The sequence below is a fragment of the Acomys minous genome, assembly GCF_964271855.1.
Source record: "Acomys minous genome assembly, chromosome: 12".
In the NCBI taxonomy this organism is placed as follows: domain Eukaryota; kingdom Metazoa; phylum Chordata; class Mammalia; order Rodentia; family Muridae; genus Acomys; species Acomys minous.
Window position 1 is genome coordinate 68,384,647 of NC_140493.1, and position 139,026 is coordinate 68,523,672.

At 50.8% G+C, this 139,026-nt stretch overlaps 5 protein-coding genes and 1 long non-coding RNA gene across 15 annotated transcripts in view; 5 read left to right on the plus strand and 1 right to left on the minus strand.

Moving 5' to 3' along the window:
- The window catches only part of SLC43A2 (solute carrier family 43 member 2), a 51,858-nt gene extending 36,774 nt beyond the window's left edge, over positions 1-15,084 (plus strand). For all 4 annotated transcript variants that reach the window (XM_084802801.1, XM_084802798.1, XM_084802799.1 and 1 more), the window contains exons 10-14: positions 2,800-2,938; positions 4,607-4,736; positions 7,955-8,028; positions 9,154-9,277; positions 9,739-15,084. In XM_084802801.1, the coding sequence (XP_084658927.1) occupies positions 2,800-2,938; positions 4,607-4,736; positions 7,955-8,028; positions 9,154-9,277; positions 9,739-9,900 (629 nt within the window). In that variant the 3' untranslated portion in view covers positions 9,901-15,084. The remainder of the gene's footprint in view (positions 1-2,799; positions 2,939-4,606; positions 4,737-7,954; positions 8,029-9,153; positions 9,278-9,738) is intronic.
- Positions 15,085-22,785: 7,701 nt separating this feature from the next.
- PITPNA (phosphatidylinositol transfer protein alpha) lies at positions 22,786-58,995 on the plus strand. Its single transcript, XM_084802873.1, has 12 exons — positions 22,786-23,066; positions 27,433-27,463; positions 33,364-33,512; positions 37,361-37,452; positions 43,514-43,521; positions 44,716-44,790; positions 47,128-47,211; positions 51,154-51,231; positions 51,376-51,486; positions 52,345-52,467; positions 57,149-57,216; positions 58,379-58,995. Exons 1-11 carry the CDS (start codon positions 23,047-23,049, stop codon positions 57,191-57,193), a joined length of 816 nt encoding a protein of 271 aa, XP_084658999.1. The 5' UTR covers positions 22,786-23,046; the 3' UTR covers positions 57,194-57,216; positions 58,379-58,995.
- Positions 34,402-44,822, minus strand: LOC311609640. Its single transcript, XR_014783452.1, has 3 exons — positions 44,725-44,822; positions 36,360-37,469; positions 34,402-34,416 (listed from the first exon to the last, which is right to left on the minus strand). It is a non-coding gene; the product is annotated as an uncharacterized lncRNA (long non-coding RNA).
- A 4,909-nt stretch (positions 58,996-63,904) lies between the features above and the next one.
- Positions 63,905-85,818, plus strand: INPP5K (inositol polyphosphate-5-phosphatase K). Of its 2 annotated transcripts, none has more exons than XM_084802816.1 (12): positions 63,905-64,302; positions 66,467-66,574; positions 66,845-66,953; positions 70,452-70,568; positions 70,921-71,096; positions 71,620-71,731; positions 72,880-72,989; positions 82,947-83,133; positions 84,739-84,876; positions 85,106-85,189; positions 85,320-85,424; positions 85,548-85,818. In XM_084802816.1, the coding sequence occupies exons 1-12, from the start codon at positions 64,247-64,249 to the stop codon at positions 85,605-85,607; spliced, it is 1,362 nt and encodes a 453-aa protein (XP_084658942.1). In that variant the 5' UTR covers positions 63,905-64,246; the 3' UTR covers positions 85,608-85,818. The 2 variants fall into 2 exon arrangements, with proteins under 2 accessions (XP_084658942.1, XP_084658941.1); XM_084802815.1 differs by lacking the exon at positions 63,905-64,302 and adding an exon at positions 65,405-65,426.
- Positions 85,819-88,664: 2,846 nt separating this feature from the next.
- MYO1C (myosin IC) lies at positions 88,665-112,514 on the plus strand. Of its 5 annotated transcripts, none has more exons than XM_084802758.1 (32): positions 88,665-88,896; positions 95,913-96,068; positions 96,178-96,293; positions 96,805-97,003; positions 97,086-97,166; positions 98,941-99,120; positions 99,205-99,303; positions 99,500-99,613; positions 99,699-99,770; positions 100,071-100,190; positions 100,318-100,400; positions 100,601-100,706; positions 100,821-100,901; positions 101,149-101,240; positions 104,264-104,358; positions 104,435-104,481; positions 104,581-104,661; positions 106,555-106,660; positions 106,761-106,878; positions 107,241-107,354; positions 107,431-107,507; positions 107,785-107,853; positions 107,951-108,035; positions 108,139-108,298; positions 108,519-108,602; positions 109,459-109,552; positions 109,654-109,709; positions 109,855-109,990; positions 110,085-110,155; positions 110,473-110,570; positions 110,667-110,766; positions 111,274-112,514. In XM_084802758.1, exons 1-32 carry the CDS (start codon positions 88,822-88,824, stop codon positions 111,298-111,300), a joined length of 3,192 nt encoding a protein of 1,063 aa, XP_084658884.1. In that variant the 5' UTR covers positions 88,665-88,821; the 3' UTR covers positions 111,301-112,514. The 5 variants fall into 5 exon arrangements, with proteins under 5 accessions (XP_084658884.1, XP_084658887.1, XP_084658886.1 ...); XM_084802761.1 differs by lacking the exon at positions 88,665-88,896 and adding an exon at positions 89,506-89,762; XM_084802760.1 differs by lacking the exon at positions 88,665-88,896 and adding an exon at positions 89,506-89,758.
- A 6,588-nt stretch (positions 112,515-119,102) lies between these two features.
- The window catches only part of CRK (CRK proto-oncogene, adaptor protein), a 26,273-nt gene continuing 6,349 nt past the window's right edge, over positions 119,103-139,026 (plus strand). Inside the window, exons 1-2 of one of the 2 annotated variants that reach the window (XM_084802841.1) lie at positions 119,103-119,510; positions 131,113-131,478. In XM_084802841.1, the coding sequence (XP_084658967.1) occupies positions 119,270-119,510; positions 131,113-131,478 (607 nt within the window). In that variant the 5' untranslated portion in view covers positions 119,103-119,269. Of the gene's footprint in view, positions 119,511-131,112; positions 131,649-139,026 lie in introns of both variants that reach the window. The other variant, XM_084802840.1, reaches the window with a different exon arrangement.

Genomic DNA, 139,026 nt, shown 5'->3' on the forward strand with positions numbered 1-139,026 from the left:
TCAGACAGGAGGTAATCTTCCTGTTGCAGCCAAGCACTAGAATTACCATCAACCCAGTTTAATCTTCTGCTATTTCAGTTAAATAAAAACCTCTCTGCTGGGCGCGGTGGCGCACGCCTTTAATCCCAGCACTGGGGAGGCAGAGGCAGGTGGATCACTGTGAGTTCGAGGCCAGCCTGGTCTGCAAATCGAGTCCAGGACAGCCAAGGATACACAGAGAAACCCTGTCTCAAAAAAACCAAACCAAACAAACAAAAACCACCTCTCCTTGGGACGAGCTCAGCAGGTAAAGATGTGTATTGCTCACGTGGAGGCAGAGCACAACTTTTAGGAGTTGGTTCTCTTCTTCCCCTGTGTATTTTGGACACTTAACTCAGGTGTAAAGCTTATGTGACAAGCACCTTAGCTGTAAGACATCTCAAACTGCTGGGCACTGGTGGTGCAAGCCTTTAATCCCAGCACTCTGGAGGCAGATGCAGGTGGAACTCTGAGTTTGAGGCCAGCCTGGTCTACAGCATGAGTTCCAGGACAGCCAGGGCTATACAGAAAAATGCTGTTTCAAAAAACAAAACAAAAGACCCCAAAAGCCATGATTAGTGGCACAAGCCTATAATCCCAGCACTTGGGGTGCTGGAGAGAGATGGCTCAAAGGTTAAGAGCACTGGCTGCTCTTCCAAAGGTCCTGAGTTCAATTCCCAGCAACCACATGGTGGCTCACAATCTTCTATAATGAAATTTGGTGGCTTCTTCTGGCTTGCTGGCTCAAATGGAGGCAGAATACTGTATAAATAATAAATAAATAAATAAATCTCTTTTTAAAAATCTCAGCACATAGCTGGGCGTGGTGGCGCATGCCTTTAATCCCAGCACTCGGGAGGCAGAGGCAGGAGGATCGCTGTGAGTTCAAGGCCAAGGCTACACAGAGAAACCCTGTCTCAAAAGACCAAAAAAAAAAAAAAATAATCTCAGCACTTGGGAAGCAGAGACAGGGAGATCTCTGTGAGTTCGAGGTCAGTCTGATCTACAGAGTTAGTTTTAGCACAGCCAGGGCTACACAGAGAAACCCTGGCTTGAAAAAACAAAACAGGGGCTGGAGAGATGGCTCAGAGGTTAAGAGCACTGGCTGTTCTTCCAAGATCCTGAGTTCAATTCCCTTTCTGGTGCCCTTTCTGGCCTGCAGGTGTACATGCAGACAGAACATTGTATAAATAATAAATAAATAAATAAATAAATATTTTAAAATGTATTTATTTACTATGTATACAGTGTTCTACCTGCATGTATGCTTGCAGGATAGAAGAAGGCGTTAGGTTATATTACAGATGGTTGTAAGCCACCATGTGGTTGCTGGGAATTGAACTCAGGACCTTTGGAAGAGCAGTCAACGCTCCTAACCCCTGAGCCATCTCTCCAGCCCTAAATAAATTTTTAAAAAGAACAAAAAAAAAAAAAAAAAAAAAAAAAGATGGACATCCTGATACACTCCTGCAATCTCAGGTACTAGGCAGGCTGAAGCAGGAATTTATTAAAAACAAACAAACAAACAAACAAACAAACCACTGGTCAGCTTCAAGAGCAGAGGGCATCAGGAGGGGGACTCTTAAGGTATAGTGACAGGAGCTTTGCTCCTCGAGTCCCCTAGTCTCTGGGATCCAGCATCCACAGGCCTGCCTCTTCTCAGAAAGGCTGTCTTGGGGTCAGGGAGCTGTTCAGGGAAGAGGCCTGGCTGTCTAGGGGGAACTGTGGTGTCAGATGACTGTGCTTGGCACGGGATCCTTTGCCCTTTCCTTCTCCCTGAGTGCAGCAGGAGGTAACAGTGACAGAGTAGCTTTCCCACAGGGCCACATGGTAGAACTCTGATTCTGCCAGGCTTTCTGCCTTCAACGTGCCACTTCCCCATCATGGTGCCTGGCCACAGAGCTGACTCACCAGCCTGCCCGTGATGATTAACCAGCAGCCAGAAGCGTATCAGCAGGGCTGGGCTCTTTCTCTGTCTCACATCTAACCCCAGAGCTGGAGTGGGCAAGGCCTTGGTCGAGTGCTCTGGGGCGCGGGGGTCTTGTGGGAAGTGTAGTGTATGTTGTTAGGTAGCTAGGAACTAGCTAGCCTGTTTCCTTCTTGTTTGTATTCCCGCCACTGACCTCTCTCCTTTCCGCCTTTCCACCTTTGCTTTCTCCATGAAGTCATGGCAACGGGTAAGCTGGAGAGTGGCTGGGAGCTGGGGGTGGAGGTCATGAGGGGGGACGTTGAAACACCCTTCAGTACTGTCTGCTCGGCCCAAAGACTTCTTGCCTCAGATTTGAAACATCCCTCTCGACTAAACTGGTGGGGTAAGGGTGGAGCATTCAGCGGTCAACTCTTTTTCGTCCCCACCCCCTATAATTTTAAGTCTCTTTGAAGATGGGATCTCTGACGTCAGAGTCTCTGTGAGCGGAGCCTTCCTGGTACATTTCTGGGGGTAAAAAAGGATGGCCAGTCGCATATAAAGCACTAGTCATGGGCATTGGTGATTTTGTGGTTTCCAAGTCAGAGCGACTTCCTGAAACGTTGGTCGCAGGGGGTCATTGTGACATCCTGGATTTCATTAGCTGTTTCAGGGGAAGCAGGAGAGGTTTGGAGCAGAAAATTAGCATTTGTTTTAGCGCTGATTGTTCTAGCATTAAAGTCTGAAGGTTTCTTTCAACCCATAGTGACCAGGGGGCTCCAAGGCAGACCTCTGAGAGCCTACAGAGTCCACTCACGCTGTTCCCCAGAGCGGTGTGCCTGGAGCGCCCCGTGACGTGCCATCTTCCCCCCCAGTTGCCCTCTACACCTCCATCTTCGGCGTACTCCAGCTGCTCTGCCTGCTGACAGCTCCTGTCATCGGTTACATCATGGACTGGAGGCTCAAAGAGTGCGAAGATACTTCCGAGGAGCCTGAGGAGAAGGACGCCCCTCAGTATGTAGGGCACAGCCCACTCTGGGGGGGGGGGCAGAGAAAGAGAGCTAAGGCTGATCGCGTATTAGGAAGGGCCAGGTGGGCAGCAGGGACAAGAGGCGCACTCAGGACCCTGGCAAGGAACCACCCAGTGTTCCTACCTCTGATGAAGTGGGAGAGACACTGAGATGTAGACGAAAGCAGAGCAAATCCAGGGCCCCAGGCTGGCGCTTAGATCATTGGCACAGGCCACACGGGGGGCTGTTGTAAAGCCACTGGGGTCCTTCCTCTCACTCGAGTTGTAAGCTACTCTAGCCAAGTGTGCCACTGACGTGCTCCCTGTGAGGAAGAAACAAGGCCCTGGAGTCCCGCCTTATGGAAGGGCTGGGCTCTAAGATCAGAGGGTGAGTTAAGCGCTGTCTTCTCCAACTCGCGTCACGTGGCAGCCTGTCCTTTATTGTGTCAGGCCCAATGCCAAGCACTAACACGCGAGTGTCTCTCTTCAGCCCCAGGACCATGATGCAATGTGTGCTAGAGTTGTACCCATTGTACAGATGAGGGGACCGGGCTCAGGTGCCTGAGTCCCCTTTCAGAGCTGGTACAGTTAGAAAATGGTGGGCCTGGGAATTGCCGCCCTCCTTTGAACATCTGCCGTTCGTTCATTCTTGTGATCATCCATGGGGTTTCAGTGTGGGTGGCTGGAATCACTAATAGTTAATCCACAAGGAAATAATTACAGAGGCTCTCTGTTATCTAGGTTAGGCCCTAGAGCCAAAAGGCTATTTGCCACCCCAGTTCCATCTGCTGTGTTATTTGTTTCCCCTCACCCTATCCTGCCCCCCCAAGGGGAAACCAGTTCACTCCCTTATTTGGCTTATTATCTGGCTGATTACCAGCTTCCTGCAAGTTCTGGGTGCAGTGAGGCTTAGCTGCATCCTCAGTGGGGCACACTCTGCTCCCCCCCACACACACATCAGCTGAACTCACTAAGCAGGGTTGCCTATGTTCCTCAGCTGTGAGAGCCTCCGCTTGAATCAGCCTCCACTCAACTGAGACGGCGGCCCACAGATGCCCCTAGTGCTGGTCTAACACAAGTTGTGTGCCCGGGCCCTGTAGGGAGACAGAGGCAGGCAGATCTCTTTAAGTTCGGGGTCAGGCTGGTCTTCAGAGTGAGTCCAGGGCTACATAGAGAAACCCTGTCTCAAAAAACAAAAACAAACAAACAAAAATACAAAAAACAAAAACAAAAAAGGAAAGAAATGCCTCCAGCACTCTGGAAGCAGAGGCAGGTGGCTCTCTGTTTGAAGGCAGCCTGGTTTACACAGTGAGCTCCAGAAGGCCGGGCGGTGGTGGCGCATGCCTTTAATCCCAGCACTTGGGAGGCAGAGGCAGGAGGATCACTGTGAGTTCGAGGCTAGCCTAATCTACAAAGCAAGTCCAGGACATCCAAGGCTACACAGAGAAACCCTGTCTCAAAAGACCAGAAACAAAAACAAAACAGAGTGAGCTCCAGGCCAGCCAGAGCTACTCAGAGAAACCCCATGTCAAAAAACAAAAACAAAAACAAATATGATTGAGTGACTGGGCTCAGTCCACATACTGGGATCCCTGAGGCCTGACTTTCTCGGGCGGGCCCACCTTCCTCCAGCGAGCCCCTCCCCACCTAAGTCCTGTGTGCTCTTTCTCCAGAGGTGAAAAGAAGCCGAAAAGAGACAGGCAGATTCAGAAAGTCACCAACGCCATGAGAGCCTTCGCCTTTACAAATGTGCTGCTCGTAGGCTTTGGGGTGACCTGTCTCATTCCTAACCTGCCTCTACAGGTAGGTCTGGGGAGAGGGAAGACCACTTGGGGGGATACAAGTGAGGGGTGTTCAGTGGCTAAAAGTGCAGGTGACTTCATTCATTCAGCTTGGCTGTTGGCAGTGTTTGCTGGCGGCCTGCTTAAGCCTCCTCCACTCCCCAGCCATGGGCTGGAGAGGAGGGGAACAGGAAGACCAGCTTTCTTTCACAGGACTCTTCTCCAAGATGGCGCATTGTTCTCCCCTGTCCGTAGGCACCTGACATACTGTGGGTAGTCCCACCATCTGTCCCTGGAACTATGTGGTTCTGCATTTTTCTCAGACAGTTGACATCTGATTGTCTAAGGAGATTTTGGCCACCAGGCATGGTAATCCTAGCGCTCTGGAATTCAGAGGCAGGCAGATCTATGAGTATAGGGCCAGCCTGGTCTACAAAGTGAGTTCAGGATAGCCAAGGCTTCACGGAGAAGCCCTGTCTCAGAAAACCAAACCAACCAAACAAAAAACAAAAAAAGAGGTTTTGGTCAAGGCTGACTGTAGTGGCACACACTTGTAATCCCAGTACTCCTAGTGACAGAGACAACAGTGTCCGAGTGACTGTTATCCTGGAGAGAACAGAGAATGACTGATCCTGGCTTGGTGTCAGGCTTCAAAGGCTTAATTCCTTTTTATTTTTTATTTTTTATTTTTTTTTACAAGGTTTCTTTGCTCTTTTGAGACAGAGTCTTTCTGTGTAGCCTAGGCTGGCCTCAGACTTGATTCTCCTGCCTTGGCCCTTCAAGTGCTGGGATTACAAGAGTGAATCACCATGCTTCACCTTGCACACAAGTATTCTGAGTTTTTTTGGTTTTTTGTTTTTTTTTGAAACCTGACTTGCTGGAGTTTGTAAGCCAAGTAGACTCGCCCCCACCTGGCCCTGCCTTTTGTTCTGTGAAAATGTCCTAGCAGTCCATTCAGGGCCCAGGGCCCAAGTTTACAAGGCAAAGGAGGGATGTACCTGATAGTGTTGCTTCCCAGTGGGTGTGGTCCAAGTGCAGCTGCGTCTCACGCCAGCTCTGGGAGGACGAAGAGGCTCATTGTTTACAGAGTGCCAGGTGTTGAGCTACGTTGAGCACGCAGGTGTGCACACCCACAGGTGCTGCACACACATACTTGCTGGCACTGGGTGTGCAGACCGGAGTAAGCCATGGAAGACTTGCACCAGGCGGGAGAGCCTCACACACCCTCATCAGGACCATCTTGTCTAGTGGAGAGAAGACGCTCACTGAAAGACAACCATGCTTTGTTTCACTCGGTTCTCTCTGAAGGCCAGTTGTGCAAAGGCAGCGATGCGTTTGAAGGGAGAGACAGAGCCTGTACAAATCCACATCTGTGTAAGGTTTCAAGCCTGCCAGGTGTAGCCCTGGCCCCTCCACCACCCACATTACTGGGAGCAGGTCCTAACAGCTAATAGAAGACGGAAGAAACAAAGGACAAACACAGGGCCCTAGGGTGACAGTGCCTCTCGGAGATCATTAACCAACAAGGCCGCCTCAGAGATTGCCGAGTGTGCCTGTGGTAGCCTTCCCAGGAAGAGGCCTTCCAAAAACGTCAGGTGAAGACGGCCGCTTGCCAGTAGGGCCTAGATCACCAGGCAAGGGGACCTTTGGGAAGGTCCTCACATAAAATACAGATGCTTAGAGTTTGGTAAGGGCAGGGCATCTTGAGCCATCGTTTGCAAAGGCACCGGTGCTACTGTCATCATGGCTGACTTCAAGCTTCCAATAAAACACCAGTGAATGTGGGGCTGGGAAGGGATTCCAGGTAAACTGCTGAAGTATGGCACCTCTCCCCCATACGTACACTGTACAGAAGATGCCCTCAGGACAAAGAGTGAAAGACTCAGGAGATGATAAACTTGGAGCATTCATTTCCTTTGTTAAAAGATGTGGTGGCCTTGGCCGGGCGTGGTGGTGCACTCGGGAGGCAGAGGCAGGCGGATCACTGTGAGTTCGAGGCCAACCTGGTCTACAAAGCGAGTCCAGGACAGCTAAGGCTACACAGAGAGACCCTGTCTTGAAGGGGGGGGGGGAGAGAGTCAATTTGGTTTCTTAATTGTAAGTTTATATAATTGAATTTTTCATAACTGCTTAGCAACAGGCTATATCATGAAAGGGTCAGTTGGGTAACTTAGTAGTGAAAGATACTTACTGGGAAGCCTGGTGACCTTGATGGCAGGAAGGGACCAACTCCCAAAAGTTGTCCTCTGACCTCCACACAAGATCCTGACGCTTGCACACAGGAAATAAGTAGAAAGAAAGAAAAGTTTATTCCAGCGCTTGGGAGGCAGAGGCAGGATGATCTCCATGCGCTCAAGGACAACCAGGACTACAAGAGAAACTCCGTTTCAGAGAAAAAAGAAAATAAACTTAAAACGTCTTTTTGTGTGCATGTGTGCCGAGTGTGTGCTGTGCCTACAGAGGCCAGAAGCCATCGGGTCCCCTGGAACTGGAGTTGCAGAGAGTTGTGAGCGGCCACACTGTGAGCCATCTCACCAGCACCAGTTCAATGTACTTTTTTATTATTACAAAAATGAGGACCTGGAGAGATGGCTCAGTGATTAAGGGCACTAGATCCTCTTGTGCAAGGACCTGAGTTCAATTTCCAGACCCCACAGGGTGACTCAGAACTGTCTGTAACTCTAGTTTCAAGGGATCTGGTGCCATCTTCTGGACTCTGGTACAAGGTGTACACATGGTGTGTGTGTATGTATACATGCTAAACACTGACACATAAGTAAAATTAAAAAAACATACACACATGTGTATGTGCAAGCCTGTGGTTATTGGGCTGTGACTACTAAATTTTCTCTTTTTTTTTTTTCGAGACGGGGTTTCTCTGTGTAATAGCCCTGACTGTCCTGTAAATTTTTTTTTAATGTTATAAAAAGTTTTATCAAGAGCCAGGCTTAGTGCCACATGTCTTTAATCCCCATACTCTAGAGGCAGAGGCACACAGATCTTTGTAAGTTGGAGGCCAGCCTGGTGTACACAGAGAGTTCTCCGAGCAGCCAGGGCTACACAGTGAGACCCTGTCTCAAACAGAACAAAGTGAAATGACAGAGCATTCTGCATCAGAGAGCCAGTGCAGCTCAGCTCTGGGTGGCTCTGGTTCCTACGCCCGAGTCTCCAGGAGCCAGAGGGAGAGGACAGAGGAGGGTCTCCTGCTCACACACTGTTCTCCCTCCTTCCGTCCCTCAGATCTTCTCCTTCGTCCTGCACACAATTGTGCGAGGATTCATCCACTCTGCCGTAGGGGGCCTATATGCTGCCGTGTAAGTCCTGGAGGCTCTGGGTGGTGTGGTGGCCCTAACTCAAGGCAACTGCTAGTGGCAAGGAGACCCTGAAACTGGCTTGTTCTTCCCTTCTGTCGTGCTTGATCTGGCATCAGGGGACAGGTGATAGGTTTTCGGCTGCCTGTGTCAGCAAAAGGCCGTTGTACACACCTGACAGCGGGTGAGTCAGTAGACAGGCAGCTGGGTGCCCACAAGCCTTGGCATTTAACACGAAGTCAGTCTCTCAGCTGGGGTCAGTGCCTGTGAGCCCGGGGGTTGCTCTTCGGCCAGGTCCTGGCACTATCCCTGGCAGCTCACTGGAACAGGGTCAGGTCCTGGCTGCCTGAAGCTAAGTACTAAGGTGTAAATAGTCCTCAGGCGCAGTGACATGGATGACTGGTCCCTGAAGTCCTGGGCTGTCTTCACCCAGGGCCTCTGAGGGCCATTTGCTGGCCATAACCCCCTTGGGCCCTGGCTGTGGTGAAACCTGCATCTTTTCCAAGAAGCCACACAGAGCTGTTCCTGCCTCTCTTGCCCAGGGCCACTGTCTGTGACGTGAACAAAGCCTATCCTAGGTCAGGGCTCCCCCATAACCCTGTGGCAGCAGAGCCTGATGTTCCCCAAGATTACGCCCAGAACGCCTTCCTTCTTTTAAGCAGCATCCTACAGGGGTCATTCCAGGTCCGCCTGCCCCCCCACACACACAACCCCCAGGCTTGGAGGAAGTTGTGGCTGCCCTGGCAGGGTGTGAGGGAGTCGGGCAAAAGAGCTGTGATGCTGAGTTTCCGAGATTACGCAATGCTCCTGGAGGAGGGTTACAGCAGAGCCAGGCTTAGCTTCCAACCTGCTCCCCGGGAATGTTTCCCAAGCCGCAGACTCTGGCTGGCACCATGCTTTCCACCCCGCTCAGCCCTACACCCACAGACTGAGGGCGGATCTGACTGTGGGGGGGAGAGGCTTTCTCTAGAGTCTAGAGCCTCAGGGGCCGGCACCCAGCCATCCTGAGGCACTCCCAACAGGCAAGATGATGCAGCCCTGGTTAGCAGCATACCTGAGCTAGGCCAGTGAGGGATTTGGGAAGCCCGTGGATGGCGCTGGCCGTGACAAGTCTCATTGCCCCAACAGGTACCCCTCCACACAGTTTGGTAGCCTCACAGGACTGCAGTCCCTGGTCAGCGCGCTCTTTGCTCTCCTGCAGCAGCCGCTGTTTCTGGCCATGATGGGTCCTCTTGGAGGGGACCCTCTGTGGGTAAGAAGGGTCGGGGTGTCTCTCCATTTCCGCTCCTGGGAAGTGGAGCCAAGGACAACAGGTAGTGTGGGAAAGCCAGACAGAACCCAGTCAGAGGTCCCCTGTGGATGGCGGCCAGGCAGGAGGAGAAAAATGTTCTCTCTGGGTCTGATTCTAGGGTGAATCCCAGGCTTTCCACCCAAAGTCCAGCATTCTATTCCAAATGTCATGAGTTGTCCCAAGCCCAGCCCAGTCCCCCGAAGGCTGCTGAGTGGCACGTGGAGACTGGGGAATTTGGATACTGGAATGTGGACCAACAGCCCTGGGGCCTCTTGAACCTTCCTGTTTACTTTTCACTCTTTCCCCCTGTCGCTACCTCTTCTCCCCAAACCTGCGTGTGCGTGTGTGTGCGCGCGTGCGGGAGGGTGCTGCCCTGTGGTAAACTCAGCTCCTCCTGACCGCCCGGCTCCCCACCTTCCCAGGTGAACGTGGGGCTGCTTATCGTGAGCATGCTAGGCTTCTGCCTGCCGCTCTACCTGATCTGCTACCGCCGGCAGCTGGAGAGGCAGCTTCAGCAGAAGAGGGAAGACAGCAAGCTGTTCCTTAAGATCAATGGCTCGTCCAACCAGGAGGCTTTCGTGTAGTGCCCACCACCTCAGAGCTGTGACCTCCTGGCCGTGCTTCAGTGACTGACCGCTGTCATCTCCCCCAACCCCAGAGGATCCTGTGCACTCTCTGGGTCCTGCCCTTCGCCACACTGGAGCCCCGTACATCCTCACAAAGCCCTGGCTCTGCCATGGAGTGCTGGTGTGGAGGGACAGGAGAGAGGGCCCAGGACAAATGAACCTCCCACTGCCAGAAGCTGGCCTGCCCTGGCCTAGCTGTCACCCCAGGGGCCCTGGGATCTTGGATCCCCATGCGGCTTATACCTGGAGCCAGGGGGACACCCCCCAGCCCCCCATTAAGCAGGCTCGCTCTCTCACTGATCTTGATTCTGCCTCTTGCCAAAGCAGAGGGGCCTGCAAGCCTCTACCCACACTACCTGCCCCTGAGCTGCATGTCCACCAACCACGCCTACCTGAGGACAAAGGCTTGCACTGTCTGCAACCCCTCGCTTTGGCCCCTTACCTCCCCTGGCCAGTCTGGCTGCCTGAGGAAGGAAGGACCCGCTTCCTGTTGTTGGTGCTAACCCCTTTGTAATCCAGAGCCCCTACCCCCACCCGTGGCTGCTTCCCCGGCCCAGTGTTTTCCTTGAAGGCCTGTGGTGAAACCCCACTGTCTCAGGCTGGCGAAGGGCAGAGCATTTACACAAAGCCTCAAGAGCGATGGGCAAGGCTTCTTCCTCAGAATAGGAAGTACCTCTGTACCGCTGCCCTTGTTCCAGTTTGCACCGTGAAGGGAACTGGGGACACCACAAGGGCACATTTCTACCCCCACACAGCTGTTTTTCTTGGGGGGGGGGATAAGGCTGTGATGGTGGATAGTAAGAGCCAAGCCGAGGAACCAAGGCGGGTGTGTTTGTGTGGTACATGTGTGTACATGTGTGTGTGTGGTAGGTTAGCCCAGGGGCGGCTTTTATCTCAGTGGACCAGACCAGAAGCCAGGCAGGCCTACACCAAGCCCAAGATGGGAGAGTCAGCCTTGCTTTATGGTGGGGACCTTGTGCATGGCCGTGTGGTCACAGTGCCCCCTGCTGGCAGACTTCGTCAGGGCACTGGAGCTGTTGGTTAGGAGAGAAGCCTAGCTGGCCTGCCTGGCCCAATAACCCACTTCCCTGACAGCCCCTAAAAACCCTGAGACCTTTTGGGATGCCAAGAGGGGTGAGTTGGTTTTTAAGTCTATGGCTTCCTCTTAGGTTTTGTCAGAATTCTTTTTATGAAGCAATAAATCCATTTTCCTGTTGGTAATGGATGCGTCCCCCCAACCCCCCAATCAGTTGAGTACTCTACGGGCCTGTTTTATGATTGAGAGGAAAGACGGGGCAAGAGGTTCTTCCACAAAGGGAAAAAAGGCAGACAGACAGAAAGACAAAGTGACATACTTTAATACCAGCACTTGGAAAGCTGAAGCAGGCAGAGAGTTTGAGCCAGCCTGGTCTACATCAAGAGTTCTAGGGCTTCTGCTAGTGACAAACCCAGCTGCACATGGGTGCTCACCACCTTCCTAAGTGATGTGTCAGGAGAGGGGCATGGCCAGAGGAAAGCCCTAACCACCTCGTACTCCAGGCAAATGGGGCTGTGGAGAAGTGTGCGCTGTCCCAGCTAGACAGGCCAGTCCAGAAGCCTTCATCTCTACTGTTTCCCTCACCTCATAACCCACAAAGGTTGTTACATGGTGACTCCAGGAGAGTCATATGCTAAGCAGCATATAGATGGGGTGAGGGCAGACAGAAGAGATACCCCCAGGCCAAGTTCAAGCTTGTTAGTAAGGGTGGAGTGTCAAGGCTTGGCTCCAGTCGGTTCAAACATTAGAGTCACAGCCCTCACAACAGTGAGCTACTGGAAGCTCTTCTCTGAGGCTTTCACAGCTCAGTGGTAGAACTCAAATCTTAGCATGGACAAGGCCCTAGGCTCTTGTCACCCTAATGAACCGGGCTCTATATTTTCCAGACCACCTCTCGGAACACTGGGCTGCAGTGTGGCACTGGAGGTTTTGCTTTTGAGAATGGCTAGTCAAGTATCAGGCATGCAGAGCTAGTCAGGCGGGTTGCTGCATAGCGGCTACCACAGCACTTGCATTATGTTTGTGAGCACTGCAGCTGTCTGAGCAGGGATATAGCACCAGGTGTGGCAACAAGAGGATCCTCTGAGTTCAGGGCCAGCCTGGTCTACGTCATGAGTTCCAGGCTAGCCAGGACTACTCAATCAGACCCTATCTTAAAAACAAAAAACCCCCACAAGTGTTTGCAAGGATGTGAAGAAAAATAGGAAGGTTATGCATTGCTGTCTGAATGGTAGGGCTGTAGAAGTGTGGCACAGTCCTGTTAATGCCAGCACCAAGTGGCAAAGGGGGTGGCATGTTTTAGCCTGAGCTAGGCCCCTGCTTCTCATACAAGTTGTGACATGCTCCTGTGTGGTGACTAATCATAGGAGCGGTGCCCTTCCTGCATGTATGACAAGGTGGCCACTTGCAGAAGGTTCTGCAGCATTAAGACTAGGCCCCAGGGCTGGGCGGGAATGTCTTTTCTCTTGGTAGCATGTTTGCTCAGCTCACACAAAGTCCTTCGTTTGATGCCCAGCCCCAAATCAAACCCAGTCATGGTGGCACATGCCTGGTAGGTACCCCAGCATGTGGGAGGGGGCGATATCAGGCGTTCAAATCATCCTTGGCACATGGTGAATTTGAAGCCAACCTGGGCTCCAGGAAGTTCCCAATCTTCTAAAAAAACAAAAACAAATGCCCGGCTCTTGGTCTCACCTATATCATGGCTTGGCTCTGGTGCCTCCCAGAGGCTAAGACGCCTCAGGAAGAAGGTAGTTTGAGTGACTGACAAAGGCTCTCCCCGCTAGGGACACATTGTGAGGTTGGTCGGACATGACTCATGTGGTCCCCAACAACACTGAGGGGCCACACTTGGGAGTATGACAGCTTAAGGGAATATTCTAGAGTTGAGAAGCTGGGCCTATGGGATGGAAGAGGGTGCAGAGTCAACCCATAGCAGGGGACAGAGGTGTGGCAAGCCAGATCACTAGTCAAAGGCCATTCTGCCCGGACTTGGCACCAAGTCAACTTGTTTCCCTAGTGTCTTTGAATCACAGTAGCCACCTCGAGTGAAGTAGAAACAGACGTAGACAGGTAAAATCAAATTGCTCGCAGTGAGAGCCAGGACTCTGTCGGGGCCTCAGTCAGTGAAGCAGTTGAGGCCCTCTTGGCCAGAACATCCCATTGGAAGCAACAGCCCGAGGGGTGCTGGGCTCCCAATAGAATGGCAAAACCCAAAGAAGGGGGTAACAAGCTCAGGACGGTCTCCGTGTGTTGGAGCCAAAGCTTTCTCAGGTATGGGGCAGGCTGTTTGCCCAAGGGTCATTTGAACTTTGAAGGCTGATGGTACAATTCCCTGATCACTTCAATTTCAAGAGGAATGCTCCAAAATAGGGACAGAACCACAGGCCAGACACAGGACCCAGACAGCAGACCCAGTGGCCCCAGGCTTTTCCTCCCACCTTGTTCTCCAAGCTGGGCGTGGTGTGTGTGTGTGTGGAAAGGAACAGGAAGTGATGCCCAGCCCTGTGCTTTCAGTTGGTGAGGACAGAGGCATAGCCAGTTTTGCACTCCTGGGAGCCCCCCCCCCTTTGTGGTCTGGGCACCTGTCACTCTGCTGGGACCCGTCATAACTGGTTCCAATCTTCATGAAGGCCACAGACAAAGTATAGGCCCTTGGGGGCTATCTCCTGTGTTCTGTCCCCCCACTCCCACATCCAAAAGTTCCGATCAGAACTTGTTCATAGCCAGCCCGTGGTGGCGGCACACACCCCACTCTGCAGCTGTCACCACAGAGACTCAATGCTCTTCCCCGTGAAGGGCAGTGAGAGGTTCTTGTGGACTTTGTGGGCAGTGAGGTGCCTTATCTGTGAAGTTATCAGGGCCAAGCCCAAAGTGTGTTGGCTATTTTCCTCACATAGAAACTGTGGGCTGTGAGGACAATTGGACCCACGTATTTCAGAGACTTGCTTATTCTCAGCTTGTAGCTCTCCCCTGGCTTGTGTGTCAAGGTGAGACTCTATCCCCCCAAGCTCTAACTCATGCTGAGCCCTAGGGTGTGGACAGAGCCTCCTGGGCATTCAGGAGAGTCAGTGTCCTCTGTGAGGAAGGCATCATGGCCCGCCAGCACAGTCACCATCTGTGCCCCTTGGTCCCTGCAGTGAGTCATTCTTACATGGGCAGATCTAAGGCAGGACGGTGGGTAGCCTCCTAACCTTGACCGTGCTCTGAGGGGAGCGCATGGGTTAGCAGCCAGCCGTACTGCATTCTCAGGGTGTCATTTTCTCACGTGAACTGGGAGGCATCTCTGTTCTCAACAGTGTAGTTAAGGGGACCCTGTAGGTAAATCTCATCAACAGCAGTATGTGTAGCACTCAGAAGAAACTTAGCCACTGTGGCCCTAGAGAAAGTCAGACAGCACAGGGAACAAGGCAGCCCCTTCCCATGGGACAAACACGCCAGGCTGGTGGCCAGAAAAGATGGTAAGGTCGATACAAATGACCCCAGTCCCCGCAGAACTTACCTTACAATGAAGCCTTAAGTTATTGTCCACTTGCCCACTTTTCTATTTTTGTCTTTCACATTTTGGTAAGAATCTTGGCCAAACAGTCTTGGGGTCAAAAGTCCTAGCCCTGGGGTGGCACTTCTATACCGCCTTTTTGGATGACTGTTTGGCTAGGCTGTGTGTGTGTGTGTGTGTATGCGCTGAGATGTCCTGGTGTGTCTGTTAAGGAAGATGTATAGAGGTGCCTGTGTGCTGTAATGTGTGTTTGTGTGTGTGTGCGTGCGCACACACGCTGAGATGTTCTGGTGTGTCTGTGTTAAGAGAGATGTATAGGGGTGCCTGTGTGCTGTAACACCTGGAGGCAGAGGAAGGAAAGGCCCGTTGTGTCCCTTTCTGTTACTAAGAGCATCTAGGCAGGTCAGAATCCAGGCCATGTCAAAGGCCCAAACCAAGCCTTAGGCTGGGGCCTGAGAGTGTGTCCTTATGTTCACCGGGGTCACATAGTGTCACTGATAACTCAGCAACTGACCTTGGCTCTTCCCTGTCACTTTACTGTTCTTAGCCCCCAGCATACTCCTTGGCACTTAATAAACGTATGCTGAGAATGACTGAGAATTAAAAACTCCTCTGTGGTTCCCACGTCTCTCTCTCTGCCTGGATCACACTCTTGCTCAGGCTCCTCGCCCCTAGGGGAAAGCTTGGGGGTCTCTGCTGCTGGTTCGGAGTGGGGCTGACACTCAGGAGAGGGGGCAGTCAGAGGGGTGGGCCCACTCATGAGGACATGCAGGGAAAGGATGCTAAGATGTGAGCTGAGGGCTGCGAGCTTGGAAGGTGCACTCTGACCCTGACCCCGCCTTTGCTGTCACTATTCCCCACCTCCTCCCCACTTTGGATGGAGATAAAGATGTCTTCTCCGGTACAAGCAGAGCCGGAGCATAAGCTCTGTGGCCACACAGCAGTGTTGGACTTTGACCTCCACCTCAAGGGCAAACCAGGACTTGGGGATTGCAGCCCCACTCTACAGAGACAGCCGGCTATGGTCAGGTGGAGTGTGCCCCATGGGGCCAGATCTTCCGATGTTTTTTTTTTTCCCCTGAGAAGCTAGGAATCCCAAGTTTTGCATAAAATATCACCCTTTTCAAATGTTAGCTCAAAATAAGTTTTTAAAGAAAAATATCACAGCTGCTCAGATCTGTTTTAACCCTATGTAGGCCAGTGGGGAGGGGGAGGGGGAGGGTCCCCCTGCCTCAGGGATGCCAGGGCCTCCAGCCCAGCCTGGTAGGCCCAGCAGTGTTACCTCCCTTCAGCAATCATAGGGCTTTCTGTCTGTCTGTCTGTCTGTCTGTCTGTCTTGATTTTCTTAATTGCTTCTCTCTATTTCTCTCCCAGCTTGGCTCATAATGACTCCTGTTTGGAGACAGCAAATGGGTTAAACACTGAAATCTAATTCCTGAGGGGCATGAAGTTCTTATTTAGTCACAGAATTGTCAGGGACACTGAGCAGCTAGCCCTCAAGCCTGCTGACTCCTGTGCCCAGTAGGATCAGTTGGGTGCCCGAGTCATGGGTAATAGGGGTCATTTGTTTTTATTTTGTTGCTTTTTGTAGTCCTGGAGACAGAACTCAGCACCTGAAGCACACTAGGAGCCTCCCCACTGAGTTCCACCTGCACCCTGCTCTGCCTTGTCTGCCACCAGAGTGAATGTTCCTTGAGAGCTGGCACAAGCCCTGTCTTGGTCATTACTATACCTCTGGGGACTCAGATGGCACCAGTGTGAAATAGCTGCCCAGTAAACGCTGTGGGGATGAACTTTTAAAAGATGAGAGAGCCGGGTGTGATGGTTGCTGCTCGCCTGGGATCCCAGCAGCTTAGGCAGGAGGGGCAGGTGGGACAGTCAGGAGTTTGAGGGCAGCTTGGGCTACAAAGGGAAGCCCTGTCTTAAAGCCAGAGAGAGGAGTCAGGGAGACAGGCTAGGAGACCAGCACACACACCCTAGCCAGGTAGGCAGAAGATGGAAACTGAAACACAGTCTCCCTGAGATAGGCAGAGATGGGTTACAGGTATGGCTGTAACGGAGGTGGCAGCAAGGGCCGAGCCTTGAGACCCAGAGACACAAAGAGGAAGGGGGTGGGGGTGAGGCAGGGCAGGGAAACAGGCAAAAAAGAAGAGAGCTGCAAAGAGAAGAGAAAAGAAACAAAGGCTGAAGGCATGCCCGCCCCTCCCCTTCCCCCTCTCCCGGTCCAGAGTCCAGTTCAACAGGGAGATGAGGGGCTCCCAGCAAGAGAGATAGTAAGCTGATGGTGGGGCTGGAGAGATGGCTCAGCAAGTTCTAGGATATCCTGGGCTACACGGAGAAACCCTGACGTCAACAGCAACAAAAGTAAATAATAGTAAGTGAGAGAGATGACTCAGTGGTTAACGTTTGCTGCTCTTGCCAAGGACACAGGTTCATTTCCCAGTGACCACATCAGATGGCTCACACCCTCCTGTAACTCCTGCCCTAAGGAATCTAATACCCTTTCCCGGCCTCCTCAGACACCTGTACACATGTGGTATGTATGTTACATATACTGAGGCATGTGCACATACACAAGATAAAATAAATAAAAATCTTTAAAAAGAATTTCTGTCATTTTAATGTGTGTGTGTGTGTGTGTGTGTGTGTGTGTGTGTACGTGAGTGCAGAGCTATCAGACTTCCTGGAGCTACAAACAGTTATGACTTACCTGATAAGGGTTCTGGGAACTGAAGACAAATCCTCTGGAAAAACAGTCATTGCTCTGGGTTGGGGAGATGGCTCAGTGGTTAAGAGCACTGGCTGCTCTTACAGAGGACCCGGGTTCAATTCCCAGCACCCACATGGCAGCTCACAACTGTCTGTAACCTCAGTTCTTGGGGACCTGATGTCCTTTTCTGACCTACTTTGTTCCAGGCAACACAGTGGTACATAACACCCCCGCACAGAAAATAATAAAATAATTAAAACAGCATGGACGCCTGCTGCGTTCTGCAAATGCTGCGTTAAGTGCACAGGCCCCTTTAGTGAGTCCCTGGCTGCAAGTCCGTTATGCAGGCATTATCATTGTCCTCGCTTTACAAATGACGAGGCTAAGACACCACCGAGGGGTTAGTAATGTGCCCGATGCCACACAGGTAGGCACGTGTAAGGGCTGGGACTCTGAGGCATCAGGCACTGGGCATGGCTATTGTGTGGAAGCTGAGAGGGTGGGGCACAGACCGTGCATCTGAAAGCCTTTGCCTGGGTGAACCAAACTTGCTAGGGTAAAAGTGATGTAGGAAACACAGGTCAGGGTCTGGGGATGTGGCTCAGTTGACAGAGCTTGCCCAGCATGCATAAAGCCCTGGCTCACCCTCCATAACTACATAAACCAAGTGTCTTGACTCCTGGCTATAATCGTAGCCTTCAAGACGGGGAGGACACACCACTGGAAAATCAAGGTCATCCTTAGCTACACAGTAAGTTTGGGGTTAGCCTGGGCTACATAGAACACACACACACACACACTCACACACACACACACACACACACACACACACACACACACACACACAAAACTTAAAATGTGTTAAACATCCAGGCATGTTAAACAGCACTTGGGAGGCAGAGCCAGGCAGATTTCTGTAAATTCAAGGCCAGCCTGGTCTACAAAGTAAGCTCAGGATAGCCAAGGCCACACAGAGGAACCCTGTCTCAAAAAAACCAAACCAAAACAAAACAAAACAAAAAAACAGCACTACAAATTTAGATGGGGAAATTGGAATACGATTTGCAGGAAAGATAATAAGAATTTAAACCTGATGTGGCTGTTTGTGCCTATAATCCCAGCGTTCCTGAAAGAGGAGCATCACAGGTCCAGGCCAGCCTGGGCCACAAAGCCAGTTCAAGGCAAACCTGGGCTACATGGTGAGACTCTACCATGCTGGGCCATGACAGACTGCTTTAACCCTAGTGCTCTGGAGGCAGAGGCAGGGGGATCTCTGTGAGGTTGAAGGTAGCCTGGTCTACAGAGCAAATTCTAGGACATACAGACTCTGAGAGAGAGAGACAGAAAGAGACAGACTGACAGACAGACAGACAGACTTGGGTTTCATATCCTTAGTACCAGTACCAGAAGAAAGAAAAGGAAGGAAGGAAAGAAAGAAGGAAAAGAAAAGGAGGAAGGAAGGAAAAAAAAAAAGCCCCGTGAGGCGACTCTAGGAGTACGGTGCCTTGCTGCTAACCCTGACAGCCTGAGTTCAATCCAAGGGACCCATACCATGGAAGGAGAGAATGTTTACAAGTTGTTCTCTGTCCTCCGTGCACAACACAGTGTGGCGTGCCCATGCGCACACGAACACGCACACGTGCACACACACACGCATACATGCGCACTTTCTACAGTGTACATATATGGAATGGAAAAGCTGGCCCTCACATTCTGGGGTGTGTGTGTGTGTGTGGATTTTTTTGATTTTTGGCTTTTTTCTTTTTTCTTTCTTTTCTTTTAATTTTTAATTTTTATTTTTTATTTTTGGTTTTCTGAGACAGGGTCTCTATGTAGCCTTGGCTGTCCTGGAGTCACTTTCTAGACCAGGCTGGCCTCGAACTCATAGCAATCCGCCTGCCTCTGCCTCCGCGAGTGCTGGGATTAAAAGTGTGTGCCACTACTGCCCAGCTGGTTTTTGGTTTTTCGAAACAGGGATTCTCTGTGTAGCCTTGGCTATCCTGGACTTACTTTGTAGACCAGGCTGGCCTCAAATTCACAGAGATCCACCTGCCTCTGCCTCCCGAGTGCTGGGATTAAAGGTGTGTGCCACTACACCCGGCTATGTTGTTTGTTTATTTGAGAGATTTTTCTCTATGGAGCTCTGATTGCCCTAGAACTCTTTATGTAGAACAAGCTGGCCTCTAACTCACAGGGATTTGCCTGCCACTGCCTTTCTCCTGAGTGCCATCACTAAAAGTGTGGGTTACCACATCTGGGTTTTATAGCTTTTAAAAAATATTTTTGAGCTGGGTATGGTGGCGTATGCCTTTAATCCCAGCACTCAGAGGCAGAGGCAGAGGCAGGTGGATTGCTGTGAGTTTGAGGCCAGCCTGGTCTAGAAAGTGACTCCAGGACAGCCAAGGCTACACAGAGAAACCCTGTCTCGAAAAACCATATATATATATATATATATATTTTTTTTTTAATTAAAAGCTGGACTACTTCTTCAGAGTTTTTGTTGCTGTTGTTTTTAGTTTCTTCTTGTTGTTGTTGTTTTTGGACAGGGTCTTTTGTAGCCCAGGCTAGCTTCAAACTGAATGGATGGCAAAGGATGACTTTAAACTTCTTGCCTCTACCTCAGAAGTGTTGGGATTACAGGCATGAGCTACCAGACCTTGCTTATGTGGTACTGGGAGTTGAACCCGGGACTCTGCGGGTGCTGGGCAAGCCTTCTGCCAAGGGAACCACGTCTCCAGCCTTGATGTTTTGTGGTTTTAGTTCTGCTAGTGTGCAGTGTAGCCCTCCAAGCCCAGGCTTCAGGTTTCATCTCCTAATTTGCAGCAATTCCTCTGGCTTAACTGTCAAGGTTAATGCTGCCCCCGCCCCCCACGGGGCGGTCACCCAATTCAGCTTGAGTCACACTGGTCTCTTCTAGAAGCCACATCTGTACTTTCGTATCGGTCTCCTCGCCATTCAGCAAGGGAGGCGTCTTGTTTGCTTGGTCATGCCTTAGGTCTTCAGTGCCTAGAAAAAGACTTAGGATGGGGCCAGGTGCTCAATCAATATTTATTGGGTGAATGAGTAAATGTAGTCTCCCTAACTAGACTGTAAGTTCCCAGAGGGGCAGGATCTTCTTACTTCCTGGAGAGAGCCAGCATTTTCTAGAGAACTATCCATTGATACTGTGGAGGAGCAAAAGCCCTGTGCTGGAGGGTTGGGGGACCAGGGACCAGGCCACTTCCTCTCTTGGCCTGTCTTCAGTCTTGGCCCTGGATTTCTTTTTTTATTTCTTTTTTATTTTTTTATTTTGTTTTTTTTTCTCCTTTATTAATTTATTCTTGTTACATCTTAATGGTCATTGGCCTTGGATTTCTGGAGCTATTTCTTGCTCACGCTAGACTTTGATGAAGGAAGGGCCAATACGTGTAACAGTCAGAACAGCCCTGGTGACTGGCCCCAGCTGGGTGACAGTGTGGCCCCCTGCTGCTCCCCAGTTCCTTCCTGAGCCACTGTCTCAGGCTGTTCTCTCACTATGGCACCCAGATATTCTTCAAGAACCTCCCCTCCCCCACACCTGTTAGTCCCACTGGTTTGCCAACCCCTTTCCTGTATAGTACTGTTGGCCTCTTGGCCAATTTGTCATCAAGTCCCGCTTTGTTGTTGTTTTCATTTTCCTAGCCTGGACTTAGGCCGCTGCCTCCTCACTGGTGACCCTGCCTGTGTCCTCAGCATTCATAGGGAAACGTTATACTGTAAATCTCATCCCACGGCTAAAACCCTGGAATGCCCTCGAATGTCCTCTGTTGGCTTATAGCCCACATTATCATCACCCACTAGGACCCTTCCCTTTCCTAGCCCTTCAGCCTTCAAATTCAACGCTTCAGTTGTCTCTCCTCGTCCAGTGCTGGTCAGTTTCTCTCTAAGCTTGACATAAGCTAAGGACATCTGTAAAGTGGAAACATCAGTTGAGAAAATGTTCCTGTTAGATTTGCCTGACGGCAAGGCTGTGGGGGGCAGTTTTTGGATTAATGATTGATGTGGGAGAGCGCAGCTCACCCTGGTCGGTGTACCCCGAGCCTGGGCAGGTATTCCTGGGTTGCACAAGAAAGCGGGCAGAGCAAGCCGGTAAGCAGCATTCTTCTGCTTCAGTTCCGGTCTTCAGGTCCCTGCCTTGTCTTCCCTTGGTAATGGACTCTATCCTCAAAGACATAATAAACCGTTTCCTCTCCAAGTTACCTTTGGTCATGGTCTTTATCACAGCAATGGAAACCACACTAGGACAAGACCCCAAACACATCCTGGTCTCCTTGACGACAGCCTTTATAAAGCTTGCTTCAACTATCTGCTGTGCTTGTCCCTCCTCCGCATCTTGCCCTCAGGGATGCCTTTCCTCACAGTATTCCTCACACACACCAGGGGCCCTCCTGTGTAATCCCATCAAACGCAACTTTCACCCCTCACAGCCTGCTGGCTTTTCTTGTTGTGGTTCTAGGGTTGAACCTAGGGCCTCCTGCATAGGAGGCAAGTGCTCTACTACTGAGCTGTAGCCCAGCCCTCTCCTTACCTTTTTTATTTTTATTTTTTTCAAGATGGGATTTCTTTGTGTAACAGAGCCCTGGCTGTCCTGGACTCTCTTTGTGGACCAGGCTGGCCTCGAACTCACAGAGATCTGCTTGCCTCTGCCTCCCAAGTGCTGGGATTAAAGGCGTGGGCCACCACCGCCCAGCCTTTCCTTAGCTTTTATGAGACAGTGGCTTACTAAATTGTTCAGGTAGGCTTTGAATTTCCCATCCTTCTGCCCCGGCTCCCAGCTAGCTAGGATTATAGCCTATGCAGCCCCTTTCATTCTAATGGTCTGTTACCTTCAGCCATCACCTGCCTCCCATCCATTCCATCTCCAGATTCCTAAGGACAAGAGAGTGCCAGTCTTGTTCCCTCTACCCAGGATAGGCCAAGCTCAGGTACAAGAGCTTGGCTGGATGAGAAGATACTAAATTACAATCTCAGCTACACCCAGCACTCAGGAGCCAGAGGCACGTGATCTCTATGCCTTTGAGGCCACCCTGGTGAACAGAACGAGTTCTAGTTATAGGACAGTCAGAGATACTTAGCGAGACCTTGTCTCAAAATCCTCCTCCTTCTCCTCATCACCATCTCAGCGACGTCATGAAGATGTGATGAGCAAGCCTAACTTTTGCCGCCTTCTCACCTGTGAATAAGGACAGTAAAAGCACCTTTCTGGTGGAATTGTGAGTCAAGTATTTAGAGAACACATATACACATTTTTTTATTTTTTATTTTTTTGGTGCATCCAAATTAGGCAAGTTGTTCGTGGCTAAACCAAATCGCCTCTTGGCCCATTTTATTTTTGACACGCTTGGCTCTCAACACACCCACCAGAGACGACCTATCATACAGGTACAGCAGCCCCTTTGTTGAAGAGCATTCACACGAGAGGTGTCTCTTTACTTCCTGAGCGCCAAACCTGCCCTGGGCCCAACTTGGACGCTGCTGACATGGATCCGGAGCCACGGCCCATTTAAGGGTGGAGGGACGGGCCCGGGAAGGCCCCGCCCCGCGTGAGGTCAGCGCGCACTGCTGCGTCTGACGCTCTGGTTGCCGCAGAGACGCCCCGCCCCCGCGCGGCGCTGCGGAACCGGAGCTCCGGGCGGCGTCGGCAGAGGCGCGGGAGGTGGCGAGGCCAGGGCAGGGCGGCAGGAGCCCGCACGTCGACCGCAGCGAGAGCAGCGGGGACAGAGCAGACCACGACGAAGGCGCACAGGCAGCCGGGCCGGGCCGGGCCACCGGGAGAGCGGCCGCCGGGAAGCGGGCGGGAGGCCGGGCTGGCAGCTGGCAGCCTCCGATCCGCGAAGCGACATGGTGCTGCTCAAGGAGTAGTGAGTGTCGGGTCGGCAGTGCGGAAGCGAGGCGGAAGGGAGGGTCTGGATGACGGCCGCGAAGGCAGATCGCCTGGCCCGGGATGGAGAACACCGGATGAGGCTGTTGGGCTGCCTAGCGGGGACGAAGAGGACAGCGGGGGCTGGACGGGGCCTGATGAGGTGGGGTTGGAGGGGCCAGAGGGTGACAGACAGCACCTGAGGTGAGACTGGATAAGCCAGAGAGGAGGCCGAGAACCGGTGCGAGCCGGAGAGGGCCTGAGGAGGGGTCAAGGGGACAGGGAGAGCAAGAGGAGGCTTGAGGAGGGGCCCGGGGAATGGAGAGCGCTGGATGTTATGTGGCCCTATAGTGGGCGCTGGGCGATGAAGGGGCAGCCGGAACTGCCGGAGTGACTGAGGAGTTGTATAAGGGGCCAAGGAACAGTGGGACAAGGGCAGGCAGCGCGCCGGTGAGTTGTCTGACGGTGGGGAGGGGTTTGAGGCTGAGCTGTATCAATGGGCAGGGAAGATCAGATAAGATAGCTCCTGGGTGGAGGGGAGGAGTGCCGAGGCAGAACCTGGGGCATGGACAGCGGCTGCCTTAGGCAGCAGGGGAAGGATTGTAATAATTGGTTGCAGGGAAAAAAAAAAAAGACTTCAGTCGGGGCCAGGCCTGGGTGATGAGGTGAGAGAGAAAACATAGGGGACACAGATAACAGGGATGGCTGGAGTGACATGGTACGTAAGTAGTAGGTGCAGGAGAGGAGGCTTTTGAAGGAAGCTCGGATGCCTGCTTAGGACTTGGCCACACTTGAATGAAGAGTCTAGGAAATACTGGGCAGGTTCCGAAGTGACGCGAAGGAGTTCCTGTGACAGAGAAGGACAGGAAGTTAGCAGGACACAAGACCATCCAGGAAGCTGGTATAAGAATGCATACGACGCCTAATGGAGGCGATGGGGACCAAGACAGGGACATCCCAGTCTTAGGGGATTCTGGGTGTTGGACCAGAGAGATGAGGACTTGAAGGGATGGAGGAGGTCCCACAGATACTTTCCGGGTGTGGAGCTGCTGTTTTGGGGGATGGGCAAGGCTTGCCAGGAGGTAGATGGTTGCTCCTGGATCTCAGATGGGGCTATTTGCATTGCTAAGTCTTTTAGACAGTGTGACCCACTCCTGAAGATCATGGTTCCCAGTGACCTTCCCAGGACTTTCTACTCTCCTCCGGGGAGAGATCAGATGTGTATAGACTTTTATGGTGAAGCTAAACTTCCCTGGAAGGGGGGGGGGAGGTGTGCTCCTAAGCCCCAGACGGTCAAGAAATGGGAAATGTCCAAGTAGAGAGAAACTTGTGAAACTCTTAAGAGACCAAGCGAGCGTGCAGAGGACTCTTTCCTCCTTGTCAGGGAAGGCACTGTGACCGCCCCACAGGGTTTGCTGCTTGGAGGTGTTTAAGATGTTGAAGACACAGTGTGCAGTTTGAATGACAGATGAGGTAGGGAGCCAGACGTCTTCCGTACCTTGACTCTTTCCTGAAGAACATTATTTGGAGCCCTCCCCCTGCCCTCCCCCCCCTCTCCCCAGCCCATCTCTTGATGTCCAGTCTGCTGGTAATCCAGCCAGAGCTCAGAGCTTTATGTGGGGAAGAGTAACACGAAGTGCCAGTGCTCTCCAAGGAGAACATGGTGGACTTTGCATTTTAATCCTGTGTCCCACGTGAACCCTACAGTCTGCAGAAATGTGAGGTTTTGAAAAGGTCACTCTGAGGAAGGAAGGGCCTTCTGAAGAGATGAGGTGGATTTGGGAGGCAGGCATGCCTTTCCTGTTCTTTGTTCTCCCCACTTGGAGCCTGCCAGGGCCAGGGCCAGGGCCAGGGGTGCCTGTGATGCAGACCCTGCCGGGCATCTGTATGTCCTTCCGGATGGACTTGTACCCTGTGTTGTGTGTGTGTGTCCCTGGGCGGGGGACAGGGTGAGACACTGTGGTTGCAGTGCTGCAGCTCTGAGAAGGATGCAAGTGAAGGTCGTGCCGGGGTGAGCATGGCTCCGGTCTTGGCCCAGCTGGGACCCCCTGGCCCTATCCTTTTGAATTGTCCCTGTGGCTGCTCAGGTGGTTTTGTTCCGAGGGGGCGAGTGAGAAATGCCTGGGCGTGTGGACAGAAGCAGGCTCCGGCATCCTTGAAGGCACTGACTGGTGCTAGTTTGTCCCGTGGGGCGGCTTGGATCTGAGGGTCCTTGTCCCTGTTGATTTTTCTGACACTTCCTCTCACAGGATTTTCCCTGATTTGATTTCTGCACATTCTTCGAGGTGATTTTTGCTGTGTTCTTGAAGATAAAAGGCATATTGTTTTCCAGGAAGTTTCTTCTGAGGGTGCAGAAATTCTTCCCTCTAAGCTGGAAGCACTTCTCTGCACAGTTGGCTTTTTCTTATGGGAGGGTTTATGTGACTCAATTTTTTTTGGAAGAAGGGAGTTAGCAGGCAGTAAAGACTCAGAGCCTGTTTTATTTTATTTTTCCTGCTCGATGCCTGGCTTTTACTGCAATGTCTGTGTGTTTTCTTGCTGCCCGGGAGAACTTGTGGGACTAGGGAATACTAGCTGTTTTTGCAGCTTGGAGGAAGAGGGCACAGCGGCTTCCAGCAAGGCTCTGAGAGCTGGGAATCTCAGCTTTGCCTCTTCTGTATCTTATTTACGTAGTTATTTTTATTTTTTATTTTGAGACAGGATCTCTGTAGCCCTGGCTGTCCTAGAACTCATTTTGTAGACCAGGCTGGCCTCAAACTCAGAGATCTGTTTGCTTCTGCCTCCTGAGTGCTGGGATTAAAGGTGTATGCCACCACCACTGGTCTCCACTTGTTCCCCCCCCTCCATGGTTTCTCTGTATAATAAGTCCTGGGTGTCCTGGACTCACTTTGTAGACCAGGCTGGCTTCTAAGTCACAGAGATCTGCCTGCTTCTGTCTTTCAAGTGCTGGGATTAAAGTCATGCGCCACCACACCCGGCTTTTTTTTTTTCCCCCTTCGAGACAGGGTTTTTCTGTGTAATCTTGTCTTTCCTGGACTCGTTTTGTAGAACAGGCTGGCCTCAAACTCAGAGATTCGCCTGCCTCTGCCTCCAATTGCTGGGATTACGGGCGTGCACGACCACTTTTGTTGTTGTTGTTGTTGTTTGGTTTTGGTTTTTCGATACGGGGTTTTCTCTGTGTAGCCTTGGCTGTCCTAGACTCATTTTGTAGACCAGGCTGGCCTCGAACTCACAGCGATCCACTTGCCTCTGCTTCCCGAGTGCTGCTGGTTTTAAAGGCATGCGCCACCACATCTGGCTCTTTGTTTTGTTTTTTTAAACATGGTTTTACCATGCAACTTCTGGATGGCCTAGAACTCTCTAATTAGACCAGGCTAGACTCAAACTCACAGAAACCACTTGCCTCTCCTTTTGAGTCTGTCAAGGCCTTTCTTTTCAGCTTTCTGAGGGCAAAGCATGGCACTGGGGGTCAGCCACTGGTCTTTACAGTTGCAGTCGGTGGGAGAAGTGCCTGTAGTCCTCTCAGCCTCTGGAGTTCTGACCCTCTTGAGGACTTTGCTCGCCATGAGCTTATTTGTGGCACCTCCAACAAGTGGAGGTGATGAAAATGGAGGAGGAAAGAAAGTGGTGGATTGGGGTGCCTTTGATCTCCCGGAGGTCAGAGCTGGGTGTCATCTTTTCAAGCTGCATGAAGGAGCTTGTGGTGTGCCATCCTTGGAGAGCAGAGGTGCTTAAGCCTCTGAGGAATTGGCCCCTTCATAGCCATTGGCCGTGAGTGCTGGTGTTGGGACTCTGGGCCCACTGCCGTGCATCCTCCCCAGGGCCACAGGCTTTGGCTGAGTCCTTGGCATGATGAGCATGCGCTATCAGCTCCTCTGTTTTACTAGACACATTAGCAAGTCTTTTTTGTTTTTGTTTTTGTTTTTGTTTTTCAAGACAGAGTCTCTCTGTGTAGCCTTGGCTGTCCTAGACTCACTTTGTAGACCAGGCTGGCCTCGAACTCACAGGGATCCACCTGCCTCTGCCTCCTGAGTGCTGGGATTAAAGGCGTGCGCCACCACGCCCGGCTCACTAGCAAGTCTTGTTGGGGAAGAGACGGTTGAGGGAGTGGGAGAGAAAGATGCTACTGAGTGGCCTGAGAGCTAGGTAGTGGGGAATTCAGGTTTGCTCTCAGTCACAGGATTCTAAATGGGATTCCAGAAGGCGAAGGGGAGCCCAGCCTTGTAGCAGAGGGCCATTCCCTCCTGGGTTTTTGTCAGTGAGGAAAGGGTTGGATGCCACAAGGTATGGCTGCTGTGCTGAGGGGTGCTTTGAGAGCCTTGGGCTGCCGAGCTTGGAACTAATACTCTCTTTTCCCTCTCTTGTAGTCGAGTCATCCTGCCTGTGTCTGTAGATGAGGTAAGTCCCCTCCCCTCTTCCCCCCCCCCCCCCATCTCATCCATAGTTGCTCGTAAGTACCTGTGAACAGCGGCTTAGTTAAGTTGGGAGTGGCCCACTACTTGTGTAGCTTTCCGTTTTTTGTTTTAATACAGAGCTAACCAAGGCTCGGTTCAGATATTCCTGGTGCCACTCTGCTAAAGGAGGCCACTTCTGCAGTGAATCTGGGTACCTGGGCAGAGTCCATCACAAGCTGCTGACCTGCTGGGCAGCTGTTCTTCACTGCTGGCATTGGACTCTGGGGCGAGTGATTGATGAGCCCCCAGTATGTGCATATGTAGGGTCTCCATGCCCAGCTAGGGATAGAGCTCTGGCTATGAAGCAAACCAACAAGGCCAGAGATCTCTGAGTCTCCAGCCATGCTGGGAGACCGCTGGAAAGACCAAGGCACAGAACCTTCCTTTTACGGGGAGCAGAGGATGACAAATGGGCTTGGCTTGCCCTCCATCCTTTTATGGTGCCTAGGTCTCACAGCCCTGTGCATTTGGAGCTGGCAGCAGTAGTTGCCACTAGGAGGTTCATAGGCTGTGCTGACTCAGAGCTGTCTCTTGGATAGAGAAAACTGTCACGGAACCTCCCTTGTCCCGCCCTTTTTCTGAACTTCCTCTATTCTCCCTTCCTGGGGAAGCTTCTTTTTTTTTTTTTTTTTCTCCTTTGAATCCACAGCTGAAGGCCAACCTGAACCCCCAGTTGTGGCTTCATTTCTTGTTCCTGTGGGACCAATGGGAATCCTGTGCTCCACACAGGAGTCAGCCCTCTGAGAAATAAAAGCAGGCCAGCAGAGCCCAGAGCTTTCCTCTCTCTCTTTCTCTCTCTCCCTCTCCCCCTCCCTCTCTCCCTCTCTCTCTCTTTTCTTTTTTTTCTGGGACAGGGTTTCTCTATGTAAAGGAGACATCTGGTTACAGTGGCAGAAGAGTTAATAAATCAGAGTTTGAGGCCAACTTGGGCATACAGTGAGATTCCATCTCATGATAAAATTAATAAATTAATTAAAAATGGAGTAGCTCACATTTCTAAGCCTGACCCTTGGGAAGATGAGACAGGATGATCAAAGCTGAGCTACAAAGTGAGTTTCAGGACATCCTGGGCTACAGAGGGGTAACCTGTATCAAAAAATTATAAAGCTGGGCGTGGTGGCACATTCCTGTAGTCCCAGAGCTCAGAAGGCAGAGGCAGGTGGATCTCTGAGTTTGAGGCCAGGCTGGTCTACTCGGCAAGTCCCAGGCTAGCCAGGGCTACACAGTGAGAGCCTATCTTTAAGAAAAAAAGGAATGCCAGGCGTGGTGGCGCTCACCTTTAATCCCAGCGCTTGGGAGGCAGAGGCAGACGGATCACCATGAGTTTAAGGCCAGCCTGGTCTACAAAGTGAGTCCAAGACAGCCAAGGCTACACAGAGAAACCCTGTCTCGAAAAGCCAAACACCACCCCCACCCCATTAAAAAAAAAAAAAAAAGGAAAGAAAAAGAAACCCAGGAAGCACAGGGTGGAGGAAGGAAGAAGAGATAGACAGATAGACACATATACATACATCGAGGGACATAAGGAAAAGGAAATGGCTAGACAGGCTATGCTATATGGAGCCACCTGAAATGGAAACCAGGTCCCTGGGTATTAGCTTTGAGAGAGCCAACCTACTCCCTTTGAGGGCCTTGCTGTCATTATATAAAACAGCAAGTGAGTTCAAGGCCATCTTGGTTTACATAAGGAGTTCTGGGTAGCCTGGGCTACTTAGTGAGAACCTATCCTTAAGAGGAAAAAAAAAAAAGGCAAGTAACATGATTTTCCAACAGAAAGCCACTGTGGCTCTTACCTTGAATTTGTAGTCTGATGGCTGTCTCTGCTGTACAGGACAGTCCTTGCCCCACAAGCTGGGTGTGGTGGCGCATGCCTGTAATCCCCTGTGCTTAAGGCAGAGGCAGAAGGGTCTGTGAGTTCAAGGCCAGCCTGGTCTACTAAGCAAGTTCCAGGACAGCCAAGGCTACACAGAGAAACCCTGTCTTGAAAACTCAAGGAAAAATAAAAAGAAAGAAGGATTTTCGTCAGGGGTGTGGGGTCTCTGGAGGGGCCAAAGGCTGAGACTGTGAGAACGCTGCAGGGCGTGGGGGGGCACAGACTTGTCTACAAGAAGCCCCCTGTTTCTCTGACCACTCATGGTGAGAACATCCACAGCTGGCAGTTCTAGCTTGTGGTGTTTTGCAGCACGGAGGAAGTGGTGAGACGGGCAGGGTAATCAGAGCTTGGCTAAGTAGACGCTTGGGAAGTGAAGTGCACACTGGTTTCGCCTCAGCTGTCTGAGGTGCTGGTCAGCCTGTTCTCAGCAAGAGCACACCTGCAGGAAAACAGCACGCTGCCGGGGCAAAGCTGCTCTGTCCACAGCTTCAACTTAGTTCCGAATAATCAGAAAATTCTAGAATGGGGGGAGTGAAGAAGAAAGAAGTAAAGAACAACCCCCCCCCTAGAGTCTCTGTCAGTTACCCCTTCTGACTCACTGTTCCCATGAGAACAGTCCAGCGTCATGCCATGTGACTGGCAGATTCACTTTTTACATCGGAGACCCTGCCTTGAGTTCCTTGGAGCTTCTGATTTGGGGAGAAAAAAAGGGGAAGAGACGGCCATGGATTTACAGTCGTCCTGATGGCCTGAATCGATATCTGGGGGCCAGAATTAGTTTGTTTGGCTAGAGCCTTTGGTGTCACACTACCTTGGGTTTCCAGGCTTCCTGTGGCAGGGCAAGAACACCCTGGCTGTTTGACATGGGTGTGTCTGCCAGCGGTTCCTGGCCCACCTTCTGTGCCCAGGGCAGACTCAGGGGGGAACCATTCCTGTGTGGAACCTGGCCTGACAGGTCTGTATGGGCGGGCCAACAGAAGACTGTTTTTCTTGCCTTTTGTGTTTGTTGCTTGTTTGTTTCTGAGACAGCAAATCCTGTGGCTAGCCTTATGCTCAGTGTGTGGCTCACAGTGGCTTTAAACTAATTCGTGGTAGTCCCCGTGGCTCAGCCTCCTGTGTGCTGGGATGACAGGTTTGGGCCGCCTGTGCCCAACTGCATTGCGTTTTCATTATGTGTGTCAGTCAGTGTCTGTTGCACATTTCCTCGCCCTCCGTTCCTACTCATTGGTTATCTCAGTGGTAGAGTCTCTGGGACAAGGGGTGACTCTCAGGGCAAAATAACATTATCCTCAGCCTCAGGAAGTTGGAATCCTGGTCTCCCTGGGGCTCCTTATCTGATTTTGTGGTGTGGCCCCCACCCCTAACTGCCACCCTAGCTTGTATCTGGCAGCCTTCCCAGGATGCAGACCGGCTGTGGCCCAGGGAACCTTCTGAGGTGAAGTGTCCCTCACTTGTGCTTTGTGCAGATCTGTCTTCTTTACATCTGGATTAACAAAACTGCCTCACTTGTCTCATTGGGATTAAAGGATCAGAATATCAAGGGAGATTAAAGGGGAAGAGGCCAGCACGCAACCTGATCCTCTTAGAGCCTGCCCCTGCAGGGAATCCCTGAAGACCTTGGTCTTTGCTGGCCCCTGCCCCCGCCCCAAGGAACACTACTAGCAGGCTGCAGCTGGTGTGGCCCACAGGCCCTCTCCCTGGCCTGTCCTTTAGGATGTGCTGAGTCAGTTGTCCAGTGGCCTGTGACTCTTCTCCACAGCAGAGCTCCTGCTGCTTCCTGTGGGGAAGCCCTGCCTTCGCCAACCCTGACCCACTTGGTGTGAGGCTTCAAGTGTGCCTTACCAGGTAGTCAGACTGCAAAGGTCCAAGGGGCATGTGAGGACCCATGAGGCACCAAAGCAGCACTGGTACTGCTCAGGATTAGCAAGATCGAGGTAACTGGCTCTTACTCTCTCACGTGTTTCTCTTGATGAGATTAACTGAGCCTTGTTCACTTGCCTTTTCTTGGCACTCTGCTGGGTTTTTGCTTTGGAAACTTGGGCTTTAGGCTTTGTGGTAAGCAGTGAACTGCCCTGATCCACTGTTTCTGCCTTTAGAAGTTTCCTTGCACTGCTTAGGGGGCTAAGGTAGAGAAGGCGTCCGGGTGTGACAGAGCAGACCGGGAGCTCTGCTTTCTGCTCTGGTTGGCAGCAGTGTGCCCTACAGTGGTGTTGGTGGCAGATGCCAGAGGTACAGCCATTCAGTTTTAATCTCAGAGAGAGAATATCTCTAGTCTTACCTCTAGAGGTACCAGGAGTTCAGGGGAGGGTGCAGAGGGCAAGGTGCAGCTTGGGTAGTTGAGGTCTTGTCTGTCTTTCTGTGGCCTTCTTGGCCCTGGCAGCCATGGGGAAGCTAAGTCTTTAGAATAGATGTAATCTGCTCTGCACTGCTCATTTCTTTCTTTCTTTTGTTCCCTCACCTCCCAAACATGATCTCAACTATCCTAGAATTTCTGATGTTGGCCAGGTTGACCTTAAGCTCACATAGATTGACCTGCTCTGTCTCCCCAGTGCCAAGATTACAGCCCACCATGCCCAGAGTCTTCGTTATGTTTTTTCTTTCCAGATAATTTCTCTTAGAAATAGGGGTGGGGTGGGGGCTAGGTCTAGACACTGTCTTTTAAAAATACATATAATATATTAAAATATAGAATATATTTATAATATAATATATAATATAACTACATATTATATATGTATATATAATATATGCATATAGATATGTTTTTCAAGACAAGGTTTCTTTGTGTAACAGTCCTTGGCTATCCTGGACTTGATTTTTGTAGACCAGGCTGGCCTTGAACTCAGTGATCTGCCCACCTCTGCCTCCCAAGCCCTGGGATTAAAGGCATGCGCCACCACACCTGGCAACACTGTCTTTAAGTCATCAGTTCTACACCAAGCTGTCCTGAAGGGGTCAGAGGAGGTCAGTGACTTGATAGGGTGACATGTGACTCAAATAAAGGAGAATCAGGCTTTTGCCATCTCGCAGCTGCCAAGACAGAGGGGGTGCACAGCCAGCACAGCCTGGGGGAGGGGCCTGTAATGCAGGAGTAGGGGCATTGCTTCAGCCCACTGCAAATGGGGCAAGTTGTGTTTGAGAGGTTCCGAGGTCCCTGCAGGGTGAGGAAGCCACACAGGAGAAGAAGCAAATGGGCTGAGCCAGTTTTTGCCTGAGGTTGTGGAGTACTGCAGCATAGGTTAAGTGAAGATCCTGGCGTGCCAGAAGGAGACGGAGAGAAAACTAGAGCAGGGTCCAGGCCAAACGAGAGCCTGGACTATGTAATGCTTTCTGGATGGTGCTGTGAGATTAAAGTGTAGTGTATGCTCTCTTTAAACTCATGGTCTTGAAGCCAGGCATGGTGGCACACACCTTTAATCCCAGCACTCGGGAGGCAGAGGCAGAGGCAGGCAGATCCCTGTTGGAGGCCAGACTGGTCTACAAAGTGATGTCCAGGACAGTAAGGGCAATTACACAGACAAACTCTGTCTTGAACCCCCTTCCCAAAAAAAAAAAACAAAACAAAACCAAAAAACAAAACAAAACAAAAACCCAAAAACAACCAAACAAAAAAACTCATGGGTTTGTAAAAATAGGAAGATGAAACTGAATGTTTCTGATAGTTAAAGTGATCCTCCAGTCCCAGCTATGTGTGAAGACTGATGTAGGAAAACAAAACAAAACAAAAGGGTTGAGGATATAGCTTCTTGGTTGAATACTTACCTAGCAGCCTCCTATGCTTAAGGCCCAGGGTTCAATACTTAGCCCTGGGGGCGGGGGCATAGGTGGGGAGTAAAAGAAAGTAAAAACAAGTGTGAGGTGCTGCAGAGCAGAGGTCTCCGTGGCTTTGGGGAGGTCTCTGACAAGGACTGTACTTGCACCTGAGCCGTGCGTGCGTGCTGCCACTGACGCCCGTCTCTTTGCTTCTTCAGTATCAAGTGGGGCAGCTGTATTCTGTGGCTGAAGCGAGTAAAAATGAAACTGGTGGTGGGGAAGGCGTGGAGGTCCTGGTGAACGAGCCCTACGAGAAGGACGACGGAGAGAAAGGCCAGTACACACACAAGATCTACCACCTACAGAGGTAAGTGAGCCGGGCGCCGGGCAGGCACGTGCTGCCGTCGGGTACGTGGCACTGTCTCCGGGCCATAGGCTGGCAGCCCGGGTTGCTTCATCCGTCAGACTGGGTGTGGGTGGAACTTCCTAGTTCATTTAAAGATCTTCTTTCTCTGTTATTTAAAAAGAAAATAAAAATATAAAAAAGCAGCTGGGCTGTGGTGGCACACGCCTTTAATCCCAGCTCTGGGGAGGCAGAGGCAGGCGGATAGCTGAGTTTGAGGCCAGCCTGGTCTAGAGAGTGAGTTCATTGTCGTCTGATGAAATCCTGGCTTTTCTGTTGTTGCTGCCCTGATGAAGGGACAGTGTGAACCCGTGGGGTCTCAGGCGTGCCAGGGACAGGGCGGAGCGAGCAGCTCTGTGTCTAAGCAGGTTTCCCGTGTTGTCTGCTCACTGAACTCAGTGGCAGAGCGAAAATCTGTAGATGAGGAGCATGCAGCCTTCCCTGCCTTCTCCACACCAGGAAGTAGACACTGGTGCTACCCATTGTTAACTCAGGAGCGCTTAGTTTAACAAAGGGGTGTTGGTCCTAGTGGCCATCACCAGCTCCCCAAAAGCCTTTTTGGAAAGGAGGCTCTGAGGCCTCCTGAAATCACTGTTTTTCATTTCCCTGCTGTGGATTGCTGCAGCAGCTCCCAACTGTTCCCCTGCCTTCCGTTTCTCCGCATGATAAGCGTTTTGTTTCAGGATCCATGCTGTAAACTGCAAAGCTTCCCTTGTCCTTGGGATGAAGCATGCCGGCCGCTCTTGGCCTGCAAGCTCTTCTGTGCCTCGGTCCCTCGTGTTCTCTGTCATTCCTCCTTGTACCGTGCACTAGCTCCTCTCGCTGTCCCAGCCTTTTCTGCCCTGTTCCCATCCTGGTTCATGGCCTCCTGTACTGCTCTCCCATGTGCTCATGTGGTTCTGACTGCCCTGAGGAGCTTGCCCTGAGTCCTGTGCCTCCCCCACAGAGTTGTCACTGTGCTCTTCCTGCTGTGATCGCCCTAGTGGAACACATCCCTTCAGCACTGTCATTAGTTGTCTGTCTCTGGACTGTTTGGTTCCTGTGTATCCAGTGCCTGGCACACAGAAGCATCATCTGGATGCGTGTGGATCGGTGTGTGAAGACCCAGGCTTGCCCTGGGGCTCAGAGTGAGCTGTCTGCTGAGGGCTCGCGCTTTCCTTTAGGCCTGAGGCACCAAATGTGATGAATCTGCTAGAGCCTGGTGAAGATTATGTAAGCTACCATCTGAAAGCTAAGAAAGATGGAGCTGCAGATGCAGCTCAGTGCTCAGGTCCTTGCCTAGCATGTATGAGACTCCTACCTAATACCACGTGTACACACGTGTACACACACGCACCCCGACTAAGAAAGGAATTTGTGTACTTACAGAAAACTAGTACTACACATATTGCTCTGTAACATGAAGTGAAAACTGAATAGAGGGCTGAGGAGATGGTTCAGTGGCTAAGAGCACTGGCTGCTCTTGCAGAGGACTTGGGGTTCGGTCCCTAGTGCTGACCCACATGGTGACTCAGAACTGTCTGTAACTCTAGTTCTGGGGGATTAGAAGTCCTCTTATGGCCGGGCGTGGTGGCGCACGCCTTTAATCCCAGCACTTGGGAGGCAGAGGCAGGTGGATCACTGAGTTCGAGGCCAGCCTGGTCTACAAAGAGAGTCCAAGACAGCCAAGGCTACACAGAGAAACCCTGTCTCAAAAAACCAAAAAAAAAAAAAAAAAAAAAAAAGAAGTCCTCTTATGGTTTGGGCGGGCACACATGGAGCACAGAAGTTCATGCAGGCAAAATACTCACACACATAAAATAATAAATAAATCTTTAAAACCAATGCAAGGTTTGAGGCCAGCCTTGGTTACATAGTACATTCAAGGGTAGCTGGGTCCTAGGTAAGGTAGGGTATTTTATGTTTGTTTGTTTCATTTTGTTTTTCTACAATAAACACGAAGACCAAAGGCAATTTGATGAGGAAAGAAAGGGACTTATTTTACCTCATAGATTGAAATCTGTCACCAAGAGAAGTCAGGGCAGGTAAGCACCTGGAGGTGGCACCTGAAGCAGAGGCCATGGAAGACTGATGTTGACTGGCTTGCTCCCAATGGCTTGCTCAGATTGCTTTCTTGAACTATCCAAGACCACCTGCCCTGGGGTGGCCCCACCCACGGTGAGCTGGGCCCTCCCACATCAACTGTCAATCAAGAACAGTGCCCTATACACTTTGGAGGTATTTGTTAATCAGGAGTCCTCAAGAATCCCAGATAAGTCTAGGTTTGTGTCAAGTTGACAAAAACTAACCTGCATACTTGAGCTGCAGAGTAAGACTCTGTGCTTGCTTGCTTGTCCTAAAAGAAGGGCTGTGTATGTACGTTGGTTGGTAGCATGCCTGCCTAGCGTGTACAAGGCCCTGGGTTTGATCCCTCGCTCCACAGACCTGAGTGTGGTGGTGTATGCTTGGAGTCCCAGCATGGGGAAGTAGAGGCAGGAGGCTCGGAAGCCTTAGGCCAGTGTGGGATGCACGGGACTCTCTGGCAGACACTGAGGGGACTGGAGAGGAGCGGGAAGGGAAAGGAAAAGCCCTCCTGGAAGGCAGATGGCCATAAGGCCCTCCTATATCCTGAGAACCTGGGAAAACAAACCAGGTGGTTTTGGATACCTTATTACTATATGTGTGTGCAGGCAGTGGGCACAGGTCAGCACTGGGCGCCTTCCCCTATCACCTTTTTTATTTTATTTTAAAAGAGGGTGTCACTAAATGATGTAGCCCTGGCTGCATGGTCACCATGTAGACCAGGCTGGCCTCAAATTCACAGAGATCCACCTGCCTCTGCCTCCTGAGTGCTGAGATTAAGGACGTATGCTACCAATACCAGCCCCACCTTATTTTTTGAGGCATGGTCTCTAATTGAACTAATTGTTTAGACTGGCTGGCCAGTGATCTTTAGGAATCCTCCTGTCTCTGTCCTCACTCACAAATATTGGGATTACCAGCGCTGCTATACCTAGCTTTTTTGTTTGTTTGTTTGTTTTTTTTTTTAAAGACTTATTTATTTATTATATATACAGTGTTCTGCCTGCATGTATGTACACCTGCACACCAGAAGAGGGCATTGGATCACATTATAGATGGCTGTGAGCCACCATGTGGTTGATGGGAATTGAAGTCAGGACCTTTGGAAGAGCAGTCAGTGCTCTTAACCTCTGAGCCATCTCTCCAGCCCCGTTGTTTTTGTTTTTTGATACAGGGTTTCTCTGTGTAGCTCTGGCTGTCCTAGACTCACTCTGTAGACCAGGCTGGCCTCCAACTCACAGAGATCCACCTGCCTCTGCCTCCCGAATGCTGGGATTAAAGGCGTGCACCACCACAGCCCGTTATACCTAGCTTTTTATGTGGGTGCTGGGGCTCCAAACTCGGGTAGCTACTTTACTGACTGGGCCATCTGCCTGGCCCTTGGAACCCACCTTCTGAGTTAGACAGCTGGCCCCACTGTGGACCCAGGCTGGTAGGTGCAGTCCTGCTTGCTCACAGCTAGTGGGCTCTGGAGACTATCGTGAGAATGTCGTGTGTGCAGAGCGGCAGCAGGCAGCCCCTGGTCTCATGGTGAGTAGAGGACAGATTTTGGTGCCATGTGTAGCCAGTCAAGCTGAGGTGTCAGGCTCTGGCAGGCGGCTTCCCAGGCGCCATAGCCTACTTATCTCATGGAAACTTGTCAGCTTTTGACACTGAGAGCAGGAGCTGTGGCCTGGAGACTGCTCTGCAAAGCTGCTCTCTCCTTCCTTATGCCTCCATGTTTTTGTTCACCACCTCTTTTTTCACTACAGCAAAGTACCCACATTTGTTCGAATGCTGGCCCCGGAAGGAGCCCTGAATATACACGAGAAAGCCTGGAACGCCTACCCTTACTGCAGAACCGGTGAGTGCAGGGCTGCCCTGCTGAGGTTTGGTCCCAAAGTGGGCAGAAGCGGACAGTAAGGCTGGGGGGAGAGTGAGTCAGGGCTTTGTGTCCCCCTTCACTTTTCAGAGTATGCCAGTGAAGGGCTGAAGGGCTCCCTCAGGCTTGCGAGCGTCAGGGTTACGCATGCTGCTTAGCCAAGCCTGTCAACATAGCCAGAGGCGGCACAGAGCAAAACCCTCTGCTGGGGTTAGTTTGACAATTTTGATTACTTTTAATGGTTACAAAAGAAATGCTTACTGCATATGTTTTGGAAAGTGGATAAAATCAAGAAGAAATAATTTACTTGTGATTTTTTTTCCATATCTGGATAATTACTATTATAATACTGCAGGTTTTTTTTCTAGCCTTCTTTTGGATGTTTTATGAGTTTATACATATAAAATCTCCAGACACATTTTCTAGACCGATTTTTAGATGATTACTAATTTTTAAAATTACATTTACTTATCTCTGTGTGTGCATGTGCGTGTGATGGCATATATATAGAGAAGTCAATGGACAATTTATGTAAGTCAATTCCTTCCTTCCACTGTGCAGATCTTGGGGGACAAACTTAAGCTGTCAGGTTTGGTAGCAAAGACATTTTACCTGCTCATTTTTCTTACTGACTGAAATTGTTAAATTAAAAAAACAAAACAAAACAAAACAATTTTTGTATCCGGGCATGGTGATGCATACCTTTAATCCCATCACTCGGGAGGCAGAGGCAGGTGGATCTCTGTGAGTTCGAGGCGAGCCTGGTCTACAAAGCAAGTCCAGGAAGGCTACACAGAGAAACCCTGCCTCAAAAAACAAACCAAAACCAAAAAAAAAAAAAAAAAAAAAAACCAAAAAAACTATTTTAGATTTTTTTTCCTTTTTTTTTTTTAAAGACTTATTTATTATTATGTATACAGTGCGCTGCCTGAATGCACACCTGCAGACCAGAAGAGGGCACCAGATCACATTATAGATGGGTGTGAGCCACCATGTGGTTGCTGGGAATTGAACTCAGGACCTTTGGAAGAACAGGCGGCGCTCTTAACCACTGAGCCATCTCTCCAGCCCTATTTTTGATTTTTTAAAATGTGTATATTGTTTTGCCTCCATGTGTGTATTTGCCACCTACAGAGGCTAGAAGACGGTATTGCATCCCCAGAACTGGGGTTACAGATGGTTATGAGCCTCCTTGTGGATGATGGAAACAGAATCCAGTTCCTCTACAATAACAGTGAATGGTCCTAACCACTGAGCTATCTCTCCTGCTCTCCTATTGCGTCTTAATATTTATAGTAGCAGCATAAGACTATCATGTGAATGTGCAGGTGGCCAACAGTATCTATGGGCTCTGCAGCCACGGATTTGAAAACTATTTGGGAGACATCCCGGACTTGAGGGTGGATGCCTTTAATCCCAGCACTTGTGAGGCAGAGGCAGGCAGGTCTATGTGCATTTGAGGCCAGCCTGGGCTACATAGGGAGCTCAAGACAAGCTAGGGCTACATAGTGAGACCCTGTGTTAAAAAGATAAATATAAAGCTGGGTGTAGTGGCGCACGCCTTTAATCCCAGCACTAGGGAGGCAGAGGCGGGTGGATCTCTGTGAGTCCGAGGCCATCCTGGTCTATAAAGCGAGGTTGGGACAGCCAAGGCTACACAGAGAAACCCTGTCTCAAAAAAACAAAACAAAAAACCACCCTTTATTGTTAGATACTTACATTTTTGATTTTAATGTGATGTATTTATGTTTGGCTTAAAAAGTAGTTGATGTCTGGGTATACTGGAAAAGGAGGGGTTCACAGGAAAGTTCCTGTGGGGGTGACATGCCTGCCTGGAAAAGAGCCAGGCCTGGACGCTAGGAAAGTTAGCAAGGCAGTGAGGAAAAAGAGAAGGTGAGCCCAGATTCAGCGACAAAGGGTTCCGGATGCCTGCCCGCCCCAGAGTGCGAGGCCTGTGTGCGGAGCATGCGCCGACACTGAGCTGGGTTGACACTCTTTGCTCCCTACCCCACCCCACCTTGGTTTTACAAGACAGAGTTTCTCTATTTAACCTCCTTGACTGTACTGGAACTTGCTTTGTAGACCAGGCTGGCCTTGAACTCACAGAATACTGTCTGCCTCTGCCTGCCGAGTGCTGGGATTAAAGGTATGCACCACCATACCTGACTGGGCTATCACTGAACAACGTAGCCTATAATTGGGGGTAGAACTGTCTTTTTTTTTTTTTAAGATTCATTTATTTATTTATTATGTATACAGTGCTCTGCCTGCATGTACACCTGCACACCAGAAGAGGGGCCAGATCTCATTACAGATGGTTGTGAGCCACCATGTGGTTGCTGGGAATTGAACTCAGGACCTCTGGAAGAGTAGCCAGTGCTCTTAACCTCTGAGCCATCTCTCTAGCCCTAGAATCATCTCTTGTCCAGAGTTTTGGAAAGGGAAAAAAAACTGAGGCCTCTGTACAGATACTTTCTATTCTAGAACACATCCTGGGATTCCTTCTGAGCAGCTTGGACTCAGCTTTCCAAGATTCTGAGGTCTGAGGGACTATGTAGAAATAGGTCCTCCCTCCCTCCCTCTTGTTCCCTCCCCCCTTTCCCTTTCCCTCTCTCCTCACTTTTTCCTTCCTCTGGAAGGGTTTCAGCCTGTAGCCTAACAGCCTAGAACTCCCTATATAGCCCCAGTTGCCCAGAAACTTGTAGCCACCCTCTTGTGCTGAGGGTGCGGTGTGGCCCATGACCCCTGGCTTTGGAATGGATCTCTTAGGCCTGTGCTAGCACTTAGTCCCACGTGGGGCCCTAGATGACCTCCAAGGTCGGGGTTCTTTCCTCCCGCCAGCCTTCAGTTGTTGGCACAGGCAGCCTGGCTCTGGTCCCACCAGCCTCTGCCTACCTGTCCTGCTTCAGGGGCTGTTTTCTGTTTATTCCGGGGCTTGTATCTGATGGGCATGTAATCCGTACATGACCCAGATGTGTCCTATCTTGTGGACTTTAGGAATAACTGAAGTCATTGCTCTCCCCAGTCTTCCGTGGCCCTATACAAGTTCAAGGACCTTATATCAGGAGACACACAATCAATAGTGGGACCTAGGCCTAGGCTACGGGCAGTTTTATTGCTGTAACTGAAAATTCAAATTTCACCACTCCTTACACACTGGACAGGAAGCTGTTACCTGCTTAACACTGTGTGTGTGTGTGTGTGTGTGTGTGTGTGTGTGTGTGTGTGTGTGTGTGTTGAAAGAAGGTTTTACATAGCCCAGGCTGGCCTGATAGCTTGGGGCTGGCCATGAGCTCCTTATCCTCGTAGCTTCGTACCTTCTGAGAGCTGGGATAATAGCCCTGCAGCACCAGCTGAGCTTGGATTTATAATTTTGAAAAGTAGTGTGTAAGAGCAGGTGTGGTGGTGCACTCCTGCAGTCCTAGCACCTGGAAGCAGGCAGCTGGATTTCTGTTAAGTTTAAGGCCAGCCCGGTCTGTGTAGAAAGACCCCGTCTTAAGCCTGACCCCTCTCATCCCCATTCCTCCCCTGTAGCCCCAGCCCTAAAGTCCAGATGTGATCTGGGGAAGTAGCTCAGTGGTAAACTGCTTCCCTAGCACAAGGCCCTGGCTTTGCTCTCCAGCAGTGCAAATAAAGAAGGGGAAAAGGACAGTGGAGTGTGACAGGGTGTGTCTGGTGTAGGGACAAAGGTGACTTTCCTTCATGTCTAAAGAATCATGTTGTAAGGACTTTAGTCAGCTTGAGGCAAGCTTAGCATGGGTTTCTGTGTGCGCCGCTTTTGCCGACTGAAGGATGCCACTGTCTGCTGTGTAACTCTCTGGAGTATGTGCTGCACCTGGCATGGCAGTTTTCTACACAGTAAGTGTTGTGCACACATCAGTCCTTGACAAAAGAAAGAAAAATACAATTTCTAAATGCTTCATGAAGAGAAGAGGTTTTTCGAGACAAGGTTTCTCTGTGTAGCCTTGGCTGTCCCAGACTCACTTTGTAGGCCAGGCTGGCGTCGAACTCACAGCGATCCGCCTGCCTCTGCCTCCCAAGTGCTGGGATTAAAGGCGTGCGCCACCACACCCGGCTCTGAGTCAGGCTTTTAAAATACTGTATTAAGAGACTGGACATGAAGCTGGAGAGGTGGCTCAGAGGTTAAGAGCACTGGCTGCTCTTCTAGAGGTCCAGAGTTCAATTCCTAGCAACCACATGGTGACTCACAACCATCTATAATGTGATCTAATGTCCTCTTCTGGCCTGCAGGTGTACATGCAGACAGAGGACTGTATACATAATAATAAATAAATATTTTCTTTTTTAAAAAGAGACTGGACATGAGCCAGGCGTGGTGGTGCACACCTTTAATCCCAGCACTTGAGAGGCAGAGACAGGTGGATCTCTGTGAGTTTGAGGCCAGCCTAGTTTACAAATCGAGTCCAGAACAGCCAAGACTACACAGAGAAACCCTGTCTCAAAAAAACCAAAAAGTGAGAGGGGGAGAGAGACTGGACATTGTGGTAAATGCTGTAACCTAGCATTCAGGAAGCTGAGGCAGGAGGATCACAGCTTCAAGGCTAACCTCAGGTACATAGCAAGACAGTCCGTCCGTCCCCCCCCCCCATCTCAACTCCCTCTAAGGAAAACAAATACATTAGTGTTGTTGGGAAAGCCTCGTTTTCCTGTGTGGCTGCTGTGAATACAGAAATGCTTGGAAGGGAGGGGAAGGCTGAGGTGGGGCTGGACAAGATCTGAGGGAAGTTAAGTCACTTGAGTTGACACTAAAGGCTGAGAGCCGGGTCCTCACCCTCATGGGTTCAGAAACAGAGTTTTCTTCAGAGTGGCTCACACACTAACGTGTAAAGACCTCAACGACAAACTGCAGTACAGTGAGATACCAAAGTATGGATCAAGCCAGGCATCCCTGGTTACTGCTCAGGACGGCGTTCTCCTTGGGAAATGAAATAGATCTGGAATAGCGCTGTGTGATGGTGCAGACTCTCAGCTTGGTTAAGGGAGCACATTCTTGTGTCCCACAGAGGCCGTGCTAGGAGAGGCTACCCTAGACAGTGTGGAGTCCAAATATGGTAGCTGGCTGGAGAAGCTTAGTGGCCGAGGTCACAACACCAGGCCAGCCTGAAGCTGCGGCCCCTGTGACAGCTACAGCATCTCTGCCAGACGGCATCTTTGGATGCTTAGTGTACACATCCTTTCTACTGTCCCAACATGACTTTCTCACAGTGCTGATGAGGGAGTTGCCAGTTTAATCCTAATCTGCTGCTTCCAGTGTCTTTGGTTGGGCTTGGGGGGAAATGACTGGCTGTCCTCAGGTCTGTTTGTGCACATGGTGGGTTATAGCCCTTACGTCATCAGTTTGCCATTGCAGGAGCAGGCTTAGTTTTCCTTCCATGTTGTTTTGTCTGGGTTTTGGAATGATGGAGTTTGTTAGCCCTGTGCATACTCCCAACACAGCAGCATGCATTATCAGAAGTTGGGGTGGCACATGGGGTGGGGTACAGAATAAACTGAGCTGTCTGTGGTGAGGAGGAGAGCTGGGCTCTTCCCCAGTGACATGGAAGCTGCAGTCATTTTCTCTGATAAATAATTGACCTGTGCTTTCCGAGGGATCCCATTACAGTGGCAGGGCATAGCGCACGCAAGGTTCGGTTACAGTGTGAGGGAGACTATCTCCATCAGAAAGACAGCCTGGCTCGGAACACCCTGCTCTTTGCCCCCGAGGGGTGGGGGGCACCCAAGTGATGCTCTTATGGGAGAGTGATTGGGCCTCAGAGCCTCAGCTGATCAGAGACTGTCCCTTTCCTTGTTTTATCGAAGAATCCTAAGGAGCCCATGCAGGTGCCGTTTTAGTGAAATCCCAGGTTTGGTCCCTTGGAAGCGGGAGTTGGTGGCGCACTGAGGTTTCCTAATGCTGGCGGGGCCTAGCGGTCACTGCAGAGGAAGCCCTGAGCAGTGGAGAAGTCTTGGCTCTTTCTTTACAGTCTGTTCACCTCCACTAATCCTCTTTCTTTCTTTTTTCCATGTTCTTGCCTCGGAGCAGTTATTACAGTAAGTATTTCCCGCAGGGGTCGGGTAGGAGGATTGGCGTTACAGATGATTTATAAGAAAGGAGAAATAAAGTGTGCCTGCACTAGCTGTGCTGGCTCTTCTCCTACTCCCCTCGCTTGTTGGCTTTGAGCTGCACTGACCTGTGGCTTTGCCAGGTGAGACCTGAGTCTTAGAAGGAGAGGAGGAACTGAGGCTCTCCCCTGTTCCCTCAGGTCAGCCAGCCTGAACAGGACAGCCCTTTCCCATGTGGGCATCTGTTGGCCCCAGTGAGCACTGATCATTGGCCCCCAAGCCCTCCAGCGTAATCCACCCCCTCCTGTCCCCAGATGCTTGTCCCCGCTGCAGAACTAGCCCTGCTGAGGGAGCAGAGTGCGCTTTTTCTTTTCCTCTTTCACGTAACTCTTTTTACTGTTTTTAAAACAGGTGCTATAATATTTTAAGAGCACCACGGGAGGGAGACAAAATTAGCATGAAGGGCTTTTCTCAACGAAAGGCTCATGCAGGGAAAGGGGCCAAGCATGAGACTTTTCCTCAGATCCGAGACTGTGGGCCACTCATGGGAGACTGAACTCAGACACATGTGGTTTTTGGTCAGAGATGGCTCTGTGGTCTCGGCCAAGTTACCTAGGCTTTTCCCCCCACTGAGACAGGGTTTCCTTGGTGGTCTTGGTCTCGAACTCACAGAGATCTGCTTGCCTCTGCCTCCCCAGTGCTGGGTTTAAAGGTGTCGCCACCATGCCCAGCCTTACCTGAGCTTTTTAAAAACTTCACTCTCTTCCTCTGTAAACGAAGGGTGACGGTGCATGTAAAGCAGACCTAGTGCCGTGGCTGCCCAGTCGAGGCAGCTGTTGTCATCCAGCCAGCTGGAGTCTCATAGCTCCAGCCTGCATGAGCCCAGTGATGGGAGGGGACTCTCCAGGCTGACCTTGTCAGCGTGACCCCAGTAACGGGAGGGGGACTCTCCAGGCTGACCTTGTCAGCGTGACTCCAGTGATGGGAGGGAACTCTCCAGGCTGACCCTGTCAGCGTGACCCCAGTAACGGGAGGGGGACTCTCCAGGCTGACCCTGTCACCGTGACCCCAGTGATGGGAGGGGGACTCTCCAGGCTGACCTTGTCAGCGTGACCCCAGTAATAGGAGGGGGACTCTCCAGGCTGACCTTGTCAGGCACTAAGGTATTTTATCCCCTTCCAGAATGAGTACATGAAAGAAGACTTTCTGATTAAAATTGAAACCTGGCACAAGCCAGACCTTGGCACCCAGGAGAATGTAAGTATCACCTCGCAAGAGCCCGGGGCTCCAGGCCTTGGCGGACCTCTCTAGGCTCTGCCTCCCTGCGCAGGGTCCTTCTGTGCCTCTCCTCTGCCTGGCTAGACTGTCCTACAGTGCAGCTTCCTCCATTGATTTGCAGAATGTCATCACTAAGATTCTTTGCTGGGCTTTCTTGTAGAGCTGGGATTGGTCTAGAAAGCAGTTTCAGGTACCGAGGAACGATATCTTTAAAACATGGTAATTGTAGTACTTCTTCAAATTCAAAGTACAGTCATGTTTCCTTAACCCATAACACTATTCTGCCACGTATGGAACAACGTGTCGAAGGCGAGTAAGCACAAACACCACAGCATAAGACCCTGTGGGTGGGATCCCAACAAAGTGTGCGACTCAACAGTGGCACACTATGCAGCCATTAAAAAGCTGAGGGAGGTGGGCGTGGTGACTCCTGCCTTTAGTTCTGCCTCTGGAGGCAGAGGCAGGTGAATCTCTGTCTGATTGAGGTCAGTGTGGTCTAGATAGTGAGTTCCAGAACAGCCAAGGCTACAGAATGAGATGCTATTTCAAAACAAAACTAAAAAGGAACTGATGAAAGCAACCCTGCAAATATTGTTCAGTGTAAAAAGCAGCATATTAAAAGGCTAGAATATTAATCCCAGTACTTGGGAGGCAGAGGCAGGCAGATCACTGTGAGTTCGAGGCCAGCCTGATCTACAAAGTGAGTCCAGGACAGCCAAGACTACACAGAGAAACCTTGTCTCAAAAAACCAAAACTAACAAACAAAAATGCTGCCCAGGCCAGAGGTCCTGGGAGGACCTAGTACTATTACTCTACTAAATGGCCGCAGGATTAAATGACTTCTAATGGCTTCCTGCTGTATCCACAGAGCAGAGCATCTCTCAGCCCTCTTCAGAGAGGCTTCTCCTTCCCAGCTGCCAGTTAACACAGAGATCCCCAATTAGCCAGTGTGTGGAGAGTAAAAGTCTGTGAGGTGCTCGGCTCTAAATGGGACTTTCAGACACCACCCCTCCAACCCCCCGGCTGAGTGATCTTTACAAAAGAGGGAGTAGAAAGATTGTAAGAACCTCAGTAGTTGGTAACATCAGTGTTTTCCAGACACAACCGGAGTCAGTGCACAAATGAACTCACATCGATTTTCATAGTATGCACAAGACCTGTGAAAGCACCAGCCAGCCAAAGTCCTACCACGAGGCAGGTGTGAGTTCGAGGTCAGCATGGTCTATATAGAGAGTTCCAGGGCAGCCAGGGCTACATGGACCTGGTCTCCTATCTTAAAAACAAAAACAAACAAAAAGAACATCCCTCCACTAAGGAGAAGCTAATGGCATTTGATTGCTACCGAGGGAGGGAGAGCGTGGTAGTCTTCTCTAGAACAGAACTGATACAACAAATCTAGAGAGGAAGAGAGGGAAGGGATTTATTAGAGTGGTCACAGGCCTGGTCCAGGTAGCCTGGCAACAGCTGTCTCCCAGTACAAGTTCAGGAACCCAGTAGTATTCAGTCCATGACAAGGGCTGCCATCAGAAGGCGTGGCCCACATTCACGGTGGATCTTCCCACTTCAGATGATATAATTTAAGGACTGTCCCTCTCCTGGTGGTTGTGGCACATGCCTTTAATCCCAGCACTTGGGAGGCAGAGGCAGGTAGATCTCCATGAGTTGGGGGCCAGCCTGTACTACAGAGCACATTCCAGGACAACCAGAGCTGTTAACACAGAGAAAGAAACCCTATGTGTCTCGAAAAACCAAAAAAAAAAAAAAAAAAAAAGGACACACACAGACAGACAGACAGACGTGGTGATGGGCTCCTTTAATCCCAGCACTCAGTTTGAGGCCAGCCTGGGCTACAAAGGAAGTCCAGGACAGCCAAGGCTACACAGAGAAACACTGTCTCAAAAAACCAAAAGAAAAAAAAAAAACAAAACCCTCACAGATGTGCCGGCGATGGGGACACACCCCTTTAATCCCAGCACCGGGGAGGGAAGGAACCCAGATATGAACAAGAAAGTCACTGGTGTTTTATATACTTTGTACAGGCAGCGTGAAGCATTTTACATAGCACTTTTAGCCGACCTTCATTTAACTGTAACCCATCAGATGCGATCGGGTGAAAGCTCCCCTGGTGGTGTCAGGGCAGCTTCCTCAGGGAGTCTCACAGATGGATATGTAACCCTTGTACAGTTCTTTACTATGGACTATCCCACTGACGGCTGGGCAGAGCTGGTCCTAGCTGTCCCTTTCAGGTAAAGGATGCTTGTCATTAGCAGAGAGAACGGCGTGTGCATAGCAGGTGGTCTCCCGTTTTCTTGTAGGTGCATAAACTGGAGCCTGAGGCATGGAAACATGTGGAAGCTATATATATAGACATTGCTGATCGAAGCCAAGTGCTTAGCAAGGTAGGAACGCCTTAAAGAACCTTGGGGTGCAGAAAACTAACTCATAAATGTTGAAGAGACCAGGGAGCCTTACCCAGCTTGGCTCAAAAGGAAGTCCTCCCTGGGGTGCATTGTTTGTTTTGTTGTTACTGTTACTATTGTTGTTGTTGTTTTTATGGTGGTAGCAGTTAAGCCTCCCAAGTGCTAGGATTAAAGGTGTGCACCACCACAGCCCGGCTCAGGAAAAAAGGCTACAAAGGAAGTCCAGGAAAAAAAATTTCTCTGGAGTGGTGGTGCCTGTAATCCCAGCACTCAGGAGGCAGAGGCAGGAGGATCTCTATGAGTTCAAAGACAGCCTGGTCTACAAAGCAAGTCCAGAGCAGCCAAGGCTACACAGAGAAACCCCGTCTCGAAAAAAACCATAAACAAATTTATTTTACCCAGATGTGCCAGCACACCTTTAATCCCAGGACTTGGGAAGCAGAGGCAGGCATATCCCTGTGAGTTCGAGAACAGCCAGGGCTTGTTACACAGAGAAACACTGTCTTGAAAACTTAATAACAATAAAAAAATAATAAAATTTGGGGCTGAAGAGATGGCTCAGAGATTAAGAGCACTAGCTGCTGGTCTTCCAGAGGTCCTGAGTTCAATACTCCGCCACCACATGGCGGCTCACTACCATCTGTAATGAGATCTGGTGCCCTCTTCTGGCCTGCAAGTGTACACGCAGGCAGAACACTGCATACATAATAAATAAATCTTTAAAAAATAATAATAAAATTCCATTTAAAAATAGATAAGTAAAGGGGATGGAGAGATGGCTCAGTCAGTGGTCTACAGCGCTTGTTCCCAGCACTGCATAATCATCTGTAGTTCCAGATTGACTTTGGTGGGCAGCTTACCCCATATGTGGTACACATACACTCATGCAGGCAGAATCGGGGCTGGAGAGATGGCTCAGTGGTTAAGAGCACTGACTTCTCTGACTGCTCTTCCAGAGGTCATGAGTTCAATTCCCAGCAACCACATGGTGGCTCACAACCATCTATAATGTGATCTGATGCCCTACAAGCAGGAAGAGCACTGTATACATAATAATAAAAATTAATTTAAAAAAATGAATCTAAAAGGGAAAATAGATAAGTAAGTCTAGGATGGTAGGTTCATGTCTGTAACTGCTAGTCCATCACTTGAGAAGGGGTAGAGGAGGCTGGGAGTTCAGGGTCATTCTCAGCTATGTAAAGAGTTTGAGGTAAGTCTGGGTTGCTTTGGATACTGTGTCTCCAAAACAAGATCCAAAACAGGGCAGAGGTAGCCCACGCCTTTAATCCCAGCTCTCAGGAGGCAGAGGCAGGTGGATCGCTGTGAGTTCAAGGCCAGCCTGGTCTACAAAGCGGGTCCAGGACAGCCAAGGCTACACAGAGAAACTGTCTCAAAAAAAAAAAATAAACAAAAAAAAATTTTTATCATTTATTTACTTACTGTCTGTGTGCATTAAGTATTGGAATCCATATAGCACAGCAGGTTGTATGAGAGTTAGTTCTCTTCTTCCTCTGAGTAGGCTCCCAGGATCAGCCTTCCTGGCTTGACCACCAGCAAGCACCTTTACGTGCCACTCCACTTCATGGCTGTTATTTTATTTTTATAAAGCAGAGTTGGAGTTTATTATTTTTTTAAAAAAGATTTTAATATAGATTTTTAACTGCAGAGAAAGGCACTTGGGAAGAAAGTAATGCATGCCTGAGTGAAGGGGTGTGGGTTTTTTTTTTAAGATTTATTCATTTATTTCTTACGTATACAGTGTTGTGTTCGCATGTACACCTGTACACCAGAAGAGGGCACCAGATCTCATTATAGATGGTTGTGAGCCACCCTGTGGTTGCTGGGAATTGAACTCAAGACCTCTAGAAGAACAGACAGTGTTCTCATCCACTGAGCCATCTCTCTAGCCTTTGTCTCTGGTTTTTTGTTGATGTTTTTTAGTTTTCCGAGACAGGGTCTCTTACCTGTCCCGGACTCGCTTTGCAGACCAGGCTAGTCTCGAACTCACAGTGATCCACCTGACTCTGCCTCCCAAGTGCTGGGACTACAGGCATGCGCCACCATGCCCAGGTTTGGCTGTGTTTTAAAATCATCTAAAAGAGATTTATTTACTTACTTATTTATGTAAAACATTATCTCATGCGATCCAGGCTTGCCTTGACTTCTCCATATAGCCATGGCTGGCCCAGAATCCCAAATTCTAGGATTACAGACATTTGCCACTGTGCCTTGCTACCTGGAATGTTTAAAAAGAAAAATCACAACGTGTGGTGACTCATGATGCTAATCCCTGTCCTTAAAAGGCTGGGGCAGGTTCAAGTTCACAAATTCAAGGTCATCTTGGGCTATAATAAAATAAATTTTAAAATCCAGCCTCAGTAGGTGAATTTGCTGAGCCAGAAGACCTGGGTTTGATCTCTGGAGCCTACATAGGTAAGAGGAAGATCCATCTCTAGAGAGTTGTTTCCTGCCCTTGTCAGTGTGCGAGATACACACGCACACGCACACACACACACACACACACACACACGCACACAAGTAAATGTAAAAAAGAATGTAAGAAAAGAATAAGGTATGGTTCAGCGATTCAGTGTGCCTGCTGCTCTTGCCGAAGATCTGTAACTCCAGCTCCAAAGGGTCTAATACCCTTCTCTGGTCTCAAATTTAAAAAAAAATTATTTTCAAGACAGGGTTTCTCTGTGTATCCTTGGCTGTCCTGGAACACTCTTTGTAGACCAGGCTGGCCTGGAACTCACAGAGATCCTCCTGCCTCCGCCACCGAGTGCTCAGATTAAAGGTGTGCGCCACCACCTCCCAGCTAATAAAATAAAATAACCCATATTGTTCTCAACTGAAGATAACTCTGAGTCTCTGGGACTTAGATAGAATGGCCTCTAAACCTGCATTTTGAAGGTCTTTTCTATGAATTTGGATGCTCACTTCAGTTGAAAAATCTCTGTCTTTAATACTGGAAATATGTGCTTGCTCAGACAGTCTGCTGACACTTGACTACTGATAAAATTGCAAACAAACCCTAACAGAAAATCACACAGATCTCTCTCCCCTGAAGTTTAAACAGTTTCTCTTAGGTAGGGTCACTATTGGTGTGAGGAAACACCATGACCAAAGCAACTTGGGGAGGAAAGGGTTTATTTGGCTAACATTTCCACAGAATACTCCATCACTGAAGGGAACTAGGACAGGAACTCAGACAGGACAGGAACCTGGAGGCAGGAGCTAACGCAAAGCCATGGAGGGGTGCTGCTTACTGCCTTGTTCAGCCTGCTTTCCTATAGAACCCAGGACCTCTAGCACTGGCCTGCCCCACCCACAGTGGGCTGAGCCCTCTCCCATCAGTCACTAATTAATAAAATGCCCTGCAGGCTTGTCTACTGCCCAATCTCATGGAGGAATTTTCTTAATTGAGGTTCCCTCCTCTCCAGTGATTTTAGCTTGTGTCAAGTGAACATAAAGCTGTCCAGCATAGCCAAGTGGTGGTGTGTACACCTTTAACCCCAGCACTTGGGAGGCAGAAGCAGTCGGGTCTCTGAGTTCAAGGCCAGCCTGGACTACAGAGTGAGTTGCAAAATGGTCAGGTCTTCATACACACAGAAACCCTGCTCAAACAAAAAATTATACAGCACACAAATGCTTTATCTTATCTAAAACATTTACCCATGCTGTCTGCCAGCACCTTCAAGAACTGCTGTAGCTGGATGCGGTAGGCAAATAGACAGCTGTGCGTGTGTCCAAGATCAGCTTGGTATATATTGTGAGTGGGTGCAGGCCAGACAGGGTTACAGTGAGCCTGTCTCAAAGCAAACAAACCAAAAAGAACTGATATGAAATGCTCTCTCTCTAAAAAATTTACTCTTTCTTCATCCTCACCTTCTTTTCCAACCCCATTTTCACTATCCTCAGGACTACAAGGCAGAAGAAGACCCAGCAAAATTCAAATCTATTAAAACAGGACGAGGACCTTTGGGCCCAAATTGGAAGGTACAATTCACACCCTTACCACCAGGGGGCCAGGCATCGTGTGGGTGGGCCTCTCTTCACGGAGGAGCGTGTGAGTGGGGTTCTCACAGCCTGAGGTCTTACTGTTTAGTTACCAGCCTGCCTCTGCGTGTTTCTCTACTGCAGCAAGAACTTGTAAATCAGAAAGACTGCCCGTATATGTGTGCATACAAACTGGTTACTGTCAAGTTCAAGTGGTGGGGCTTGCAGAACAAAGTGGAAAACTTTATACATAAGGTGAGTATGCAGGATGAGGCCTTTGCATGTGTCTTTGTGTTCTGTTTTGTTGTTGTTGTTGTTTTGTTTTTCAGGACAGGGTTTCTCTGTGTAGCCTTTACTGTCCTGGACTCTATTTGTAGACCAGGCTGGCCTTGAACTCAGAAATCTGTCTGGCTCTGCCTCCCAAATGCTGGGATTAAAGGCATGCGCCACCACCACCAGGCATGTCTTTGTGTTCTGAAGAGAGCAGTTTGACATAGTAACTGGGATCTGTTCCTCAGTTACTAGCATCGGAGTCTTGTGTTCGCTTTGCTAGTAGCCCCTGCCTTTCCTTTGCACATACCATGCTGCGTTCTAATGCCGTCCATCTGCGAGTACCTCACATGACAAGGAAAGAAACTAAGGTGAAAGAAGGAAACAGGAAAGAATTTGCTGTGGTTGAACTACAAATAAAACTCACGTCCCTTTCCTTCAAGCCAAAAGGCAAGAGGCACTGTGAGGCAAATTCTCCAGTGCCCCGAGTGACAGAGCTGGGCAGGCTTAAGCCTTTTAATGCTCACGTGTATTACAATCACGCTTTTAGACCACATTACAGTAGGAAATGTGGCAATTGTTAGGGGCCTTGGCTTAGCCAGATCCCATGAGCTGCCTGTCTTAGTGGTATTTGAGACAAAGGGGACAGCCATCCTTACTGGGACACTTACCTGCCAGAACCAGGAAGGCAAATGCTGCTGAGCTGTGTCTGATGCAGATGAGGCAGCCAGGCATCACTCCTCCCCCGGCCCCGATAACACTGTAGGTGCTGGTGTGTTGCTGGGGAGCAATATAGAGGAGCTTTACCTTCTGGGTTCTGACTTGCTTCCCTCCTTTTTATAGCAAGAGAAGCGTCTGTTTACAAACTTTCACAGGCAGCTATTCTGTTGGCTTGATAAATGGGTTGATCTGACCATGGATGACATTCGGAGGATGGAAGAAGAGACGAAGAGACAGCTGGATGAGGTGAGACGGATGCCAGGGGACTCCTAAGTATGCGTTGTCAAGGAGACTAGTACTTGGATGCGTATAAGGGCACCATCAGCTTGTTCTAAGAGCAAGCCTGGCTCTGTGGTGGATAGAGTTACTGCCAGGCACTCTGGGAGCTATAGGGAGAACAGTCTGTGCTCAGGAATACAGTGTGGCTGAGGCCTTGGCACAGCCACAGAGACAAATAAGGTAGTCTGTACCTGATGCCAAGTGAGTAATGCAGCCGCTGCAGTGATTCTTCAGTCAGGGTGGGGATGGTGCTGGGCTATGGAGCTTGAGGTGACCCTGGGGCCAGGCAGGTTGGGTTGATCTAATACCACCACCTTATCTATAGGGGACAGCCACAGCACATGCAGAAGCCTCTGTTCTGTGTGGCTTCTTGAGCTAATATGACAGGTGGGAGGATTTTTTTGATTTCTGAGTCTCGTTTAGGTGTTTGGCTTTTGAGCTTGGCATGGATCCCAGGAGGAGGGCAGTCTGCTCTCTGGGAGCCTGAAGACCCAGGCTCGTGCCTCATGTGAGGGAGCTCCTGAGAGGCCCACTTACGGGAGATGCTCAGTGAGAACCACTAGGCACCTGGGTTTTTGCGATTGTACATATGCTGCCTCGCAGCCGAGGCAGGGGAGACCTCGGCACGCTGCCTTGTGGCGTGCAGGTGACAGTCAGCGCAGGAGCCCAGCACTGTGTGGCGTGGGCGGCTCCTAATCACTTGGCTTCCTCTACCCTGCCCGCCATTGTAGCGCTTCTCCCTCTTCAGGCAGGGCGTTCTGCTTCTCTCGCGCTCTGACTTGTTGTGTTCTGTTTTGGTTTGGTTTCTGAGACAGGGTCTCTCTGTGTAGTCTTGGCTGTCCTGGACTCACCTTGTAAACCAGGCTGGCCTCGAACTCACAGCAATCCACCTGCCTCTGCCTCCCGAGTGCTGGGATTATAGGTGTGCGCCACCACGCCCGGCTAGCTCCATTTCTTAATAGCTGTCATCCATCTCCTTCATTGCCTGAATGTCCAGCATAGGACATGATTTCCAGCGGCCTCACCTGGCCCTGCCTCAGGGAGGGCCTGGCTCAGGTGCTTTGGTGCATGCCAGACAGATGCTCAGTACCTCATAGTGCCGGTCTAGGGCAGAACTCGGCCCAGAGCCATTCTTCCTTCCAGAGCCTCCCAGGGAACTGTTCTTAGCTTTGGGATGACATTCCTCCTGGGCTGACTCACGGGTAAATGGTGTGCAAGTCAGTTCCTGCTGAGGGTGGATGTTGGTTTATTTGCTGAGCCATCTATAAGGCAAGTAGAGCACAGTCCCTGACTCTTTCAGGAGGATCCTCAGGAAGTCGTGGACCTAAGTCACTGCTGATTCTGTCTGTGTAAGAGGCTTGAACCTCTGGTCACCCCAGTCATGTCCCTGCTCTCCAAAAAAGCTAGCAATGGAGGGGCAGGAAGATTTTAATTGGGGTTTGACAGGGAACGTTCGGTCACCCCGTGCCTGGCAATGGCCAGCGTAAAGTAATTGGGTTTCATGGAAGTAGTTACTGTTCTTTGTGTGTTCTCTGCAGCTGTTAGCGTGGGTAAGGTTCTAGGTTTAATCCACAGTACCAATAAAATAGAGAGGTACGTAGGTAGGTAGATAGAACGCCCCCCTCCCCCACCCCCCAGTTCTTGGAACAAGTCTCCAAATGATCTTAGACATCTGACTTCCTCATATCCCACACTTGGTAGTCCTCAGAGTTAGGGCTTTGGTTTAAACACGTGCCCACTCCTGCTGGAAATGACCCTCCGTTCAGTAAGGGCTAGTGTCGGCAGCTTAGACACTCACTCCCCATCACAGGGAGGTGTGGGTGCAAGGGAGCTCTTTGGAATTAGAATTTTAAAATTAGCTTGTAATGGAAGAGAAAGAACCAAATCCATGTCATTGTGGGGTATGTTTTAACCTCTAGCAACTGAACAGGCCTTCGTGTGCTAATTCAAGCCCTGGCTTGTTTTTCTCTCTTGTCTAAAAATACATTCGCTGGGCTGGGATATGGCTTGGCGGTAAGCACTTGTCTAGAGGCACAAGCCTGGGGTTTCCAATACCATCCACACAAGGTTTGAAAAAAGACAGCCAGACACCTGTAATCCCAGCATTCAGGGAGGCAGAGGCAGGCAAATCTCTGTGAGTTCAAGACCAGCCTGGTCTACAAAGCGAGTCCAAGACAGCCAGGGCTACACAGAGAAACCCTGTCTCGAAAAACAAACAAATAAACAATAAAAAGACAAGGTCTGTAGTCTAATCTCAAAGTCTTCCTGTAGCCAAGGATTGCCTTCAACTTCTGATCCCTGCCTTACCTTCTGAGTGCTGAGATTACAGGCGTGCACCATTCTGCCCAGTTCATGCTGTGTTGAGGAGCAAACCCAGGGCTGGGGACATGCTGGGCTACATCCCCAGCCCATAATGATTTTGTGTTTCTGATTAAGATCCTGTAGTAGCGCTGGGCATGATGGCGCACATCTTTAATCCCAGCACTGGGGAGGCAGAGGCAGATGGATTGCTGTGAATTCTACAAAACGAGTCCAGGAAAGTCAGGGCTGCATAGAGAAACCCTGTCTTTAAAGACAAAACAAAAAAAGATTCTGTATTATTTTCTTAACTATTGTGGGTCTTTTCCATTTGTCCCATAATTTTTTTGTTCCCTCTATAACCCGTCCCTTCTAAAATTGGCACTGTGTGGTTAGCTGCAAAGCTGCGTGACAATCTTGCTTATGCCCCTTAGCTGGGAGGCTGCTTGTAGCTGCTATCCCTGTGCATGGCCTCTGGTGAGGGCATCCTGTGAACGTGGAGGGCTCTGACTGCTAGCTCTCCAGGAGGGTTAGTTCAGGTCTGGAAGTCTGGACAGGTTACTTAGAGATTACACAAATCTCTCTGAAATGACCTTCCCATCAGCCACCACATCTGGAGTTGGCTGTTTTGAGTTATGGTGGATTTGTGTTTCAAGGGTTAGGCTGATGAGGAGAAGCCACTCTGTACTGAGCTCAGCTGCCAGCCAGACAAGAGAGCACACACTCTGACAGGGGGCCCGTGTGATGCCTCAGTAGGTAAAGACACCTGCTGCTGGCCTGGGGACCCACCTGGAGAGACCTCACAGGTTGTCCTCTGACCTCACTTCAAACCATGGCATGGACACACATGTGCACACACTAAGTATGTGTTCTGGAAAGATTCCATCTGCAGAGACAAGCTCTCATCTTAATGTCCTCCTGCAGAGCAAACCATCTGGAGTACTGACCAACTTGCTTTTCACTTCTCAGTCGATTGTGATATTTAAGTGCCAAAACCAAAAACTGAAGCCAAAGACAGGCATGGTGGCACATGCTTGCAACCCTGGCATTTGGCAAAGTGGGGGCTGAAGGATCAGAAGTTAAAGGTCATTTCAGTTTGATGCCAGCCTGGGGTACATGAGACCCCACTTCAGAAAACCTAAAACTCTGAGCGAGGAGACAGGGTCATGAGACTCACTATAAGTTTGAAATGGTCCAAGTCTACACAGGTACATGAGCCTCCACAAGGTCTCCAGGCCTGAAACTACCGGTTCTGCTTCGATTATAGGTTTGCACCATCATTGGTTTTACATAGAGAGTTCCAGATCTGCTAGGGTTACACAGTGAGAGCCTGTCTCAAAAACAAAACAAAACAAAAACAAAAACAGGCCAGGCGTGGTGACCCGTACCTTTAATCCTAGCACTCAGGAGGCAAAGGTAGGCAGATAGCTGTGAGTTACAGTGCCAGCCTGGTCTACAAAGTGAGTCCAAGACAGCCAAAGTTACACAGAGAAACCCTGTCTCAAAAAATAAAAAACAAAACAAAACAAAAAACCAATGCTGGGCATGGTGGAGAAACCCTGTCTTGAAAAATAAAAAAACAAACCAGTAAAAACCCTTAATATCATATAGGCCCCAAGAAACACAAAATAAGCATTTTTAGGACATTTTACTAGAAGCCTAAAACAATGAAGCAGTGAATTATTTCAGTAGCACCCTTTGTCCCTTGACAGGAAAGGAAGTGGCCACATTCTTTGATAGGAAGTTGCATCTTTTAAAAAACAAAAGGGTGGTTTTGTTGTTGTTCTTAATTTATTATTTTGTGTGTACGAAAGTTTTGCCTGCGTGTATGTATGTACCCTACAAGCATGAAGGGTTGTAAGCTGCCATGCGGTTGCTGGGCGTCAACCCAGGCACTCTGCCAAGAACAGCGAGAGCTCTTAACTGCCAAGCCAGCGCTCCAGCCCCTGGAAGCTCCATCTCAATAGAAACTGAGAGAGGGTGGCTACTGAGGTCAGCCTCTGCAATCCAAATAAAGATGGAAGAAGGAGGCCTGGCAGCGGTGGTACACACCTTTAATCCCAGCACTTGGGAGACATGGTTTCTCTGTGTAGCCTTGCCTGCTCTGGACTCACTTTGTAGACCAGGCTGGACTCGAACTCACAGAGATCTGCCTGCCTCTGCCTCTGACTGCTGGGATTAAAAGCATGGGCCACCACGCCTGGCGTCTGGGGTATTATTTATTCAGACGCTATTCTTCCTTCACTCTGTGCACACACACAGTGTCCAGCAGTGAGAAGCCAGGGTGCACTGAGGGTGAGTTCCCTGAGCAGCAGAAACTTTCAGCTTTTTTCTGCCTTTTCTGTTCCAGATGAGACAAAAGGACCCGGTGAAAGGCATGACGGCTGATGACTAACGCTACCCGCCCCTTTCTGCACTGTATGTACTGACCTCATTCTCACGGTGTTTGGGTGCTCAAGGCCTCATCAGCTCCTTGTGGAAGGAGAAAACCTACTTCATTCCTCATCCTTCACTCTAGTAATGGTGGTGACTGCCTTGCTAAAGAGGGAAACACCTGGGTTTCCACAGAAAGGAATTGAGGCTATTAGGTTTGTCTCCGGGCATGGTTTTATGGTTTTGGGTTTTTTTTGTTTTCTGTTTTTTCGAGACAGGGCTTCTCTTTGTAGCCCTGGCTGTCTTGGACTCGCTTTGTAGACCAGGCTGGCCTCGAACTCACAGCGATCCACCTGCCCCTGCCTCCCGAGTGCTGGGATTAAAGGTGTGCGCCACCACCACCAGGCTCAGGGCATGTTTTACAAAGGCCCGTGGAGTGGAGGTGGTGTGCAGCGGAAGCACTGATCTCTTTTCCCCACTTGTGACTTGAGCCCTTTCAAGCTGGCACGTGGGGGCCACTTCCTGTGCACATGCCAACGTCACCTCCAGCTCCCTAACACTGGCTTTGCCCACCCTTCCCTTAGACAACCAGCTGGACAGCGTTAGCACTCACCACGTTTGGTGCCCTCCTGGTGCTAACAAACTAAGTAGCTCTGTCTTCAGCAAAGGCATCGATTTCAGATGCTGGAAGACTTTTTAGCCAGGACTAGAGCTAAGTTGGGGTACCCCTTGTTTCCCTGCCCTTCCCCCCTAAGGCCTGCTGGCCTGTTAGATCCCAGTGTCCTACACACCTCAAGACCCATTCTGCAGCACAGAATGAAGCGCCTGGCTCTGCCCGATAGACTGTGAGGAAGTCACTTGATCAAAGGAAACTGAGCACCAGAGGCTAAGGAGACCCAGGGCCGTTTTGCTCTCTGGCTGTCCATGGATGCTTCTTTTCCTCCAGTGCTGGCATTAAGCCCAGGACTGTGAGCACGCTCTGCAGCCCTGTAGCCCCAGCCCACTGTACTCTTACACAGCTTCTGGGAGAAGGAAGGGGAGGATTAAGCAGATGCCAGCTTTGTAGTTAGTGCCAGGGCCGTGGTACCCTGTCCCCAAGGCCCCGGCACTTGGCATCCTCCCTCCCGAACCCCTCTACTCGCCGTGATTTGCTGTGTGCTGCTGGTTGCCCTTGGTGCTTCCTTAATAATTTCTATTTCTTTTCTAGTTTTGCAAGACAGTGGTCAACAGGAAGGCCCAGCAGCTCCACCCTCCTGAGTGGCAGGCCATCTTTGGACGCAGCCTTTCTGTGCTCATTCTTCAGGCAACTTTCAAACCCTTACTGTAGCTATTTCTAGATGCCCTTTAACATTGTGAACAAATAGACCGTCTGGTATTACAAAGCCTGTGTGTGCGGGAGCCTGATCCTCTAAGATATACGGTGTACACTGCTGTGTCTACAGCTCGCCCCCTCTCCATTGTGTTCTGACCCATTTCTGTATGCCCTCCCTCTTTATTTCCAAGTGACATTTTTAGTCTTTGAATCTAGCTGCCTTTTGTGATGTGATTCTTTAAGCTCACTTACTTCAGCCTTGGGATAAACTGAGCTATTTTGCTTCCTGGGCAGATCCTTGGCAATGTTGAGTATTCACTTGGGGAGAGAGGAGGAGTTAAAAATACAGAGACACCTGCCCCTGGCTCCTCACCACAGCAACGTGGCTTCATAACCCTGACCTCTGCTCCTAGTGAAGTGATCTCTTGTTTGAGTGCTCTAAGCACCAAGAAGGTACCCAAGGCCCAGCCAGTCTAAGGCAATTTAGCAAATAATAAATAACCCCTACTCAAGTCATTGCATCTCTGGTTAATATTCTTAGAAATCTTGGCTTCTCAGCCCTCCTGTTGCCCACTTTGTCTCAATCTCTTTTCAGAGCCTCCAAGAAACCCACCACTGCCCACCTGGAGCCCTGTCCAGTGTGGCCCGTAGACACCGATCAGACCCCTGAGGAGTGCTGTCCGTCTTTGCTCCTCTCCTGTTTTGGGCTGGTGCTGCCACTCAGCAATAATCCTTTCTCTGTGCTTTCTTAGACCCCTGGCCTCTCTGAGGCTGGTTAGGATGCAAGAGTCCTGGTCTTTTCATGCTGCACAAACAAGCATGCAAAAAGCTTTCCTCCCTAGCAACACGTGTACTTTCCTGTTTCCAATCACTGCAAAGGAATTTGCAGATCAAGAACTCGGCTCTCACCCAGCCCCATGCTGAGCTCTGTCCTGGACAATCAAAAGCAAGCAGTGACTGTAGCCTCGAATGTTCCCACAGTGGGCTGGTGAGGCCCAGCCTCAAGGAGAGTACAAACTGCAGAGCGCTTCCCTGGTTTTTCTAGATTGGCAGAAACTGAGTATAGCTTCCTGGTGGAGGATGTGATACAGTTGTGTCACCTGACGTTTCCCAAGCCTTGTTCAGTCAGTCAGCCCAAGCCCATGCTAGCCTGGGTCCCGGTTAGAGAGAGACCACATCTGTGGTTAAGGGAGTAAGAAGTAGGCAGGGACAATGGTTCCTTGTTTTTGTCAGTTTGTCTGCCTTACTTCTAAGTGCAATAAGGGAGTGTCTCACAGGACTTCACCTGTGACATCCTGACTCCATGCTGCCCTGTGGTCCTCCTCAAGCAAGGCTGGGCAGATTTGGTTGGGTCCCTCAACATGGTTTGCTCTGACCTTCATTGAGGTTCTCTTGAGACCAGGAGATCCATCCTGTTACAGAACCTTCCTCTGTACTGATCTCCCTGCCTTGTGAAGTCTGTAGGGCACTTGGGGCATCTTGGCCAGCGAGTAGTATCTCAGCTGCTAGTAGCCTGGGAAAGCAGCACTCCCAATGGAAAAAATAGAAATGTTCTCCTATGAGCTCTGTATTACCTGTCAATCATATTTGTGCTTAAAGATTTTCCTTCTTCATTAACGAGGCTGAGGTCCAGGTGTGGGTTATCAGGAGCGACCCTGAGACTCTAAGCAGGAAATTGGGTCTGTAGCTCGTCAGCACCTTCCTCAAGACATAGCAGTCAGCGGCCGGCTTGCTCTCACCTGGCTTCGCTCTGGCCCCTCCTGCCTCCCCGGCTGTGGCCCACATCTGCAAGCATCCACACGACACCAACCAGGATTTCCTAAGATCAGCCTGGACTGAGGGCTCCTGTCCACAGAAACAAACACAAAAGAGGTTGTCCCTGGTCTGTCCCATCCCGTGGGTGGTGTTGCTGCTGGGCAAGTGTTAGCTCTGACGTGTCCCTTCTCTTAGCCACCCCCTAACCTGAGTAGCACTCACAGGGCTTGTGATGAAAGGCTCAAGCTGGTGATAACCTTGGAGGGCGTGGTTGCCTCCATTAGACCTCCAAGGTCTCACTCCCGTGGAGATGAGCAGATCTCTGTGCGGGGCCTGCTGGGCTCTGGCCTTCTCGTGCAGAGACGCTGGCGAGGGACAGGACAGGGTCCGTGTTGCGGGCATGTGTGTACCCTTCCACATTCTCACCCTGCAGTCCCTGCTGGGCCCTCACTTACTTGGGTTGGTTCTTAGTGCTCCTTCTTTTACAAACTACACTTTGTAGAACTGATTAGATTACCTGTCTATTTAATGTGAGTTTGTGCCTTTTTGTCTCAATCTTCCAATACAGGTATATTGGGAAAAAAAGCAGTCTAATAAAAACCTAGACAGTTTTTTTTTGAGTCCAGCTTATTGGTGATGTTCCTATGGCCCTTTTTCAATTTAGATGTCCTTAAAGCTCCTACCGATGTCTCCCCAGGTTATTTACCAGGCTAGAATTATGAAAACATACAGTGGTATCTCTGAAATTTTATTTCATGTAAATAAAATATTCCTGGTCGAAAGAAATCACTTACATTATCAATTTAGGCTGGGGGTATACCTCAATAGCAGTGCTTTTACCTAACAAGCATGAAAAAAGGTCGTATTAAAATATTCCCTTGTTGGCTAGGGATGGTGCATGCCTTTAATCCCATCAGAGGCAGGGACAGGTGGATCTCTGTGAGTTCAAGGACAGCCTGGTCTACAAAGTGAGTCTAAGACAGCCATGGCTACAGAGAAACCGTCTCAAAAAAAAAAAAATTCCCTTGTCTGAGCCAGGTGTGGTGGCTCACACCTGTAATCCCAGCACTCTGGAGGTAGAGGCAGGCAGATCTCTGATTTTTGAGGCCAGCCTGGTCTACAAAGTAAGTCAGGGACAGCCAAGGCTACATAGATAAACCCTGTCTCCAAACAAACAAAACCATGAGCCCTGGCTGTCCTGGACTCACTTTGTAGACCAGGCTGGCCTCGAACACACATTGATCCACCTGCCTCTGCCTCCCGAGTGCTGAGATTAAAGGCCTGCACCTTCTGGCTTTTATTTATTCAAGTCATGGACAGTTTTATTGATGTCAGGAAAAACAGCATGGCAAGCCAGCTGTGATCTTGACAATTGCGTGGGAGAGGAAGAAAAAACTACCTTCTTTCTTTCTTTCTTTCTTTTTCTTTTTTTGTTTTGTTTTGTTTTTTGAGACAGGGTTTCTCTGTGTATCCTTGGCTGCCCTGGACTCTGTAGACTAGGCCGGCCTCAAACTCACATCAATCCACCTGCCTCTGCGTCCCAAGCACTAGGATTAAAGGTGTGCGCCACCACACCAGGCTAACACTACCTTTCTTGAGCAACCACATAGTGAAAAAGAGGTTGGATAGAAAGAGTGAAAAGACCCAAAATATAAGGGAAAGCATGCCTGGATTTTATGGGGGAAGAGAAGAAAAAAAAATACACTATGGGGGCTGGAGAGCCGGCTGAGCAGTTAAGAGTATGTACTGCTTTTTCAGAGGACCTGAGTTCAATTCCCTGCACCTGTGTCACAGTTTACAACTGTGTATAACTCCAGGGGACTCTGATGCCTCGGGTCTCTACAGGTACTTACTTGCACTCTTGTGTACTCACTGGCACATAATTGAAATAAAAATCTTCCTTAAAGCCTTTTTTCTTTCTTTCTTTCTTTTTTTGAGACAGGGTTTCTCTGTGTATCCTTGGCTGTCCTGGACTCACTTTGTAGACCAGGCTGGCCTCAAACTCAAATCGATTGACCTGCCTCTGCCTCCCAAGTGCTGAGATTAAAGGCATGCACCACCATGCCTGGCTGCCATGAGGCTTTAATCCCAGCATTTGGGAGGTGGAGGCAGGTGGATCTTTGTATATGAGGCTAGCCTGGTCTAAAGGTACATACAGTAGGAACAGACGACGGCAATTGAGTTTTGTTTCTTAATTTCCATTTTAAGGAGAGCTCCAGAAAGGGCTCCGATCCCTTGTAGCTGGAGTTACGTTGTTAGGAGCCACCGTGGGGGTGGTGGGAACCACACCCAGGTCCTCAGTTCAGTGCTCTTAACCTCTGAGCCCTTTCAGCTTCATTACTGTGTTTATGGCTCTGTGTGGAAGTCAGGACAGCTTGGAGTGATTCTGTCCTTCCATCCAAGGTAAAACTCAGGTTGTTAAATTTGGTAGCAGAGGTTGTCCCCCTCCCTCTCAATTTTGAGACTGGATCACATCATTGTCCTGATGCCCTGGACCACTCTCAGGTAGCCTAAACTGGACTGAAATTTGGAGTAATCATCCTGTCTCAGCTTCTTGGAATTATGGGCATACGCTACTACACCTAGTTCCAGAACATACCTATTGTGTTTGGGGGGGGGGGCGGTGTTGGTGGTTGTTTTTGGCTTTTGTTTGTTTCAAGACAAGGTTTCTCTGTGTAGCCCTGGTTGTCTTGGACTTACTCTGTAGACCAGGCCCGGCCTCGAACTCACAGAGATTCGCATGCCTCTGCCTCTGGAGTGCTGGGATTAAAGTCCTGTGCCACGGGGGGGGGGGGGGGGCGGGCAGAATTTATATTTAAAGTAGCAGGATGTTTGTGGGTCCTTGTGGCTGTTACTACAGGTGTAAAAAGTAGGAATTTTCACCTTGGCTTTCTAGTGTGTGAATTTCATGACGCTTTTTAATAAAACTGAGTTTTCCTTGGGAAAGTTGTAACTCTAATAACAATCCCATGCACTATCCCTCCACCCTAAGCAATTAAGAATCAGAAATAAAGAGGAAATAAGTCGAAGTGTCTGGCAAAATAAATCATCATGCTCAGCCACATACACACCAAATGGGAGCCACGCCGCATTTTTCATTCACTGATAGCTACTTGTCCAATCTCTGGAGTCCTAAAACGTGCTTTGTATTCAGCAAAACTAGTTTCGAGCTGGGCGTGGTGGTGCTCTCAGGCAGTCTCCGCTCTGAGCTGCCTATTCCAGGACATAATAGCAAGATTGTCTTGGGGGGAGGGGCGGGAACCCAAGGACGGCCAGCAAGTCACTTGAAAGAATGTAAGTGCTCTGTGACCACTATGAGGATGTTCCTTCATCAAAAATCACTTGTAAACAGGGCGCGGTGGCGCACTCCTTTAATGCCAGCACAGGTAGAAGCAGGAGGATCGCTGTGAGTTCGAAGCCAGCGTGGTCTACAAAGCGAGTCCAGGGCAGCCAAGGCTACACAGAGAAACCCTGTCTTGAAAAAAAGAAATCACTTGTAGTGCGGGGCGAGGCCAGCGGCAGAACGGACTACATTGAGCATCCGCACCCTGGGTAGGCGGCAGGGAAGACAGACGTGAGCCAAAAGTCTACGCACCACGACGACTTCCGCCCGCAGCGCCCCTCCTGCCCGCGCCCTCACGCAAGGCAGGCTGGGAATGCGGGGCTCTGGCGGCCGCGCCGCCGCCCACTCGCAGGTCGGTGAGGGCGCTGTGGCGTCGAGCGGTGGGTGACACCTCGAACACGCCTCTCCGCGTCTCCGAGCCGGCCTCCGCCCCGCCTCTGGGCGTTTCGCTGTGCTCGACAGTCCCGCCTCTGTTTCCCCAACCGCACCCCTACAGCCCTGGGCGCTCAAGATCCACCTCCTACGGAAGCCGAAGTGCGCTGAGAATCCGGAAGGAAAACAATCCGGAGGGAGCAGTGCCGCTGAGCCCGGCGAGCCAGGGCTGCTGCTCCGGCCCTCACTAGCTGGAGCGCGGAGACAGGAGCCTACCGAGGTCCCGCGTGGGAATGATGTCGTCAGAGAGCCCACGGCGGCCCAGCGCACGGAAGGGCTGTGTACTCAGGTGAGGACGCCGGTGTAGGCCGGTCGGTTCCTAGCCGTTAGCTATCTTCAGTCTAGTCTGGGTACCAAATCTCAATCAAGAGGACGGGCCTACAAGGCTGTCCTAGTTAGGACGCCCAAATTCTGCCGGGCCAGTGTTGAATGGGCTGTGTTAGATCTGATGCCCGCTCTAAACTCGGGCTGCCGAGGTGGTCACTGCAGACGCTCCCCAACGCTCGGGTTGGGTTGAGTTGGCTAAGGAGCGACGGTCGCCCTTTCAGCTGCAGAGTACAAGCTTTGTTCCTATTTTCCATCAGCAGTACATCATGGGGTCTTCTTGATCCGGTTATGATCTCTAAAAATCCGAAATCAGATTTAGGTTTAAAAAAAAAATCCTTTAGCGAAGCGAAGACTGGTCTCATGCCTGCTCTTTAATCACGAGGAACACCGCTAATCACGCAATTGGGTGTAAATCACGGTGCATGGATTTGCTGCTAATCATCAGAACTGAGAACTGGGATGAGAAATCCCAAGTTTTATTCTTTATCCACTTACAGTTAAGTGCCTGGGAATACAAGGAACCATTGAGTAAAAGGGTTACCTGCCTTAATCCTCTGCTGGACAGCAGGGGGAGACCGTAAACAGCAAAGTAACAGGCTGTCAGAGGACCCGAGAAGGTGGTTTTTGTATTATTTTGTTTATATTCATAGGAAGAGGCAGGAAATTGTTTTAAGCTAGCCAAGAAAAATTGTGTGTGTGTGTGTGTGTGTTTTACAAGGCATGCTTCTTAGAACATGTGCCTCTAAGAACAGGATCTGGTGGAGAAGAGCTGGTTTGTTTTTTGTTTTGTTTTGTTTTAGATTTATTTATTTATTATTATGTATACAGCCTTCGTGTATGCCTGCAGGCCAGAGGGTACCAAATCTCATACCCTCAGGGTCCTGTGCTTTGGTGCCTCAGTGTTCCTGGAACTCACAGGCTCCATCTCTCTACAGGCTGAGATTCTTGGAGTGTTGCTATAGCAACATGCTCACTTAAGGGCTCAATCCATCTCTGATATTCTGAACTTCTGATGGGATGTCATGGCCTTCGAGAGCTGCTGTGTAATTATTTCTCCTGCTACTCTGGGACTTGTGGGGAGCTGAGGTGGGAATGTTAATTTCCACTCGATGGCTTCTCCCAATAGAGAGTGTACTCCTGACGTAGAGACTAAGAAGCCAGTTACTTGGAAACTTGTATTTAGGTTCCATGAAGGCTGTGACAGAATCTGCTGTGCCCCAGGGATCTGCAAGGCAGGAGCGAGGGAGGGAATATGCCATTAACTGGGTTCTCTCTGAAATGTCTGTTCTTGTAGCTCTGAGGCACGTGGTCAGGTAGACTCAACCTCTAGCTGCTCGGTGCTCTTGGGAAGCATAGGCTGAGGTATGGGAGCAGAACCCGGCAGGCTGACCGTAGAGATCGATGAGACGCAGATAGCTAGAGGGGCTGATGGTTGACAAATTCCTGTCTAGCCGATTCTTCCTTCGTTCTTTTCCCTGGCCAGCTGTTTTTTAGTTCCCTTTGGCAGCTCTGTGTCAGGTGCCACCAGGTACAGGCAGCTGGAAACCTGCGTGGAGGAGCCAGTTCAAGGGGTAACAGGGACGGGAAACGCTTTATACTCCATTGCTCCATTCCCTCTTTTACTACCACGAGATGCAGAAGCAAGCTGGGCGCATGCTATATAATTTTAGTCCCATAATTTAGGAGTGGGAAGAAGGCTGCTCTCTGTGAATCCCAGGCAAGTCTGATCTACATAAGGAGTTTGAGGCAACCCAGGGCTTCATAGTGAAACGCTGTCTCGAAAGCACTAAACAAACAAACATGCAGACATATTTCCCATGAATACTGTAGTGGAAGCCATTTAACAGACCTAAGTCCCTGCCCATTATCTGGAAAAAATCCTAGCCTCCATTTTTTTTTTTAAGATTTATGTACTTATTATTTTGTGTACGGTGTTCTGCCTGCATGTAAACCTGCACATCAGAAGAGGGCACCAGATCTCATTATAGGTGGCTGTGAGCCACCATGTAGTTGCTGGGAATCAAACTCAGGACCTCTGGAAGAGCAGCCAGTGCCCTTAGCCTCTGAGCCACCTCTCCAGCCCCCTTAGCCTGCATTTTCTGTGACTGTCCTTACCATTTCCACAGCATACATGTTGTGACGTGGAATGTGGCCTCGGAAGCCCCCACTGTGGACCTCAGTGACCTCCTCCAAGTGAACAACCAAGAGCTGGACCTGGACCTCTATATCATTGGGTAGGTGTGTGGAGGCCCCCACCCTCTCTCCCTGCAGAGGACGGGTGTAACCGTCCTCCCTCACGCCAGAGTCTGAAGGTGAGGAGCTTTCGTCCTCACTGGGTCCAGTGTCAGGGTTCTTATCCGGGGTCAGCAGTGGTCATGGGTTGGATGGAGGCAAACAGCCACACAGCCAGGGCAGGGAGAACTCTTGGTCCTCAGAACCCGGGTCCGACAGACAGTCTGTGATGCCTGTGGGAGAAGCAGGAGCCTCTGACTAGGCATGGTCAGTTTGCAGGAAATGAATTCTGGAATCATAAGCCTTCTTTCTGATGCTGCATTTGAAGACCCATGGAGCAGTTCCTTCATGGATATGCTCTCCCCTCTGAACTTTGTCAAGGTAAGTTAAAAACTCAGGGGCCAAATGGAGGGGTGTGTGTCAGCCGCAGTGACTCTACTTGTCTGATAATGTCCCTTTTTCTTCCACTCAGCATTTCGCGTTCTTTCCCACTTATTGAAAGGTTTACACCTCATACTGCACTTGGCCCCCTGGAACTCCTGCCTGCCTTGTGCCGTCCCAGGGTACCTGGGTCTGAGCTATGACCTAACTCTAGGGGTTATTTCATGCCTAGATGTTTATCACTTGAGAGACTTCCTAGTGGACATGCAACAGGGCTTGTTAGAGCTCAGCGCCTACCCCTGCCCCACCCTCTGGTCTCTGCTCACTGCCCGGCAAGAGATCTCCTGAGTGTAGTACTTGCTGCAGTTTACGGAGTGCTCACTTGGTGTTAAGCAGTGTAAATAAGCGCTTGGTGTGGGTTATTTTACCATCTCAGCCCTCTGGGGACTCTTTAACCCATAGGAGAATGACAGGAATGCTGTAGGCCACTCGGTTTGATTCCGCCTTGCACCCACAGTGAATGAGCAAACTCCCAATCCAAGGAGCTAGTTGACAGCTTCTCGGAAATACTAGAATTCTCTGTTTCCCTTTCTAGATCAGTTTTTTTTTTTAAATTCTTCAGTATTGACTCTGTTCCCTAGTCTGTCCCGAGCTGTGTGGTTCCCCTGGGGAGGAGAAACAGAAGCTTAGCTGCCCTGAAGCCAGGCAGCGCAGCCACAGAGCCCTCAGCTCCCACGAGACACACGAGAAGCCTCTGCTGGGGAGTGTGGAGCTGCTCCCTCATGGAGGGAAGAGGCCCCTCTCCAGTACTCACTCCTCCCCAAGGCCTCACGCCTCCTGTGCCTGGACTAATTGGCAAAGGATTAGTAGACTGGAACTGAGCCAAGGAAATTCGCTCAGCCTGTGGCAGGGACACAGCCCATTCCACTCATGTGGCCTCCGACAGTTGAGAGCTAGCCTAAGGTCTCGGCAGGCAAAACAGACGCCTCCCATTCTCCCAAGATGGACGGGAGAGGACCCTGCTTACAGCCAGTTCCTTGTGAGGATTACCAGCTGTAATGTAAGAACTCAGGGGACCCTCGTTGCTGCCCCAGTGTCTAGTCAGCCCCTGCCAGTCCCTTGGGCTCCTCCTCCTTAGTTTCATCCCACTGGAACTTTCCCTGGAAATCTCTGGCTTTTCCTCAGAATCCCACCTGCCTTCCCAGTCTCACAGGTCCTGTCCTTACTCCTTTGTCTCGTCCCCAACTTCCTGCCACTCTCTCACCAAGTCAACTGGCCTTTGTGCTGAAGCCCAGTGGCCCCAACCTGCTCTGTTAGTGCCAGTTACCTGTAACTCCACTCCTGAGTCGTTTTAGGTTCTTGGTTTCTGGTCCCTCATAATATAGACCAGCCGGATTTCTGTTATCATAGGTAGTTGTGAGTGGGAAAAATAAAGACTGTAGCTCAGAGCCCGTATGCTAGGCCATAGGCTCAATTCCTGTTATAGGAAAAAAGATGCTCACTTAGGGTAGCAAGAGTAGGTTAGTATATACATCTGTGGCAATGTCAGAGGGCTCAGGCTCCACTTTCTCCTTTGTTCAGTACTGAGTCTGGAGTTCCCCCCACTTTGACTTTTCCACTGTGCTGGAGCTGCTCCTGGGCTGTGGGATCAAGTTTCATAATTCCTGGAAGGCCTCAGCCGAGTTCCCCACCCGGAGATTTCCTCCTTGGCCTTTGCACCTCATGCTCCGGAAACAGCTACTGGAGTGGTGGACAGTCCAACCCCAAGAGAGAGAGAGAGAGAGAGAGAGAGGGTCGCTAGGGATGGCCTTTTCCCACCCCACCTCTGCAGCCACCAATAGTGGGCACTCCCAAAATAGTCTTTCTAGTTCCCCTGCCTCCCGGAATTTCAGCAAGCCAGGGCTAGTGATCCCTGACCGCTGGGGGAACGCTTAAGCCTTTCCATGAACGTCAGCTGCTCCCCCAGCCCTGGAGCCTGTGTCCGCAGCACTCGCGTCCATCCCCTGTACGTTGCCTCCATGGACATGCAACCACAGAGTCTGCAAAACAATTAATGTCTCCTGTTTCCCAGACTGGCCTTAAGCTCCTGATCCGCTTCTATGAGTGCTAGGGTTATAGGCATATGCCATCATGCCTAACTTTCTAGTTATATATTACACACACACACACACACACACACACACACACCCCACCACCACCACACCACCATTTTCATGGTACTGTTTCAGTGGACTATAACATGTACAGAAAAGTATTCAAATGCTTACCCAGCATGCACAGGGCTCTGAAATTGGTCTTCGGCATTGGGGTGAGAAAAAAAAAAAGAGAAGTGGATGAGTGCATTAAGTGTAGAGTCAGTGAATGTTTAAAATTTGTTTTTATTTCATGTGCATTGGTGTTTTGCTTCCATATATGTCTGTGTGAGGGTGCTGGATCTCCTGGAACTGGAGTTATAGACAGTTGTGAGCGACATATGGGTGCTGGGAATTGAACCCTGATCCTCTGGAAGAGCAGCCAGTGCTCTTAACTGCTAAGCCATCTCTCCAGCCCTAAGACAATAAATTTCTGTACTTGAGTTGCCATCAGACAACTCAAGATTCAGAATAGCATCCTAGAAGCTTCTCTCTTGTTCTTGCTAATGTTTAAGAGTCCCTAAGCCAAAGTGAGTGTGGAGGCACGCACCTGTGATCCCAGCACTCAGAGGCTAAAGCTGGAGCATTGCCAGCTCAAGGTCTCCCAGTATACTAGCAAGACCCTGTATCAAAAAGGGCAATAGCCGGGTAGTGATGGCGCACATGTTTAATCCCAGCACTCGGGAGGCAGAGGCAGGCGGATCGCTGTGAGTTCGAGGCCAGCCTGGTCTACAATGCGAGTCCAGGACAGCCAAGGCTACACAGAGAGACCCTGTCTTGAAAAACCAAAACAAACAAACAAACAAAAACAAAAGGGCAGTGGGGTGGAAAGATTGCTCAGGGGTTAGAGCACTTGTTGGGATAGTCTCTCTAGGGGTTCAGATCCCAGTACCCACATAAAAAGCCAGGGATACATACACTCAAATACCACTGAGCCAAAAATGAATATCTTCACAGTATGTGTGGCATAGTCTTATTCTTGCTTAGGCCATGAGAAGAGATCTCTTAGGCCAGTGAGAGTGAGCGGAGGAGGAGGAGGAGGAGGAGGAGGAGGAGGAGGAGGAGGTGGAGGAGGAGGAAGAGCACCTAAGTGTGCATAAGCTGGTCTGGAAGGGGAGTGCTACCCTGGAAGCCTCTTCCCTTCCCTACATCCCGGGACCATAAACAAACAGAAGCTGAAGCTCCCAGAGTGCACTGTTTGCAGCTGAGAAAGAGAGCAAAAGAGTGAAATTCAGACTCACACTGGGCTCCATAGCCTCTTGGTCAGGGCTTGGCTTGTGGTTCTAGACTCTTGAAAGTGGTTGCACTTAGCAGGGATGCAATTGGCCTTTGCAGGTTAATGAGTGACCTTTGCCCTCTGATGCAGATCTCCCAAGTCCGTATGCAGGGGCTTCTCTTACTGGTCTTTGCCAAGTATCAGCATTTGCCCTACATCCAGACCATCTCTACAAAATGCACTCCTACTGGCCTCTACGGGTACTGGGTAAGGACTGAGCTCTCGTCGGAGACTTGAGCTGACAAGGGCTGGATGCTTTGAAGCTAAGCAAAACGGTGAAATGAGCTAAATCTGCGTATTCTGCATAGCCTGGGGCCCTGCCTATCCCTCCCACCCCCACCCCACCCCCTGCCACCCCAGCAGGGCCTGGGTATTCCTGAGATCCTAGATTGGGGTGTTGAGTTTTGTGCATGGAAGAATTAGCTGGGAAGCTGTGTGTTTATGGCTGAGGTCTTGGGGGAGGTAAGATTGAAGGGCCTCCCTTCAGACCCAGGATGGGAAAACGGGGGTGTGCGTACGATCCAGTCTCCCCCATGCTTCTTCCCCCCTTTGCTACCAGGGGAACAAAGGGGGAGTCAACGTCTGCCTGAAGCTTTATGGCTACTATGTGAGCATCGTCAACTGCCACCTGCCTCCCCATATGTCCAACAATGACCAGCGCCTGGAGCACTTTGACAGAATCCTGGAGAGTCAGACTTTTGAGGGATATGATATCCCCAACATCCTGGACCATGAGTGAGCCTGAAGCTGCAGACTGTCACCCCTGCCCTCCCCTCACCAGCCTAGGCTAGCACTGACTGCTGAGTCCACTCCCCAGCACCCTTCCTGACATCCCATCTGCTGGACTACCCAGCTTTGCCTGCCCGATGTCTACCTTCCTCTGGCCTCTCTGTCCTTCCTAGAAACCCTGGACACTTGTAAACATCCCAGGTCAAGCCCTTTGTGGTTCCTGAGTTTACCAGGAAGCTGTTTCTCAGCTTGTCCTGCTGGCGAGCGGAGGAGCAGAGGCCTAGAGCCTGCCCTGTATTTGCCATGTGCTCATCTGGGAAAGGCCTTTACCTTAAATAATAGCATCCGTGCCAAGGACTGTCCTGGTGGACCCATGCATGTCCTGGCCTTCATTTGCTCCTGCCTAGAATCTAGCTTCTCACTTGCCCCCTCAGCTTTTTCCTCCCCAGCAGCCCTTGGGCTCAGCAGGCCTATGCCTCTTCACTGACCTCATCACAACCCTCAGGCTGCCCTCCTTTTTTTCCTGAAGCCTCATTCTGTGGTTTGGAGACATGAACTTTCGAATTGAGGACTTTGGGTTGCTCTTTGTTCAGGACTGTGTAACAAGGCAGTGCTACCGCGAGCTGTGGGAGAAGGATCAGGTATCAAGTGAGCAGAGGGTCTGGGGTGTGTGTGTGTGTGTGTGTGTGTGTGTGTAGTGAGCAGGGGGTCTGGGCTGTGTGTGTCTGTCTGTCTGTCTGTGTTTGTGTGTGCAGTGAACAGAGGATCTGGTGTGTGTGCACGCGCGCGTGTGTGTGTGTGTGTGTGTGTGTGTGTGTGTGTGTGTATGTGTGAAGTGAACAGAGGTCTGGTGTGTGTGTGTGTGTGTGTAGTAAGCAGAGGGTCTGGGGTGTATGTGTGTGTGAAGTGAACAGACGATTTGGGGGGGTGTCTGTGTGTGTGTGTGTGTAGTGAACAGAGGGTCTGGGGTGTGTGTGTCTCTCTCTGTGTATGAAGTGAACAGAGGGTCTGGGGTGTGCGTGTGTGTGTGTGTGTGTGTGTGTGTGTGTGTGTGTGTGTGTGTGTGTGTTGAGTAGAGGATCTGGGGTGTGTGCGTGAGCTGAGCCTATTGTGGCTGTCTGTGAAATGCTCAGAGAGCAGCAGAGCTCAGGTGGTCTGGGCTCTGCTCTCCTTTCTCCATGGTGGGAGCAGGGGTCTAGCCAGGTTTTGCATGTGGAGGTGGGGCAGCCATACTGTCAGGGCTGAGCGTCACCTAAGAAACCATTGGCATGCTCAAGCACAGGGAGCCAGGCTGGGCCCAGCTGCTCCACCTGTAGTCTCAGCTGCTCACACCTGTAATCTCAGCTGCTCCACCTGTAGTCTCAGCTGCTCACACCTGTAATCTCAGCTGCTCACACCTGTAATCCCAGCTGCTCCAGAGACTGAGACAGGGAGAGGCGGTCTGTGTGAGCTTTGGCCAGCCCAAGCCTCATCACATGCTTGAGCCTATTTGTACCCCTGCTGCCGCCTCTCTTATCCCAAGCCTGCTTACCTCTTGGAGGAGAATATGCCACCCCTCTGGGGCCTTAGTTTTTCTGTGTCCTCCTAGTGATCCCCAGACAGTTGGAACTCAAAGTCTGCTCTCCACAGAGAAGGCTAGAAAGAGAAAATGGCAGCAGTGGCTTCCCCTGCTCCTGTGAAGTCACATTGTCAGGCACTATGGGGACTGTTGAAGTGGCGGCAAAAAGAGGGTGGTGCTGACATCTTGAGTCAGGACTGTGAGGGATGGGGACTGTGTCTTTATCTACAGCTCTGCATTGCCAAAAGACATGACCCACTGCTCCGGGAGTTCCAGGAAGGCCCGCTGCTCTTCCCGCCCACCTACAAGTTTGATAAGCACTCCAACAACTATGACACCAGGTGAGGAGGAAACCAGTACCCAGGAGGCTCTGGCAGCCCTCGGAGCAGGGTGGAGATCAGGGAGGCAGGACTAGATCCCGCCATTACCTCTCAGGAGCGGGATCCCCGCCCTTTCTCGGGGTCTGCCTGTGAAGACTTCCCAGACTGGTCTGAGAGTGGGCAGGAAGTTGGTATTAGCAGGAGTGTAGGGAAGAAGGGAACTGAAGGACACTGTATAGGAGAGGACGGAGGCAGCCCTGACCTAGGAGGGGAGCACAGTGTATAGGAGAGGGCGGAGGCAGCCCTGACCTAGGAGGGGAGCACAGTGTATAGGAGAGGGAGGAGGCAGCCCTGACCTAGGAGGGGAGCACAGTGTATAGGAGAGGGCGGAGGCAGCCCTGACCTAGGAGGGGAGCACAGTGTATAGGAGAGGGCGGAGGCAGCCCTGACCTAGGAGGGGAGCACAGTGTATAGGAGAGGGCGGAGGCAGCCCTGACCTAGGAGGGGAGCACAGTGTATAGGAGAGGGCGGAGGCAGCCCTGACCTAGGAGGGGAGCACAGTGTATAGGAGAGGGCGGAGGCAGCCCTGACCTAGGAGGGGAGCACAGTGTATAGGAGAGGGCGGAGGCAGCCCTGACCTAGGAGGGGAGCACAGTGTATAGGAGAGGGCGGAGGCAGCCCTGACCTAGGAGGGGAGCACAGTGTATAGGAGAGGGCGGAGGCAGCCCTGACCTAGGAGGGGAGCACAGTGTATAGGAGAGGGCGGAGGCAGCCCTGACCTAGGAGGGGAGCACAGTGTATAGGAGAGGGCGGAGGCAGCCCTGACCTAGGAGGGGAGCACAGTGTATAGGAGAGGGCGGAGGCAGCCCTGACCTAGGAGGGGAGCACAGTGTATAGGAGAGGGCGGAGGCAGCCCTGACCTAGGAGGGGAGCACAGTGTATAGGAGAGGGCGGAGGCAGCCCTGACCTAGGAGGGGAGCACAGTGTATAGGAGAGGGAGGAGGCAGCCCTGACCCAGGAGGGTAGCACAGTGTATAGGAGAGGGCGGAGGCAGCCCTGACCTAGGAGGGGAACACAGTGTATAGGAGAGGGCGGAGGCAGCCCTGACCTAGGAGGGGAGCACAATAGCATTCTGGGAACTTTCTTCTACTTCCCAGGGCCTTCTAGTCTCATACAGGAGTGCAGAAAAGTTACTTAAGATAGCTACTCACGTTAAGTTCCCCTGCCCCAAACTCTGCGTGAGTCAAATACTATGTGAGGAGATGAAAAAGAGTGTAAAACCAGACGTGGTTTTGCATAGTTGTAATCCTTGCACTTGGGAGCTGCAGGCAAGGCCACCCTTAGCTACACAGCAAGTTCAAAGCCATCCAGGGCTACATGAGGCCCTGTCTTTTTTTTACCCCCAAGACAGGGTTTCTCTGTGTAACCTTAGCTGTCCTGAACTTACTTTGTAGACCAAGCTGGCCTGGAACTCACAGAGATCCACCTGCCTCTGCCTCCCTGAGTGCTGGGATTACAGGGGCACACCACCACCCCTGGCTGAGGCCCTGTCTTAGAAAAACAAAACAATCAATTTCCCAAAGGAAAGAAAGGAAAATATGAAGTTCCCAGAGAACAAAACAGAGGAGGTGCTCTGGCAACAGCTTCCCAGAAGTTTAAGACACTAATTATTAGTGTGTGTGTGGGGGAATGGGGGGAGCATCAGCAGGGTGGGCCAGACCCTTAGGAGTAAAAAGGGAAGTAGGTATCTCCACAGCAAGCTAGGGTAGCTATGAGCTTCATGCATGGAAATGGTTTGACAGAGCCTAAATGTCCTTATCAAGGAAAGGGAAAAAGGGTGCGCCGTTTGAGGACTGTGGAGCAGGACGGGGATAGGGTTATGGCTAGGGCAGTCTGCACAAGAAGAGGCAATGCCCTCTGGAGACAGGGCAGCCTGGCAACAGTGCAGGGTAAGAGGACAAGCTGGCTGGTGTGACTGCCGCGGAGGGAAGTGCTGGCCTCGGGAGGGAAGTGCTGGCCTCTACAGCCGTCCATTGAACTTGAGCAGCAGTGTGGAATCTGGAAGGCCTCAAGAGCTGCCTGGGGCCTCGGAGGCCAGACCTCCAAGTGAACTGCAGCTGTAACTTGGTCGAGCAGTTGGCTAGCACCTGCAGGCCCTGGGTTCAATCCTTAACTAGGAAGGTGCAATTCCTCCTGGGACATAGCAGAGAAACTACCAGCAGACTGGGAGTCCTTGCAAGCAGCTGGGAGCAGGGCTGGAGTTGGCAGGGTCTGACAGGGTAGCTAGGCTCATAGGTAGTAAGTACAAGCCCTCAGGTGGCTTAGCTGATGGGTGAGCTAGACTTGGGCCTGTTCTCTGGCCTGGGTAGTGCTTTTTTTTTTTTTTTTTTTTTTTTTTTTTGGTTTTTCGAGACAAGGTTTCTCTGTGTAGCCTTGACTGTCCTGGACAGTCCAGGCTGGCCTCGAACTCACAGCGATCCGCTTGCCTCTGCCTCCTGAGTGCTGGGGTTAAAAGCGTGCGCCACCACGCCCGGCTATGGTAGTGCTTTTTCATCTACAGTACTTCAACTAAGAATATAGCTAAGTCTGTGGTGCTGTGATATAACGCTTGCCAGGAGACACACCCCAAATAATTCATAGCTACCAATCTTCCCAGCAAGAGCAAAAGAGGCTGGCATCAAGACCAAACAAACAAACAAACAAACAAACAAAAACAAAAAGCCTAGGGAGGATGCAGGTGCGTGTTGCTATATACTGGCTTGCTGTGCTTGGCATGGAGCTCTTTCCCTGTGCCAGGCATTGTGCAGACGGCTTCCATCGCTTCCTTTACCACATGCACCCCTTGGGCACACAGTGCTATTGCTGACTTCTTACTGAAAAGGAAGGCTAGCTGTGTGGTGTGGCGCACACCTTTACTCCCAACATTCAGGAGGCGGGGCGGGCAGATCTGAGCTGGAGACCAACCTGACCTGCAGAGTGAGTTCCAGGAAGGCCAAGGGCTGCATGGAGAGTCCTAGAAGGCATGGCCCTCAGGGTTCTGCCCCTCAAGCAGCCAGGATTATATTTTACTTGTGTTTTTTGGGTGTATGTGTGTGGGGTGTATATAGGTATTTGTGTGAGTGTGCACATGTGTGCAGAGGACAGAAGTTGGTGTCAGTATCTCTTTTTCATTGTTCTCCATACTGTTTTGCTTTTTTTTTTTTTTGAGACAGGGTTTCTTTGTGTAACAGTCCTGGCTGTCCTGGACTCACTTTGTAGACCAGGCTGGCCTCGAACTCACAGAGATCTGCCTGCCTCTGCCTCCCGAGTGCTGGGATTAAAGGCGTGCGCCACCACGCCCAGCTGCTGTTTTTGTTTTCAAGACATGGACTTTCTGTAGTCTGGCTGTCCTGGAATTCATTCTGTAGACCAGGCGGGCCTCAAACTCAGAGTGCCTGCTCTGCCTCTGCTTCGTGAGTGCTGGGATGAAAGGTGTGTGCCGCCATTGCAGGCTTTCCTTTTTTTTTTTTTTTTTTTTGCAAGGTTTTTCATTGAATCTGGCAGCAGTCACTATTTAGCAGTCACTATTTGTCTGGCTGTAGTCTCGATGATCAATGAGGTCCAAGGATTCCACTGTCTCCCCCACCCAATCCCTGTGGTTACAGGCATATACTTTAAAACGGGTGTTGAGAATCTAACCTCATGTCCTTATGGCTTCACCAGTTGAGGCATCTCCCAGGCCCTGGGATTGCATAGCATGTACAGGCAATCCGGGCACACCTGCTTGCTCTCTAGGGGGGGCTCAGCAACATACACCACAGGAACCAACAGCTACCTCTGCACTACACAGGAGTATCTCAATAATGAAGTCCACTGTTCCTGTCCAGACATCCCTCTGTGTTTGGGCTCCAAGCACCACTGAAAACTCGCAGCTCTGCAGTCAGGCAGACTTGGGTTCAGAGTCTTCCTGAATCACAAAGTTTCTTACTACCTGTCTCAAAAACCAAAGTGCAGGGGCTGGAGAGGTGGCTCAGTGGTTAAGAGTACTGGATGCTCTTCCAGAGTGACCAGGGTTCAACTCCCAGCACCCACATGGCAGCTCACCACTGTCTGTAATTTTAGTTCCTGAGGAGCTGACACCTTCACACAAAACCAATGTACATAAAATAAGAATAAATAAGTCATTTTTAAAAAGAAAATTAACTGCATATATTATGAAATCATTTATTTAAAATTAAGTGCAGGAGATGTAGTTCTTTGGTAGAAGCCGTCTGTGTAAGGCACTCGGTTTGATACCTAACTCTGGGCCAGGTATGGTGGCGCACGCTTTTAATCCCAGCATTCGAGATGCAGAGGCAGGCAGATCGCTGTGAGTTCGAGGCCAGCCTGGTCTACAAAGCCAGTCCAGGACAGCCAAAGCTATTACATAGAGAAACCCTGTTTCGAAAAACCAAAAAATAAAAATAAAAAATAAAAAGACTGATAGCTAACTGCAAAGCAGAAGAAACCTGCCATGAGCCACTGCTGTCCTTTTGATACCAGAGCAGAACGTGGGTCTCATTTATGCTCAGCCCAGCCTGTGTTTGATCTGGGGGCCTGAGAAAAGCATTCAACCTAGACCAGCAAAGGGGCCCACCAACGGCAACAGGAGTCAAACCATCGCGGTGAGCTTGGTCAGGAGTTAGCTAGTACATTTCCAGAACTCAAAGAAGTACCAAGGAAGCTGGCAGCCGGAGACAGGAGAGAGGGGTCAATTATACTTGTCAAGTGAGGAGGTTGGTTTGTTTATCTGTTTATTGTTGCAGTGGTGTTGACTGTAGAGCCCCACATGTACTAGGCAAGTATTCTGCCGTCATTCCTAAGCGTGTGCTGGCGGATAGAGGAAGGACGGGCTCTCCGGTCCTCCAGCAGCCCTGATGAGTAGCACCCTGAGGAGACAAGACCCTGGCCTGTGTAGCTGTCCTAGGTGACTGTGGGTGATTTATGTGTCTGTCTAGCGATACAAAGTGACTCTGGATGATTTGTGTCCAGAGCATAGAATGCAGCTTTCATCAGCCAGGCAGCGTCCCTGAGCCAAGATGTAATGAGAACCGAGGTCGGCTCCATTACAGGGGAGGGCGGAGGGGCTGAGGGCAGGGCAGGAAATCCTGGTAGAGTCAGGGATTGCAGCAGGTGCCATTACAGTACCCATGTGGCTACAGTGTGGGCACTGAGCAGAGGATATGATCACAGCTAGTCAAGACGTGTGTCACGGACACATGAAGTGCATGACCAGTTAACCATGCTCCAGAGGTCAGTGAGGCACTTAAAAGCTGTCCATAGGGAGCTGAAGTGAAAAGTGCTTGTGTTTGCAGGAACTGAGCACAGAGAGTTTTGTTTTGTTTTGTTTTGCTTAGAATCTAGAGAATCTTGCAGAGTTTTGTGGCTTTAGTTTTCTGAACGGGAAAGTTCATTTCTTTGAGAAACAGTCACACTCAAATCATTAGAGGTAAGAGGGACCCTGCCTCCACCAGGCCAGATAGACTATCTCAGCTTTAGGGGGAGAAATGTGACTTGTAAGGCAGGATCATGGGGCTGGAGAGATGGCTCAGAGGATCATAGCACTTGTTACACTTGCAGAGGACCCAGGTTCCTGATGCCACCCACATGGCAACTCACTGCTGCCCGTAACTCCTGTTCCAGCGGTTCTGACACATCTGGCCTCTTTGGGCACTGCATGCCTGTGGAACACAAACATGCCTGCAGCCAGCACCCATGCACATAAAACAAAGATGAATAAATCGTCTCTAAAATATGAATGACAGACTCATCGGAAAGATTGGAGCAGCCAATAAGACAAGTGTCACAGCCAGGCGTGGTGGCACACGTCTGAAATCTGAGCACTCAGGAGGCAGAGGCAGGCGGGTTTCTGTGAGTTCAAGGCCAGCCTGGCCCAGAAAGTGAGTCCAAGAAAGCTTAGGCTACATGGAGAAACCCTGTCTTGGGGGGGAAAAAAAGGAAGTGTCACAGTGCATAGCACACTAAGGATCTACTTTTAAATTATGCAACATGTAGAACTTGAATAGGTACAATAATATTTGAACATATTTAATTTGCCTTTTTTCCCCCTGTCTTGTCAACCAAGCTCAGGGAACTGGGGTTATAGCTTAGCGATAATTACCTCCCACATGCCCTAGGTTCCATCCCGAGCTACAGAAAGAATTTCCTTGATGCTCTTTGGTTTCGTTGGTTGGTTTTTATTTTTGTTTTGAGATAAGGTCTCGTTGTATGGCTCCTGCTGGCCAGGAACTTGATATGGAAGCCAGCCTGCCTCTGCTAAGATTAAAGGTGTGCACCACATCTGCCCTGTTGACCCTGCTTTTTAATCCTACCCACATGACATATGAAGCCTTACTGAAAAAGATGAACAGTGCAGATGCTAAAGATAGGAAGAGGGGAGGAGCAAAGAGATAGATGTTGGTTCAGGTGTGAGGACACTATCACGACAGGAGGTCTGCGTTCTTAGCCATCTCAGAGAGTTGGGGAGAAGCTGTGCTTTGAAGGAGTGTATCTGTGTGGCTCTCACCACCTCATGTTGATGATGACCACCAAGACAGGTGGTTTTCCAGTAACGCCAACACTGGGGAGACGGAGGCAGGTGGATCTCTAAGTTGGAGGCCATCTTGGCTCACATAGTGAGTTCCATGCTGAGCAGGGGGTACATAGTAAGACCCTGTCTCTGAACAAATAACAAGAAACTCCAGAGAAAGAGCATCTGGAAACCTTAGGAGCTAGCAAGCAGAAAGCAGTTGAGCCAGAGTTTCCACTTCTTGGCCACTCCTTGATGCCTCAGCGTCTCTGAAGTAAGTGCTCTTATCACACCATCTTAAAGTTCAAGAAACTGAGATGTAGCAAGGTGAAGTCACTTGCCTCAAGGCATAGCTCCGAACTACCAGACAAGAACCTTCCTCCAGCTGGCCTCTGGTTCCAGCCTCTCAGTTTACCATGCTATCACCCTCGTTTGCTGACAGCTGTGCTGCTGTTTAGATGACAGCAGTGCATTGGGAGTACTCAGTGCATTAGGACTGATGAAGCAGGAGGCAGAGACTTTCAAAGTGATTGGGACATGGGAGACTGCACATTAAGACCAGAGGCATTCTTTGTTGGCTGTTTTTGTTGTTGGGTTTTGTTGTTGTCTGCTTTTTGAGACAGAGTTTCACTGTGTAGCCCTGGCTGTCCAAGAACTAGCCCTGTAGAGGAAGCTGACCTTGAACTCACAGAGATTCACCTGCCTTTGCTTCTGCCTCCCCAAGTGCTGGGATTAAAGGTGTACACCACCACTGCCCAACTGGAAAGCATTTTGCAGGGGCTGGGGCTGGCTTTTGTTGTTGTTTACTTTTTTGTTTGTTTGGGTTTTGTGTATGTGAGTATATTTGTTCGTTGCATGTGCATGTCTCTGTGGAGGCCAGAGGCCAGCGTCAATGTCTTCCTCTATGATTCTACACCTTTTAAATTTTTTAATTTGTTCGGGGGCTAGAGAGATAGCTTAGTGGTTAAGAGCAGTGTCTGCTCTTTAGAGGTCCTGAGTTTGATTCCCAGCACCCACATAGTGGCTCACAACCATCTATACTGGGATCTGATGTTCCCTTTAGGCATGCAGATATACATGCAGATAGAGCACAAAAAATTATTTATTCATTTTTTATTGTATATATGTTTTGCCTGCCTGTATCTGTATACCACGCATGCCTGGTATTAGTCACAGACATCAAAAGAGGGCATCATATCTTCTGGGGTTGGTTGTTAACACCCATGGATGCTGGGGATTGAACCCAGGTCCTCTGAAAGAGCAGCCAGTACTCTTTCCTGCTGAGCCATCTCACCAGTGGCCTGCTCCCTCCTTGAGACCAGAGCTCACTCTGTAGTCAGCACTGTCTTGGAACTCTGCATAGCCCAGGTTGACCTCAGCATCTGGTCCCCCCTCCTGCCTTAGCCACCTGAGAGCTGGGATTACAGACACGAGCCACCACGTCTGACTCTTTCAGGAGAGAGTGCACGAATGGGTAGGGGTGTGTGTGCAGGCCAGAATGCCAGTGTCTAGGGGTGTTTGTTTGTTTTTCGAGACAGGGTTTCTCTGTGCAGCCTTGGCTGTCCTGGACTTGCTTTGTAGACCAGGCTGGCCTCAAACTCACAGAGATATCTGCCTGCCTCTGCCTCCCAGCCCAGCTGTAAAAAATGTTTATATTAAGGCCAGGCATGGTGGAGCACGCCTTTAATCCCAGCACATGCTGGCAGATCTCTGAGTTCGAGGCCAGCCTGGTCTACAAAGTGAGTCCAGGACAGCCAAGAAAGTTAACCAGGCGTGGTGGCACACGCCTTTAATCCCAGCACTCGGGAAGCAGAGGCAGGTGCCTGGTCTACAAAGCAAGTCCAGGACAGCCAAAACTACACAGAGAAACCCTGTCTTGAAAAACAAAACAAAAACAAAAACAAAAAAAACCTTTTAAATTAAAAAAAAAAGAACAACAAACAAGACACCACATGGCTGAGCGCAGGTACAGAGAAACCTTGTCTTAAAAAGCCAAAAACCACATTTTTACATTTTTAGTGTGTGTGGGGGGGGGGGAGGTACCCTTGCTATGGCGTGCGTGTAGAGACCTAAGACCAGCTTCTGAGGGTTGGTTCTTGCTTTTGCTTCTACCATGAGGGTTCTGGGTGTTGAACTTAGCTTGTCAGGCTTGGTGACAAACACCTTTACTCCCCGGCCTTTTCTTTGTTTGTTTGTTGTTTTTTCTTTCTTTTCGGGGGGGGGGGTATGGAGTGGGGATAGGTCTCTCTATATAGCGCTGGCTGTCTTAGAACTTACTCTGTAGACCAGGCTGGCCTTGCACTCACAGAGATCCATCTGCCTCTACTGCCTCAGTGCTGGGATTAAGAGACGTGCACCAACACACCTGGCTCCTACCTCATTTTTCAAAGTAGGGTCACTTACTGACCTAGAGCTCACCCATTCAGTTACATGATTGGCCAGTAATCTAGCCTCCCCTGGGGTGGCTGCCTGCTCCCTTCACACTGGGCCGACAGGCACATGCTGTGGGACCTGACTTAACACGGTTTTGAATTTTACAAGGATTCTACTTGAGGCCTCGTGCTTATATGAGAAGCACTTTCTGGTGACTGTTGAGACCACAGAATCACAGTGGGAGTGGGGCTGTAGCTCAGCTGATAGCGTGCCTGCCCAGCACTTACAGAAGCCCTAAGGTAGACCGTTGGCATGCGCAGCTTGGGCGTGGTCGCACACACCTGTGCACTGATGGAGGCAGCAGCAGAAGCCACCCTCACCTACACAGCAGCCCCGTGTAACCAGACTGCGCTCTACAGAGAGCTGATTTCAGCCTCTTCCAGGGCTAGAGGCAGTTCAGCTCATCTGGTCATCTTAGCAGCCCTGTGAGGTGACAACTGTTCCCGTGTCACTTTGCAGATGAGGAGGCTGGAGCCTGAGGGGGCTAGCCTAGTGGTTCAGAGCACGTGCTCTGTGGTCGTGGTGCTTGCTTGGCCTTGAGTCCTGACTGCACCACTTAGTAGCTCTGTGGCTTTGGGGAAATCACCCCCTTTCCTAAGACTCAATCTCCCTACTGTAAAGGGTGAGTGGTGACCATACTAACCACAGGCCTGTGGTAAGCATTCCCCAAATCTCCACAACTTCAAAACCCAACATAGGTTCCTTTTCTTTCTTTCTTTCTTCCTTTCTTTTCTTTTCTTTTTTCTTTGTTCTTTTTTTGAGAGTGGGGTGCCTTGAATGCAATGTTCCTAAGTCACAGCTTAATTCATAAACACGTGGGCTTAGGCAGGGGTCTGATTGATCCTGCTCATCCCACTGGTTACCCTCCCAGCTGCTGTGCTTCCACAGTCCTGGCCCAGAAGCCTTTGACTAGTGCTCGACCCTGAAGCAGACACGTGCAGGCCCAGTCCTGCTCTCCTGCCAACTCTTTCCCCTCGCATTCTTTTCTCTACCCTAAGTGAGAAAAAACGCAAGCCTGCGTGGACTGACCGCATCCTGTGGAGGCTGAAGCGGCAGGCCCAGGTCAGCCCCTTGGTCTCCAGTCTGCCGACCTCTTACTTCGCCCTGACCCTGAAGAGCTACATCAGCCACATGACGTACAGCATCAGTGACCATAAGCCTGTCACTGGCACCTTCAACTTGGAGGTGAACCTCTGGGCTTCCCAAAACTGGGCAGAGGGAGGGATAGCTGTGCGGGCCACACCACCAACCCTGCTCCAGCTGGCTTGTGCTGTCAGGCAGTCTCCAGGGGACACCGGTAGGGGGACATGACTGCCTTTCCTCCCGGGTCAGGTGTCCCAGGGATTCTGAGGAGCTGTTGATGGCTCTCGCTGTCAAGAGGTGTTGAGGCGCCTGTGAATAGGCTTCGGTTTCCTCTCGGTATTCTCCCTGGAGGTTAATGAGTTCCATCAGGCTTATTGCCTACTGTGGGAAGTAGAACTTCCTTTTATTTGTCCTAATTGTATCTAGATAGAGTTGCAGAGGGTGCTCTCTCCCTCCCTTACAGCTTGCCGCCTGATAACTGCACAGTGCTGGCCACATTAAGCTGTCTGCTCCCCGCAGCTTCAGTGCTGACCCTTCCACATTTTTACAGCGGTTCTTACCACAGCATTTCCCCACAGACAGAAACCTCAGAAGAGAGTAGCTGTCAGACCTCTTTGTTTTTTGTTTTTGTTTTTGTTTTTTAAATAGAACACTTCTCAAATTTGCATGTCATCCTCGCACGGGGGCCATGATAATCTTCTGTAACATTCCAATTTTCATATATGTGTTGCCAAAGCAAACACTTTTTTTTAAAAAAAGATTTGTTTATTATGTATATAGTTTTGTGTGCCTGCCCGCATCAGATCTCATTATAGATGGATGTGAGCCACCATATGGTTGCTGGGAATTGAACTCAGGACGTCTGGAAGAGCAGACAGTGTTCTTAACCACTGAGCCATCTCTCCAGCTCCAGACTCTTTTTTTTTTTTGAGACAGGACTTCTCTGTGTTAGCCTTGGCTGTTCTAGACTTGCTTTGTAGACCAGGCGAGGCTGGCCTTGAACTCACAGCTGAGATTAAAGGCATACATCACCATGCCCAGCCCAGAACTCTTTTCTTTTCTTTTTAAAATTTATTTATTATTTATACAGTATTCTGCCCACATGTGTGCCTGTCCACCATAAGAAGGCACAGGATCTCTTTATAGATGGTTGTGAGCCACCATGTGGTTGCTGGGAAGTGAACTCAGGACCTTTGGAAAAGCAGATGGTGCTCTTACCCTCTAAGCCATCTCTCCAGCCCCCAGACCTCTTTTCTTTTTTCCTTTTCTTTTTCTTTTTCTTTTCTTCCCACCTTCCCCCCGAGACAGGGTTCTCTGTGTAGCTTTGGCTGTCCTGGACTACGTAGTCCAGGCTGGCCTCAAACTCACAGCGATCCACCTGCCTCTGCCTCCCGAGTGCTGGGATTAAAGGCGTGCACCACAGACCTCTTTTCTTAAAGCAAGTCCCTCTTCCCCCATCCACACACACCCTCAGCTCTGTGCTCCGTGCAATCTACCTACCTGGTTCTGGACCCCATTCCCCTGGCAGGGCAAGCTCTCCCTGACGAGCCGGTGGCACTTCCTGGCTACCTAGGGTCAGCTAGAGTAGCCTAGAGAAGTCCCATGCCCACTTCTCTGAGTGTCCCCGTTGCCCCCACCATGCTACAAGAACACAGTAAGGAGCAGCTGCCTTAAGGGTTTCAGCCCACCGCCCACCCCTGTGTCCAGCTGAACCCGCAGATGTCTGTGCCGCTCATCACTATGATGCCCGAGTCCCTCTGGACCATGGAGAACGACATGTTGGTCAGCTACACCTCCACCCCAGAGTTCCTCAGCAGCTCCTGGGACTGGATCGGACTCTACAAGGTGAGGTGGCAGGCAAGGCAGGGCATCATCACCCCCTGGTTTGCCCATCACTGGGTCTCACAGAAGCTGGCCAGACACAACCAAATAGCTTACCCTTGTTCACTCCAGGGACCCTTACCCACTTAGGGCCTGCCAGGAAAGGGGAGACTTCGTGTAGTGGCCAGCCCCGGCATGCAGACCAGCCTCTCCTCGGGGCTTTGTCTAGCTCTCACACCCTCTTCAACCACAGGTGGGGATGCGCCACATTAAGGACTACGTGTCCTATGTCTGGGTCGGCGACAACCAGGTCTCCTGTGCTGACAGCCCAAACCAGGTACATCTCCAGCATGCAGGCTTGCCTAAACATTCTTGTCTTCCGGAAGGAAGGGGTGTAGGGTAACTTACCACTCCACCATGGGGCAGGGCCCAGAGTCCTAGAGCTGACCCCATTCCTGTTGTCCCAGGTATATATCAACATCAGTGACATCCCTGACACTGAGGATCAGTTTCTCCTCTGTTACTATAGCAACAATCTGAACTCTGTAGTGGGGATAAGTCAACCCTTCAAGGTAAGGGGTGCTGGTGGGAGATGGTAGGCCTGTGGAACCACATGTGTTGGGCGATGCTGGGACATTGGGAAAGTGGGTAAGACCTCTGCTTAACCTCTCCTGCCACTTCTTTTACCCCTGCAGATCCCACATCGATTCTTTTTGACAGATGACGCACTGTGTGAGCCTGAAGTACAGCTCTGAGCCCAGATGCTAGTGAATGAATCCAGGGCGGAGGCTAGAGCCGGAAGCCAGTTCTGTCTCAGCACTGCCAGGAGCACTGGTCCGGCCCAACCCCTGAGGAGGGGACTGCCTGCCCTCCAGCTCCCCACCTCCCAGGGGAGCTCAGCCAGACTGCTCTGCTCTCTCCAGGCCACATGAACTGGCCGGTTAATACAGGTTCTTGTTACTAAGACGTGGTTGAAACAAAGTAGTGTGTCAATAGCAAAGACTTGGGGACTGTCCGCTGCACATGGAAAAAGCCACTAGCCTGCATGCCATTTCTTTATTTTCCTTTTCCCCACACATAAACACCCCCCTCTCACACCCAAGTCGCCGTGCCAGGCACATGCCCCATCTGGCACAGGCCTGCATTCCTATCACACCATCCTGGGCCTCAGGCTGCCTGGGAGTGGGGGATGTTCACATTTGTACAGGCCCCATAAGTTCACCCAGCACTGGATTCCAAAAGTCTTGGCATCTCGGAGTTTGTCCCCATGGGATGAGCAGAGGCTCCGAGACCCGTTTTCAGCAGAAGCCCTAAGCAGAGAGTGCGCCCACCTCTGCCCTGTAATGTGGACTCTGGCCGGGAAGTTCTGGGGCCTAAGGCTAGCTTCCGCATGTGAGTGAGGCCCTGTCCTCACCTGCCCTTCACAAAGGGCTCACAGGTGGCAGAGGAGCCATGGCCACAGTCCTCTAGGGGGATCCTTCAGATCAAGGTCCCCTGCTACACTCCTGTCTGAGCCTTTGACACAAACACTGCTCCTCCCGGGCCCTGTGGCGGGGGTGGGGGGTGGGCGGGGGGCTCGAAATGGGCAGCAGCAGAGGAGCTGGGCTCAAGACAGTTTGAAGGACCTACTAGCAAGAGGCCTCAGCATTCTCCAGGTGCCGTGTGGATGGAGCCTGTCCCTAGCCTGCCAGTTCCTGTCCCTTCTGCCAATAGTGACTCAACACCTCTTCTCCCAGGAGAAGGCAGCCCAGGGAGTCTTGCCCTGTGATTCCCACGTTCATCTTGTGACCTGAGCCTGACATGTCTCCAGTTACTCTGGATTCTGTGCTCTCTTCTGGGAGCTGCTGTCTGTTAAGAATGATCCCGCCAGGCTTCTAGTGAGCCATGGCTGGCTGTTCTGTGTGTGTTGTCACATAGGGGAGAATTATAAATGTGGCTTTTACGCTTGTATGTGACTGACTCCTTTGATGGGTGAGAGGACCAGCATATAGGAATGGGACCTAGAGACTGGACTTGCATCTGCCATCCATCCTACCCTACCTTACCCACAGGAGGCTGGGTTACCCTGAAATACAAACAGTATACCCGCTGACAAGTCACAGAGAGCGCTGTTGCCAGGAGCCAGAGCGCTTCAAATAGCATCGCCATTCTGACTCAGGAAGCCCTGGGGCTGGCTGTAGGGCCCAGGGCCCCAATCCTCCTCCACAAACTCACCCTGACCCTTCCCACACTTAGAAACACTACTGTCCTGGCGTGCTGGTGCAGGGTCCCTCCTGAACTGAGCCGGGTAAGTTCAGCTGTGATTGAGAGGCGGAAAAAGGAAGGGGATTGCTCTCCCTCTCGGGCCCCAGTCAGGATATGGCTGTTCTGGGCCCACCCCTGACCCGTTGGGTGGAAACAGGAAATATGTGAGACTTGCTGTGTGCTGGGTCTCAGTGCCTGGCTCCGAGACTGATAAGAGCCATTGTGTGGCCACTAGGATGAGCCTGCTCGGGATGGATGTTTCCCAGAGGAAGGAAGCTTCATAGTCCTTTCCTGGGCGGGGGAAGCTGAGGGGGAAAAGGGAAGGTGCCCAGCCGTCAGTATCAGTGCAGTCCCAGGGATCCTCTGCCCCTCCCATGCCAGCCTCTCCTTCTGGAAAAGTCTGTTTCCCCCTGACTTCCCCATTCTCATTTCCTATAAGGAATGACTGGAGGCCCGGAGCTCAGTTCCAGGCCAGGAAAATGTCAGCTGTGATTTAGCAACAATGCAGACAGAAAAACAGGAACACTGTTGGGGGGGGGGTTCAGTTGAAAATAAACAGGGAACACACCCAAGGGGCCCAGGAACTTACCTTGAGGCTCTAGCAGTGGGTAGAGCAAGAGCCTCTTGCTGTTTCTAACAACCCCTTCTGCCCAGCATGACCAGCCCTGGCCTCTAAAGCAAGGTGTGGTCAGGTGGTCAGACGTGCCTGTCCGCCCCGCACTCAGATGAAGCAGGAGGATCACTTGATCCAGAAGTTCAAGACTACTATGGACAGCATAATCAAACACTTTAAAAAAAAAAAAGCTGGGCGTTGTGTCCCTTTGATCCCAACGCTAGGAGGCAGAGGCAGGCCTGGTCTACAAAGTGAGTCCAGGACAGGTAAGGCTACACAGAGAAACCCTTTCTCAAAAAACCAAACAAACCAGAAAAAAAAAAAGGCAGTGGTGGTGTATGGCTTTAATCCCAGCACTTGGGAAGCAAAGGCAGGCGGATCTCTGAGTTCCAGGCCAGTCTGGTCATCTACACAGAGAAACCCTGTCTCGAAAAGCCTGGGGGGGGGGTACAGAGGAGGGTATGGTAGTGTACACTTAATTCCAGCACTAGAGAGACAGAGGCAAGCAGATCTCTGTGAGTTCGAGGCCAGCCTGGTCTACAACTTGAGTCCAGGACACCCAGGTGCTAAACACAGAAGCCCTGTCTTTAAAGACAAAAAATCAGAGGGAAAAATGGGATAAGTCTCACTACTACTGTCAGAGGCAGCCAAGTTCAGGGACTTCAAGAGGGGCATTGCTGCCTATGGGATCCTCTTGGTTTGTGCAAAGATGTGCTCTCTGTTTAGGGGAATTATCTGAGAGAGGACAGCTTGAGAGGCCAGGCGCTAAGGAGTTGCTGGGAGGCCTGTTGCCTCCTAACCTTTGACCTGGAGCCCAGGGTCCCTCCTGGGTGGATGCATCAGCTCCTCTGGTTACCTGAGACAACAGGCATTTCCTCCATCCTTCAGCCCCTCCTCTTCCTGCCCCAACCCTCTGGCCAAGGGACCTCCCAATCAGACCTGGACTGCTCCAGCTGTGTCCTGAGACGCTGGACCAGCCACCTCCCCTGGGGCTGGAGTTGAAGCAGAACCAACTGGCCATCGCAGTGTGAGACAGACAGTGGAGCCGCCAGAGCCTGTGGGCCGCTGGGCAGTTTTTGCGTTCTCCAGGCTGGCTCGCTCCACTCAGCGGAATGGCGCTCCAAGTAGAACTGATACCAACGGGGGAGATCATCCGCGTGGTCCATCCCCACAGGCCGTGCAAACTAGTAAGCTGGGAGATACTGTGGGCAGGGAGGGATGGTGGCAGGGGCTCTCCTGCGTTGGGCGGCCTCTTTCAGTACATCGCTCTGGAAAGAGAGGGGCAGTGAAGACCTGTTCTGCTCTTTGATGGGGACAGAAACCATTAAGAGAAGGAGTTAAGTGGAAAGAATGGGTACTAGAAGAATTTTTCCCCCCAAATCGGAGGTTTGGATTTGAATTCCTCTGCCAGCTTCCTCAACCTAAATGGGCTTAGCTGCAAACTGGACATAGCAAGATGACAGTGCTCTGATGCCAAAAGACTTGTACACGTCAAATTTGCAGGCACACAGTACAATTAATGCCTCCCTTTTCCCCGCCGGGCACGCAGAACTGGGATTGCCCAACTCAAGCAGCATGGAACGAGAAGGTGGGTGAAGACAGAAAATTAGAAATGAGGAAGGACTGGCCTAGCGCGACCAGGCGGTGTGTAGTGAGGGTCTGGTTTGCTTAGGGACGGAGAACTGCATCTGGCGTTCTCGCCCACCGAGCACTAACACCGTGAGCCTGGTCTTCTACTGGAGGGATATGTGCGCGCTCGGGCGCGCGCTCGACAGTGTAACTGTGACGCGTCTTGTCCTGGGAGTTGGTAGAGAAGTGCAGCACCAAGCCTTGGCGGGCGCTGGCTCGGGCCCTGAAGAGGGCCACCAGCATGGGGCGGGGCCCAAGGGCGCGCGCGCGCCTGACTCTGGGCCTTGCGGGGGATGACGATAGGCAGCGGCCCGGCCCCTAGCGGGCCCTGGGCGGAGAGAGTGTACCGGGGCCGCGGACTCCGGAGGTGGCTACGCTGTCCAGCCCAGCCCCCGCCCGAACACCCGAAGAACGAAACCGGTGGGTACGCGCGGGGAGGGGACGCGGCTACAGGGTACTTCGTTCACCGACGGGTGGCCTCCGTTGGCCAGCCGGCTGGAGGAAGGGACTGGCGGCTGGGCGCCTTCAGTTGCCGGAGCCGTGGTAATGCTGTCTCAGGCTGGGTATTGCTCCACACGACTGCAGGGTCCCAGGACCCAGAGGCACTGGCGCTCAGTCTTTTGGGGACGCACGCGGGTAAGGCGCGGACGCGGGGCTCCAGGCACCCCGTGCTCCCTTCGGGCCACTCCCGCAGCCCTCCCTGTTCTGGGTTCCGGAGAAACTGGTGGAGCCCCGCCCCTTCCCGTCCTTCGCCCCCGAAGCCCAGGCGCGTCCGCGATCCCTGCGAACCGTTCGTTCGTGGAAATGTGGCGGGTGCGGGGCTCAGAGATGAATGGGAGAATGAATGGCTGGCTCACTGTTTTATTCAGTTCCAGCATGCGCCAGCCGCTTGCTCACACTCCTGAGATTTCATTCATTCATGCAAGCGCCCACCAGTGGGTTATTGAATCTCTAGCGGGTGCCTAGCTGAGTGCTTGCCTAAGACCGGAGCAGTCTCTCAGCAGAGACTGACAAGGAAACAGGTGATTAGTACTTGATTTTGTTTGGAGTAGGCTGTGTATTAGGGGAAATAAGGAAGGAGCTATGGAGAAGCCAATTTCTGAGCTTAGTGTGAGGTGGGGCGTGCAGAATGAGCTGGACCAAGGAAGCTGCAGGTGTAAAGCCACAGACCCATGCAGTTCCTGTGGTTGGCGGTTGGCAGCACCTCCTGGCTGTGTGTGGTGGTGGTGGTGTGTGTGAGGGGAGTGTAAAGAAAGAACTGCAGAGGGCTACGTGTGCAGTCACAGACTAATACAGGAGCAGTGCAGTAAACAGTCCATTCGCAAGGGCTTGACAAGGAGGAGTGAGTGTAAGCTGGGCCATGGTGGCGCACACTTTTAATACCAGCACTCAAGAAGCAGAAGCAGGTGGATCATTGTGAGTTCGAGGCCAGCCTGGTCTACAAAGCGAGTCCAGGACAGCCAAGGCTACACAGAAAAACAAAAATAATAAATAAATAAATAAATAAATAAATAAAAATAAAGAAGAAGAAGGAGTGAGTGTGAAGGGGCAGGTTTTGCACGTGGGAGCTATGCTCTCTGTATAGCCTCCTCCATTAACTTGAAGGTGTTCGCTGTCAGATTTGCATTTGTAAACGCCATAGGCCAATATGGGAATTTTAGTTGGTGGGAGGAAGGCAAGGAGAACCGTTTGAAGAAGGCAGTTAGTTCGGTCCAGGAGAGGAGCAGGCTGGAGCAAGCAGGCTTGAGGTGTTAGGAGGTGGTGACTGACTCGTGTAAGGGGAAGAGGAGCGGCCTTGAATACCAGGTCACAATTACACACAGTTCCTGGAGACAGGCCCCCTTCCCAGGAAGGCCAGTGAAGGGAGAAACTCTGGTAGGGGCAAGGTGCTCTGTTTATTGTTGGTGGACTCGCAGGTAAAGATCTCTGGCATACCAAAGATCCACGGTTCTGGAGTCCTTCATCGGGCCCTGTGAATAACTTTCACTCCCTCTCACAGTTCCCTGTTGGGACACTCTGGGCCCAAACCTAAATACAGCCAGGCTTGGTAGTGTACTTTTGTAATCTCAGCACTAGGGAGGCTGAGGTAAGAGACTGTTGAGAGTCCCAGGTTAGCCTGGGTTACACAGTGAGACAAAAACAAGTGAGAGTATCTGCTTTGTGCCCAGCACTGAGCTACCAGGCAGGCTGTGGTTGTGTTGCCTGCTCCACCAGGCCGTATTTGCCTCAGTGGAAATCAGCTTAGGGCTGTTTAGCAGTTCCTCCAACCCTGGGGCCTTGGGCAGCATTGGGGACTGGCTGCCCACAGCCCTTCACTCCATGAGAGATCAGGCTTAGAAGCACTGGGTAGGGGCCGCTGGATGACCCAGGTCTGCTGTTAACCCCATTCCCTGGAGTCCCAGTACACATCTGCGCAGGTAGGAGGTACTTTTAGGAAATACGTCTTGGGTCACTCAGCCTGCAGCCAACCTTAAGCCCAGGCCATGCTGTGGAGCCCATGGCCCTTACTTGTTTCCCAGTTGCCACCCCTAAAGCATACACATCGGTAGTCACGTGATGCAGGTTCCCGTCCTCCAGGTCACTGAGGAAAACTGTCAGCGCAGCCCTGTTAACCGTTGGGAGGGATCAGAGCAGCCCTATCGTAGTATTAGTATTAGGGGTCCTCGGTTCCGGTCCCAGTCCGCATACAAGTCTAGAAATCGTGAACAAGGCACTTCATCTGCCTAGTCTCAGTTCTCCTTCTGAAATAGAATTACCAACACGGAACTCATGGTGTGGCGCCGGGCACTGACAGGAGTGACAGAAGCTAAGAACGCAGGAAGCGCCTGGCATGGCGGTGTCCCTCACACCCTCGTTTCCCCACTTCACTTCCCCTCTCTGGACTCACGCTCCTGTCCAGAGAGGCGGGGCAGTCTAGGAGAGGTTACCGGGGCTGTGGCTGGCCCAGGCCCTCAGGGTGGCGGCGAAAGCACCCCCCTTCGTATGCAGGGCGGTGACCGTAGGGGCGCCAGAGGGCATCCCAGGAATGCGGCTGCGCCGCTCAGGATGGGTGAAGCCCGCGGGACCCCTCCGCACGCGGATTCCCCTCATTCCAGCCGCTTGACGCGGTGGGGCGGGGCGGGGCGGGGCGGGCACTGCGGCCTCGAAGTCCCTCCTCTTCCAGCCCGACCCTCCCACCCAGACTCCACTAGCGGGAGCTGGAGCTCACTGAGGCAGGGGGAGGGGAACGAGCCCAGCTCCCGCTGAGGGCTCCCAAGCTCTCCTGCCTCTGTCTTCTAATGCTCTGGGGTGCCCTGAAGGCCGCATCCTCTCCGCGTTTTTAAACATGGGGGCATCGTAGATGGCGTTTCCCCTTGCCATGTCTTTCACCCATCTTCCACCTGCGCCACCCATTCCCCTTGCCGGCTCCAAAGGGCTTCATTCCCCAGCTGGCGCCTCTCGCCACCCCCACCCCCACCCCCGGATTGTGGCTCAGGCTGTTGTTCACGAAGTAATGAACCATCCTTCCCCTTGAGGCTGCAACCAGCACCTGTCGCGGGCTCACCTCCTCCCCAGGGAGGCCAGGCAGGGCCCAAGGGGTAGGGAGTTTTGGTGCTTTGGGTCCTTAACTCCGCCTTCCTCCCTAGACCAAGTCTTTATCCTCAGTATATATTCTTCAAGTTCTTTACAAAGGGCGAGGAACAGATAAGGCACTTGAGAACCCTTTGCAAGTGGCAGATAGGGCCGGCAGGAGTCGGGGCGAGGGGCTTTCCCCCACTAGACTCTCCCCGCCAAGCTTGTGAGTGTGGCTGGGAGAAAGAGGAAGAGGGTAGTGGTTGTGAGGGCTTGGGCAGTGCCCAGGGTGCATTTCAGGCAACGCAACAATTCTGGCAGGTATTAGCCTCATTTTAAAGACTGTCCCTTAAGTTAAGGGGCTTGCTTATGGTCATATTGCTAGTAAGAAAAGGCCAGGGAGCTGGGCGGTGGTGGCGCACGCCTTTAATCCCAGCCCTTGGGAGGCAGAGGCAGGTGGATCGCTATGAGTTCGAGGCCAGCCTGGTCTACAGAATGAGTCCAGAACAGTCAAGGCTACACAGAGAAACCCTGTCTCCAAAAACCAAAAAGAGAAAAAGAAAGAAAGAAGGGCCAGGGTTTGTTTGTTTGTTTGTTTTACCTTAGACATCGACATGCCACAAGCGGTGGCAACTGAGCCGAATCCCCGCACCCCCACACCACCCCACCCCACCCCCGGGCCTAACACACATACACATCTCAGGCCTTTAAAAAGGCTAGTGCCTTCAAAAAACCAGTGAGGGTGCTGCTGTTATGAGCTGGATTGGGGAGACAGCTGAGGGCCTGAGTAGAGGGAAGGGAGGAATCCAGAGGGACCAGAAAAGAAGGGGGCGGGGGAGCCCATGAGGCACTGAGTCCTGAGGATGTTCAGGATGGAGCATAAGCGTATTATTGGCTGCACATGCAGGAACAGTCAGAAGGGGGCTGCCCACCCGGGAAGCTCAAGCTTCTACAGGGGCCATGCTGCGTAAAAAAAAGGGCATCCTGCTGCCATCCCAGAGCCTAGGACTTATTTTCTTTGCTGCGGAAGAGATCCTTCAAGAGATTTTTCTGCCCAGGGCACCGTTTGGCACAGGTTTGTAATCTCAGCACTCTAGAGGCTGAAGCCGGAGGATCTTGGAGTTCTAGGCCAGCTTGGGCCACGCAAGGAGATCCTGTCTCAGTTTCTTTTCTAGGGATTTAAAGAATGGAACAGGTCCTCCCCGGGTGTGTATGGGGAGGTGGACAGTGTCCCGTACAGAGGCTCCGCCTGTCCAGGCGCGCCGGCCGTATTTGGACATTTCGTTCTATTTTTAACTTTCCCGGGACTCGAGGTTGGGGGGTAGGGAGGGAAATCCTGCTTCCTCCGTGACCCATGGGCTTCAGCCCTACTTTCACGCAGGGTGTCCGGCCCCGTGTTGTAGACACGAGCCCGGAAGTGAGTTCCGGGGCCGCGTAGACGCGGCGGCCGCGCGGGTTCCGGGCCCCACCCTGGAACTAACAGCGTTCCTCCTGGAAAACCTGACTCAGGCGGAGCCCGCGGCACGCAGGAGGCTCCGCCCCTCGCGCGCCCCCTCTTAGGTCCCGCGGCCCCCTCCCACCCAGCCGGTGCCGACCGGCTGCAGAAAGACCCGGGGGTCGAGGCTCCGAGCCCCCGGAGCCCAGGGGCCTGCAAGGGGGGAGCGGGGCACCGGGGGAGCCGGGGGGGCGGGTCCGGGCCCGCCCCTCCCTCGCTGACGCCGCAGCCCAGCTCGGACCCAGAGCGCGGGCAGCGGAGCGGGGCGCCGTGTCGGGCAGGATGCGCTACCGGGCGTCGGTGAGCAGGGGCACGGGCGGGTTGGGGATCCGGGGTGTCACTGGGTGGCCCCTGGCGCCTCCTGGGCGGGCCATGAAGCGGGTGCGGCCCAGGAATTTCGGTGGAAACGTCCCTGAAAGTTGCTAGGACAGGAGGCCGAGGCGGAGAGGGCTGCAGAACGCTTGGCACCTAGGACCATGTGGGATCGCTCCTGGTGACTGCTGTGACCCCTCCCCAGAGGACCGGGGCGGGGGGCGGTGGCTGCGGCTGTTTGGCAGCAGCTTCGGGCTGGGTGGGCAGGTCTGAGGGAGGCAGGCCCCAGCCTCCTAGGGGTGACGGAGGAACTCCTGAGCAACTAGGGTCAAGGGAGACTTGGTGACTAACCAGGGATTTACAGCCGCCCCCAATACCTTCCCCTTCCTTGACCCCAGGCCCTCTTTGAGGGGAAAGCTGTGCGCTGGACATGGCATGAGGGTCTAGCTAAGCATGTACCTGCCCCACCCTCGGGTGGCAGCTGGGTTTTCCCTGGTGGAACACCCCCCCCCCCCACCTCCTGAGGAACTGTGCGTGTATCTGGCAGCTGGAGTGGAGGGAGCGGTTCGAGTTGAGGGAGGGCAGGCCACCCCGATCTGGGGTGGGTGTCAATTCCAGCTAGGGTGGTAGCCAATGGGGAAACCCTCTCCTGGGAAGTGAGCTCTTGCTTGATCGCTAAACAACTCTATCGCTGGGGATTTGGGGTCGGTGAGAACAGGAGAGATGGCCCCTCCCTGCCTGCAGAATTCACTGGGAACCATTTGTCCCCCAAAGCACCTGTAACGTGTAGCTGAGGGATCCGAGGTCACCTGAACTAAGTCACTCCTCTCCCCTGAGGAGGAAGCAGTCCTGAGGAAGGAGGAGATTTGTCCAAGGTCAACACAGCATTCTTTCTGCCGTTCCTAGGAGCTCCTCCTCCTCACGACCCACCTTTCTCCACTCAAAACTACACGTCTCTGGAATTGCATGCTCTTGTTCAGTGTCTGCCGGGTCCCTGGTGTTCCTGTGGCCTTGGCGCGTGGCCGGTGTGCCCTATGTGACCTCTTTTCTGCATTCCAGCATCCCCGTGACCCAGCCATATGTCCCAAGCATGTTCTGTAGCCTGTGTCCAAGTGCCAAATGCCTTCTACGTCCTGCGGGGCAGGGTAGAGCAAGGTGAAGGCTTTGCTTTTAACCTGTAGACTCTGACTGTGGCTTGTGGCTGGTTCTCCACAGGCCCTGGGCAGTGACGGGGTCCGGGTGACCATGGAGAGTGCCCTGACTGCCCGAGACCGGGTCGGGGTGCAGGACTTTGTCCTGCTGGAGAACTTCACCAGCGAGGCCGCCTTCATTGAGAACCTCCGGCGCCGATTCCGGGAGAACCTCATCTATGTGGGTACTATGAGTGATGCTCGGTCTGCAGACCTAGGGCGGAGGAGCCTTCAGTCTTCTGACCTTCTCTTCTGCCCTCCCCCCCAACCCCCACCCCCCCACACCACAGACCTACATCGGCCCTGTCCTGGTCTCTGTCAACCCCTACCGAGACCTACAGATCTACAGCCGGCAGCATATGGAACGCTACCGTGGTGTCAGTTTCTATGAAGTGCCACCTCATCTGTAAGTCGTTTCCTAACCCTTCCAGGAATGACCTGCTCTCTCGTCAACATGAGATGACCCCACCCAATCCCCACTCTGGAAATGAGTGCTGACCCCTGCTTGGGTGACTCACTGTTCACAACTGTGAGGAATCCCGCGATTGCTCACCCTAACATTACCTCGGTTCTTCTTAGCCAAGTCTCAGAATTCCATCCTCTGGGACTCTCGGCTCCTAGGCTCAGTTCCCACTCGTGACTTAGTCCTTTAGCTATTTTGACATGGCTCACCTGTGAGGACTCCTGCATACCAGGTGTGTCCAGCTTCCACCTGGCTGGCAACCCACCTCAAGTGACCCTCTTCTGTCCTCGGCTGTGTGGGCCTACCCTGTGAGGGGGATTCCAACCCCTCAACCCCCTTCTCCATCTTCCAGGCTATAACCCCACCCCCACCCCCACATTTTACAAGAGTGGTCCAGTCAGATATGGGTGGGGCTTCCCCTCCCTGTCAACTCCCTGACAAACCTCTGCCCCAGGTTTGCAGTGGCTGACACTGTGTACCGGGCACTTCGTACTGAGCGTCGGGACCAGGCGGTGATGATTTCTGGAGAGAGTGGGGCAGGCAAGACGGAGGCCACCAAGAGACTGCTACAGTTCTATGCAGAGACCTGCCCAGCCCCTGAGCGGGGTGGAGCCGTGAGAGACCGGCTGCTACAGAGCAACCCCGTGCTGGAGGTGAGAGGGCAGCAGCGGCTGAGGAGAGGGTAGGACGAGAAGAAAATGCCGGGCCCTCCTCACATTCCCCATCCGCTCCTAGGCCTTTGGAAACGCCAAGACTCTCCGCAACGATAACTCCAGCCGGTTTGGGAAGTACATGGATGTGCAGTTTGATTTCAAGGTATCCGCGGGTATCCTGAGGCACGGGAGGGGTGGGTTTGCCACTCAGTAGGTTCACTATTTGTTGAGCACTTACTATGTGCCAGGCACTCTTCTACGTGCTGCTCCTAATTAGAGCAATGAATCAAACAGACCTTGCCTCCCAGAGTGATAGATAATAAGCAGAAGCATAATAATTCAAGGCTTAGCAGGGAAAAAATAAATAAATAAATAAATAAAGGTGGGAGCTGCTACAGCAGTAACCCAGACTGCCCTTACACTCCCGACTCTCCTGCCTCATCTTCCTCAGTCGCCGTGATTACAGGGGTGTCGTCCCACAGCTGGGCCTGCAGCTTCAAAGCAGATAGCCTCACTCGGAGGGGGCATTTCAGTAATGGTTTGGTAGACTGGGGAGCAAGTGTGGCAGACACCTGGGGGACGGGCCAGGTAGATATGAGGACCAAGGCCTGGCAGAGGCAGAGCCCTTAGTGTGTTTAAAGACTACAGTGAAGGTACCCGGAAAACAGGGGTAGAAAGCCAGACACTCCAGGGCCTTTTAGGTCTTTGCAAAGATTTTTTTTCCCACTTGGTGTGGGAATTAAACCAAGGACCTTAAGTCATCTTAAGAAAAGGCGCCGGGCACCTTTAATCCCAGCACTCAGGAGGCAGAGGCAGGCAGATCCCTGTGAGTTCGAGGCTAGCCTGGTCTACAGAGTGAGTCCAGGACAGCCAAGGTTACACAGAGAAACCCTGTCTCGAAAAACCCAAAAACAAAAATTTACAAAAAAAACACAGGTTGTGCTGAGATCTATACTCAGAGGCCAGCAAAAAAAATTTTTTTTTTCTTTTTAAAGCTAAGTGAAAAGGAATTATGAGAGAGCTCTGAACAGTAGTGTGCCACGATGCAGCTTCCCTACTGGAAAGGTCATTCTAGCCTTTGTTGGAAGGCTGATAGAGGAGCCCAGCCAAGCAGGGAAACCGGTTAGGAGGGTGAGGTAATAATCTAGGTGACAGATGACGGCAGCGCAGATCAGGGCGGTAGGGCGTACAGGTGGGGAGCAGAGGCTGGATTCTGCCTGCTTTCAAGGCAGCAGGATCGACTGGCAGTTTGTTTGGATACAGGGAGTAGATGGGGTGGGTGGGGAGGCTCCTAGGAGGACCACAGACTCCTCTCTTGAACAGCTTGCAGGACAGTGTTTCCCCTGCCGAAGATGGGAGGGCACGCACACAAGTGTGGGAGAGGGAAAAACTGGAATGCGCCGTCAGGCTTGTTAAATTTGCAATGCCTGACGGGCATGGAGCATGAGTATACTTCTGGAAGTAACTAGAGTTGAATCTCTCTTTCTCTTTCTCTTTCTCTTTTCTTTTTCTTTCTTTCTTTCTTTTTTTTTTTGTTTTTGTTTTGTTTTTCAAGACAAGGTTTCTCTTGTAGTTCTGGCTTGTCCTGGCCTCACTCTGTAGACCAGGCTGGCCTTGAATTTACAGAGATCTGCCTGCCTCTGCCTCCCAAGTGCTGGGATTAAACTCATGTGACAGCACACCCAGCTGTTCTTTTTCTTTTTCTTAATGTGTGTGTGTCCGTCCGTCCGTCCATCCGTCCGTCCGTCCACAGGTCACTTAGCCACTGAGCTCTGTCTCCATTTCTTAGATGAGGAAGCTAAGACCGGAGCAGGTGCCTGAGCCCACTTAGCAGCGGAGCTGGAATTAGAGCCCAGGCCTGCTACAAGGGAGAAAGAGGAAGCTGGGTTCTTTCTCCTGGTCTGGCTGACCAACCCTGTTCCCCACCCTACCCACAGGGTGCCCCCGTGGGAGGCCACATCCTCAGTTACCTCCTGGAAAAGTCACGCGTGGTACACCAGAATCACGGAGAACGGAACTTCCATGTCTTCTACCAACTGCTGGAGGGCGGCGAGGAGGAGACCCTTCGCCGTCTGGGCTTGGAACGGAACCCCCAGAGCTACTTGTACCTGGTGAAGGTGAGTGGTTGGCAGGCAGGGTTGGTGCCACCCAGGGGGCACAGTGCCAGTGCTGGCTGGCGGACAGCTGTGCTCTTTTCCCAGGGCCAGTGTGCCAGAGTCTCCTCCATCAATGACAAGAGTGACTGGAAGGTCGTCCGGAAGGCATTGTCAGTCATTGACTTCACAGAGGATGAAGTGGAGGTTAGGGTGCTGTGGCCCTCCCTGTCTTCACACCCCAAATATACCCACTTCTTTTGGACCCCATTTCTACTTCAAGCCCCCTTCTGTTCCTGAGTGCCTTACTAACCATCCCCCCCCCTATTTGAGCATCTCCTAGTTGCCCTGACTCCCCCACCCCCACCCCATAACCACCGCATGCCCCCTGCTGTCACCTCAGGACTTGCTAAGCATTGTGGCCAGTGTCCTACATTTGGGCAACATCCACTTTGCTGCTGATGAAGAAAGTAATGCCCAGGTTACGACTGAGAACCAGCTCAAGTATCTGACCAGGGTGAGTGTAACGAGCAGAGGGCAAGGAAGGGACAGCTGAGGCGAGGGGAACTGACCCCTCACTGTGCCCACCCCACCCTTGGCAGCTCCTTGGTGTGGAAGGCACAACGCTGAGGGAAGCCCTGACGCACAGGAAGATCATCGCCAAGGGGGAAGAGGTGAGGCTCAGGGTGGCTGCGGGAACAGGAGGTGTGGGCGGTCCTCATCAGATGGCGCCCCTCCACTTGCCTACTCTAGGTCTCCAGCCGTGCTGGAGGGGTACAGTGGCCATGGTTCCCACCTCCAAAAATGAGACCCCTATACCAGCTTCCCTCTGGTGTCCCAAATAGCACCCTCCAGTTTAAGGGAGCTAGGGGGTCAGAGCAATGACAGTGTCCTTATCTGATGCCACAGTCTGAGGGGAGGCCGGCCAGAAGGGTGTCTGTGCCGTTCACCGCCTGTCTTTTCCTCTGCGGCAGCTCCTGAGCCCACTGAACCTTGAACAGGCCGCGTACGCAAGGGATGCTCTCGCCAAGGCCGTGTACAGCCGCACGTTCACCTGGCTGGTCAGAAAGATCAACAGGTCACTGGCCTCAAAGGTGAGCACTCAAGTCCATGCTGCCTCCGAGGATGGCAGGGAGGGTGGGCAGGAAGGCCTGTGGCCTGGCCGGGAGCTGGGGCAGACACAGATGGGACCCATGCTGTCTGCTGACTGGCTGGCCCTAGGAGGCTGAGAACCCCAGCTGGCGAAGCACCACAGTTCTCGGACTCCTGGACATTTATGGCTTCGAAGTGTTTCAACATAACAGGTCAGTCCTGCACTCTTACCCTTGCCAGCCTGCCAGCTAACATCCATCTCCCGCCCCTCTCCCCCATCCCCCCCCCCCCATTCCCAGCCGTCATCCTGCTCTGCGTCTCAGCCCTGCTGCTTGTGCCTGGTTCCTGCCCTTTCCCCGTCCCCGGCTTTGTGTCCCTGGCACTACCGCGAGTTCTCCCCACTGCCCCTCAGCTTCGAGCAGTTCTGCATCAACTACTGCAACGAGAAACTGCAACAGCTCTTCATCGAGTTGACTCTCAAGTCTGAGCAGGAGGAATACGAGGCGGAGGGCATCGCGGTACGTTGTTGCAGGCCCGCCATATCCTGCGTGGCGTGGGAGGCGAGGCCCTGGGGCTCCGAGGACGGAGCGCGGAAGGAACCCTGTCGCTGATGCCCTTCCCATTCCATGCAGTGGGAACCTGTCCAGTACTTCAACAACAAGATCATCTGTGACCTAGTGGAGGAGAAGTTCAAGGGCATCATCTCCATCTTGGTGCGTCCTCTGCTCTTGTGGCCTCATGTCGGGAGACAGCTGGGAAGGCCTCCCTCCTTTCTCTCCACTGGGTCAGAGTGTGGGGCTGGGCGGGGGGGAGATGAGGTGCTAGCGCAGTCTGCAGGCTCCCTGTCGGGGCCCCCACAGGCTCTTACCCTTTCCCCCGTGTCTGTGGCTCCCGACATGGTGTCCTCTGTACTTACCACCTCCTTTCTCGTAACTCTCTCCCCTGTGTGCCGCCCTGCAGGATGAAGAGTGCCTGCGTCCCGGGGAGGCCACTGACCTGACCTTCCTAGAGAAACTGGAGGACACTGTCAAGCACCACCCCCACTTTCTGACGTGAGTGGGCTGCCGAGCCAAGGGGCTCAAGTTTGGCAGAACCTGGGGCAGCCTGGGATCCTCCCACAGTGGCAACACCATGGCTGAAGGCATAGCTCGGTAGGAGAGGGCTTGCCCAGCATGCCCAGGACTGATTTTGGATCTTCAGAATCCAAAAAAAAACCAAAACAAAAAACAACAACAACAAAAAAAAACCCACCAGCCACAAACTAATCAGCAGAGAAAGTGATGATGAGAATCGTTATAAAAAGCCACCGTTAGGGCCGGGTGTGGTGGCGCACGCCTTTAATCCCAGCACTCGGGAGGCAGAGGCAGGCGGGTCGCTGTGAGTTCAAGACCAGCCTGGTCTACAAAGTGAGTCCAGGACAGCCAAGGCTACACAGAGAAACCCTGTCTCAAAAGGGGGCGGGAGGGGGGCGGGGAAAGGCCACCGTTGTACCTTCCTCCTTAATCTTCGTAGAGAATGGTACTTGCTAAATTGTTTATTTTTTTTAAGCTTCCTTATTTTCAAATTGCTTTTTATGAAAGGAATCTTCTAGACTTACAAAGTGGAGGTAGTCTTGGCTACATAGCAAACTCACAGCTACATGATCCTGTCTACAGAAAACAAACAAGACACAAAAGGACTCTCCCTAAAGTGGGGAAGCTCAGCACATAGACTGGGTGCACCTCACCTCCTAGCCTACAGCCCACAGGAAACCCAATTTGGGCATAAGCGTACTTTCTTGTATTCTGTCTAACCAAAACTCAGAAAAACTCTTTCATTTGGTCAAAGTTATCTATTTAGATTGTAGAGGTTGGCTTAGATGGTAGACTCCCAGGGCTTTTGGAATCAAAGCCTTGGGCAGTGTTTGTTTAGCAATGCATGAGGCCAAACATGAAATGTGTGCCTTTAATCCAGCACTCCAGAGCAGAGGCAGCCAGGTCTCTGTGAGTTCCAGGCCAGCTAGTGCTACACAGAGAGACCTAACAGTACATGAAAAAAAAAAGTCTCACTGGGCAGTGGTGGCACATCCTAACACTTGGCAAGCAGAGGCTGGCATATCTCTGTGAATTCGAAGCCAGCCTGGTCTACAAAGCGAATCCAGGACAGCCACAGCGAAACCCTGTCTTGGGAAAAAGAAAAAAAAAGAAAAAGAAAAAAGAAAAAAATGTTTCTGGGTATGTTTGATGGTTCGTGCACTCAAGAAGCAGAGGCAGGAAGATTGCTGTGAGTTTGAAGCTAACTTGGGCTACCATCATGTGAGCTCCTAGCCAAACAAAAAGCAAAAAAAGGAAAGAAGGAAGCAGGCAAAACATTTGGAGGGATTTTTCTTTTCTTTTCTTTTTTTTGAGACATGGTTTCTCTGTGCAGCCTTGGCTGTCCTGGATTTGCTTTATAGACCAGGCTGGCCTTGAACTCGGTGATCTGTCTGCCTCTGCCTCCCGAGTGCTGGGATTAAAGGTGTGCGCCACCACGCCCGGCCTTGGAGGGATTTTTTTTTTTTTGAGGGGGAGGCATATTGTTTGGGTTTTTTTTTTTTTTAGACAGATATCACTTTATCCCTGCATGACCTGGAGATAAAAAGATCCACCTGTTTCTGTCTTTGGAATGCTAGACTTAAAGACCTGACATCCATCCCTCTCCCTCTTTCTCTCTCTCTCTCTCTCCCTCTCCCTCTCCCTCTCCCTCTCCCTCTCCCTCTCTCCCTCTGAAAGAATTTCTCTGTATAGCCCTGGCTGTCCTGGAATTTGCTCTATAGTCCAGGCTGGCCTCAAATTCAGAGATCCACCTGCTTTTAACACACACACACACACCACACACACACACACACACACACACACACACACACACACCACTCTCCAAGTGATGGGATTAAGGTTGCTTGCAGCCGAGACAGCATGTCATGTTACCCACTCTAGCCTCGAACTCATTATGTAGAAAATGATGGCCTTGAACTCCTAGTCCTATCTTCCTCTGTCTCCTGAGTGCTAGAGTTACAGGCATGTGTGTTCATACCAAACATTAAAATTTCCTCCCCCCCCCACATTTTTTCTCCATTAATTTGTTTATTTATTCATTTTACATCCTGATCGCAGTCTGACCTCCTCCCCTCCCAGTGCCCCCCTAAAATTGACTTTGGATTATAAAAATAACACTGCTCATTAGAGAGAGCTGGGATGTGTGCAGAGCCTCTGGTGACCCTGTTACCCAGAGGTCATCGTTGCTAACAATTCCAGGCATTTCCTTCCTGCCTTTTCCTATACATATTTCCCCAAAGTCAAGCACTTTTTTTGTGTGCAAAGCTTAGGATAATGTTATGTTCTGAGCCTTTTCCTGTATCATCTAGCAGAAGAATTTCTTCAAAATATGTCCTTCAAGGGCTGGGGACTTTGCAGCCCTCACCCTGCCTTGAGCGCTCCCAATGAGCCTCTCCAGGGTTTTTTGTTTGTTTGTTTGTTTGTTTGTTTGTTTTCCTTATCTTTTTGCAGTATTGACGATAGAACTTATGGCTTCACAGGTTAGGCAAGTGTCCTGCCAGTGAGTTCCCTTGTAGCCCACACTCCAGGTGTCTGCTGTAAGAGCAAGGCCACCACACGCACCTTTGTGCCTTAAGTCTTTGCCAGTAGCTCTGCTTAGTTGCTCAGAATAGTTCTGAAAAGTAAACAGTGGGCTACAGGGTACACGCATGTTTGTGATGCAAGTAGCCTCAGGACAAATTCCGTTCTGAAAATGGAGAGGACACGTTCACTACTTTCTAAGCATCGGGGCAGAGGCCAGAGGCAATGAAAGAAGCCTGGAGTGACTGGCAGGCCGGAGCCCAAGTTCCTGCCCCCAGTCCCTGGTGCTGTGTGTCCCTGGACAGCTGTGCTACTCTTCTGAGCCCCTTGCACTCTGCAGCGGACCTTAGGCCTGCACCCTCTGCCACTTGGTGTTGCGATCTGTGGGACAGCCTTCCTGGATGGCTCTTAAATACTCCTCAACAGGCAGAGGGACGCCCTGGGTCAGAAATCTTGAAGTTTCCTGTTCTTGCCCGCCTCAGGCACAAGCTTGCTGACCAGAAGACCAGGAAATCCCTAGGCCGAGGGGAGTTCCGCCTTCTTCATTATGCTGGAGAGGTGACCTACAGCGTGACTGGTAAGGATTCTGAATCTGGGTCCCACAGCCGGGGAGGGGGCAACCCCCTGACCTTTCACCTGTTCTCCTCTTTCAGGGTTCTTGGATAAAAACAACGACCTCCTCTTCCGGAACTTGAAGGAGGTGAGGAAGACACCGGGGCGCGCTGAGGTGGCTTGGGTACCCACATGGGTCGCTGGCTTTGTGCTTCCCACTGACCTCCCCCCTCCTTCTGCCTCACAGACCATGTGCAGCTCGGTGAACCCAATCATGAGCCAGTGCTTTGACAGGAGTGAGCTCGGGGACAAGAAGCGGCCAGAGACGGTGCGTGTGGAGGCTCTGACAGTGGAGGGGTGTGTGTGTGGGTGACTGAGTACAGCCACCAGCCACCGCGCCTGCCTGGGAGCGTGTTTGTTAATGCCCGGTGCCCGTCCGTCCATTGGTGTCTGCAGGGGGCAGCTCTCTGCGCCATCTCTGCCTCTTTCACTCTTTCTTTTCTCCAATGTATTACATTTACCCACTTGTGTATGTATGAGTGTGTGTGTGTGTGTGTGTGTGTGTGTGTGTGTAAGTCAGAAGACAACCTATTAGAGTCAGTTCTCTCTTTCCAGCAGGCAAGTCTCGGGAATGAAACTTGGGTCGACAGGCTTGTCAGGAAGTGTTTTTTACCCATGAGCCACCTCACTAGCCCTTTCTCATTTCTAAGTGCATAACCTGCACATCCACCTTTCTCCAAACGTACCTTTGTGTGCTTCCCCGCGTCTGTCTGTGTGGGTACCCATGGCACCCCCAGCCTGTGTGGGTGCTTGTGTGCATTCGCTTGGTGAACACACATCTCTCAGCTCTGAGGAATCAGAAACAAATAGGTGCCCTCGAAACCAGGCGCAGGGGTGCTTTTGGGAACCATAAAGAGGGAGCACCACTGCCTGAAAGGGGTGGAGGGGTAGGAGCCCGGGGAAGGCTCCAGGGCAGAGGCAGCATCTGAGGTGAGGGCGTGAGTGAGTGTTTGTCAGGTGGACCTGTCGGAGGGCGCAGTGGGCAGCAAGAGCTCAACAGGAAGAGCTAGACAGTTGAAAAGGGCAGCGTAATGGAGCACGTGCTGGAGAAGACATGCTTGGCCAGCGGTGCCAGGTGCAGGGGACCTTCAGCCAGCTGGGGGCAGAGGTACAACGACTGGGCTGAGCCAGAAGAGGTCATCACAGCCCCAGGCCAGGAGGGAGAGAGGACCGAGGACTTCCAGCTGGGTCACAGCAACATTGTGGTGCCCACCCAGGACCCTGCTTCTGTTTCCCCTGTCCTTCCCACTTCCTCCTCCCAGCTAGTATCTACCTACTCACGACAGCTCCACGCCCTCCCCTCCCCGTACTCTGTAGCATGCCTCTGATCTCTGTGTCCAGTGACCCTGGTGGCCCCAAGTGGACCCTTTCGAGCCCGGCCCCCCCAGCCTTGCTCTTCTCTTCCTGACTCAGGTCAGGGATCACTCTCCACCAGGCCAAGGACTTTGCCAGCTTTTTTGCCCAAACACTGGGTGATGCCTATTTCTGTTCCCTGAGCATCTCTGAGCTCCCTGTCCCATGATGTCCCTATAACCACTATTGGAGGTCAGCCCCTGGTACTGCTCCCTTGAGCCGGCCAGCCTCCTCCCTGGTTCCCTGGCTACACTCCAGCCCCTCCCAATCCATCTAACACAGAAATGCTGTGGAGACGATCTGACACACAAATCTCTCTGCCACGCCTTTGCACCAGATTCCTCATGGGCTCTCTGTTTCCCTAAGGATAGCATCTAGTCCCTCCCGTGTAGCTCTGCTGTGTCAAGCCTTTGCTCAGCCATCCATCTGCCAGGACTGCCTTTCTCTCCTGCTGTCTCCTGCTGACACTTAACAGTCTCACTTCAGGGTCCTTTCCAGAAGCCCTTCCCCAGCACACTCCTCCTCAGACTGATCAGTTGTCTCAAAAATAAGGAGGGGTGGGGGTGACCCTGACTTTGTTCTTCAGCGCCAAGAAAAAGGGGGTGAGGGGGAGAGGTGGGGTGTGATGAACAGGAGAGCTGGGTTTCTAAGCTGAAGTCTCTTAACTGGCTGAAAAGAATTAGAGTGGCGTCTAGCCCCTTCCGTTGTGAGGCCAGGGTGACGGGAAGAAGCTTCCGGAGGGGACATGCAGGCTGCAGTGGTCTCCGCCTGGCCTTAGCCAGCCTCCTATACCTACTTGGCTCACCAGGTGGCCACCCAGTTCAAGATGAGCCTCCTGCAGCTGGTGGAGATCCTGAACTCTAAGGAGCCTGCCTATATCCGCTGCATCAAGCCAAATGACGCCAAACAGCCTGGTAGGTTCCGTGGCCCCACGAGGTGTGGGTTGTGCTGCCAGGATGTGGACACTGCCTTTCAGGGACAGCCTGAGGATCCTCTTTGTCACCTTTCTCTCAGGTCGCTTTGATGAGGTGCTTATCCGACACCAGGTGAAGTACCTGGGACTGATGGAGAATCTGCGCGTGCGTAGGGCTGGCTTTGCCTATCGACGGAAATATGAGGCTTTCCTGCAGAGGTGGGTGGGGTCGTCCCATCAGTGACTGGGTGAGGTGGGAGGGTGAGACCCCCCCCTGGAACCTGTGGGGGAGGAGCTGTAGTTCACATATGAGGGTTCGGGGGCTCTGAGCTGCTGCTGTGGGTCCTAGGCTAGGAACCTTTTTTATGCCATAGGCTTAATGTTAGTCTTGGAAAAGAGGGTACGAGACATACACACAGCTCCATCCTCCTGAAGCCCCTGGTGAGGGTCACAGGAAGAGCTCAGTGACAGGCTGACACCAGAGACGGTGCTGAGAAGAGCACAGACATGTGTACCATGCAGCAGACAGTGGAAGCACCTGTAAATTCCCAGCAAAGCTGAGGGGGTCTCCATATCCCCAGGTACAAGTCACTGTGCCCAGAGACATGGCCCACGTGGGCAGGACGGCCCCAGGACGGGGTGGCTGTGCTGGTCAGACACCTCGGCTACAAGCCAGAAGAATACAAAATGGGCAGGTGAGTGGGGCCTGCTCCTGGTGCCCGGAGGAGGACGGGGGTGCCACCCAGAGGCTGATCACCGGTGTCCTCCCAGGACTAAGATCTTCATCCGATTCCCCAAGACCTTGTTTGCCACAGAGGACTCCCTGGAAGTCCGACGGCAGAGCCTAGGTGAGAGAGACTCCCCTTGCTGTCCCACGGGGGGTCCTGGGGAGCAGAAACCTCCGCCTCTGGCCTTTCTCTCCCTTCCAACCACGTTCAGCTCTCCCTCTTCCTCCCACTGCCGGCAAGGGCCGCCATCCTACACTCACTTGCTGCCTCTCAGTGGCTCTTCGGCCCGGACCCTCGCCATCCCTTACTCAGCCGATCTTCGTTCATGCCGTTGACCATGCCAGGCCCTCAGCCAGGGCCCTGAGCTCTGACAGTTCACGTTCTTTCCCTACCACAGCTACCAAGATCCAGGCAGCCTGGAGGGGCTTTCATTGGCGGCAGAAGTTTCTCTGTGTGAAGCGATCAGGTGTGGGGGCCCAGAGGTCCTCTGGAGGGCCAGGGTCTAGGGGTGGGGTGAGCCACCATGGTGAGAGGATAAAGTCAGCCATCTGTGGTACCCACAGCCATCTGTATCCAGTCATGGTGGCGTGGCACACTGGGCCGGAGGAAGGCAGCCAAGAGGAAGTGGGCAGCTCAAACCATCCGTCGGTGAGTGCTGGGGGGCCATGAGGGGGGGACTGCCGATCAAGGTGAGTATGGGGATCTGTTGTCAGGTTTCTCACCCTAGCTGTGTTTGGCCCACCACCCCCAGACTTATCCATGGCTTCATCTTGCGCCATGCACCTCGCTGCCCTGAGAACGCCTTCTTCCTGGACTACGTGCGCACATCATTTTTGCTGAACCTGAGGCGGCAACTACCCCGGAATATTCTGGACACCTCTTGGCCCACACCCCCACCTGCCTTGAGAGAGGTCTGTGGGCTCTCCACACTAAATTAGGGCTAGTCATCAAAGCACTTAACCCAGGGCTTCCTTACCGCGGGTCCAGGGACGGTTCCGTAGGGACAGCGGCTGTGAAAGTGAGTTCCCTGGAGAGAAAACAGTCCACAGGACTGGCTGGCTGGAGGAGGCTGCTGGCGTCTTCAGTGCGGAGAGCAGGCTGGAAAGGTGTTCTGACCCCTCTCTCCCACAGGCCTCAGAGCTGCTGCGGGAGCTGTGCATGAAGAACATGGTTAGGAAGTACTGCCGGAGCATCAGCCCTGAGTGGAAGCAGCAGGTGGGGGGGGGGGGAGGCATGGGCAGCACATGCTTGGCTGTTAGGGACCGTGTGTGTGTGTGTGTGTGTGTGTGTGTGTGTGTCGGGTGGGGGGGCATGGGCAGCACATGCTTGGCTGTTATGGACCCTGTGGGGGGGGAGCATGGGCAGCACATACTTGGCTATTAGGGGCCCTATGTGTGTGGGGGAGGGGGAGCATGGGCAGCACAAACTTGGCTCTTAGGGGCCCTGGGAAGAGCAGGCATTGCAGGAAGTGTGCCTGCCTGGCAGGAAGGCATTTCCCCTGGTCAACACTGTAGCTTCAAAAGGAAGTGGAAGCTGCAATAAGATTGGAGAAACCAATAGAAGGAACATGTGAACCAGCTTGCTTTGGTCGGTAGATGCTGCCCAGAGCCTGGGTTGGACTGGCTTCACACTCACTGCTTAGTGTCAGTGGCTTGCTATGCCTTGTATTTGCCAGCGCAGTGCTGGGTGATGACGAAGGGACACACACACCCATAACCTGTCCCAGCAGTCATGAGGACACCATGACACATGCATGTGTGCGCGCACGCACACACTCAGATAACCTGTCCCAGCAGTCAGCCACCTACATAGTCCTAAGCTGGAGCTGACTCTTGAGGGGGCTTAAGAGCCCCTGAATCATCTCCAGAGTCATACCTGGAACTTGACAGTCCTGTTAGGCCTCCTGTACGGAGCTCTCTGCCTTGTGTGGTGAGGACAGTGGGTAAGGAAGGGAGGAGCTGATGGGAGCACTGGTGACCAGGCACCAAAGAGCTGCTGGGTCTGCCCTCCGGATGGTCCCAGGCCTTTTGATGCTGTTAAAAAAAATTTTTTTTTTCTGGGGTCTCTTCAGCTGCAGCAAAAGGCTGTGGCTAGTGAGATTTTCAAGGGCAAGAAGGACAATTACCCCCAGAGCGTTCCCAGGCTCTTCATCAGCACGCGGCTTGGTGAGCCCCACCCCCACCCCACCCCTTTCCAGCCCTTGAGCCTTGCATCCTGTCCCCTTCTGGCCTTCCCTGACTTCTTTTTCCTCCCATCTTGGTTGCAGGCACAGAGGAAATCAGCCCCAGAGTGCTTCAGGCCTTGGGCTCTGAACCCATCCAGGTAAGAGCCCCATGCAGCCCCAGCTCGCACAGTTCTCTGCCCAAGGGCTGGAGAAGGTGGACCATGGCTGAGCAGCGGGCGAGGAAGTGATCCCTGGGTCTCCTTTGCCCCTTCCCTGCCCCCTCACGCTGTTCTGTGTCTCCAGTATGCCGTGCCAGTGGTGAAATACGACCGCAAGGGTTACAAACCTCGCTCCCGGCAGCTGCTGCTCACACCCAGTGCTGTGGTCATCGTGGAGGATGCCAAAGTCAAGCAGAGGATCGACTATAACAACCTAACGGGTAAGCCTTCAGGGTCGAGGCCTTCGGGGGCTGGGAAGGAGCCCTGCCCTGACCCCTGACCCCCTGACCCCTGACCTCCGCCCTCCCCTCGCAGGGATCTCCGTCAGTAGCCTGAGCGATAGCCTATTTGTGCTTCACGTGCAACGTGAGGACAGCAAACAGAAGGTACCCCCTTTAGGGCTTGGGAGGCAGTTGGGGGGGCAGGAGGTGGGAGGGCAGGGGATGGAGGGGTGGGGGTGGTGGGGGGTAGGGAGGTGGGGTAGGGGGAATGGGGTGGGGCAGTGGGCAGGGGTGAGGGGGCATGGGATGGGGGTGGGGGCAGTGGGCAGGGGTGGGGAGGTGGGGGTGGAGGGGCATGGGATGGGGGTGGGGGCAGTGGGCAGGGGCGGGAGGGTGGGGGGCCTTAGGGGGATTGGGGGGAGTGGGGGTTGTCCTCTAGCCGTTAACAAAGCTTGGCTCATTCTACGCATCTTACTCGCCAGGGAGATGTGGTGCTGCAGAGTGATCACGTGATAGAGACGCTAACCAAGACAGCCCTCAGTGCTGATCGTGTGAACAGCATCAACATCAACCAGGGCAGGTGAGGCACGTGGGGGTGACGCGAGGACACAGGGGAAGGATCATCCTAGGGGGTCCCCCTCTGTGAACAAGTCCTCACGTGCTTCCTTGCCTGCAGCATCACGTTTGCAGGGGGTCCAGGCAGGGACGGCATCATTGACTTCACATCTGGCTCGGAGCTGCTCATCACCAAGGCTAAGAATGGCCACCTGGCTGTGGTGAGTGGGACCTGCTGCCTTGGGTCTAAGGTGGAGCCATTGGTGACCAAGCCCTCCTTGGAGGAGGTGTTCCCTGTTCCCTGCTGCAGGCCCACGAAGGCCAGAGAGGGAGGCTGCTTGGGCCTCTATGGAGGCCATAAAAGAGTCATAACAAGGAGGGCAATGTGAGAGAGTGCGGGGAATGGTGCTGTGCTCTGGCCAGAGGAACAGATGTTGCTGTGGGAATAGAGAAGTCTTCAGTGCCAAGGCCACACCCCTCCCCAACCCGAAGCTCCTCCCCTCACCCGGGCTTCTCCACACAGCACCCCTCTCCAACCCGAAGCTCCTCCCCTCACCCAGGCTTCTCCACACAGCACCCCTCCCCAACCCGAAGCTCCTCCCCTCACCCGGGCTTCTCCACACAGCACCCCTCCCCAACCCGAAGCTCCTCCCCTCACCCGGGCTTCTCCACACAGCACCCCTCCCCAACCCGAAGCTCCTCCCCTCACCCGGGCTTCTCCCCGACAGGTGGCCCCACGGCTGAATTCTCGGTGATGAAGGCCCCGCGGACCCTCGCCACTCCTGCCGCTTCGCTTCTCCCCCTCCTCCCCTCTCAGTTACCAAAGACTCGAGCTTCCAGACAGGGATCCAGGGACACCCTCAGAGCCCACCTGCGAGCTCCCGCCTCCTCTCACCCTCTCTCGAGGTGACCAGGGGCCAGGGAGTTACCCCAGGAGTGGGCCAGGCCGGGCCACAGCAATAGAAAAGCAGGGGCCTGCGCAGGCCAGGCCAGCCCTCTGCTGATATCTGCCAAATATCTGAGAGAAGGGAATTTTAACTGAGGTTTTCTCTGAGATTTTTTTGACGATTTATAGGAAACTATTTTTTTAAAAAAAGCCATTTTCCTACCCTAAACACACTGGATGTGTTTTCCCTGACTCAAAACAGGGCAAGGAATGTAGCTGAAAGACTGGTGGGCTGGGCTGTGGGGCCTTCTTCTCTGGCCAAGCCTCTCCTCTTTATTCCCTTGGCACCTTGTCTGTCTGTCCATCCACCCGCACCCTACGCAGCCCACTCTGACCTCCACCCGGGGGCTGAGGCCACCTTTGCCTATCCCATCTTCCTGCCTTAAGAACGCCCTTTTAGTGGCTGGGGGTATAGTCCAGTGGTAGAACTGGTGCTAAGCATGTGTGAGACCCTGGGCTCAATCCCCAGCATTAAAAAAAAAGAAAGAAAAGAAAAGAAAAAAAGTTTTTCATATTTTCACCCCAGTCTGATGTCTTAAGTGTTTGGAAGACTTCCGAGAAATGGTCTAGTCCAGGCCCTGGAATCACAGAGCTGGGGTCAGAGGCCCCAAGGAAGCCTTGCCTAGTAGCAGATTGGGACAAATCCCCCGCCCTCAGCGTGCACCTCACTGCCATTCCCAGGGACAGGGAGGCCCGTAACACGAGGGCTCGCTGACCAGCAATCACCCTTGGGATCCACCAGGTGGCTTATTTGCCTGGGTCTGTGCCTTAGGATGGCAACCTCCTCACACAGACATACACCTTGGACCCAGTTTAAGGATAATAGGGTTTCTATTGGCCAGGGTGCCTCTGTGGCCGAGGAGCATGGGACAGGGCTGTCCTTGGAGGAACTGCAGGGTCATCACCTCTTTTGCTGCCTCTCTCCACCCCAGAAGGCCGTGGGTTTGCCCAGCTCCCTCTGAGCCCTCTGCTGACACTTCTGCAATCCAGAGAAACACTAAATAAAGCAATATGTGTTTGCCAGCACGGCCTCCCTGTGTGTGCTGGGGAAATGAGGGCCCCGAAGGCAGCCTGGGACTTGATGCTCAGGATGAAAGGAGACAAGCGGGTGGGGGTGGGGTTGGGAGGAGAGCAGTAGAGAGAAACCACGTTCTGTGAGGCATTGCAAGCCTTAATCCCAGTGCTGGGGGGGGGGGGGGCAGAGGCAGGTGGGTTGGATTTCTGAGTTCTAGGCCATCCTGCTGTACATACCAAGTTCCAAGGCTATGTAGTGAGACTCTGTCTCCAAACAAACAAACAAACAACAACAACAAAACAAAAAACAAAATAGAGGAGCCAGTGGCTGTACCAAAGCTGCTCAGCCTGGCACAGGGCTCCGACTTCGGGCAAACAAACACCTGGTCTGGCTACACCACTGGACCAAGGAGACCTAGCACGGTTAGTACATGGCCAAGGGCAGTGTTCATGCAAGACAGATTCAGGTGGGAGGGGGTGAGCAGTTTGTGGAGGAGCTGGTGTTTGGGGTAGCTCAGAGGGCTGTCCCCAGTCCCCAGTTCTGGGAATGGCCAACCCAGTCCAAAGGGGCTTGGGCAGAAAAGGGCATTTGTCAACAATGGCCATTTTATTGTCCTGGAGAGAGCTACTTCAAGGTGCTCAGAAGACATTGTTAGGAGTGTGTCTGGGACCAGTTTTAGGCGTTTTCTCTGGGCGCCATTGAAAGAGTCACCCACTGTTCACACATGCATGCCCTGGTGCGCGCACACATATGTTGGTAAGAGCAACAGCTGCTGTAGGTTCAGGCTTTTAGTCTACCAGTTAGGGGCAAAAAGAAAACATTTCCCTAATAGTCTGACTGTCTCTGAGGTGACCAGGCACAGTGGCTCACACTTGTAATCCCAGCCCTTGGGAGGCAGAGGCAGGGGGATGACTGAGTTCGAGGCCAGCCAGGTCTACAAAGTGAGTCAGGACAGCCAAGGCTACACAGAGAAACCCTGTCTGGAAACAAACCAACCAAAAAAACCCAGAACATAGTTGTCCAGCCCTAGGTCACATGCCTGCCCTGCAGCCCAAAGGGAAGTGTGATCCACACTTGAGAGCAAGGACCCCAAGTGCAAGAAAGAGGTGACTCCCTGGAGGGCGGCTGGTTTCCTCTCTGCAGAGGGAAGATTGAACTCTGCAAGCTGCCACCTGCCTGCAGATATGCCGGAGACCTTCTAGACGCATGACACAGGGAGGCAACGTCACAGTAGATGAAAGCTGTCAGGGCCAAGACGCAAGAGAAGGAGGCACCGGGCTGCTGCTCAGTGGGGGCCACACAGGGCGGAAGTCCTCAGAGAACGTGGCACCCACAGCATACGACCCTTGGGGGCTGATGTCATCTGGTGAGCATATCTGCATTTAATAGCTCCCCGAGTCTAATTTCCAGAACAGATCACAGTGGGGACCAGTGAGATGGTTGAGCCGTTAGAGATACTTTTGCTGCCCAGTCTAGTGAACCTGCCAGTTCTGTCGATAGTAACGGAGGCTCCAAGAGGCTGACAAGGCAGGCGCTGAGATAGCTGTGATCACAGCTTTAACATTACATGCTTGTAGTGAATTGGAAGGTAGGAGAGGGATGTCGTGACTATAACCCTTGGTCAGCAAAATGACTGCTTTTGGTTCATCTAGTTCATTTCACACAGGGTCTCACTGTAGCGCTGGCTGACCTCAGCCTTTGTACGTACTGGAGGACAGGCTTGAATGGGGTCTCCCAAGACTTGGGCTTGTGGTTACAGGGGTGTGAGCCACCATACCTGACTTGGATTTTCCTTGCCTTTTTTTTTTTTTTTGCCCCCTCCAGGAGGCAGGGGAGGGAAGGAGACGTAGCCTAGGCTGGCTTCAAACTCACTGTGTAGTTTCAGCTAATCTTGAACTCACTTCCCAAGTGCTGAGATTACAGGCCTGAGCCACCACTCTTGGCTTGGGTAATTTTGAGAGGTTAAAAAAAAGGCATGGTTTGGGATTGGAACTCACCCTGAGTGTCAGCCATCAGTCATCGGCCGGTCCCAGGAGCTGACTTTGGCTTTGAACAAAAGCTTGCACCGTCCTCCACTCATCTCTTCTTTGATCCAGTGCTTACTGAGTGCTGCCTGGGCAGTAACAAGAGACAGACACAGCGAAAAGATCCAGCCAGGCTGGGCGCGATGGTGTGCACCTTAAACCCCAGCACGAGGGAGGCAGAAGCAGGAAGATCTCTGTGAGTTTGAGGCTGCCCAGGTCTACATAGTGAGTTCCAGGACAGCCAGGACTATTACACAGAGAAACCCTGTCTCAAAAACAAAACAACAACAACAAAAAAAAGAAAACCCCAACAACAACAACAAAAACAAGGCGGGGCGGTGGTGGCACACGCCTTTAATCCCAGCACTTGGGGAGGCAGAGGCAAGTGGATTGCTGTGAGTTCGAGGCCAGCCTGGTCTACAAAACGAGTTCCAGAACAGTCAGAACTACACAGAGAGACCCTGTCTCAAAAAAACAAAACAAAACAAAACAAAAACACACACACACAATAAATAAATAAATAAATAAATAAATAAGTAAATAAAAACAAAAAATTAAAGAAACAAACACCTTGTCACAGCCAGGTATGGTGGCATATAACATTAATCCCAACACTTTCTGTGAGTTTGAGGCCAGACTGGTTAACATAGTGAACTCCAGGACTACACAGAGAAACGCTGTCTCCAACCTCCCCCTACTAAAAAGAATACTTACCAGGAAGTGGTGACACACACCTTTAATCCCAGCACTTGGGAGGCAGAGGCAGGTGGGTCTCTGTGAGTTCGAGGCCAGCCTGGTCTACAGTACAGAGAGAGTTGCAGGACAACCAAGACTACACAGAAAAACCCTGTCTTGAAAAACTTAAAAAAAAGAAAGAAAGAAAGAAAGAAAAGAAAAACAAAATAGTTGTTGCTCTTGCAGAGGAGCAGGTTGGACTCTCAGCATCTGCACGGTGGTTCACACTGATCTGTAATCCTAGATCCAGGGAAACTAAAGAAGCCCTCGTAAGACTGCTGTGGGCAGCCGGGCGGTGGTGGCACACGCCTTTAATCCCAGCACTCGGGAGGCAGAGGCAGGCGGATCGCTGTGAGTTCGAGGCCAGCCTGGTCTACAAAGTTAGTCCAGAACAGGCAAGGCTACACAGAGAAACCTTGTCTCGAAACCCCCCCCCCCCAAAAAAAAGACTGCTGTGGGCATTAGACATACATGTGGTAAACATACATACATGTGGGCAAAATATTCATACACATAAAATAAAATACAAATAAACCTAAAAAAAAAAAAGAGCCAGGCAGTGATGGCACATGCCTTTAATATCAGCACTCAGTAGGCAGAGGCAGGTGGATTTCTGTGAGTTTGAGACCAGCATGGTCTACAGAGTGAGTTGCAGGACAGCCAGGACTACATACAGTGTGGGCATCCCACTCGGAACTCTAGATGCAGAAGCAAGCCTGGCTTACATAGCAAGTTCAAAGCCAGTGAAACTCTGTCAACTTTCTTTCTTCTTGTTTTCTTTCTTTCTTTTTTTGTTTTGTTTTTGACACAGGGTTTTTCTGTGTCACCCTGGCTGTCCTAGACTCACTTTGTAGACCATGCTGGCCTCTGAACTCACAACAACCACTGCCTCTGCCTCCAGAGTGCTGTGATTAAAGACATGTACATCACCATACCCGGCTCTTTTTCTTTTTCTTTTCTTTTTTTTTTTTTGTATGTTTGTTTACTTTTGTTTTTCAAGATAGAATTTCTCTGTGTAGATATGGCTGTTCTGGAACTCACTCTGTAGACCAGACTGGCCTCAAATTCAGACACCCGCCTGCTTCTGCCTCACAAGTGGTAGGATTAACGGTGTGGGCCACTACCACCTAGCTCAAATTTTCTTTTTTTAAAGTTTTAGGGAATTCTATAAACAGAAGTGGGGAGGATATATTATGTCAGCTGTGTAGTTTAGGATTTTATTATAATGAGCTGGTCAGAGAAGGCCTCACTGCAAACGTAGCATAGAATCCTGCATCCAGCTAACACATACTTATATTCCCCAAATCTGAGTTCAAAGGCAGGAAGATTGAGTTTGAGGCCAACCTGGGATACCCTAGCAAACTTGTGTTTCATAAAACCCTAAACCAGGGCTGGAGAGATGGCTCAGAGGTTAAGAGCGCCACCTGCTCTTCCAGAGGTCCTGAGTTCAATTCCCAACAACCACATGGTGGCTCATTTGTAATGTGCTCTGATGCCCTCTTCTGGCATGCAGGTGTACATGCAGACAGAGCGCATACATACATAAAGTAAATAAATACATAAGCTAAAGCAAAAACAAAAGCCTGCACCTAAGCCAGTCATGGTGTCACATGCTTATAACCCCAGCACAAGGGAGGTACAGACAGGAGGATTACCATAGGCTCAAAGCCAGCCTGGCCTACATTGTCAGTTCTCCCTCTCTCTCTCTCTCTCTCTCTCCCTCTCTCTTTTTTTTTTTTTTTTTTTTTTGAGACAGGGTTTCTCTGTGATTTATTTATTTATTATGCTTACAGTGTTCTGCCTGCATGTACAACTGCAGGCCAGAAGAGGGCACCACCAGATCTCATTATAGATGGCTGTGAGCCACCATATGGTTGCTGGGAATTGAACTCAGGACCTCTGCCAGAGTAGCCTGTGCTCTTAACCTCTGAGCCATCTCTCCAGCCCCCTCCCCCTTTTACTTTTAAGGGGAGTGGAGGGCATAGTAGTTCATACCTGTAATCCCTAGGAAGCTGAGGCAGAGGACCTCCAATTTAAGGCCAACCTAGGCTATATAGTGAGACCTTGTCTAAATAAGGAGAAAGGTGGTCTTAAAATGTAACTTGGATAAGAAAGACTACTTAACATGGGCAAAGCCCTGGGTTTGATTCCCAGCTCTGGGGACAAAAAAAAAAAAAAAAGGGAAAGAAGGGAGAGAGAAAGGGAGAAGAATTAAAGAGGGATTCTTGTAAAACATGAAGATCAACTTGGTGGGCAGGGCATTACTGTTCTTGGTTCAGAACATAGCCCCGGCTGTCCTGAAACACAATATATAGGCCAGGCTGGCCTCGAACTCACAGAGATCCACTTGCTTCTGCCACCTGAGGCCCAGGATTACAGCCACTAGACACATCTTACTTTAGAACTTTCTTTTTTCTTTTTATGATTTTTCCAGACAAGATTTCTCTGCATAGCCTTGTCTGTCCTGGACTCTCTTTGTAGACCAGGCTGGCCTCAAACTCACAGCAATCCGCCTGCCTCTGCCTCCCAAGCGCTGGGATTAAAGGCGTGCGCCACCACTGCCTGGCTGAGAACTTTCTTTCTTTCTTTGTTTATTGGTATTATTTATTTATTTTAGGCAGTTTTTCTCTATGTAGCCCTGGCTGTCCTGGAACTTACTCTGTAGACAAGCTGGCCTTAAACTCAAGATGCACCTGGCTCTGCCTCCCAAATTCGAGGATTAAAGTTGTATTCCAGCATGCCCAGCAAGAACTTGAATTTAAAAGCATACACACTTTTAAACGTGGTGCACGCCTTTAATCCCAGCACTCAGGGCAGAGGCAGGTGGATCACTTTGAGTCTCTCTGTGTAGCCTTGGCTGTCCTTGACTCACTTTGTAGACCAGACTGGCCTGGAACTCATAGCGAGCCACTTGCTTTTACCTCCCCGAGTGCTGGGATTAAAGACGTGCGCTACCATGCCCCGCTCAAAAGATTTTTATTTAAAAAAAAAATTGAGTTGATCATGAGAAGGAAGTGAGAGTAGAATATACCCATGGCCATAAGCGGAGGGTTTAGAAGAATCCGGCTGGTGGACATGGGAGCCTCAGTAGGGAGGATGCCATTCTTTTGCCTGGCTGGGCATTTTGCTTTCTTTGCCTGCGTACCCTTTCCCACTCGCCACTCACCACCCCACCATTCATCCCGCACCACCTCATCTGTGGGCCCCTTTTTGTTGTTATACAGGGCCTCAGACTCGCGGTGATCCTCCTGTCTCAGCTTCTCATGTATTGGGATTGCAGTCCTGAGTCACTTTACCTAGTCCTTGGATCTCTCTACAGACTGCTTATTTGATTTCTTTGCATCCCCGTTTCCCACCGCAGCATTTTGTGTTTCTTTGTAACGAATTGTTTCCTGGTTCCTCCCACTGGTCTGTGAAGGCTCAGTTTGGATCACCACTTGCACCTGCAAGGCAAATGCTATGCCTATGGGTATTACTGAATAACAAGAACTTCAGTTAGCCTCGGGGGAAACAGAAGAAAACACCAGAAAAAGATCAGCTTGTCTGGACGCTTTGAGGGAGACTAATACTCCTGGGACCTCATCATCTTTTCTACTCCAGTCCTCTTACTGGAGTTGCTACCTGCTGGTCCTGGGCGAAAGATCTCCCCGACCCATCTGTCAAACCAGTCAGCCTGGTAGATTGAGGCTCCGCCTCTTAGTCCTAGACTCCGCCTCCCTATCCTTGGGCCGATCGAGAGGCGACGCCCAGAAGCCGCATGCGCATTGCGGGCCCTAAGGACTCCGTTTCCCTTCTCCCAATGGCGGGCGGCGGTCCCCTTCCCGGCAGCCTCCCTCGGGTAGAGAGCGCGTCATTTCCGGTGGGGAAGGCCCGCGGCCGCCGCCGCCATTTCGGGCGCTGCTGGGAGGCTGACACCGGAGCCGGTCCGCTGGGCGGCGGGCGCCAGGGCTGGAGGGGCGCGCGTGGCGGCGGCGGCGGCCCAGCGTGAAGGCGCGGAGGCGGCCATGGCGGGCAACTTCGACTCGGAGGAGCGGAGTAGCTGGTACTGGGGCCGCTTGAGCCGGCAGGAGGCGGTGGCGCTATTGCAGGGCCAGCGGCACGGGGTGTTCCTGGTGCGGGACTCGAGTACCAGCCCCGGGGACTATGTGCTCAGCGTCTCCGAAAACTCGCGCGTCTCCCACTACATCATCAACAGCAGCGGCCCGCGCCCTCCAGTGCCTCCGTCGCCCGCTCAGCCTCCGCCGGGTGAGGGACAGACGGGCGGGAGGCCCCGGGCGGGGGTGAGGGCCGTGGAACTCTGGTCGGCTGCTGGAGGACGTGGGCAGAGAGGGCTGGAGTGACCCTGGAGGGGGAGATGCCTTCAGCGCAAGCTGGTTCCCACGGACGCGCGGGATTGTGGTGGAGGACGAGCCGCTCACCGTGGCCTCTGGGTGTGCCTTGGGAGCCGGGGAAGGGGAACTGCTGCGGCCCCGGGGTGGGGCTGGGCTCCAGGGTCAGGCCCAAGGGCAGGGCAGGGCCAGGCAAGGCAACTTGGGGACAAAGAGTTAATGGGGATATTGCGGGGGACATTATTTGGCAGAGGTGCCCAGCATGGATCTGCTAATCCTACAAGTGGCTTTCAGGCTAGAAACGTTTCCTGCGGTGTTAGAGCCCGGGTTTGGCCATACTCCCCTGGTGGCCTTCGGTAGGAAGTCACCACGTACTGGCTGGCTGGGAGGGATGGAGACACCCTCAGGAAGCCGGTCAGCTTTTTCCTTTCTTGGGCATTTTTCCAAAATCTTTCTTACCGTGCTCTTCCCTTGTGGAATACGAAGGTGGTGAACTTAGTGACTTGGTAATAGAAAAAAAAAAAAAGCTTTCTGTGACTAGCCCGGCGTAATCGAAGCCTAGATGACAAATTGTGTCCCAAGAGGTTTTAAGTGTCCAAAAGGCTGCCTGCTGCAACTAGAGTTTCTAGTTTCAAAGTGATTAGTGGAGGAAGATTTTTTTTTTCTCTCCCCTTCAGAAAATAAAGCAGGCATAAGCCAGTGAGAACAACTCTGGAAGTGAATGGAGTTACGTTCTCCGTGGGCTTACACAGTGTCAGTCATGCACTTCTGGAACTTTTCTTGCCCAGTAACTAGGGGCTGTGGTCAAAGTCTTCCAGGATTTGGGAACAGACTTGGGCGGAAGATACACCAAGAAAAATTATCCAACTGGGGCTACCTTGTCAAGGACCGTTGAGTTGTATGTAACTGTCTTACCTATGCTAGTGAGTTGTCAGATGTAACTGTCTTACTCGTGCTAGTGAGTTGTCTTGGCAGTGTTAGGTAAATCCATGCACCTAGCTCTTGAAGGTTGTGAGATGCAAAGTGATTCTGAGATTGCTGGCATCTATTTGTGTAACAGCACCAGCTTCTTGCTTTCTGCATGTTTGAAGTGCAAGCCTTTTCCTCCAAGAGCTAAGCCAGGCTCGTGAATGAAGACTCTTTGGCTAGCCCTTTAACAAACCTGCCCTTTTAGGATAGTCCTAAGTTAGATTTATTCACTTTGGCCAGAAATAAGGAGGTAGGACAGACCGTCCTTTTTGTTAGCACAGAAGGTAAGGGGAAAACTTGAGTATTGACGTGTTTGTAGTTTACAAATTTAGATCTTCTAGGTCTTGTTGGTTTCATAATATAAGTAAGATAGGACTATTAATGCAGTATATTTGCCCTACACAAGATAAATTGTGTTTTTGTACCATCTGTAAGATAATTTATTGTTTTGTGCTAGGTGCAGTAGTAGGATGCTATGTTATCATTGAAATTAAATCCTCAGCCAAATTTCATAGTTCATGCTTCTAATCTCAGCACCTAGGTAGGTGAGTCATGAAGATTTTACAAGTTCCAGGCCATCCTGGAAAACTTAGCCAGACTATGCCTCAAAATAAAGAGCTGTGCTACAGGATGGGACTGGGGATATAGTTCAGTGGAAGGTTATTTGCCTGGTATTTGGAGAGCCCAGGTTTTACTCCCTGTAGCTGGAGGCGAGGGATTCAGTCCTCAGCTTCCTCCTGAGGGTTTTTGTTAGAAAGTGTGGGACTAGCAGCAGGCAGGCTTGTTAGTTTGATGTTTCTTTATACCTGGGTGTTGTGGCTTTGTATATCAGTAGCTCCACCTTCTCAAGACAGGTGGTTGGCCTAGGAGACAAGATTGCCAGTTTGGGGGTGAGGTGTGGAAAGTTCCTTGGCGTTGTGGCAGTTTGTTCTGTCATATACCCATGTTCTCTGTAGGGCAGTCAGCTGGCTGGCTGTCTCTCCTTTATAATGGCTACTTAGTCTGTGTTCTTCTCCCCATTAAGCAGCTTTTCTTTGGAAGCCACACAGAAATCACCTGAGTTTTAGAGGGGCATATATAATATTAATAGCTGGCACTTACTGACTGATTATCATATGCCAGATGCATTGCTGTCTACTTTGTGTGCCTTCTGTCATTTACTCTCCACAGCAATCCAGGGAGTGAGGTACTGCAGTCTCCATTTACTCAGATATTTTCATATCTGAGGAACTAGAGGTCCAGTTACTTGCGACATTTAGTATGTGACTAAACCAGAGTTTAGTATGTAACAAAACCGGAGTTTAGTATGTGACTAAACCGGAATTTGAACTGGGCAGGGCGACCTGAGAACTAACTCCTTACTCTTTAGTTTTGATAGTCTTTGTTTATTTGCTTTGGGATCCCTGCAGTGCATATAGGAAACTCCATTTTTTGTTTGTTTGTTTGATTTAAGACAAGCTCTCAAATAGCCCTAGCTAGCCTACAATTCTGTATAACAATTCTGGCTTTGAACCCAGAAAAATCTACCTGCCTCTACCTCCTGAGTGCTGAGATTTAAGGTGTGCACTAGGGTACTTGGCTCAGAATTTTAAATAAATAAATATAAGAACAAGCAGCATGGCTCTCTGGGTAAAAACCTGCCTTGCAGGCCTGGGGATCTTAAGTTTGATTCTTGGATCCTGGGGTAGAATAAGAGAACTAGCTTCTGAGGCTTGTCCTGGCCTCCACATGCCCACATCATTCATGCCCACACCATGTGCTTGTGTTTGCACACTAAAGAGCATGTGGGTAAGGCAGGCCGGGGGTTGTCACCTTAGCCCAACAACCTTTTTTATTTGAGACTTCTGGTAACCCTGACATGGGACTCACTGTGTCAACCAGGCTAACTTAAAAGATCCTCCTGCTTCTGCCTCTGTGTTGTGGGGATTACAGGCATGAGCCACCAGGCCCAAGTAATGACCCCATTTGAACTTACCATAGGTCTTTAGCTCCCATAGATGATCTCCTGTGCTGCTCTGGCCTGGGAGCGTGGCTGTGCCCAAGCCATAGGGGAAAGTTTGTTCCACTCTGTAAGGCTGGGCTTCAAGGTGAGCCTTCTGGGAAGACTTGGATCCATGGTTTCTTCTGCTTAAGATAATAAAAGACTGAACTGTGACTGATAGAGTCCTGGGCTGAGTGGGAAGCTGGTAGTGGGTCTCAGTTGATAGGCTCTCCATTCTAGCAAGAGTGAAGGCCCTGGTTTCAATCCCCAGCATCACACAGATCAGGCCTGTAATCCCAACATGTAGGAGGTGGAGGCAGGAAGCCGGATCATTCCTGGCTTTGAGTGAATTGGAGATCAAGAAACCAAACTTGAATAAAGTGTGTGTGTGTGTGTGTGTGTGTGTGTGTGTGTGTGTCTGTCTGTCTGTCTGTCTGTCTGTCTGTCTGTCTGTCTGTCTCTCTGTCTCTGTCTCTCTATGTCTCTGTCTCTCTCTCTCCCCCTCTCTCTCTCTGTATACATATGTATAATTTAAAGATAGGGTCTCACTATGTAGTTTTGGCTGGCCTAGAGATTAATGTAGCTCAGGCTGGCCTCAAATCCAGAGAGCCACCTATCTCTGGGATTAAAGGTGTGTGTGCGCCACCACTCCCAGCTCCTTTAAATTATTTTTATTTCATTTGCTTTGGTGTTTTGCCTGAGTGTATTCTGTGCCAGAGTGTTGGATCCCTGGAACTGGACTTAACAGACAGTTGTGAGCTGTCAAGTAGGTGCTGGGAATTGAACCCATTCTTCTAGAAGAGCAGCCACTTGCTCCTAACCACTAATCCATCTCTCCAGCCCTATCTGCCACAGGGTTTCTCTGTGTAGCCTTGGCTTTCCCGGACTCATTTTGTCGACCAGGCTGGCCTTGAACTCACAGAGAGTGCTGGCATTAAAGACATGCACCACCACACCCTATCTGCTACTTAATTGTACAACTTTGGGTCTTTTGTTTTGTTTTGTTTTGTTTTTTGTTATTTATTTTTTCTTTGCTTCAGTTTCTTCACTTGAGAAAGTTGAAAAATAGCAATACCAGCTGAGTGCACACCTTTAATCCCAGCACTTGGGAGGCAGAGACAGGTGGATCTACAGAGCAAGTTCTAGGACAGCCAGAGCTGCTATAACTGTTATACTTGGGGGGGGGGGAGGGGGGAGGCTGTTTGAGTAAATGACCAGGTTATAAATATTAATCTTTTTGTTTTTTTGTTTTCTGAAACAGGGTTTCTCTGAAGTCTTGGCTGTCCTGGACTCTCTTTGTAGACCAGGCTAGCCTTGAACTCTTAGTGATCTGCCTGCTTCTGCCTCTCAAGTGCTGGGATTAAATGCGTGTGCTACTACGCCCAGCCTGCCTTTTTATTTTTTTTGAGGAAGGATTTCTTGTTCTACCTGGATCTCAGCAGATGACTAGGCTGACTGGCCATTAGCCGTCTGGTATCCTTCAGTGTTAGCCTGTCAGTGTTGGGTTTGCAGAAGCTTGTGGCCACGCTTGGCTTTTCATTGTGGATGCTGTGCTGGGAATCTACTCAGATCCTCGAGCCTGTGCATCAAGCTCTCCCCAGCCTGAACCTGAGCATTTCTTAAGAGAGGGCTTGAGGGGAGGGTAGAGTGGAATGTTTGTCTTGTTGAGTATCTATGGTACACCAGCCACTTCTTGTACATTGATTTATTTTGTGTGCATGTGGGGTGCATTAGTGCCGGCACATATGGGGATGAGAAAACCCAGTGGGAATCTGTTCTACCACGTCAATTCTGGGGATCAGACTTCTGGTTGTCAGGCTTGGTGGCAGGTACTTTTACTTTTCAACCATCTTGCTGCCCCCCAGCTACTTTTAAATACAACTTTCTTACTGTAAACTTGTACTGTTATTATGGGTGTGTGTGCTGAAGTGTAGAGATTAGTGGGATCTAGTTTTCTTCTTCCATGCTTATGTGGGTTTCAGGGATCAAACTCAGGTCTCTGGGCTTGTATGGCAAGCTCCTTCACCTGCTGCCATTTCACTGGCTGTTCTGTTGTTTGTTTGTTTTGTATTTATTTTTGTTTTTCAAGACAGGGTCTCTCTGTGTTGGCCTTGGCTGTCCTGGACTCGCTTTGTAGACCAGGCTGGCCTCGAATTTACAGCAATCCACCTGCCTCTGCCTCCCTGAGTGCTGGGATTGAAGGTGTGCGCCACCACCGCCGGCTTGTTGTTATTTTTTTAAGTAGATTTTTGTTGTTTTAGCTTTCTGGAGAGGGGTCTCACTTCAGGCTGGTCTTTCTCTTCATCAGCCACTTTAGAAACTGTTAGAGACGGAGGCACAGAGAGGAAACTAGGTAACAGCTTATTACAGCCACTGAGTGAGGATCTGACTTTCCATCAAACATGGCTCTACAAAGTACCATGCCAATAGCCACTGTTTTGTTCTTTTGGGATTTTTTGTTTGTTTGTTTGTTTCTCCAGACAGGGTTTCTCTGTAGTCTTGACTGTCCTAGACTCACTCTGTAGACCAGGCTGGCCTCGAACTCACAGTGATCCACCTGCCTCTGCCTCCTGAGTGCTGGGATTAAAGGTGTGCGCCACCATGCTCTGCTTTTTTTTTTTTTTTAAAGATTTTTGTTTGCATAGTCTTTATTCACTTGTTTATTGTTAATATTTGATATGTTTTTTGAAATGGTCTCATGTAGCCCAGGCTGGCCTGGAATTCCCTTTTGTAGCCAAAGATGGTCTTGAACTGAAACTCTCTCACTTCTCCCGAACACCAGGATTATAGGTTGCGTTACCACACCATGCTTCCTTGGTCCTCAGAATCCTTTCTTAGATGGAAAGACAGCAGCCTTTAGTCCTTTGTGTTGGACAAGTAGTGGGCTTTTATTTAAACAACTTCTGTAAATGCCGTAGGAAGGAAGGGTTGGTAGTGAGAGAGAGGAAGTGCTGTGAGATTTTGGAAAGATTGATGGTAGAATAGTTGTTGGTGATCTGGCCAGAAATAACCGGACCTGTTTTAGCATAGAGCCCTCAGGTGATAAATTCTTTGGGGAATAACATTGTAAAAACTGATGTTTCCTGAGACCTGAAGAGCTTAGCATTGGTTTTGCAGATGCAGAGAAGCACCGACCAAACAAAACAAAACAAAAAACCCAACTGTCTGCTTATGTATTTATTTACTTAACTTTATTTAGTTTCTTGTCTTACTGTATAGCTTTGGATGGCCTAGAACTCAATTTGTAGACCAGGGTGGCCAGGAAATTCGGACAATCTTTCTGTTCTTGCCTCCTAAGTTCTTACCACCACACCCGGCTAATATTTATTTTTCAATATGTTAATTTATAACTGCACTCTCAAGCCAGGTCTAACAATGTAGGCCTCTAATTCAAGCTCCTTGGGTAGGCTGAGGCAGGAGGATCAGAAGTTGAGGACTGGGCAACTGTATAAGACCTTGTCTCAAACTTGCCTACCCTGTGTGAGGACCTAGGTTCTATCCTAATATCCAAGCTGCACATTCTGAGTCTTGCCCAGGTTTGATGTAGAGGGTGTGAGGTTTTCCACGTCCCAGACAGCAGTGAATTCTGTCATTCATCTGTCCTCTAGGCTGAGCAAGTATCTCCTTCCTTTCCTTCCCTTCTGTTTCCTGCCTTTGGCTGTTTGTGGTTAGGAGGGAGGGAGAAGGGATCCAAGTGTGCAGCTGTGGTGAGGTCTGGGCTTATCTGTGACTTACGTACATTCTTTTCCCTTTCTTCCCTTCTGGAGTTGAGTCAGTGAAGTTTGCCTGCTCCATATATCTGACTGCCCACAGGGTCAAACCGGCATCCCTCCGTTATTGCAGTGTCAGCACTGACGAAGAGTGATTTGCAGGAAAAATGTGTCAAAGGCTTTGTTTAATGCTTTGCTTGTGTTTTGTTGGCTGGGATTGCCTAGGCACGAGAAAAAGGCCAGTGAGCCTGGTTTATGCCATGCAGCTTTAGCAGCACTGGAACAAGAAGAGTTAAAATTATCTTTGGCATTTAAACAAACAAAAAACCAAAAAGATGTGCTTTGCCTGTATGTGTGTATCTGCACCACTTTTGTGCCTGGTGCTCCTGGAGGCCGGAAGAGGGCGTTGGATCTTCTGAAACTAGAGCCACAGTTGCTGGGAGCCCAACCCCTCTGCAAGAGCAGCAAGAATGCTTAGCTGCTGAGCAGGCTCCTCGAACCGTGTCTTCCTTGTGTGCTAGAGGAGCTTCTGAAACTGAGTCTCTAGGTTAACTTTAGCTTTAAGTTTCTGCTGTGCTGGGCAGTGCTGGTGCTCCTTTAATCCCAGCCCTCAGGAGGCAGACATGTGAATCTCCTAGTTTGAGGCGAGCCTGGTTCACAGTGAGTTCCAGAACACCGAGGGCTACACAACAAAACCCTGAATGAAAAAAAAATTTTTTAATTAAAATAAATAAATAATAAAATTTTTTGTTGCGCTTACTTTTTTTTTTGAGACAGGGTTTCTCTGTGTAGACCAGGCTAGCCTTGAACTCACAGATAATCCGCCTGCCTCTGCCTACCCAGTGCTAGGATTAAAGGCAGGTGCCACCAGATCTGGCACTTACCTTTCCAAGGGGGTTGGCTGCAGCAGCCCCTGGCCTCATACAGCACATCCCACTTGCCCTTCGTATTGTAATAGCCACAGCAGCTGAAGGAGAGTGGAGAAATGTCACCTTTCTTAGAGTCCAGGTGCTTTGAGATGTTTCTGCCTCTTAGAGCTGCCCTTGCCTTGTCATTTGCTGTACCTCAGGGCACTTTACTATTGTTGCTGGTTTTGTTTTGTTGCTACTGCTGGTTTTTAAAAGAATGCACCACCCATTGCAATAAAAGCCTCGTGAAGACATGCTGCTTTGTTTCTTGCTCACCACAGGGTTCACACCTTTTTCTCTTTGTAAATTGTGTAAAGCTGGGACTAGAATTTCATTTGACCACTTTCCTAGTTTCAGAGTTAAACATTTATTTATGTTGATTAAGAATAATCAATGAAGCAGAGCTATGGTGGCGCACGCTTGTAATCCCAGCGCTCTGGGAGGCAGAGGCAGGTGGATCTCTGTGAGTTTGAGGCCTACAGAGTGAGTCCAAGACAGCCAAGGCTACACAGAGAAACCCTGTCTCGAAAAACTAAAAGAAAAAAAAAAAGAATAATCAGTGAGCAGGGCGTGGTGGCCCACACCTTTTAATCCAAACACTGGGGCAGAGGCAGTGTTTGTGAGTTTGAGGCCAGCTTAGTCTACAGAGTCCAGGACAGCCAAGGGTACACAGGGAACAAAGAATAACGTAGGGGCCAGAGACATGACTTGGCAGTTAAGATTGCTTCCTGCTCTTCTAGATCTGGGTTCTATTCCAGCAGCCGCCTTAAGAGGGCTTAGAACCACCTGTAACTCCAGATCTAGTGACCTGGCCTCTGGGAGCGCTGCACATAGGTGGTATAACATATTTGTATTCTCTCACACATGCACGTGCACACATGTATGGAGCTGATGAAATGACTCAACTGATAAATAAATGCTCTTTTTTAAAAAGTCTGCCTGCATGTACACCTGCATACTAGAAAAGGGCACCAGGTCTCGTTATAGATGGTTATGAACTACCATATGGTTGATGGGAATTGAACTCAGAACCTTTAGAAGAACAGCCAGTACTCTTAACCTCTGAGCCATCTCTCCAGCCCACAATAAATGCTCTTCCACCAAGCCTGATGCCCTGAGTTCAATCCCTGGGAACTACATGATAGTTGGGGGTTGGTTTTGTTGTTGTTGTTGTTTTTTTTTTTTTTTTTTTTTTTTTTTTTGGTGCTTTGTTTTTGTTTTTTTTGAGACAGGGTTTCTCTGTGTAGCCTTGACTGTCCTGGACTCACTTTGTAGACCAGGCTGGCATCGAACTCACAGCAATCCACCTGCCTCTGCCTCCCAAGTGCTGGGATTAAAGGCGTGCGCCGCCATAAAATTGTCCTCTTAGTAACACAGGCAGTAACACAGACCTTACATTAAATGTAATTTCAGAAAAGGTTTAAGCCAGTTAGATGGCTCAGTGGGTAAAAGCGCTTGCCAGACAAGCCTGGTGACTGGAATTAAAGCCCTGAAACCCACGTAACAAAGCTGGGTGCAGTAGCTCACACCTGTAATCCTAGTACTCCTAAGTGACATGGAGGCAGAGATAGAAACTCCTGGGATTTCAGGAGTCAGCCTGGGGTATGAGGCACAGCAAAAATAACAGAAACATTGCCTCAGTGAGATAGGAGAAGGAAATCAACTTCTGTGAGTTGCCCTCTGACTTCTACACTCATACAAATAATAGTAAACACAAATAGTCTAGGCTTGGTATATGTAAAAAAATTTTTTTATAAGTCTAGGCTTGGCACATAACTTCATTCCCAGGACTGGCGTGGGAGAAACTGAGTCTTTGTGACTTTATTTTTATTTTTTCTTTTTCGAGACAGGGTCTCTCTGTGTTAGCCTTGGCTGTCCTGGACTCACTTTGTAGACCAGGCTGGCCTAGCGATCCGCCCGCCTCTGCCTCCCGAGGACTGGGATTAAAGGCGTGCGCCACCACGCCCGGCTTCTTTGTGACTTTAAAGTCAGCCTGGTCTACATAGTGACTTTCAGGCCAGCCAGGGCTACATAGACCTGGTCTCAAATAATATTTTAAAAATAAATGTAGGGGCTGGAGAGATAGATCAGTGGTTAAGAACACTGACTGCTCTTCCAGAGGTCCTGAGTTCAATTCCCAGCTCCACATACATGGTGGCTCACAACTGTCTATAATGTAATCTGATGCCCTCATCTGACCTGCAGGCAGAGCACTGTATACATAATAATAAAGAACTTTAAAAATAAATGTAAGAGCTGTGTGTGGTGGCGCATCCCTTTAATCCCAACACTTCAGGAGGCAGAGGCAGACAAATCTGTGAGTTTGAGGCCGGCTAGTCTACAAAATGAGTCTAGGGTAGCCAAGGCTACACAGAAACCCTGTCAGAAAAAATAGCCAATAAATAAATGAAAAGAACACTGGAGCTGGAGAGATGGCTCAGGGTTAAGAGCCCTTACTGCTCTGGCAGAAGACTGGGCTCTGCTTCCCAGCACCACCTGTAATTCCAGTTCCAGGGTATCCAATACCTCTCTGACCTGTACACACATGGTACATATGCATACACTCAGGAATATGTACATGCACATAAAAATTTTAATAAGGATAGTCTTCAGCTGGAGATTGAGAGCACATGCTGCTTTTTTGGGGGGTGGGGTTTCAAGACAGGGTTTCTCTGTGTAGCCTTGGCTGCCCTGGACTCTGTTTGTAGACCCGGCTGGTCTTAAATGCACAGCCTCTGCCTCCCAAGTGCTGGGATGACAGGCGTGTGCCACCACGCCTAGCTCCATGTTGCTCTTACTGAGGTCTCTCTCAGTTGCCAACACTTTTGTCAGGCAGTTCACACCTATGACTCCAACCACAGGGTAGCCAACTCCCTCTTCTGAACTCTGTAGACACATGCACAAATATGCACGTACCTCCACACACACATTCATAAAAGTAATTAAGTCTTTGGGTCTGAGGAAATGGCTCTCAATGGGAGTACTTGCTGCTTTTGCAGAGAACCTGGGTTCAGTTCCTTGCACCCACATGGCAGCACACAAACCCATCTGTACTTCAAATCCCAGGGAATCGGATGACCTCTTAGGAATTGTACATTGTAGTGATGGTAGTGTGTGAGCTTACAGTAGCTTTCAAGCTTTTTTCATCTCTTCCTGAAGCAGTTTCAGGGACCTATTAAAAAAGGAGAGCTTGCACTTAGGAGGCAGAGTCAGACGGATCTCTGTGAGTTCAAAGCCAGCCAGGTCTACAGAGTGAGTACCAGGACAGCAAGAGCTACACAGAGAAACCTTAACTTGGAGAAGAGGGGGGAAAAAAACTTGAGGCCAGGCGCACATGTCTTTAATCCCAGCACTCGAGTGGCAGCAACAGGTGGATGTCTGTGATCTGTGTGAGCCTGGTCTACACAGTGGGTTCCAGGCCAGCGGAGGCCACCCAGACCTTGTTTCATAATAGCCAGAGGGAGGGACGGGGCAGAGCTTGCTGCATTTCCTCAGGCTGCAGAATGTATTCAGTTACTTTATGGGGTAGCAGCAGAACAATGGGGGAATCGAGGCAGTGTACTGTCTGCATAACCTTCTTCCCAGAGGATGCGCATTTATTCTGTGTGTATGAATGTTGTGTCTACATGACTGTCTGTGCATCGTGTGGGTCAAGTGCCCAAGGAACTGAGAATGCGCACAGATCCCTGGGACTGCAGTTAGAGCCACTGTGAGCCGCCATGTGGGTGCTGAGAATGGAACCTCGGGCCTGTGGAGGAGGACATTCCTGCTACAGGGTGATACCCGTTTAGGCTGTGAACAAAGAGGGCTTTAGTCTTGTTCGTTTGTTTTGTTTTTTTTTTTTTCAGTGTACTTTTTTTGCTGGTCAAACATTGTATAAGAAATGCATAAAATCTGCATCCTCTCCAGTATAGTGTACCTTCAAATGACACTTTGCTCTGTTTTTTCTAGGAGTGAGTCCCTCCAGGCTCCGAATAGGAGATCAAGAATTTGATTCATTGCCTGCTTTACTGGAATTCTACAAAATACACTATTTGGACACTACAACGTTGATAGAACCAGTTTCCAGATCAAGGCAGGGTAGTGGAGTGATTCTCAGGCAGGAAGAGGCCGAGTATGTGCGCGCCCTCTTTGACTTTAATGGGAACGATGAAGAAGATCTTCCCTTTAAGAAAGGAGACATCCTGAGAATCCGGGATAAGCCTGAAGAGCAGTGGTGGAATGCAGAGGACAGCGAAGGGAAGAGGGGGATGATCCCTGTCCCCTACGTGGAGAAGTATAGACCTGCCTCCGCCTCAGTATCGGCTCTGATTGGAGGTAACCAGGAGGGTTCCCACCCACAGCCACTGGGTGGGCCGGAGCCTGGGCCCTATGCCCAACCCAGCGTCAACACTCCGCTCCCTAACCTCCAGAATGGGCCCATTTATGCCAGGGTTATCCAGAAGCGAGTCCCTAATGCCTACGACAAGACAGCCTTGGCTTTGGAGGTACATAATGTGCAAACTGTAGAAAGACGAGACCTGCTCCAGGGTCTCCCTTTCAGACCTCTTACAGCTTTGTAGGAATGCTGATGCAGCAGCAGCTTTGTGATGTTGTAGATGTCAAACCATTAAGTACTGATTTTGGCATTTATGTGGGGTTTTCTCTTTCTTAGAGAAAACCTATTTTGCAATAAGTAATTTTAAACTGTATAACTGAATGTTTTGATTGATCTACTAAACCTACTTTGACTAATAACCACCTAATTAGGAATTAACCTGAATAACTTTTTTCATCTCTATCCTAACTTCTTTCTTGCTGTTCGTCACTGTGTAAAACAAGATGGGTTCACACAGACTAGAGTGTAATAAGTGCTTTGTAGCAGTATACTTAAGTGGGGGGTTTTTTTTTCTTCTGTTTTTTGTTTTCTTTTGTTTTTGAGTTTGGGTGTCTGTAGCCCTGCATATCTTGAAACTCACTCTGTAGATGAGGCTGACCTCTAGCTCACAGTGATCTGCCTGCTTCTGCTTCTGAGTGCTGGGATGAAAAGATTGTACATACCACCATGTTTATTCAAAAACTGCATTTATTTTAGCAGATAGTGAATTCCTTACTATTAATTATGTTTGCCATGAATCTGGAAAAGCTGAATGCTAGCTTTCACCAGGTTTAGTCCGTAGTGTTAGACACACACACACACACACACACACACACACGCGCGCGCGCGCGCACACACAGAGGGAGAGACGGATGGACGAACAGACAAGTAGCATACAGATGTGAATTGAGCCATAACTAAGAGGATGTTTGCATCTTAGTGTGTTTGACAAGGCAGAAGTCAGTTGTGCATGAGGATTCTTTTTACCTCTAGTCATTTGTCATAGCCCACTTTGTTGTGGCATCATTACATTTGTTCCTCTTAGCACTCACAGCTCATCCTCTTGCTTATTTTTCCTCCCTCATTTTCTGTGTTATGAAGAGTAAGTGATTTGGGACAAAAGCTAGTGTAGAGGTGGCCTGCTCGGCCGTGTGTCAGAGCCTGCCAGTAGACGGACTGGAGTAGAGAGGGTAGCCAGTTCTTGTGAGCATGGCCTGTGTGGACACATAGCAGAGAAGGCCGCTGTGCGCCTGTGATCTGCCTCCTCTCTTTCCTTTGGGTTGTGTTCCTACAGTAAGGAGTTGGAGCTGCCTGGGCATGTTAATCCATAGATGAGCTAATATTTATGTGAACCAGATTGATGTTAATGGTTTGGGTTTTTTGTTGTTGTTGTTTTTTGTTTTTAAACACAGTTTCTCTGTCCTGGACTCACTTTGTAGACCAGGCTGGCCTGGAACTCACATCAGTTCACCTGCCTCTGCCTCCCAAGTTCTGGGATTAAAGATGTGTGCCACCACACCTGGCTGTATTTGAATTTTAAAAGTTTTTATTTTTATTGTATGTGATGAGTATTTCCCTGCATATATGTCTATGTGCTGCATGCCCACAGTGGCCAGAAATGGGCACTAGATGCCCTAGACCTGGAGCAACAGGTTGCCTTGTGGGTGCCAGCACGCAACCCCTGGTACTTTAGAAGAGCAAGTGGTGCCAGGTGTGGTAGCCAAGCCTTTAATCCCAGCACTGGGGAGGCAGAGGCAGGAGGATCGCTATCTCAAAGCAGCTCGAAAAACCAAAAAAAAATAAAAGAGGAGGAGGAGCAAACCACTGAGCCATCTCACCAGCCCCCAAAATTTTCTACTCATTTTTGGTCTAGTTGAGTCAATTGAGTTTCCTACGTTTGACTGAAAACTGTATTATGTAGTTGTTTAGTTAGTTAGTTTGTTTGTTTAGATGGGATCTCACTATGTAGCTCTCGCTGTCCTGAGCTCACTATGTAGACCAGGCTGGTCTTGTGCTCACAGAGAGAGTGCTCGGAATAAAGACATATGCCACCATACCCAGCTTAAAACTATATTTTTAAAGTGTTCTGTTTGTTCTGTTGCTATGGACATTCATTCTAGCCCAGTCTGGCCTAGAGCTGACTATGTAGCTGGCTGGCCTCAAATTCTTGACACTCCTGCAGAAGCCCCAACTGTTAGGATTACAGGCCTGAACCATCACAGCCCTGCTGAAACTGTATTTTTTGAGATTATGTCCTAACTTTAAAGTGTCATTTCTTGGCCTTGAGAGATGGAATGTGTGTTGCCTACGTCACACTGCATAGCAGATGAGGAAAGCAAGTTTTCAGGCTCATGTGGGTTGAGGGGATGGTGCTCCTTTCTAACACAGGGCTGTAGACATTGTGTGTGGGCGCTGGACACTGACTACCGGTTTTATCAGCAAGGGACTGGCCAGTAAAGCAGTGTTCCTGGGATAGGCCTGCACACCAGGAGAGGAGGGCACTATGTCAGCTGTGCACTGCCTTTTTGTTTTGTTTTTTTTTTTCATTTTTCGAGACAGGGTTTCTCTGTGTAGCCTTGGCTGTCCTGGACTCGCTTTATAGTCCAGGCTGGCCTCGAACTCACAGCGATCCACCTGTCTCTGCCTCCCGAGTGCTCGGATTAAAGGCGTGTGCCACCTGCCCAGCTTTGAGATGGGATTTTAATGTAGTGTAGCCTGGTCTTGACATCAGTAAAGCCTAGGCTGTTCTTGAATGGTGTCTTCCTGCCATAGCCATAGCCTCTCAAATACTTTTTGTTGTTGTTTGGTTTCTTTTCTTTTTTTGGTTGTTCGAGACAGGGTTTCTCTGTGTAGCCTTGGCTGTCCTAGACTCACTTTGTAGACCAGGCTGGCCTCGAACTAGTTCTTTTTTTCTTGTTGTTTCTTGTTAACTAGGATCTAGGCAGGGGATGACCACTGAGGTATATGCGCAGCCTCAGCATGCAAGTGCTGAGATTACAAACCTCTATCACTATGCTTGGATTCAGTCTTAAGTACTTGTATTCTAATAACTTGATGGCTGTTTTTAAAAACAATAAATGTAATTAAAAGAAAACATTTTCAGCTTAGCTTTGAATAGCTGTAGTAACTTACCTACTGAGATGTGTTCCTCTGTTAGACAGCGCAGTTTGTCATACCTTGAGCTCATGTTGAGCACTGCCACTCTCATTTCTCACTTTGTATTTGTATTTGTGAGTTACTTACTCTCTGTTTGTTTGTTTTCAGTAATCAAAAAAAATAATAGGTGTCTTTTTTTTTTTAAACAGGATCTCTCCATAACAGCTCTGGCTGTCGTGGAACTCATTCTGTAGCCCAGGCTGGCCTCGAACTCACAGAGATCCATCTGCCTCTACCTCCCAAGTGCTGGGATTAAAGGTGTGCACCACCACACCCTGGTTTATAACTGGTTTTTGTTTTGTTTTTTTATTTTTTTTTTCTTGATTTTTGAGACAGGGTTTCTCTCTGTAGCCTTGGCTATCCCAGATTCCCTTTGTAGACCAGGCTGGCCTGGAACTCACAAAGATCCACCTGCCTCTGCCTCCCAAGCGCTGGGATTAAAGACATGCACCACCACGCCCGGCTATAGCTGGTTTCTTTATGATGTTTATTAACTGTGCTCATATTCACATCCTATTGCCTACTTTTGCTTATTTGTTTATTGTTTGTTTGCTTGTTGTTGCTTTCTAAAGATTTATTTTATAGTCGAGTGTGGTGGCACATACCTTTATCCCAGCCCTGAGGAGGCAGAGGCAGGCAGATCTCTGTGAGTTCGAGGCCAGCCTGGCCTACAAAGAAAGTCCAAGATAGCCAGGGCTCTGTGTAAAAGAGAACCGTGTCTCAAAAAAGATTTTATATATATATATATGAATACACTGTCTTCATGCATACCAGAACAGGGCATCAGACGCTATTACAGATGGTTGTGAGCCACCATGGAGCAGACACTGTTCTTCACCACTGAGCCATCTCTCCAGCCCCTAGTTTTTTTTTCATGATTAATTTATTTGTTATTTATACAGTATTCTGCCTGCATGTATGCCTAGATTCCAGAAGAGAGTACCAGATCACATTAAACTATAGATGATCGTGAGCCACCACATGGTTGCTGAGCCATCTCTCCAGCTTCTAATTTGTTTTTGTTTTTGTTTTTGAGACATGGATTCTCTATGTAGCCTTAGCTGTTCTGGACTCACTTTGTAGACCAGGCTGGCCTTGAACTCACAGTGATCCACCTGCCTCTGCCTCCTCAGTGCTGGGATTAAAGGCATGCGCTACCATGCCCACCCTTAATCTTTTTAAGATCACATTTGTGTAATCTCAGCACTTGGGAGGCAGAAGCAGGCGGATCGCTGTGAGTTTGAGGCCAGCCTGGTCTACAAAGCGAGTCCACGACAGTCAAGGCTACACAGAGAAACCCTGTCTGGAAAAACAAAACAAAACATTACATTTGTGTATTTATTCTTGGGAACATACATGTAATGACTTTACATGTGGAGATCCAGAGGATAATTTGTGTGAGTCAGTTCTCTTCAACCGTGTGGTTTCAAGGACTACTACGCTCATTGGCTTGGTGACAAGTGCCTCTACCCATTGAGCCACCGGTCCAGACCTTGGTGTTTTTGAGACCGGGTCTTATGGAGCCCATTGTATTCTCCATTTCCTTGTGAAGTTGAAGATGGCCTTGATCCTGATCTTCCTGCATCTGTCTCCCAAGTGATTTATTTTATCACTACAAACTTCCACAGTCACAAGCCAGGCGTGATGGCCAGCCTGGTCTATAAAGGGAGTCCAGGACACAGAGAGACCCTGACTAGGGGGTCGGGGCAGGACAACAAACGTCCACAACCCAATATTAGAAACATGACATTTTTCAATATCTATAGTGTGACCTAATATCAAAACTATGACCTTTCTTTAGCCTACTAACTCAGTACTCCTGTGTTTCCGTCAATATCTTTTTTGGTTTGGTTTGGTTTGGTTTTGGTTTTTCGAGGTAGAGTTTCTCTGTATAGCCTTGGGTGTCCTGGACTCAGTTTGTAGACCTGGATCGCCTCAAACTCACAATGATCCGCCTGCCTCTGCCTCCCCAGTGCTGAAATTAAAGGTGTGCTCCCCTACGCCCGGCTCGCAACATCTTAAAATCCTTCGTGGCACTCTTGTGTGAGTTGTGCCATGCCTCTGACACTGCACAATTTGAGGGCTTTAAGTGTCATAATACTGTTTCTCTGTGCAGCCTTGGTTGGCCTAGACTTGCTTTGTAGACCAGGCTGGCCTCGAACTCACAGAGATCCACCTGCCTCTGCCTCCTGAATGCTGGGACTAAGGCCTGCGCCACCACGCCCTGCAAGTCTTAAGATTTTTGAAGCAAGTTCTCTTGCTAGCTCACTAGTAGAGCTAGCTGTATTGGGACATACTAGGCTTCACTGGTTGTCTTGGTTTTAGCTGCCTTACTGTGACAGGTTAGTGTCTGTGAATAGACCACGTGGCCCTCAAACTCTGCAGAGGGGGAAGGAGATGCTGACTCCACAGAGTGCTCCTCCAGCCTCAGCAGCAGCACATAGGCACACACTGACGAACAAAACAGCAGGCTGGGTTTGACTCAGAAGCAGTAGTTTGCTTGCTTCTGCCTTAGATTGTTATCATTTCTTTAATTTCCCCACCCCCCAGACAACTCTTGAAATCTTGTTTGCCTTTGTTATGTTAACTGTTTGGAAACTGGGTGTGGTGGCGCATGCTTTTAATCCCAGCACTCTAGAGGCAGAGGCAGGTGGGTCGCTGTGAGTTCGAGGCCAGCCTGGTCTACAAAGCGAGTCCAGGACGGCCAAGGCTACACAGAGAAACCCTGTCTCAAAAAACCAAAAATTAAAAAAACAAAAAGATAATATGTGTTAAGCTCTTTTTTCTTTATTTCTTGTTTGTTTTTATAGTTAATGTTCAGAACAGGATCTAATTGTAGCCCAGGCTGGTCTTGAGTCTCCTGGCTCAACTTCTGGAATTCTCAGATTATATGTATTGCACCATATACCCCAACTGGTTCTTATTTTTTTTCTATTTATGCTCATTTAAAATTTGAAATGGCCAGCCATGGTGGTGCACGCCTTTAATCCCAGCACTCAGGTAGGTAGAGGCAGGCGGATCACTGTGAGTTTGAGGCCAGCTTGGTCTACAAAGGGAGTCCAGGACAGCCAAGGCTACACAGAGAAACCCTGTCTTGAAAAACCAATAGTAGTAGTACTAGTACTAATAATAAATAAAACTTAAAAATGACACCAGGCGATGTGGTACACACATCTTTAATCCCACCGCTAAGGGAGTCCAGGACAGCCAAGGGCTCTATTACACAGAGAAATCCTGTCTCAAAAAAAACCAACCAACCAAACAAACAAACAAACAAACAAAAAGCAAAGAAAAAGAAATTTTAAAATGATAAACCTGGCAGTGGTGGCACACGCTTTTAATCCCAGTTCTTAGGAGGCAAAGGCAGGCAGATCTCTGAATTTGAGGCAGCCTGGTCTACAGAGCGAGCTCCAGGACAGCCAGAGTCTCAGTTCCTCCCCGCCCCACCCCATTGAAATGAGTTGGGAGATGGCACCTACATGGCAGCTCACAAATTGTCTGTAACTCTAGTCCTAGGCTATCCAACACCCTCACAGAGACATACATGCAGGCAAAGCATCAGTGCACATAAAAATAAGGCTGGGCGTGGTGGTGCGCACCTTTAATCCCTGGTTCTAAGACTTGGGAAGCAAAGGCAGGAGGCACATAGAGCCAGTTTCAGGACAGCCAGGACCTCACAGAGAACCCTTGTCGTGGGGTGGGCTGCAGTGAGGTGGTATAGGATACAGGGGAGGATCGTAACATTTTACTATGGCTTGTGGTATATACCCATCAGTCTAACAGGCAGGCAGATAGAGGAGATAATTGCAGATTTAGCCTGGACAATATAGCAAGCACCAGGCCCTCCAAGAGGTAAGTTTGCCTCAAGAAAAACAGGACTGGAGAGATGGCTGAGCTGTTAAGAGCATTGCCTGCTCTCCCAGATGTCCTGTGTTCAATTCTCAGCAATCACATGGTGCTCCACAACCATCTATTCTGGTATCTGATAGCCTCTTCTGGCATGCAGGCATACATGGAGAGAGAGCACTCATCTACATAAAAAATAAATCTGAGCCAGAGACAGAGACAGGAAAACGTTGTAGCACTTCTGGGGCAGATTTATGTTCTCTGGCTCTATCCCAGCACTTGGGGGGAGCAGAGGCTTTCTATGAGTTGGAGGCTAGACTTATCTTACGTAGTAAGCTCCAGACCAGCCAGCCAGGGCTACATAGTAAGACCCTGTCACAAACAAACAGACAATAAAATAGTACGAGGCTGAATGTGGTCCTGCATGCTTATAATCCCCACATTTGCAAGGTGCACCAGTTCAACCTTGGCTGCATGACCATCAGAAAGCCAAAGTCAAGGAAGTT

Excerpts from the sequence above, each read along its gene's own strand:
- PITPNA (XM_084802873.1), top strand. The coding sequence starts at position 23,047 with ATGGTGCTGCTCAAGGAGTA. Across the intron at positions 51,232-51,375 it reads CTTTGGGCCCAAATTGGAAG|CAAGAACTTGTAAATCAGAA; the intron begins GTACAATTCACA and ends TCTCTACTGCAG. Across the intron at positions 52,468-57,148 it reads CGAAGAGACAGCTGGATGAG|ATGAGACAAAAGGACCCGGT; the intron begins GTGAGACGGATG and ends TTTCTGTTCCAG.
- INPP5K (XM_084802816.1), top strand. The coding sequence starts at position 64,247 with ATGATGTCGTCAGAGAGCCCACGGCGGCCCAGCGCACGGAAGGGCTGT. Across the intron at positions 64,303-66,466 it reads CGGAAGGGCTGTGTACTCAG|CATACATGTTGTGACGTGGA; the intron begins GTGAGGACGCCG and ends CCATTTCCACAG. Across the intron at positions 85,190-85,319 it reads GTGCTGACAGCCCAAACCAG|GTATATATCAACATCAGTGA; the intron begins GTACATCTCCAG and ends CTGTTGTCCCAG.
- MYO1C (XM_084802758.1), top strand. The coding sequence starts at position 88,822 with ATGGCGCTCCAAGTAGAACTGATACCAACGGGGGAGATCATCCGCGTG. Across the intron at positions 88,897-95,912 it reads CCCACAGGCCGTGCAAACTA|GCCCTGGGCAGTGACGGGGT; the intron begins GTAAGCTGGGAG and ends GGTTCTCCACAG. Across the intron at positions 99,121-99,204 it reads GCTACTTGTACCTGGTGAAG|GGCCAGTGTGCCAGAGTCTC; the intron begins GTGAGTGGTTGG and ends CTCTTTTCCCAG.